We start from the raw sequence: 144179 nt of genomic DNA, 5'->3' as shown, positions 1-144179 counted from the left end.
ACACTACCCTAAACCCTAAAACACTACGAGACTACAACACTACCCTAAACCACTATCCACACTACTCCCCCTCTACACTACCCTAAAACACTACAACACTACCCTAAACCACTACCCACACTACTCCCACCCCAAGCACAATCACCCTTACCTCTCTTTCATTGTGGTTCCTTTCCTGCGTCGCCGTCTCTGCTCCTGGTTCCTGCTTCACGTCGTGGGGCGGTGCACGTCGTTGTGAGGAAACGGAAGAGCCTCAGCTTCCTCACAACGAGGTGGATCGGCATTACATCGCATGCGTTGTAACAGCGCATGCGATGTAAAAACACGCGTAGTAATGGCTACGCGTTGTTACGTCGCATGTGTTGTTACGCCTGCGATGTAATAGCATTGCGGGGAAACAGCCGCGTTGTAATGGCTGTTTCCCCCTCATCAGAGGTAAGCAAGCATTATATAAATGCAAACCTTTTTCCCTCTTCTATCCCTCTGCTACCTTTCTCTATCCAACTGAATAACTTATCCACCACTCAATCTACTTTCATATTTCACTACTCTAATTTTCAACACTAATCCTTTATGGGTTCTGGAGTAGCGTGCTACTCGTCAATAAAGCACTTCAACACCCCATCGGGGTTACAAGCGCTATATAAATGCAAACCTTTTCCCTTTTCTACCCCTCCCCAACCCTTCTCATTCCAAATAACTGACTAACATATCCACCACTCAAATTACTTTCATGTTTCACTATACTAATTCAACACTAACCCTTATGAGTTCCAGAGTAGAGTGCTACTCACCAAAATAAGCGCCTCAAACCCCATCGGGGTAGCAAGCGCTATATAAATACAAATCTCTTTTCCTCTTCTATCCTGCCGCTCTATCAAAATAACTGAATAACATATCCACCACTCAAATTACTTCATATTTCACTACACTAATTTTCAAAACTAATCCTTTTATGGGTTCCGGAGTAGTGTGCTACTCGCCAGAAAAGCGCTTCAACACCCCTTCAGGGCTAAAAAGCGCTATATGAATGCAATTACAATACAATAACAATACAATACTTTACATACTACAAAGTGTAGTTTGTGCCTAGCCTTCCCTAGTCTTTAAGATAAAACAATTACTTTCAATATATATTTTTGTATTAACATGCAAATAGACTGTACCTAGTCGAACACATTTTAATAAGTTTCCGTTAGAAGGAGACACTCCTGAACTCAGCAGGTATCACCCTCACATTAGGCCTCAAAAACAAATTTTTGACACCCTGAAGCTTCTAATTACTCCATCCATTAAAGCTACTTACTGGCTCTTAAGCTTTGCTGATTAACCAACTGCACACATTGGGCCCGGTTCACAGAACTAACTAAAGACAAAATCCTAAACGTACTACCATTTTGGTATTCACAGAAGGCACTTACTCATTTTGGTTATTTACAGAAGGCACTTATTCATTGATGAGTAAGTGCCTTCTGTGAATACCAAAATGAGTAAGTGCACATCAATGAGTAAGTGCCTTCTGTGAATACCAAAATGAGTAAGTGCCTTCTCTGAATACCAAAATGAGTAAATGGTAGTAAGTTTAGGATTTTGTCTTAAGTTAGTTCTGTGAATCGGGCCCCTTTATATTATTCTCAAGCGGCAGGCATCTTCCGGAGATGGCTTGTTTCTTACTTCGTTGTTTGCCTTTCTTGACTTCACAGTACGGTAGACTCCCTCCCTTCCCTTTCAGTCAGAGGCATCGGTAAGTCTGCATTAACCATTCAGGAACAATTGTCTTTGTAAAATTCAAAATGATTGGGAACGTTGTTCCCAAAAGATCCTGCTCACTTTAACCACTGGTGGACAGCTGTTTTTGATGGGGTTTGAACGAATAATGGTCATTTAATTTTTAAGGCTGTAGGAGGCCTGGTAGAAGGGGACAAACAGGCATGTCAGAAGTTGGTGCAGGGCAGGGTCTACACACTGACACAGTTGCCTTGTGTAGTAAACGAAAACACACAGCAGAGCCCGCATGCTGTGTCATCCAGTGGAATTAGCACTGTTAGCTCCCCCCCACCAGTGGTGGCTGGCACGAATCAAGGGGTGGCAGGTGGGGAAAGTGGGCAAATAAATAATGAAATTTCACTCACCTCCTCGCCGCATCCTCCTCCTTGTGTCTCTACTCCTTGTCCCTTTGGCCGGACAGGAAGCACCGAGGCTCCCCTGAGCCAATCAAAATGCTGCAATGCAGCGTTGTGATTGGTCTGAGCGCCCTGGTTCGGTGCTCAGACGGGAAATGGGGGCCTGGGCATGTTCTCCACCCAGGCTGTAAAGCAGCCTGGGTGGAGAACATGCTAAGTGCCCCTTAAAGTTTGACCGGCCCAAGATGACCGGCCAAAAGTAATGGACACTTAGAGAGTGAAAACCAATCTTCTCCTGTTCTGTCAGCAGAGCAGCCTGCCCCGTCCCGCCAAGCTCCTGCAACAGGAAAACAACAATGATAATGACATTGAGTTATTATCATTTCATTTTTCCTTACACTGCTGAAAAGCAGTGGGATGCTCCTCCGCCTTAGCGGAGGAGCTGCCACTGCTCAACACTAATAAATAGGGTTGCTTCCCTGTAAAATCTATCAATAGATGTGGTAGCACAAGTGCGGGGCCTTCCAAAAGTGTATGAGCCTGAGACATAGTGAACCTCTCATCCTCTCCCCCCATTCTGACAGGACAAGAGGCAGGCGAATAGACTGTGGCAAACTGCATTTGTGATCACATTACATCGGAGATATTGATGCAAACTTAGTAGGTTTTAAATAACACTTTGCAGGGATTCCATGAAGAAATATGGTGCATTTTTAAGCAAGGACCTTTTCAGAAAAGAATGTGGACTTTAATACATGAGGATTTCTAGGAATCTTCATTGAAAATGGTGCCATTTCATTCTTATTAGTGCAGCGCAGTAAAAGGGAACACATTAATCAGTTTTCAAAACAATACAACAATGTGCTGCCCTGTTGCAGGTATTCACCCTGCATTACCTATTTAAGGTATTTTGTAAAGTGCTTAAGAGTTAGAGGAAAGAACTGTAAAGGTGCCATACACAAGGTGGTTCTCAGGGGCACAAGAATGTTTCCGTCAATATTTGTGACCGCCACATTGGATTGGTGATACAGCCTTACTAGTGAGACGTTTACTGGAAATGTTTTATTCCTCACAGTGGTCTCTACAATCGAGAACAAACTTAGATGTACAAACGGTGGGATGAGGCAGTGGCAAGGGTCAGGTGGCTTGCAAGGCATGGGGCAACCAGGGAACTGCGCTGTCCCTACTGGTGTGCCTTCAGGTCCCCATGACATTGTAGTTGTCTTCCTCAAGTCTGAGATGTTCTAGACAGGCATCCTACTGAGTGCAACTTCAAACATGCACAAACCTAGCTCCAAGCCTACCTTGCAGAGCAGATAGCCATTATGTGTGCGAGTATGAGCTCAGAATTCTTTCTGGGAGCACATAATAATATTTATTTATTTCACATTTGTCTACAACACGACTGTACCAAGATAGGTGTTAGTGCTCATGGAGTGCCTGGTGGACTACAGATGAGACCTCTTTACCTGTATGGCATCATAAAGCCCTCAATGTAGGCAAGATGTGTTCATTCCGGTTTAGGCTGAATATGAGCCTGACAACTTGGTTCTGGGCATTATAGAGTAGTATAGATATATAAATATATATATTCACTGGAAAAAACAAATTGTTACAAGGACATTATAGTTAGGCTCAAGTTTCACTTGTACAAAACCAGAGAAATTCAGCAGTTATCGTTAGCTGAGCTAACTGTAACTCGCACACCCACAATGCACTGCTTATAACCTCACATATTACATCACTCATGACATGGTCAATGTCATCATTGATGACATCCCAAATGACATCATCCATTGTTCTTTGAGTGGTTTAAAAAAGTTTAGGAGTGTTTAATATATATACCAAGGTGCATTGGTGAACAAGTGGGTGTATGAGTGCCTGTATGGATGATTCAATGGGCGTGTGACTGACAGCATAGGTGAGTGATTATGTGTCTCAGAAAATGTATGGGTTAGTGACTGATTGTGTGAATGTTTGTATCAGTCTGGTAGTTGATTTCTAAATGGCTGTATGGGTGATTGATTGGTTATCTGAGTACCTGTATGGATGTCTGGCGATCTGTGTGGGTGGGTGAGGGTGTGTGTGACTGTCTGTATAGAAGAGTGAGTGGGTGAGTCAGTGGCTGTATGGGTTAGTGGGTGTGTGTGAGGGGCTGTACGGGTGAGTAAGTGTGTGTATGGCTGTATGGGTGAACAGATTTGTCAGTGTTATATTGGTATGTGAAAGACAGCATAGGTGAATGATGGTGTTTATGAGTGACTGTATGGGTGAGTGAGTGAATGTGAGTGGCTGTATGGGTGAGTGTGTGCTTGTGTCAGTGACTGTATATGTGAGTGAGTACGTGTAAGAATCTATATGAGTAAGAAAGTGGATTGTGTGTGTAATTGTATCGGTAAGTAAGTGCCTGTGTGATTGACTCGATGAGTGAGTGAGTAGGAGTATGAGTAGCTCTATGGAAGAATGAATCATTGTGAGAATGGCTGTATGGGTGTATGATTGGACATGTCAGTGGCTGCATTAGTGAGTGAGTGGGTGTATGAGTGGATGTATGGGTGAGTGAGTGGATTTGTGTATAGATCTATGAATGAGTGTGTGGGGGTGTAAGCACTGGTATGGGTCTGTGAATGGGTTTGTGAATGGTTGTGTGGGAGTATGTGTATGAAAGGTTCTGTGGGGATGTGAGTAGGTGTGTTAGTAATGTTGTGGATGATGTTATCAGTGATGTTATCAGTGGTATCATTTGAGATGTCATCAGTGATATCACTGACCATGTCATGAGTTATGTAATATGTGAGGTCATAAGCAGTGCATTGCGGGGGGCGTGAGTTATAGTTAGCTCAGCTAACTTTAACTGCTGAATTTCTCTGGTTTTTGCACGAGTGAGCCTAACTATAACGTCCCTGTAACATTTGTGTTCTTTCAGGGAATTTCTAAGGTTTTAAAAAATTCAATTTTCTAACTATAATGTCCCTGTAACCTTTGGTTTTTTCAGTCAGTTTCTAAGGTATTTTAAATGCCAATTGTTAACTATAACATTCCTGTATACTTTGGGTTTTTTCCATTTCTCAGTTTTTTTAAAATTCTATTTCTTAATTGTAATGTCCATTTTTTTGTAAGCGAACCTGTAAGATTTTCATACTTTCTTCCTATAATTGGATATTGTGTATATTATTTATATAATACACCACTCATTTTTTTAATTCAGATGTCTTTATCAGAAAATACATTGATAACTGGTTTTATTTTTGACAATTTTGTAAGTTGGCACAACATTGTTACATTTACAGTGGAGATTCTGTCATCAGTAAATGTATTTCACCTAGGGAAAAATACACTTAAAGACATTTTCTAAATAAAGTTTAACTCCATATATTTAGTACAATATTCCTTTAACTGTTCTTTCTACAATCAATTTAGAAGAAAGCCACCTTTACAATAACAACAAAATAATAATTGCGATTAAGTCGGCAGTGCGAAGAGCGTGTGGTTTATACAAAGTATAAAACAAATATATAGAGACATATTCTAGAGTATATTTAACAGTAGAGCTTTGTTAGTGTACTTTTCAAACTCATATTTTTCTAGTGAGTTTCCAGAATAATGCCCTCCAAACACTTTTTCCCGTTTTTGCGAAGACAGTGGTAGTCGCGATGACGTCGGCAATCGTGAATAGTGCATGTTTTTCAACAGCACTGAAATGTATATGTAGAGGTATTGTGAACAGGTTTAGCATAGCTGTTCACTATTATAATATTGAAAGTTCTGCTTTTCTTTCAATTTTTAAACAAAACTACTTTAAACTTATATTTAGCATTTCCGCTTCACCGCGGTAACCGAGACTATTTCGGTCACTGCGAATATTACATGACCGGGAAAGCAAGGAATATCATTGGATAATATACTTCTCAACAAAATCAATAGGAAGTACACAACCACTGCTCCTTCCGGAATCTTCTTTCATAGAACTTCATTCTGAGCAAGTGGATTTATTTTGCTGTGCAAACATTTTGATCTATTTAACTGCTCCCAAGCTCCTCTCCTCATGGTTGTTCACTGTGGTGGCAATGACCCAGGGCCATTGACTGGGGTAGGGCTGGAAACCCCTCAAACTGTCTTGGTGTACACTAATAGATGCCAAAGACAGAAATGTAAGTGGTCAAATCAATTCTGTCCATAGATTAACAAAGCCAGGAAACATGTTAATAAAACTGTTTCAGCATTTCTCAGAGACCATAGCATGGGCTGTATCTATAACAACAATCTGCATTTTGACATGCATGGAATTTATAGAAATGATGGAGTGCATTTTACAGATGAAGGCAGCAGGGTGTTTCTAAGTAAACTGAAACTTTGCATCTGGTTTTATATGTAGCAGCCATATACACAAAATCAATGCACTAGCTCTTGTCAGAGCCACCCTAGTACCTGAAGTGTTGTTCTAAAGGTTTTTTTTCCTGTTTTTTTTTTACAATCTTCGTGACGACGGCGTGATCCCCGCAGGCACATTGCAAAAACTGGAAACAAAAGCAGACATTCAATGGCCACCAACACATCCAAAAATAATATGTAAAAAAAACCATTCTGAACATAGTCCTACACACCTTACTACATACATACTTCTTTCAAAGCATGTTTGTACTCATATTTTTGTACTAAGTTTCTTTAAAAACCATCTTTCAGACCTATTGCTCGTTCTCGCCGTTACTGGGGACGTCATGATGGCGTCATTAACCGCGACAATTGTGCCTTTCCCATACAGTGAAAACACATATATGCACACACATTATATTATTCTACACACTAGAGGTTTATCACTGCACACTTCAAACTCATATTTTTCTAGCGTATTTCTAAAACAACTATGTCTAAAACCTATTTTCCATTTTCGCAGTGGGCGCCGGAGATCGCGATGACGTTGGCCATCGCGATCCCCGCGGTTACGTCACAAAAGTGGAAAGCAAAAGTAGGAATTCAATAGCCAGCACCACATAAACAAATTATGACTATATAATTAATTCTAACCATCACAGTAGATAACTCACCATATAAATAACTCTATCAAAACATATATTAGACTCTCAATATAATATAATATTTATTAATGATTCACTGATATATTTTATTTTATTTTTTCAGCAATATTCACGACAACATTGATGGTTGCGGCGTCCCCGCAACGGTACACAGATTGGCCGCGCTGGCGGTCGCGACATCGTTGCGCATATCGCATGCGATTAAAAAAATGTATTTCGGACACGTAACTTGTGTCACTAATACCTCCATTTCTCGACCATGGGCTCAGAGTATCTCCACCCTGACACTTATGTGGGCTTTCACACAGATTTTCAGCCCCGGGGGCACTCACCGGGTATCCATAAGTATATATTTATTTGCAGACTCGTTTAGAAAATAATGCCTTCCACAATGCAACAAATTGTATATCCAAAGCACACAGCATTGCATTCGTTTAAATAACATATGCGCCATCCTCATTGGTGGATATATACACATATTCACTGAAAAAAACCCAAAGGTTACACAAAAGTTAAAGTTAGGAAATAATTTTTTTTTTTAAACTTAGAAATTCACTGAAAAAAACAAAGATTACAGGGACGTTATAGTTAGGCTCAGATGTCTCATACAAAACCAGTAAAATTCAGCAGTTACAGGTACTTGAGCTAACCATAACGTATGCCCCCGCAATGCCCAGCTTATGACCTCACATATTACACAACACATGGCAAGGTCTGTGACATCACTCATAACAATTTTATTTCCCAGCTTTAATCTGTAACCTTTGAGAGTGAGTGTGTGAGTGAGTGTGTGAGTGAGTTCATGAGAGTCTCAGTGGGTCTGTGCATGAGTGTCTCAATGGGTGTGTGAGTGTCTGAGTGTGCCTGGGAATGGCTGCATTATTGTCTTACTGGGTGTGTGAGTGAGTGTCTGAGTGGGTGTGTGAGTGCCTGGGTGTGTGTCTGCGTGGGTGCATGAGTGTCTGAGTGTGTGTTTAAGTGGGGGCATGGGTGTCTGAGTGGGTGTGTGAGTGTCTGAGTTGGTTTGCAAGTGCTTCCATGTGTTTTTGAGTCAGTCAGTGAGTGAGCGCATGAATGTCTGAGTGGGTCTGTGAGTGGGTGTGTGAGTCTCTAAGTGGGTACATGAGTGTCTGAGTGGGCCTGTGAGTAGGCATGAGAGTGTTTGAGTGGGTTTGTAAGTGCCTCCACGAGTGTGTGAATCAGTCTGTGAGTGAGTGCATGAGTCTTTGAGTGCGTCTGTGAGTGAGGCAAGAGTTTCTCAGTAGGTCTGTGGTGAGTGCATGAGTCTCTGAGTCTGAGTGTGTCTGTGAGCGGATGTTAGTCTACACGGGTCTATGAGTGGGTACGTGAGTCTCTGAGTGGGTTTGTGAGTGTATGTGTGAGTGTCTAAGTGGGTCTGTGAGTGGCTGCATGAGTCTGTGAGTGGGTACATGAGTCTCTGACTGGGTGCGTGAGTGTCTGAGTGGGTGTGTAAGTGTCTGAGTGGTTCTATGAGTGGGTGTGTGTATCTGTGAGTGGGTATGTGTGTCTTCAAGTGGGTGTGTGAGTGGCAAGGTCATATTTGCATGAGGCTGGCGGGCCATACGCCCCCCTCATGGGCTGATTTTCGGCCCCAGGGACCCCATCCCTACAGGGCCCAACATAATTCAGTGGGGAAGTGGGGGCCACATGGCCCCCTCCTTGGTCTGATTTTGGCCCTGGGGACCCCATACCCTGAGGCCCAACCTTAATATATGTATTTTCTTTGGGGAGGGGGCAGTACGACCCCCTACTCAGGCAAATTTCAGCCCCAGGGACCCGATCCCCTGGGCCTTGGCCAAAAAACCATAAACGTATCTTTTTAAATACAGCCTTTTTTTAAGGAAAATGGATTGCAGTCTAAAAAATATTCACTTTAGTAGCAATCACAGATATTATGGTCTGCTGACCCAGCAGGCCCCCATACCTATGAAAGCCTATAATCGTAGTGGGTCCCAATTTGTGACCTAATTTATTAATAATCATGAGGCAGGTCAGATTACAACACACTACATTTCAGTGTTTTATGAACTGGCATATAAATACAAAGGTTGGTTCTTAGAAATATTTACTGGTCACAAAAATACTGGTCGCAAATTGCAACCATTATTTTGCGACCAGTGAATAGTACAGTCCAAGCGTGTTTACATATAAAAGACCCATTTGGGATTACACCAGTCCCAGATTTTTTTGTGTAAAAATGGCAGATTTTTTTGTGTAAAAATGGCAATCTGGAATTCATCTTGTTCGCCACCTAATCTGCTGTCTCCTGCATATTTTGTAAATGCCAACAAAAATGGTTTCTTGCTCAAATGGATCAAAATGTATCAACATACTGCACATAAGATGCTGCACCGCACATGTCACTTTGAAATAGTTAACTATTTATTGTCGTCTTGAGACATTTGTAAAGGTCTGCCCATATGTTGTATTCCGGCCCAATTATTGGAATGGGAAATAGGCTTTTGTCTGCAGCAGGAAAAAAATAATATTTTTTTAATTACTCTTTATTAGATTTTATAACTATTGCATCACTGTTACATTCTGGCTCCAATGTGGTCACGTTTGGGCATCAACAGGTACATTAAAGAGCATTTCCTCATAACCCTTAAATCAAATCATAATAGCCACATACAATAAAAAATTTCCTGCCAACTAGTATGTAGAAACCAGTGTATATCCATTACAACTGATATAATGGCATCCCTTTCGTTACTGGCCAAGCCTTTAACTTGCTTACTTGACTGTATTGCTATTGCAGCCACCTCAGACATTGCCAATTTTTTAACATTCCATAATAATCTTTTGGTGTTCTGTGCATTGGCTGCTTTCCAGTTCATTACTATATTTCTTCATTCAAGTACTAATGCTCGGTAGGTAAACGTGCAGATTTGTCTTGTGCCCTTTGCAGTGGCCAAAGCAGAGGGAGGAGTGGTTTGCAACTCTAAGTGCGCATGACGGTTTGGGCTGGCCAAACCGTCGCATGTTCTCCACCTGGCTGTGTTGCACAGCGCGGTGGAGAACTGTCCCAGGCTCCTGAGCACTGCCTGAGCAGCCAAACAGGACACTCAGACCAATCATGATGCTGTTGTAATGCTGGTGACAGGAGCATCATCATTGGCTGGGGTAGTCTGGGAGCCTGTGTGCTTGCGTTCCGTGCTGCAGAGAGAAGAGGATGGAGGAGAGGCGGGGGCCTTCACAGGTATGTTTTTTCTGATTTTCATCGGCTCACCAACCCTGTCCTGCAGCAGCCGCCACTAGCCCTAGGATCAATATATGCGGCCCTGCAAACACAGTATTGGGTTAGGCTTTAATCTATTACCTGCCAGTTCCATTAGGAGTGTGAGTATTTCCTCCCCAAATTTCCTCCTAGACTCTGAAAGAAATCTGTTTGTGTGTTGTGATTGATGGAGCCGGGTTCCCTCTTCCCAATGTACTCTGGAACCCCTGGTCAATGGATCATGGTGCCTGCTCGGAAGTGTAGAGGGCAGAAATAATTTGTCACATTGGTTTTGCAAAAACATTGATTCATGACTCAGAAGAACCACAGTCTACAAGTTCTCGGTTAGGGGATTTATTACAACGCCAAAATTATCTGGACATATAGACACCTCAAGAGGAGGTTGTAAAAGTACATCGCAACTAATACAAAGTCGTATCTACGTGCTATGTTCAATCGCTCGATCATGAAAAGAATGACAAATTCCAATACCAGAACACAGGCAATAAGTGTACCTACTTCAAGATCATGCTTCATTGAAGGTTCGTAAGTATAAAAAATTAGTCTGTACCTACACTACGACTAGCGTGACATCCCTACTTAGAATTTCACAGGCAAGTTAGGAAAAGGTATCAGCGCGTGAAGACTTCCTCAGAAGTGCACTCACATTGTATGGGTCAAGTAGCCTAAGACTACAGAGCTCGTTCTAAGATGCTCCTTCTCCCTCCATCGATCTCCTATCTTGTCCTAACTCAACCCCCGGGGCAGTGTCCCTAATTCAAAACCCCAAATCATAGAACACGTCCATTTCACATCATCCGATCGCCTCATTCAGCTGGACACCTCCTCGTAAGTGATTTTCCCCTCAGTTTCGATGCTCCCAGCTCCTGGCTTGATGACCTTGATTCCCAGGCCTTCTCCAGTGAGAAAGAACACCGTCTCACATTATCAGCACTCCTTGTACAAGTGTATCTTCTCCTCCCTAAGCCTAACTCCGAAAAACAAAAGCGTTATTCTAACTAACAAAGATGAATTTTTCCACCTGCAGCAGAAACGTGAGAGAAGACAAGATAAACATACAAACGAAATTCAACTATTAAATCGCTAATATGAGAGCTTCCAGGGAGAATGAATTTCAGGCCTACAGAAATCGGCAAACATAAGAGTAATGCACATAGGCCTTATAAAACTACATATAAATGAACATTTTACTAAGCATTTCTAAATCAACATGTTACATGAGCACGTCAAATACGTGAATAATTGTAAGCCTCATACACAAATTCTACATGTTGTTTTCGGCTAAACATGTATGTATTGCAACATTAATTTCTTCATGTTTACATGAAAAATACATCTAGCACATCACCTTTCACATTATTACAGTACACATTCTACTGTCACATGTTAATACGATAAAAGAATAAATGCAGGTGCGAACTACTCATGTTATGATTATGATGCACCCCTACAAATGGAAGAGCACAATCGCGCTCCATCATGATCTCTAGGGCACATTTGTGCCATCCTTGCCGGGGATAAATGGGTCTGAAGTAAATAATTATATTGGATACATTTGAATCATGGGGTTCTCTTCACTTTTTAGAGTATTCTAGAGCGCTTGACCAATCTGTGACAGTTAAGTACCCTAACTTCTTTTTCATCCCATTGTTCTGCCAGCATGGAGATACCCACAGAGACAGCGGGTGCTAATACTGCATGTAGTATGGTCACTGCATGTCTGCTCTGGCCATAAGTCAGTCAAACTGAGGTGGCTTGTGGTCTTATTCTCCCCATTTTAATCTAGCAGCTCTTTTTTTGGGGGGGTTTTAATCGTGTTTCCAAGAAGTCAATATCTGCCGTAAGTTGGTGTTGGACCCCATAGGTAGTCCTCATACAAACTCCCATGATCACAACTTTTAGCTCTTCCCATTCAGTGTCTCTAGTGGAGGTGGAGCCCCAATTTTCCACAAAATAATGTTGAAGAGCCTCCTTTACTGTGTGCACACACGGTGGGTCCATGAGGGCCGAAGCCCGAAGCCTCCAAAGTGGGATAGACGGACGTCCCGGTCCGCTCAACACCATCAATAACACCGTCAATAATCCTCCTCCTGCTTCAACACCCACCGCATGCTCCGCAAGATCTACAGATGGATCCCCACCAAAACCAGAAGGACGGTCACCCAGGCCCTCGTCATCAGCAGATTGGACTACGGCAACGCCCTCTACGCAGGAGCATCGACCAAACTCCTGAAACAACTACAACGAATACAGAAGGCCTCTGCACGCCTCATCCTCGATATCCCCCGCCACAGCCACATCACACCCCACCGAGAGACCTGCACTGGCTCCCGTCAACAAGATGATCACCTTCAAGCTCCTCACCCACGCTCACAAGGCACTCCACAACACCGGACCAACATACCTCAACAGACGCCTCACCTTCTACACCCGAACCGCAGCTCTGCTCTGCCAACCTCGCCCTCGCCACCATCCCCCGCATCCAAAGAACAACCATCGGCAGCAGATCATTCTCCAACCTCGCCGCCAAAACCTGGAACCCCCCCCCATCCACCTGAGACAGACTCAGGCCTTCAGGAGACTTCTCAAGACCTGGCTATTCGAGCAGTAGCAGCACCAACCCCCCCCCTCACGGGTATGTAGTGCGCTTTATAAATATATTGATTGATTGATTGATTGGAGCGTGATCGGATATATAACGTGGCAAATAAGAAATGCCTTCAGTTGCTGTAGAAAGGCCAGTGAAAAGACAACAGTGATCAATTTTGGAGAATGTGTTAGCCCCCGGGGTAAAGCAGGAAAATACTCTCTTAGTGGGGTTTTGGGCTCTACATTTGTCCTTTAAATGCATACCCTAGAGTATATCAGCGAGTGAAGCTGCCATGCAGGGTTTAGTACGTTCCCTCGGGGGCTCTCTGTCTAAGGTCCCATCAAACACACAATAAAAATTTCCAAAAAGGAGAATTTCAGCTCTGATATAGGGAGTCGCCGCCTTCAAAACTGCAGGGTAGAAATCAGCACAGTCTAGGTTGGGGGCATATATGTTAATAATGCAGATATCTCTGCCCTCCCACCTACCAAACACAATGACATATCGCCCCTCTGGGTCAAGTACATGCTGGATATGGTGAAATGGAACTCCAGGTGCCACCCAGATGAGTGCCCCACATGCGAAGCCTGAGTATGATGTGGCGTACAACTGTCCCCTCCACCGTTTACGAAGACTCGGTAGTGAATTTCCCCAGATATGTGTTTCCTGCAGTTCTGCTAATGCTACGTTATGTCTCTTCAGAAATGCATGTTCTCTGCAGCGCTTATTTAGGGCAGCTAGCCCCCGGACATCCCAGCTAAGAAATCGTAATGTCTGTGCTGTCATAGTGTTGTTGTAAAAAGCAGCTGACATCTACCACCCCCCTGAGCGAATCACCTCCTCGAGGGGGCCCAAATCCGTGTACCTTGGCATAATATGTCATGACCAGTAAACTTCCCCAACAAAAAAACAAAAGTCAAACAATGCAATCCCTTCCCCCCCACCCCCGGGCAGTAGTAAATGTTCACATGCGCAATGAAGAATCCACATTAGAGACAGTACACACCGCCCCAAACCTCCCCCACCCCCTATTTCCCCCAATCCTGTAATGGCTGCACGACCTTTCCAGGGCCAAGGCCCAGGGCAGCCGTACTCAACATATCAATATAAACATTAAATCAAATGCTGTGCAAGAGAACAGGTAACTTCGAGGCGCGAGATTACTCTCAAGCTACCTCAGCTGACCTGGGCTCTAGAGGGGGCGTCACCATTCCGGCGGCCACTCATTTTATAAAATTACAAGATATACACCTGAATGGCTTTTGACCCATATATATTAAAGGGAGTAAGAGGAGATCAAAAAAGAAACAGTTCAAACCCCTGCCTCCCAGACATCGTATATCAATGCACTTCCTAGGACCACATAATATCAGATACTTGAGGACAACTTATCTGCACAGTTCAGTTGTCAATGCACAGTTCAAGAAGAGGGTCATTCATGACCACTGCCTGGCCCCCCATCGTCCCGCACAAGATCTGGTGTCGGCGCCACAGAGTCCGAATCCGAAGCATGTAGGGCCCCATCTCAACAGACCGGGACACAGCCTAGGCTCATTGTTCTACTTTTCGGTTTCTGATGGGTGAACTGTCTACGACCTCCCAGTGTGGACTGCAAGGAGGGAGTCTCCTCAGAACTCGTAGAGGGCACCAACCGTCATCCCTCCGGGGCTTTGGCGTCCAACCAGTCTCTCGCCTCCTCTGTCGAGAAAAAAACCAGGACAAGGCCTTCACTCACCACCCGAAGTTTCGCCGGGAACGTAAGACTGTAGTTCAAATTCTGATACTGAAGGCGGCGCTTGATGGCCATGAAGGTCTTCCTCAGCTCTAGAACACGCTGCATATAATCCGGATACACTGAGATAGAGTGGCCTTCGAAGAAGAATCATCATCCGCTGCAAGAGAGCTGAAGCAAAAGGTCCTGATCCCTAAAATTAAACAACTTTACAATGATAGCCTGAGGGGGGCGCTCCGGGTCTCGGGGGGGCTGCCAATGCTCGATGCGCTCTCTCCACACTGAAGAACTTCGATAAGTGTGTAGGGGCCATCTCTCGGGTAATCCATTCCTCCAGGATCAGGTCAACTGCAGTACCCTCCGTCTTTTCCGGGAAAACCACAAAACGCAGATTTTCCCTTCGGGACTGCCCTTCCGCATCTTCGGCCCGGTCATCGAGCTTGATCACCTGACGTTTTAACTCCACTACTGTGGCACTAAGACTATTGACTTCTTCTCTTAGCGCACGGTATCTTTCTCCATGACCGTCACTCTGTCTGAAACCTTTCGAAGGTCACATCGCAGGAGATTAACGTCAATAGCCACTGCGTCAATATTCCGAATCATCTCATCTCTAGTGGACGGGACGGCACGCAGTACATCCATCAGTGTTGGTGCCTCCTTGGCCCCATGCTCCACAGTTCTTCTGTCCACTGCTGGGTTCTTACCAGCTTCATCAGGGCCATGGGAGGCTGGCTTGGCATAGTTCAGTATCTTATTCGCTTGCGACTACACTGGCTTGGCCTTCCCCATGGCTCATAGAGGACTATACAGGAATGCCCTACAAATAACACCACCCACTGGGAGAACAGCCAAAGCGCCTCTACAAGGAGCAGCAGCTGGGTATACTCCCCGTAGAATCACTGTTGAGGCATGGATCAATCAAAGAGTAGCTGTTCAGCATTTTCGTAGTCCATCATTCATCCAGACCACTGCTCAGCGACCCTAACGAATTGGCCGTGGAACTCAGACAGTGGGCTCCAGGAGGGAGCTCCTCTAGGCGCTCCAATCGTGGCAGGAACTCAAAGCAGGATAATCAGGGTGCCAATTAGTGTCCAAACCATCGCTTGTCAGCAATGCACCTCTTAGCGCGATCCCGAGTTGCCCCTGGGATTACCTCACACCAGGGCATGTGAGACTCACCATGCGTTCCTCACAAGGCTTCCCAACAATTAAGGTCAGTCACATATTCCACTTAGATCTCCGTGGGGTTCCCAGCAGTGGAGCACCCAGCCTCTAATACCGAAAATGACATGCAGAGGGTCCGCTGAATACCAGATACAGTCCACAGACTCTAACAGAGGCTCTAGAGTGACAAAACAAAGTAAATTGCAGGCTAGGTGCACAAGGATGGCGCACCACAGATCACACACACCTCCAATGCAATAAGGCAGCGCCAGGACAGTTCAAGTAACAAATTGTGGTGTCTGAGGACACAGTAGTGCGACTTTGTCCAGCAGCCGAACGGAGCTCCGTGAATGGCACAGGCACCACAGGCCGCCTCACCTTGCACCGGGGAGCCACGTAACTCAATCCGCTACCAGGTTCCAGCAAACCCAGGCAGAGACTTCCTAATATCCAGCCCGCCCAGAAGGGACTTTCCTTCCTGACATCAATGAGTCCGGCTCAGCAGGGCAACGAGAGCGCTCCCTTCTCTCGGGGAATCAGGCTCAACTACCGGGCTTCCGCAATCCTCCGACAGCACTGCGTGCGTCACGGGACAAGCATGTAGTTAGGAGCTCCACCTCAGGATCCCGGGTGCGCACAGCACAGTACAGTGGGTCTGCAAAACAATCCCCAGGGGCGATAGGGCTCCCAACTCTCTGTCACGGGTCCGCACCTCGGGTTCCCCCCAGACAAAATGGCGCCGCAATGCGGTCCGGGGCTCGCTTAAAATGTCATACCCACAGCTGTGCAGTCACCGCCACGGCCGTATCACTGCCACACGGGATCTGCTACAGCCTTGGACACATTCCAGGTCAAATTTTACATCAGGAGGAAGCAGGATAATCGAGGATATCGAGCCGCCACACGGAGCTCAGTCAAGATAAGTCTAGGCAGCCATGCTTTCAGGCCACGCCCCCTTAATCTAGCGGCTCTTGATATTGCTTTTCATACATCATAAATTGTCCGGCTCTTAGCCTGTACTGCTGTTCTGTTCTAATATGTCAAATGACTATTTTGTGCCATTTGAGTATTAGTCCCCTGCCATATCAATCCTGTCCTCCAACCAAGGCTTCCTATCATATATTTTTGTCAATTTATCTTTAGCCCTGATATCATACCAAACTCCAATAGTAATTATGCTGAACAGGTCTTTTAACAACAGGAGTGCATCAGCCATATAAAGACAAATTATATGTAATCTATTGTTGGAGCTGTCCCTTTTTTCCGGTTTATCTTCTGCCTTTTTGCCTCCCATTTGTCTGACCTGTTTTTGTTGGCTTTAGGACTCTGGGCACTTTACCACTGCTGATGAGTGCATATGATCTATGTGTAAATTGTGATTCTGATTGGTTATCCATGATTGGCATGTTTGATTTAGTAGTACGTCCCTAGTAAAGTGCATTGGATGTGGTTAGGGCCTGTACGTCAAATGCAACTAGTGGGCCTGCAGCACTGATTGTGCCACCCACATGAGTAGCCCTATGAAGTTGTCTCAGGCCTGCCGTTGCAGTGTCTGTGAGTGCAGGTTTAAACTGCCATGTTGACCCGGAAAGTGCACCCATTTGCCAGGCCCTAACCTTCCCTTTTACTACATGTAAGGCACTCCTACGGAAGGCCCAAGGTACCCCCATGAGCACGGTGCAGTGTATGTGAAAAGTAGCACATGAATTGGTTTTATATGTCCTGATAGTGAAATACTGCCAATTTCGTTTTTCACTATTGAAAGGACTAGCTCTTTCCGTAGGCTATCACTGGAGCTGCCTTGTAATAATTTACAAGTGCAACTTTCAATTGGGAACGGCTAGAGATTTGGAATTTGGGCTCTCTGAGCTCAGAATTTAAAAACATATCTTTTAGTAAAGGTGATTTTTAAATTGTGTGTTTGGAAATGGCACTTTTAGACCGTGGGCATTTTCTTGTTTAACCATCCTATGCCTCTGCCCTCCTGTGGAATCAACATCTGGTTTAGACTGGCAATTGGGCTGTGTTATGTTATTTAAATTTATATCGGGCGCAACAGCTACCCAAAAAGGGTTTCCCGGAGCCAAGCCAGAGAAGGAGCAGGAAAGGAATCACTGATTAAACAACCAGGTTTTTAGTAACTTATGAAAGTGCGTGTAACTGGTTTCATTCCGGAGTGGTAGAGGAAGAGCATTCCACAGAGAGGGGCCCAGGTAAGCAAAGCAGTGACCACCCATACAGGACTGCCTAGCCCTAGGCACCATGAATGTAGCCTCTTTGGTGGAGCGAAGAGTGTGTGATGGCAAATAGGGTTTGACTAGATTTTGCAAAAACTGAGGAGCCGTACCCTGCTTAACCCTGAACATGTAGCTCAGAGCTTTAAACTTGATCCGGCTCTCAACTCTCAGCCAGTGGAGATCTCTCAGAGAGCCCGAGATGGAGGTCGCTCTAGGAACCTGACAAAGCAATCTTGCAGCAGAATTCTGCACCAGCTGCAGCTTGCGTGTCACGGCTTTATTGGCTCCTAAGTAGAGGATGTTGCCGTAGTCCAGTCTAGACGAATGTGTGTGCATTCACTCTAGACAGTCACACAAACGGAGTTGAGGTGTGCCCTGCATATGCTGATGGCCCATCACCAGGCTGATGGGCCTTCCTGAGCTGGCGTGGTGGGAGGAGCTGTCACCTGCACCTGAATAAAGCTGTGCCTGTCTTCTCACAATGCTGTCTCCACCCTGTCTGGAGCCAAGGGCAGGCAAGGCAGGAACTTGTAAACCGCAAAGACTTCAGAGGCCAAAACGGGTATAAGTATTGGACCTAAAACCCCAGACTGTTAGAACCCTTCTGGATATAGAGGACCCTGCCAAGAAGAAGAGCAGAAGACCTGTCTGGAGGAGTACTGTCCCTTTGCAGTGTGTTTCTTTGCTGGGTTGGCCTGCAGTTGCTGCTTCTTTCTGTGGGTAGTAGAAAGAACAGAACTTTTACTTTGTTGTATCCTGCTTGAGAAGATTCTTCAAGAACTTGTATTAGAGCTTGTCTCCTGTTAAGAAGTCTCAGTGACACCACGACTTCACCTGCAGCATCCCTGAACTCTGCTGCTTCTGACCTGCCTTGTGGTGCCAATTCCAGTTATGGGCCCTTAGAGGTTGTTCAGCTACTTGAAACCATAATAACTGACGCATCGCCCTTCCAGTGCCTATTTTTCCGATGCAGCACTGCAGTGCAGAAATGTCCATGCACCACCACTGTGCGGCCGAAGAAATCGATGCAGCGCATGGCAGCGGTTGAAGAAACTACCACAGCTCGAGTTCAGTGCACTGTCTCCAAAGTCCAAGACCCCCGCACTGACTTCGAAGCAGGCCCTGCTGTGCGGCTGAAAGAATTGATGCATCGCAGGACTGCAGCTGAAGAAATCGACGCAGTACCTGTTCTCTGACGCTGCATTCATCTCCAGCGCATCCAGATTTCCATGCATCACACCTGTTCAACAGTTTTTCCAACACATCACCCGCAGACCATAACCATCTTGGGATTTCGACGCATCGCTTCCCCCTACAGTCAAGATGTGACGCAACACTTCTCCTGCTTAAGCAGTATTGACACATCGCCTCCCTGTTGACTCAGGAACCGAAGCATTGCTGATTTTTCCAACGCTATTTTGCCTTGTGAATTTTGACGCATCTGAAGATACTTTGTGTAAAATCACAGCATCCATAGTTTCCTTTGGAAAGAATTGCTAAAACCTTTTAAGTCATATTTAGAGTTGCCTATGTTTGACGTATGTCGTTTTTTTTTTTTTTGGTTTAGATAAAGATACTTTATTTTTCTAAACTGGTGTGGTAGCCATTTGTATTGTTGTCACTGTGTTACTGTGTGTGTTATGTACAAATGCTTTACACATTGCCTCTGAGATAGGCCTGACTGCTTATGCCAAGCTACCAAGGGGGTGGGCAAGGGTTATCTTGGGTGTGTAATCCCCTTATCGTGACTAGAAAGAAGGGTCCCTACATGGACAGGGTGTCTACCACTGCCAATTAGAGACCCCCATTTCTAACATCTATGTGGTAGCTGTAGTCCACAATCGTGTACCTTCTCACTCAGTGTGCATGCCAGAGACTCCATGGCGAGTTCAGACAGCCATGGCAAGAGAGGGCATGCCAGCCTTGTGTCCCTGTGTATGGGCCATTGCTCTGAGACAATTTCCACGGCGTAGACTGTGGATAGTGGTTGATCGTGTAAGAATTTAATCCATTTCAGAACACCCTCAAACAGGTATGATGAGAGAACTGTATTGAATATCTTCCCTGTGTCCAATGAGGCAACTACTGACAATTGCCGCTCTCGTAGAACCCAGTCTAGGAAACAGAAGGGGCCTCTCGGATTGATATGGGTGTTGCATGCATCTAGTGGTAAAACCATATTGATCCTAATGCACCAGGTCCTGTGCTAGTGGTAGCAAACCTTTGGCTATCATCTTCCCCAGTATATTCATAAGGGATAATAACCTATATGAGCTTACAATAACGTGTTCTCTCCATGTGTTTGGCAACACCACAATAGTAGCCTCCCTGGCTGACGTGGGTAATATCCCTTTCACAAATGTAACCAATTAATAACACAAGCAAGACCTGATAAAGGCTGAGCAGCAATACAACACCCTGGGTGAGGTTAATTATTGAAATTACGTCTCTGGGCAGCATAGTGAAGGGGACTGTGCAGGCTGCCTACTGGCTTGGCTGTTTAAAGCTTTGTGGCAGTACCTGCCCTGTCCCCTTCACTATGCTGCCCACAGACGTCATCACCATAGTTACAACTCTTAAGCCTCAACCAGGATGCTTTATTTCCTCTCAGCCTTTCTCAGAATTTGTTTGCTTCATTAATTGGCTAAATTCTTCAGTTCTAAAGTACGGATTTCCTGCTCTACGTTTTTAATTTCTCTGTCTTCCATCAATTCTATCTCGTATGTGGTCTTCAAGCATATGCCTCTGATGGCCCCCTTAAGGACATCCCATTCTACAACGTATCATTTGTCGTACCTTATTTTTCCTGGAAGTAGTAATCAACAGGTTCCGCAAATATTTCAGTTTCTTATGCAGGGTGAAAAGAATGATCCCTTCTTCGTCTTGAATAGTTTTGTTTCTCTACTCCAGTAAATTAATGTTTACATCACAGACACTGTTCTCAATTTAGCAGTTATTTTAAAAGCGTACGCATAATTTACGAGTATCTAAGCCATGCTGCGCCTTTTGTTAATTTGCAACACCTTTAATCCAAAAAAGACTCCTAGTAAGTCTCAAACATAATAAACATGAAATGGACCACACTGTTCTGTGAGACAGCTTTATAGTGAAAAAAATGTGCTTTCAAAGGCCTTGTAATGTGAATACAGGATTAACCTGAACAAAAACAAGTCTTAAAACATAACTAGGACGAGCAGAATAAAAGAGTCACACCTTTCACTGTGAACTGTGAGAACATGTGGGTCACTGTTGTGCTGAAAACAAGATGACATCTATTTTGAACAAACTAGTTGCTCTGAGACTATAAAGGGTGGTGGTGTGCTTCCCTACTCAACCATTAATCCATGTTGAATAACATGTTTAATAGAGTCACCTAAATGTTTATTTTTCTTCTTCTTAAGAAACCTATGTATTTTTATAACAAATGTAAAAAAGCTAATAATGATTTATAATGTGCCATAAACGGTGCCTTTATTTGCATAACACGATGAATAATTTGCCTTTTTATTGATGCATAATGTGAATTTCCTTGTTGCATAATGTAGTTTGTTCCTGCGTGCTCCCTCCTTTAAAACCATACATTGACTTGTGGCTGCAACATCCCTTCTCAGTGGTATGCGCTAAAATCCATGGACTGTTTGTCTTCAGAGACACATTTTCCCTCAGTGACACTCAGTGCTTGGAATGGAAGTAAAAACGTGAGGTCACTGTGTTTCCTAGAGTACTGCTAGCTACTGTGAAGTTGTGCAAATCTCCCTTTCAAATTTAACAAGCATTTGCAATGCAATAAGTCTCGCATTATTAAAGTTTAAGCTATTGGTGTTGCATTATTTAGCAATGCCAATAGCTCAAACTTTAATAATGCGAGGCCTATTGCATTGCAAATGCTTGTTATTATATTCCCGTCAAGGGCCAAGAACTTCCTATATTTTTTGATAGGTGCTGCGTGAATTGTGTTTAAATACAGTTTAAATCTGATAATTAATTTAAACTAGCCAAAAAACCTGTAACCTCTACATCTGGTGTCCGCTGCAATCCATGCAAACAGGGCTTGTTTGACTTTGGTTGCTTTCAATCCCAAATCAAAGCTGTTCTTGTATTTTATTTTAAATGAATGTGCTGTATCTCCACCCACTCTGATAGTATCTGATATAACTTCAAAGTTACAGCCGGGTTGCAATATTTCCAGTATTACCATTCACCATACATAGATAAATAGGCCTTGTTATGCAACTACCAGCAACGTCGGTCTGGTCTATACCTTTGCACTTCCTTACTGAATGAGATTTCCATCTGTGTGGGAGGTGATTGCCAGGTCAAAGTAGTATGTATGCAGGTTCTTTGTAACTCCTGTAGAGGTGTAATGCCATACGATAGCCCCCCTCTACACTCCTTCCCTCCACAAAACCTGTTGAGGGGCGCCAAGACTCCCACACTGTACAGATATCAATAGCTTTTAGGCTGAATGCGGGAGGGTCACTCGAAGGGTGGTCCCCCTGCGCCACCCTGGCTGCAGAGGGCCGCATGCCACCGCAGAACTCCCGCTTCAGAGGTCTTTACAATAACAAAGCATACCTGCGTCACAGCACTCAAGATTAAATCCTTAGAACGTGTAACCAAACGGCAGAGCTGGGCTAGTCAGTAAAAATGCTCTCCACGAACCACCACGGGGCAGATATTCCCAATAAGCGCAGCCTCCAGTGCGGACAGCGAGGCTGCGGAGATTAATGGGGGCTCCCCTTACAGGCTGTCTTCCTCATCAACCTCTAAATCACACGCAGCTACCTGAAAGTTTCAAAGCATTCTGCGAAGTGCTCGTGAAGATTTAGCTGTGTAATGTACAGTGCTTTTGACGTCAAATGTAAAGCGTTGTACATAATGGCGGGAAGTGTGTCTTTTGAAGATAAACAGCCAGAAAGATTTATGTGTACTAAAGGAAGGTATGACCAATGTATGTCTTATGTGACGTTGTTTATCTGGAAGTCTGCGAATAAAGAAAATGTACAGAACAGAAAAGGCTATGACAGCACGTTAGCAGTATCTTTACGTTTTCTTCTGTTTCGAAATCTCTTTGACCTATATTTATCTCACACAGCTGTGTAAAGGACAGTAAAAAAAAAACAGCAAAAAAATATTCACTTCATGTAGTTTTCTCAAATTAGTTTTTACCTGGATACGTTGTTTGTCACCTTCAGAAGTCAGATTTTTTTTTCTTTTTGCAAGCAGATACAGTTTAAGCTATAAGTAATATCAAATGACATATTGAACAAGCAGTGGGGGAACCAGTGGTGCGCGCACACCACAGAGGAGCGGGGGGAGGGAGCGAGGCAGCAGCAGCGAGGCGAACGTGGGCTCCTGCGCGAGCTAGACACGGTCGGGAATGGGCGTTGCAAAGGCGGGACATGCGCCTGCATTTGCCCAATTGCGTGCCTTTTAAAAAAAAAAAACACGCTAAAGCCAATGCCTGCCGGCGAAAGCCTGATCATACACACAAGTGTGTGGTCAGCTTTCAAAACCCCATACAAAAGGGCTCACGCTGCGCGAGCAGTGCTGCGCACTGCAACACAGGCACGAGCCCTAAAAAAGCGCAGGTACTCAGTGTTAGACAGTATCTGTTCGTTTAAACCCACTGACGACACCCATTTTGCTACTTCTGAAGCAACTCAGACCTATTGACTTTGCCAATGATTGGTCTTTTTACGTTTATTGTTTTCCCATTGAGTGCTCATGGGAAATGATAAGAATGATAATAAATTCCTCCTGGCACAAGCAGAGGTTCTTGAACCCAGACTTCTGTTTGTAGGGTGCTTCCTCCTTCTGTCCAGGGATATACAACATCCTGTGGTTGGTATTTCATCATTGTAACTCACTCTCAACACCAGACCCGAGTTTCTGCACTTATTGCACAATAGTATTAATGTTGTCTCAAAAGCTGGAGCTGCATTCTTTCTATCCCTTAAATGCACTGTTCTTGAGGCTGTTGGACATTATAAGAGTTTGAAGGAGTAAAGGACCATTAGAAGGTCAGACAGGTGTGTACATTATCTGTGGTGGTGTGTTCAGGCGCCCTGATTGGGGTGTTGGGGGGTACTAAGACATGTTACGGCTCAAAAGGCAGTGGATTGCTCACTTTCCAAAGTGGTTTCTGCTAATGATTCATTGATGGGACACCAGGAAGCAGTCAAGACAAAGGGGTCTGTTATTGGGTGTGTACTTCCATAGTGAGTTCTGGCCTCTGCAGGCCCACAGCCTGCAGTAGGTGCTTTGGGAAGCCTGGCCCCCAGGGGTGATGTCAGTGTGAAAGGGAGGGCCTGGGCTGGGGTTGGGGTTCTCTAGTTGGAATGTGGTACAGTTTGGCACAATATTTGAAGATGTTCAAGGAAATATTTGTATTTTGCTGTATTGCTGATTATTGGTACCACTGTCCTCTGGGGACAATTAAGAAATATTAGTCTCATCTGCTCCACTTTAATTCACAGTGGGCTAGTACTATTGGTCAAAACTGGATGTGCCTTTACAGGGGGTATCCCGCTAACAATTTCTGAGTAACTGCAGCACAGGGCAGATGGTGTAGCCCACTGGGCCAGTAGCGTAATGAGATGTATAGATAACAAGGGGTTTGTGGAATGTTGTTCAAAGTGTGTTGTAAAGTACAGTAGTAGGTCAGTGCCACTGGAGAACACTGCCAATAATTCAAATGCAGTACTGCTGCACTGTAAATGTCCAAACAGTCAATGGGCCTCTGCAATGTATGTAAGAGTATTCCTGTTTGTACATTTCCACCAACAGTGATATTAGTAAAACAATGCCATTGCATTCTGGATACAGCAGTGCTGGGTTACTTTTTACGGATATACGTAAGGGACACTCTCACAGCTGTGGCACACAGTTTAAATGGAGTTTGACCTTTCACCTTTTCTTAAGCAGTCACTGCTAGGCTGCCTCTTAGTCATGAGAATAAATATCTGAAGGAAGCAGTGAGCTTTAAGGGAGGGCCATACTCTTATAATTGCCTGGGCCTTTAAGATAGAAAAGCCCAATAACAAAAAGAAAGCCAGCCTGTAGTGGCAATCCATTTAGAGTAGTGTGAGAAGCCTGCATCTTTCCTTCTTCTGCACATTTCTACACCACACCAACAAATCCACCATGCAGTTTCTCTTATCCAGGACGGTTGCTCAGTGCTGTGTGTGATCTGACTCTAGGTAGCAGTATGCATACAGTGGAAAACCCAAGAAAAACTAAGGATTTGGGGGATGCAAGTAAGCAAGTGAACAGTGGCCCCTAAGGCAATAATGTCAAAACAATGTTAAAAAACAGTTCTGTGAGAACAGGTTTGAGCGTCTGTGCCAGTTATGCCAAGTCTGCTGAATCATAAATTATGCAGCGGAGAATGACATACTTATAGCAGAGCCGTATTGCCAATAAGTGCCTTTGATTTTCACTGCCCCCCCCCCGCTAAGTTTTTGCAAAAGTCCTGATGATGACCCCGTATTTATGGAGGGATTGAAACGTCGTTGACTCAAGCACAGACGCATATCAAGGCGCATTATAATATAACAGGCCCTGCTGCTCTTTTCCATACAATTTGCCCTCCGATCCCCTTTATCACGCGTGTCTATCACACTTAGAGAGAGCACGTTTGTCACCGGCACGCTCTCCATCGCCCTTTTATTGTATTCTTTACTGTATGTTTTCCTTGAAAATAGCCATTTGGCCACATCTGCTGTTATTTTTACATTGTTTTGACATTATTGTCTTAGGGACCACTGTTCACTTGCCTGCTTAGGTCTGAAGATAAGTGATAAAATATCTCTCCAAAAATACCAGGACTGGTGAGACGAGTCTGTAGCATTCCCTCGAAAATATTACACCTATGCTAATATATGTAGACCTGTTTTGTTAAAATGATGACAGCATTTCTATCTGATGGCACGTACAACACCCTTACTGACATGTGCCTGTAAATTTCAAAGTACGGCAAGACTATTACAAAGTGTTGGTAGTGTTCCTTTACAGATATCCTTAGATCCATATCCTGCCCCCACCCTATTAAAGAGCAGCCTCCCTAAATGGAAGTGTGGCATGAACTGTGTAGCAGCATGCTGAGAGGTGCCCATGTGGCTTCTTGGAAAGAAAGAATTAAAATGTGGAAGAATATATAACAGGGCACCAGGGATTGGAAATTGTGACTGGCAGGGAACACGCAAAGCGCTAAAGCAGACACACAGTGGCGTAGCTGGGAGGAGGGGGGCAGTGGTGTAGCTAGGGAGGGTAGGGGCGGTCCGCCCTGTGCGGCACTTTTGTGGGGGGCTGCGGCGGGCGCAAGGTAAGCTTTCTTCTTTTTTAAGTATACATGTCATTTATCGACTCCCTCTCCCGCTCTTACCTGCACCAGCCATGCCGTAACTGGGAGGCAAACTCAGGGACGACCCCTGGCAGCAAAAGCTCCAGCTACGCCACTGCAGACACACCAACCTACCAGTCTCACCAGGACTGGAACCAGGTTCTGCATGTGGAACACAGATATCTGCAGGAGGTTCATGAACCCCTAGGGGGCAGGTCTTGACTATCGAGTAGGGAATATTGCTATACCTTAATATCAGAGCTAAAATCTCCAGGATATATTGACAGCACCAGGAAAAGAAAATGCAGCGTTTACAGATGTGGTTCGAGTGGGCGTGTGTATGAGAGACAGAGGGCATTGTGAACAGGAGGTGACACACACAAGTCCCAGCCGAAGGAGGGAGTGAAAAGACAGTGATGAAGTGGAAGGAGATGACGTGTGAGATAAGTAGATGGAGAATTTTAGAAGTCTTGTGGATAACCAGAGGCAGAAGTGTGAGTGTCTAACAGAGTGCAAGGTGGCAAAGTGTTGAAGGAGAGATTAGGAATCACTGAGAAGAGATTGCGACAAAATCCCTACCACAGACCTTAGCATGGTTGAATTCACAGTTTTAACACATTTTCAATTTTAATTATTCACAAAATTATTATTGTTGTTACTTGTTAGACCTAACAACCTAAGGGTGGTCTTCCCCCAACTTTTTGCCTGCCTCCCTCCATTTTTCTGTACTTGTTTTTGGGGCTTTAGGACTCTGCGGATTTTACCACTCCTAATCAGTGTTAAAGTGCCGGTGCTCGCTTTCCTAAACATGGCACATTGACTCATACCCAATTGGCATATTTAATTTGCTTATCAGTCCCTAGTAAAGTGGCACTACATGTTCCCAGGGCCTGTAAATTAAATGATACTAGTGGGCCTGCAGCACTGATTGTGTCGCCCACATATATAGCCCCTGAAACATGTCTCAGGCCTGCCACTGTGATGCCTGTGTGTGTGCAGGTTCTGCGGCATAGAGAAAGTATGGTACATGCAGGCTGGGCAGATGGCAGGTAGATCAGAGCAGGCTATTGTCAACCGAGTATGCACCAACACTGATACAGCGCCTGTGCAGATTACAGTCCATATGAAACCTGCACTCACCTGGTAGCCCTGCATTCATGAAACCCAACAAAAGACACTTACTCCTCTCATTGTCCCGCATGCAGGGTGGCTTTGCCCGGCTCCATAAATCTTCATAAGAGGCCTGCATCACCCATGTAATACTTTACGTGGTGCAAAAGTGACACAGGGCTCTCATGCCTTATGAGAGGCTTGCGCCGCCTGAGCACCACTATTTTTGATGCTCGGGTGGCACAGGCGTCTCAAACATATCAATGAGGTGATGCAAAGTCACACTGCATGGCTTTGCGTGGCCTCATAGATATGGAGTAAGACAAAGTAGAGCAAGTCGCTGCCTTACCTTACTCTGTATCAAGGAGGCATTCCATGGGCTTTGTGGTGGGTTTTCCCACGCAGCACCCATTAATTTTGCCGCTGCTCCAGATTTATTTAATCATGTATACCTGGGTCGGCGCCAAAACATTATGCCTCCCCAGAGCAGGCTTAACGAGGAGAAATATTTTGTATTTCTATTCATTTTATCCTCTTTCCATGTGTGTTGCGTTCTGCATCCAACATAAAAAGAGCAAAACGCCTTGCGTAATAGTTTTTGTGCAGGAAGGTGCGCCTTCCTGCACAAAAACAATCCTGCTTGCAACGGAGTCACCCTTGCACCATGGTGCAAGGGTTCCTACGTTGGTGCGAGGCAGCAAATTGTGCGCCAGCACAGGGGGAAAGCACAGGAGTGCACCGTACTCCATAAAGATGGTTCATTCCTGCCCTTTCATATTTGCGTAGGGCAGTGCAGCAAGAAGACTTGTGGCGCTGCCCAATGCTAATTCCTCATAAATGAGGCCCAAAGTCCCTCATGCCCAGGGAATTTTCTGCCAATGTTTCGGGGGAAATGGGGATTATTTATGGAGAGACACTTTTTTTGACGCTCCAGCAGCGTAAGCCTCTCAATCATATCTATGAGGCGACGCAAAGCCACCCTGCGTGGCTTTGCGTGGCCTTATAGATATGGAGTAAGACAAAGCAGCGCAAGTCACTGCCTTGCCTTACTCTGCATCAAAGAGGCATTCCTTGGGCGCTGTGGTGGGTTCTCCCATGCAGCACCCATGGATTTTGATGCTGCCCCAGATATACTTAATCATGTAACCCTGGGGCAGAGCCAAAACCTTACGCCTCTCCAGAGCAGGCTTAAGGAGGAGAAATATTTTTTATTTTTACTTCTCCTATTTTTTCCTCTTTCCGTGTGTGCTGCATTTTACAGCACACACAGAGACAGGAAAACGCCTCTGGGTTGTTTTTTTGCAGGAAGGGGCCCCTTCCTGCACAAAAACAATCCTGCCTGCAACTGAGGCCCCCTTGCACCATGGTGCCATGGTACAAGGCAGCCTATGTTGGGGCTAGGCAGCAAATTTGCACCAGCACAGGGGGAAGGGAGAGGGATGTGCCTTATTTCATTAATATGGTGCATTCCTGCCGTTTCACATTGGCATAGGAAAGCGCAGCACGAAGACTTGTGGCGCTGCCCTACACCAATTTCTCATAAATGCGACCCAGTGTGTTTTTTGATGCCCTGTACTGGCCCTGACATTAAAGGGCTGAGATGACATTGTAAGGCGTGTTGTAAATACAGCGGGTCTTCCACAGCGGGTCTTCTTGTCAGATGGCGACCCAGTGCCGGCAACGGTGTTTCCGATGGTCCAACTGGTGGCAGCTCTTCCGTCAAAACACATCACGTCTCCCACCGCCAATAAGATGGGGAAACCGAAAGGCAGGAGGAAAAACACGTTTTTGCAGGAGCCGTGGTAACGCCAACCTCTACCTGAGGTCCAAAGTACCTAAAGAAGTTACAATATAGACTGAGTGATTTATTGATAAACAGGAAGAGTGGTCTGACCATGATTTCACACCTTGGCCCTGCAAGGGTTAATGCAACACACACACACTGCTCTCCGAGGCCAAGCAGATTGTAGGAAGTGCTCTCTGCCAGGCTCGCGCAGCTGTGGTTTCCCCTGCATCTCCGCCCCCTCACCTAGCTTGTGTCTTAAGACTGCAGGACCCAAACTCGCCAAGACATTTACAAAGAGGGGAGCGAAGAGGAAGCTGCACTGCTTCAGACAAGACGTGAAGTGACCAGCAAGTGTGCACTCCTGTCACTGCGGATGCATTTCAGTTTGCACAGTGAGCGGTGACAACAGCAGCCTTGCATCAGAGGGCACACAAGGCTGCATTCATGGCCACCACGAACGGAGGTGTGGACGTCACACCCACAGCCACCATGAGGTCTGATGATCGCTTGCAAGGTAGGTTCTTAAGGTGCATGTGTGGATCTACAGCGCCAGCTCAGCAGCACTGTGGCGCTGAACCACACTGAACAGCGGGGGAAAGCCCAGGGGATGACTCAAGATTGTTTACAACGAGGCTGGTCACCGGTACTGTAGGTTCTGACCTCTTCCAGGATGGGGCAACTATTGAAGAGATGTGGCTTCAGCTTCTTCCTGATTTGCTCGATGGCCGGAGAAGTTCTGGGCAGGTCTGTTGTGCTACAACAGGTGCTATTTGTGGAAGTAGGAGTTACTTTGGTTGATGTTAGATGGGACATTTGAGCGTTTGCTGTCAGATTATGTAAATCACACTCTACCATGTATTTTTGATGGAGTGGTTACATTTGTTCTAATGATGTCAGCACAACTTCTGGATGTACACAGCTGGCATCCAAATTAAATGCATTTAAATTAAGCATATCCTCATTCTAGTGTGGATAGTATGTGGGGAAGATACAGCACAATCAGTTATCATACTCATCTTTGCACTGTTTTATTATTACTAATATATTTCTCGACCTGTTGGTATTTATCTATTTTTATATTTTGGTGAGTGAAAAAATCAATTTGCAACTGGTATATTGTCACATTATTTTAGGCGATAAATGTCTACTCGCCCTTTTAAATCTGTAAACTTTTAGTAGACTAGGTGGCCATATACAATCACACCTATCTAGGCACCTGCTCCGATTTAAGCTTCCTTAAGAAATCTCACCTTTCTAGTAACTCCCCATAGTATCAATTTGCACAGCCATTGGCCTTGCACTTGTGGTTGTCAGCAAGGAGAAACCATGATGTCCACATTTCGAGATGGCCGGTGACTGGAGGGGTAGATACTGAGGCTGAAGTTACTAATTCAGAGTCTTTTTTCTATCCCAGTTACTGGCCATCACAAGTTACCTGGCCCAGAAATGAGGGAAATATGTGGATCCTAGAATCACTGGGCATGCGGTTCCTTGATTCCCTGTCCTTTACCGCATGTTTGTTGTAAGCAGTTGGCAGATGGCAATGTACACAGTAGAGGATTGGGTGTCATTGGTGCATTCTTGAACCCAGAAAAACGTGGAATTGTGCATAGTGACCTCTGGAGATACCGTCCCGCATGACCTGTAGTGAGGGCCTCTTCAAAAACACACAGATTGGGAAACTTGATGCTTCTGTCTCTATTTATATGTTAAAAAAATAAAAAGTAAAAAAACAAGAAGCATTAGAAAGTAGCAAGGATGGCCATACCCCGCACCCATGAACAGTCGTCGCATATCTTTCTCCAATGACAACATCGCCAATTTCTAATTTGTTATAGTTTTTGGGGTATTTATATAGCAGATGAACCCTGGCGAGGACTGGGTATTAAGTGTCACTGCCGTAGGTTACAGGAGAAGGGGTGTGGCAAAGCAGCAGGTCACATCACAGTTATGACTAGACGCAGTTTATATTGTGTACATAGAGTGAGCGTGGAGGGATCAGATTGGACAATACTGCTATTGCCTAAAGAAAGTGGGTCTTAACTTTCTGACTTCAATGGACACCCACTGATCATTACTAGAATCCAGGCGCCCTCACTAAGACATTATTGGATGCCAGAGACCCCTGGCCTAAGTAGTTTTCTATGATTTGAACCTCAAAATAATACACACTATTGCAATATTTTGTGTAATTCACAATCAAATATAGATTTTTGTTTAACATTTTCAATGTTGCTTCTTTATGAGTAAATACTTTATTAATATCAATTTATTAATTTAATAATGTTTATTTTTATGAACAGCTTTGAACCCCCTGAGTTGACCTTGCAGACCCTGAGGGGTCCTTGGCCCACAGGTTTAGAACCTCTGGTCTAAAGAAATCTCATGACCAAAGACTTTTAAAAATCTCTAATGATGTGTCTCTTCATATCTACAGGTTGATTTCCAACCAGAAAAAATAGGCATTCAAATATTCCTGAGCACCACGTGACATTTTTTTAGGTTCTGATATTTTACCCGCTGTGAATAAAAGAGAGGATTTATTTTGGTTTCCGGCTCTGAGTCTACTATACTCTTCTTTTTAATAAATGTACTTTTTAGTTGACTTGGTTTTCCTTTATTCTTTTCTGATGGTGCCAGTGTGCAGGGGAAAAAGTTACACTATGGACAGGACATATTTCTAGAAACACGTTATATGAAATAATTAGGGGTGGGCGGAATTTGCGAAATCCACTTTCGCAAATTATCACGAAAATGTTTAAAATTATCGCAAACAAGGGGAAATATCGCGAAGATGCGGAATTTTTTTCACCGCATGTTCGCGAGATTCTCTGCATGGTTGCCGGTCGCCAACTTACCCATGTGGTTGCTCGCGGGCGCGGCCATCTTGTTTTGAGTTGTCTCGCGGTGCATGATCGCGAGAAGAAAGACGTGATCGCGCGACGCATGACGTCACTGCGGGCGCGAACTGTCGCGAGACAGCGCAAATGGCTAAAAACAATCCAACATCTCATGGAGAACGCGACCGGATCAAGAAAACTTGTCGGCGAACGCAGGGATTCAGGTAAGGCGATCGCGCGCACGCGAGAATGTATTATTTTACAGCGCGAGCAAGAAACAAATTATCGCCAAGCTGCGGAAAGCGGAAATGTTGACATTTTCGCGCTCTCCGCGGAACGCGAAAATGTCAAATTATCGCAATTTCCGCGAACGGAACGAAATTTTTGCCCAGGCCTAGAAATAATGAGCCCTTGTGTGCAAGAATGATACATTACTGCTTAGAATAATGAAGTGGAACATAGGTGGAAACAAAATGGTTGGTTCACCTCTGTCCTGGTTGGCCACCCTCCCATGCCACACCTCCTCTCATTCAACCAACACTGCTCTGAGCGTACGCTCTGGAAGCTCCTTGCAAAGTTGAGGCTACAGCTACTCCTCACTTATCATGAAACCCACCATACGCCATCCATGACTAGAAGGAGTCGCTCCGATGGCTTGAATTGGTGACGGGGTCAGCGAGACTGTTTTTCTGTGACAGGGGTGTAAACATGGAAGGATGATGATATGGAGGAAATAAGTCATGAAACCTGGTTTCTGGGGTGGCAATAGTGGAAGGAGGATTATCAGGGTAATGTCTTCTACAAAAGTATTGTCATCAGGCAGCTCTTCTGGATCTGTCCATCTTCTTCCTCTTGAGGCTAAAACAATGTGTGGCCATTTAATACACAACATTATAAATAATTTCTCATCAAGTATGAAGATCTCTCTACACCGTGAACATGGATCTTTTGAGATTAGTGATGATGTAAGGTGAAGATCAAAGGTGGGGTAATCCTTGTGGGAGCACTTTGAACCCGCTTTTACCATTTCCTTTTCCAACAGATGAGATGGTTTCATTTGCCTTTTAAAAATGAAGTATTAACGTGTCCCGATAGAATCCAACATGCGAGGAATTGTGAGCGAAGAAAAGATAATACTTTATTTCATTGATGAAAATGTAGATTGAAAAGGATATTGGAATTAGACATTTGGAAACCTCACACAATGTGAAATGTGAATCTTTGAAATTGGGATTTATATTTGAGGAGTATGATTTACAGATTGACGATTGACATCCTACTACCTGTTTCTGTGTAAAATGGTCCATATGAAAAACTTTGACAACCTCAAGATTTGTGAACATTTGTGGTGAATATGGCATGTTAAAGTACATTGGGACAGTAACATTTGTCAAATGTGCTAGATGTTTAAGGGGAATTTTGTAACTTCCCGCATAGGCAGGGCATGAGTTGGAAAATAAATGTATGAGTATGTATAGTAGTACTGCCAGAGTACTACTTCGTGTGCTCATAAGTGCAATTCATATAGGAGCTGGAGTAGGTGTATGCATACTCCTATCCAGCCTCCCATGTATGCCGTTCTCTACTAGAAGTGAGGAGAGCTATGGACACATAGGTCGATGTTTTAGGCATCTGGGAGTGGCAAGGGAGAGTCACTGAAAAATGGGAAATATCTACTACAACGTGGGAGGTGGATAGGGGAAATTAAAGAAGGACACAGGGATAATATGCAATACAAAAAAACAACTAAAAAGGGTAAGTCAATTGCGGTTTACGAAGGTTACACCTACATACACTACAATACTACTACATGTCAAACAGGCTCAAATCTACTCCAGCCAAGCATTGGAGTAAGCCGCACACCAAACATAGGCACTCTCAGGTACTGCAAGGGAAGCACATAGAAACCAATGGAAGCAGAGAATAACACCATCAGCAAAAAATGACCATCACCCTCATCTAAAAAAACGGAAAAAATGGTTATCTAACCTTAGACATAGCACACACCTATACAAATCACAATGTAAAATAAAAAATCTTAAAAACAAAATGAATTCATTCATGTGACTTTAGACCGTACAGAGACACATGTAAAGATCCAAATGTAAACGTAATATACAAAAACATGAAAAACTACGTTAGCTAAAAAACACACAATGTTAGATATTGCAGACACTCATACAAATCACAAAGTAAAAATGTAACAGATAAAACTAAAATATCTAAAATAAAAATAAAAATCCATGTAAGATGGTCTAAAATGTTTTATTTTGCTGAGAGCAATAAACATCACACTATAAATTTATAAGCATGACAGAAGCACATAGAAACTGACAAATATGTTAATGGGAAACATGTGTCATCTCACATGTAACACTACACACACATCATAACATACTGAACACACACACACACACACACATTATGAAACACAGCACAAGTCTTGCTAATGTCTTGCGTCTACAACATCTCGCAGTTTAAGGGGAAGTAGGCAGTGCTCAGGGTGTGAGGCTGTATTTATGTGTTTGCAGTAGTGTTTGTCAGGTGTGTCTTATTTGTCTCAGGTGATGCTTCCTTTCCTATTCTTTTTAATTCCAACATTATGTTACCCTGTATCATTGATGTCGCATCCAATAGATATCCTAAGCCCCCAAAGAAAACTGCAGCCTTTCCAAAGAAAAAAAACTGGTAGGTGTCTGACGTCACTTCCACTAGGTTGAGATTATTAGAAGTAAGGCAAAACTTGGAAGACAATCTTTTAGCTGAAGGTGATATGGCACCTGATCCTTGAAGTCAACACACACACAAGTATTATTATGTTATATTGTATGCTTATATACTTTATTCTTCTGCACGCAATATGAGTAAGAAAGATTGTAAACATTATAAAAAAAACTCAGCTATTAACATATACAAAAGGGCAAAGGTTAGCTATGGTCCCATCATATTTCATCACACATCCCTTATCAATTAGTCGAATGTATTCATAAATTACAACTAGCTGATTAGCAGCAGTGTAGTTATATTCGTTTAGTTACCCCTCTGCATGCTTTTTAATGGCAATGCATCAGCCTAGAAGTCGGCACCCCATTTTTCAGCATCCCTCCCGCCACTAGTCCATGTGTGTAACTCGTCCTCTAATACTAGTATTGTATATAGCTTTTTTATATGGTGCTTTATGAAGCAAGGATGAGTTAGCTTGCACTTGGCTTCTGTTTTGCTACACAGGACAGTGAACTATACATCTGTTAAGTTTATAAGAATTACACAGAAGCCTACTGCTACAATCTCTCCTCTCCTTCTCGCAAAGCGTAACTTACAAGATAATATCTCTGTCTACCCACACAGCTTCATAAATCAAAAAATCCCTTCCCTGGCTGGCTATCATGAGCCTTAAAAAGGTTACACTCGTGTACATATTTTGGAAGAGTGCTCAAACAGAATGGCTCTTTTTAGAAATGAGAAAGCCTTGGTTTACAGGCCTTACATCTCCATCACACACTCCAAAGCACTCAGACGCAAGAAAGCTGATCATGTTAATATACGGTTGTACATAGAATTATGAAAAACACATGCAGTTTGCAAATATTGTCATGGTTGACAGTATTAAAGGTGTCCAAGGATAGGGCTCCTAACAATGAAAATGTTCAATGGTCTTGTAAATTGCATGATGTAGTATGCTTCTTACCAGTGGTGAATTCGTGTTGATGTTATTCTTCAGTGAACCATCGATGACCAAATTCTAATACTGGTGCACTTCTTTTAAGAACATCAGTTCTAAATGGAAATGATCCCTTGAGCATTTTGAGTGCCAGTACTCAGTCCACTCCATGCAAAATCTGTGATCTGCATGTTACATGATATACTTTGTAGGATAAATTGTTTTTTGAAAACATATTTCATTGCATTTTCAGTTGGCATATGCTGTAACATACACATATCAGAGCATCACTTCCAGTGAGGTCACTTCCTGTGATGCCACGTGAAATGTCACACGTTGTGAAGTCATGTGATTTTGATAGCACGCGTAATTATGTCACTTGCATACTGACTGACTTGGTCAGTCCCCCTACTTCTTTTTAGGACTTGTGCCCTGCTCAGCCTGCAAGTATTTGAATGCACAAAAATCCCTTACTGGCTGCTTTTAAATGTGAGGATTGTCCTGTTATGTTTGAAGAATGTAGAATTGTTTCTGAAGTCCATTAAATGCATTTGGATAAGTCGACTGTAACATTTGTGTTATCTGTGTTGCATTTTCCACTACTATAATTAGTTGATCATCTCCTTGGTATGCCCTGTCTTAATATTAATGAAAGTATGCATGTTAGTTTGTCAGGGTTTGCATAGAACAGCTTGTTAGTATTGCCCCACAAAAGTAACATAGTTTCCTCTTGTGGTAGTGGAAATAATTCCTAGACACAATTCTGTCACTCATGGTGATTTTGTAGCTGTATGTATGTATACATTTATTGTTTAGTTAATTAAAACCTTTAACAATTATGACATAAAATCAAAGAATTCACCAGTAAAATTCACAAATAAGACTAATAACATAACTTCACAGTAAGTAATAATTAATTATGAGGTAAATAGACCTGTCCAGGTGTCTTATAAATATATAAGCATAACACTTAGGACGATAGATTGTGAACTTCAACCGTATTTATATCCTAATGCACCCTCCGTGTAAGGCTTAAAATCAATATATAAAAGTCTAAAGTTGTTTCATGTAAAAGGAGCAAGGGTATCCTAGTTAACAGTCATTGTAAAGAGTGTTGTTCTAACTGGACCTAACTCACAGTAAATCAGTCCTTTAACAAAGCATTCATAAAGGTGCATCCTTTTGTTTGACTTCTGATGTGTCCAAAGTGCCTTTATACCTTATGTACTTATTTGGTTACTAATCCCTACCAGAGCGATTAAAACTTCGAAGTCGATTGTCAAACCTGTAAATCTATTAACAAACATGGTGATCACCTAGCTATTGTATAAAACCAGAACTAAAGATACAATGTAGGTGTGACATTGAGCGAAAGTGCCTTGTCCTTTAAATAGCTAAGCTGCTATTCTATTGGTCTTAATTATATTATTTTATGGATGAAGACATCATTTAAGGAACAGCCTGATTCTGAAAATTGGACTAGGTGTGAACCATTTTTTATCAATATGAAATCTTCCAAAATGCTTGTTCCTGTGTAGGTATCATTTAAAAGTATAACATTTCCTTCACTGCGTAATGTGATTTATTTATTTATTAAGATGTGTCTAATGGATTCGTGCACACACAGCAGTACTTAGAAACGCTGTTCCTTTAGTAGATAATGTAGAGAGTAATAGATGGTATTTTATGTGTATGTATGCATATGGAAATTCTATAGATCAAACTAAGCAAAAAGGCAGCAGAGTGCTGTACATGGTCAAAGACAAGGACAAAAACAATGAGTAATGGAAGAGGAAGCTGGGTTGTGGATGGTTAATGCATTGTGATGTAGGATCTTTTCAAGAGGTGAGTCTTTCTAAATTGGAGCAGTGGGTGGTCCGGATGAATATGGGGATGTTCTTCCAGATCCTGGGTTCATAGGTGGAAAAGTTTTCTGTTATTTTTTCTTTTTTACACTTCTTTCTCTGCAGTGTGATGGGTTACAGGCTGTGGGTGTGCCAGAACTACCAGAAATGGTGAACTCGTCTGCAAGATTAGCGGGGATGTTGGTTGTGATGCCTGTCAAGGATGTAGCTCGTTATGAAGATAGTAGGGGCAGGCAAGGGGGGGCAATGAAGTTCAATTAGGATAAAGATGATGTGATCAAATTTTTCAGGCCCTGGATGACATGTGCTGTGGTGTGTAGAATACCTGTAAGGAGTGCCAGTGTGGAGCTTGGGAGGCCATGGAGCAAGTCATTACCACCATACAAATGAGAGAATATGAGGGGTTGAACAGTAGTTCTAAAGTGGCTTTCTTGAAGAAACGGTTTGACACTATTTAGAAGAGAGAGCTGATATGAGGCTGTCTTTGTTTTTTTGACACATTCTTCCTTGAGCAGTAGGTTGGTGTCCAGGGTGAATCCAAGTCATTTGCCATTCAGAGAAAGATATGGCTGGAAACCTTGTAAACTAATGTCATTGAGCCCGGTTTGTACTGTTTTTTGTTTGCTGTTCTTGGCAAATAACAGTTCTGTCTTGGTTGGGTTGAGCTTCAGGTAGGCTCTGAAAACTCAGATCTGGATGATGTGCAAGCAGTGTTTGAGGTGTTGGATGTCTGAAGCAGAGGAGACTTTCAAGTAGAGTTGTGCATCATCTGCATGACGGTGAATCTTGATACTGTCTTCTGTGAATAGAGCACCAAGTTGTTCCATGTAAAGGCTGAAGATTACTGGAGACTGTATGGAACCTGGAGGTCCACGCAGGTGATTGGATTTTTTGCGACCTGGAAGTGAACAAACTGATGTCAGTTGGAAAGTACGATGAGAACCAATGAAAGAGATTGCTGGCGAATCCCATTCGCGACTCCATGTGTGTATGAGGGTGAAATGACTGACTGTGTCAAAGGAAGCTGAGAGGTCTAGCAATATCAGGAGACAGGAGTCATCTTCCCCTGTTGTTGAGTGCACAATCTCTGATGTGCAACGTAGAGATCTCCATGCAGCATTGTCATTTGAAATCGGCCAGGTAGTTGTGCAGAAGATGGCTTGCAATGATATGATCTTGGAGTTTTATAGCATTCCCCAATCTATTATGCCACCCCATTTCTTTTTGTAATAAACAGCCTTCAAATCATGAAACATTCATAGGTATAGTAAAATACCCATGAACTAACCATCTGATACTTGGTTTTTCATATGGATTATGTGGGTACAGTTGACCTTCTTGCACAGAGACCAAGTTATGTGGAGCGTTGTTCACTCAACATACTCTGATGTTAATTCATACCATAAGGGTAAAATATTGCAGAGTTATTGATGAGGTTCTGTGCCACTCTATGAAATTTCAGCATCTGTATTGATCGTGCTCTTTTCTATAACATTCCTCATTGTCCTTTACAATTTAAAAAGTGTATGATGTAAATTCTGAAACTGAATATATTCTTTCTTTCAGCATTTTTAGGTCTCCATCTATTATTATAAGCACACTTTTCATGTTTTTGTTATCAGTCCTTCTAATTCACCTGGCTGCTTCCCATGCAGAATATGATGATCTTCTTATAAGCATCATTACTGCTAGAAATATTAGTTCTCACTTGCACTGGGTTTTCTATTGTGGCCCTTCATGAAAAACACTTACATTCGTATTCTCATTAAATTATTCAACATGTTTTTTTTAACTAAATTCATGTTAAGCAGACCATTTTGACATAGTTTTCCAATGCTATATGTGCTGGTATGAATCAATCTTTTCATACCTAGGATCTGCTTTGTTCTCTAGTGGTCCTGCAAATCTTTGAGGACACCCATGTCTGTGAATTCCAAATGCATGTTCCTTTAGATTAATCTATAGTTCTCTGGAAAGTGCGACTTAGAATTTAAACATTCATTTCAGAAATGCTTAAGCTTTTTTCCTACTTCCAATCAGGAAAATACAAATACTTTTGTTGTTGTACTATTGGAATTAATAATTTCCTAAAATTGGCAAAACCAAAAACACATTGACATGCTGTAAATAAAGTGCCCATTTCTGTAACTGAATTGTTTTATTCCAATTGAAAAACACCTATTTCAGTAAAGCAATTCAAAACCGCTGGTGAATATATCAATGTATGTTTAGAAAAAAGGACTTATGTCAGTTTGCCATTATTTTATGGAAATGGATATCAGGATCACATCAATACTTTGAAGAGGCTTTGAAATAGAGGAATTTGGCCACAAACTCAGGTAACTCCCCTAAGGCGGGACAGGGCAGTATTTCCACTGCAGGTGTGAAAAAAACATACTTATTGTATTAAAAATGTGTAGAAACCAGTCAACATCCCTGGTATAGCAGTACATATCCTTATAATTATTTGTGTTCAGCTGAAGCTCTCCATCATACAAAGAAGAATAAAACTAAAAGTACAGTTTCTAATGTTGTCTTTATCCAAATCAACAGCCAAAAGTCCTTGTGGTATGATATCATCTGGGTTGATGCAAAACGTGTTGAGCACTTTAACAGTCTCTAGTGGTTCCAGAATCTGGTAGTTCAAACCTTCCCATTAGGCGCCATCTTGCAGTGGGGTAGGTATTAAACTGACAGTAGACACTCTTCTTGTGGATCTGTGTATTTATCTTTGGCTGACTAGTTGTATGGCAAGTGGACGTAATTTGTCAATCTCTACCAAATAGTCACCACGCACCATTTTTATTAGAAACACCAGTATTGTTAACCAAATTGCAAATGTGAAGATTGTTAACGTTATCTAGGCAGAAGGGGGGGCTACATATGTCTCCATTGCACAATTAAACATGCCCCTTCCATTTTGCTAATTGTATTTTGACTTTGACTTAGTCATTTAAAATCTATATCTTTGCTGCTTGCTTTCGTTAGGTCGAACAGTGAAGAACGTTTCACATTCTGATAATTTTGAAACAGAGTCTGGTGGGTTTTTGGTGGTCTGATAAAATTCATCTTCTGTGTTTTCCAAGACAGGTTTGAATAGTGGTGCTGATGGTGTTAATACAGAGGTCACATCGGATTCTTGAATACTCTCAACCACCATAGTGCTTACCGCTTGTTGATCTGTACTTGGACCTGTTAGTGTTTCACCTGGAAGGTACTCCCACTATGGCACAGCTTGCAGTGCATTTGATAGCAGCACTGACCAACTGTAAAGGACCATATGGTATTTCTTCACTGAGTTGATCAACACCGGTTTCTTCTTTTAATTTATAGGTAGTCTGTTGGGTGTCCTGCAATAGGACCAGAAGTAGTTGGAGCAGTAACTGCTTGCACTTCACTCAAACGTTGAGGTAGCTGCTAACCCTATAACAAACAAAGTTGAGATTGTTCTTGAGAATTTTCTTCTCTCTGATGTTCTGGTGTGTACATTTTTTATGACAAATAATACTTTATTAGAAAAGGTTCAGCAGTGCAGGTCTTGGTATATTATTTAAAGCTCTCTGTGCAATATATAGCCTACTTAGCCAGGGTGCACCATTCCTTAAGAAGCTTACAGTCAAGGGTTGTTAGTGCATGCATTTCTCTCAGTACCTCTCAGTTTGAATTGGGTTTAAAGGGATATATGTAGGTATGTATGTGCATTTATATAACGCAAACCTAGCTGAAAGGCAGTGGAGTACTATTAAGGGTCAGAGGCAAATACACAGTCAACATGTGATAGGAGGGGTAGCTGATTTGTGTACCACAGTACTCGGCGGGATGGGAGAATTGAAGGTGTGCTCCTACTTCTAAGTGTCCCCACTAATACTTTGGCAGTAAAAGCTGGCCCTTGATCCAAGCGAAGGGGTCAGATTTTTACTTCCACTCTACCCATCGCTACTAAGTACAACAAATCTTTTTCTACTGCAACAGTTGTGGATTGGATTTCAGTCCACACTCGTAGGAAACGCCTCCAGGAATCTTCTGCTAATAACATACTTTTACCTAATTTTTGGCTTGAATTAACCAATATGAATGGAATCAATTATTTAGATAAAATAGTTGAGCTGCTTTGGTGAAGAGCATTCGCGGTGGCCTTACTATTGTTTTTTTTATTAGAACAGAAAAAAAGGAGACACAACACATGGCATCACAGAATAAATAAGAAGAGACGCAAATAAAAGTTATCCAATAAATAACAACACTAGATTACATGGAAATACATTAATAGATCTGAGTTAATAGCAGCTATACAAGTACTCAATAAAAATAGTGAGGAGAATATATTATATATTCCCCAGTAGCCTGTATTAAACTATGGCTGGTGGTCAAACTTACTCCTAGTGATTCCCTGGAAACTCGAATACATATGTCTGTTACTAATTATAACTGTATAATTAGCAACTAATCTCTACAATAGCTACATCAAGCTGGCGTACAAACTATTTGAAGTGCATATATGGCTAGCAGCAGAAATTGTAATTGAATACTAAGATAAACTGACAGCTATAGGGTGGCTACAACAGCCTGGCATATAAATCACAACCTATTCAAAGTGCATTGTACGGGTATCTTAGCAAAAATCACAGACTATTCAAGGTGCATTGTGCTGGTCCCAACGGCTATTTTTTTGTAAATAATATATTATTTATTGTTTTATACAATAAGATCAAAGTAAAACAAAGAGACTCACAGTAGTCAGTCATTTTACAGCATAGTTATCTACTAATCTCTTTAATTTTCCAAGATATACCCAAAAGTCAGCCGTTTTCTTCCAATGATTGCGCCGATCTCTGTTGCAGTTCCATTTCGACAGTTGGAGAAATACACAGGTCCCCCCGAAAGTCATTCCACTTGCCCCATTTCTTGTCCCTTTTCTTGGGGCACCCACTAGACTTATATACCTTCTTCTCAGCAATCATATACTTGTCCAATTCCTTTACCCATAATCTAAGAGACGGCCTATCCGCCACTCCTCATTTCCTGGCAATTTCGTGTTTCACAAAAGTGTACACCAGTGTGGTCAACTGTTGTTCCACGTCTGTAAGGTTTGTAACATCCCAGATATTGAGGAGACCAAGTTGTGGTGTAAGAGTAAGTGCCTTCCCTAGGGTGTCTTGAATGTGTCTCGTGGCCTTTTCCCATATGGGTCATATACACGGGCAGGTCCAGATGGTATGAAAAAAGGTTGCTTCTTGATTGCAGCCTTGAAGACAGAGCGTGTCTGGCCTCGACCCTATTTTCGCAAGTGTAACTCCAGTGAGATAGATCTATGCAGGATTTTTAGTTGGATCAAGCGGAACCGGAGAGTAATAGCCGCCTCCCGCGGGGATATCAGTGCCGCTTGCTAATCCTCATCCTCAATGGGCGCTAGGTCTCTCTGCCATTTTTCTCGAAGTTTATGGAACGGGTCAGGCAGGTTGTTACACAATTTCTTATATGTTAGCGATATGGTTTTGGTTAGCATTGGTTCATCCAGTAACCTATCTTCAAAAGGGGACGACTCCGGTATCTTGCTCATGTCTGGGAGTGCTGTAGTGAGGGCATGCCTGATCTGTAGGTATCGGAAAGTCTCTCCCTGAGCTAATTTGTATTTTTCCCTTAGGTCCCGGAATTTAAGGATTTTGCCCTTTTTGAGCAGATCCCCTATCGTGGAGATTCCAATGGCGTCCCACTTATCAAACCCAGGCTGATTACATAGCAGTCCTAGTTTTTGGGTGAACCATAGTGGCGTGGCTTGGGTTAGTACATTCGACCATCCAAGACGATTAGTCGCCTGATGCTATATCGCCACCGTATGGGCCGTTGGGCCGATGTATCTTCTCTTTCGGGCCTTTGTATACAACGCTCCCAGATATCCCTCTCTGCCCATCTGATACTTGTCCAACATATCAGCTGGATCTATCGGGGAACGCTATATTCAGTGGTTAACCACCACCAGCTGCGAGGCCCAGTAGTAGAGTCTCACATCCAGGTGAGCGATCCCCCCATCGTACCATCCCTTAGTCAGTTTTCGCAACGCAATAAGAGGTGGTCCTCCGTTCCACAGCAGCGTTCTGACCTCACTTTCTACGTTTAAAAAATATGCATCTGGAACCTTTATTTGGACAATTTTGAAGGGCATATAGAAAGCGTGGAAGGGCTAACATCTTAAACAGGGCCGCTCGGCCCAGTAGCGATAGGGGCAGGGATCTCCAGTGTTTGACATCACTGTGCAACCTGTCCAGGGGTACCGCCAGGTTTCGATCATAAAAGAGTTGGGGATCCGGGGTTACAAAAATCCCAAGATATCGAAATCCGTGATGTGCTACCTCAACTGTGCAAAAGACACACAATTGATGGACGAATGCAGAACAAATCAAAACATTCACCCCCAGTCAAGAGATCTGGGTTAAATCCATCATTCTTTTGCTCACCATGCCACCCCAGTTTAGACCTGGCCATATGCAAATCAGTCTTGACCCTGTGCCTCATGGGAACAGTTCAGCCCGAACTGCCAAGCCAGGTCCTCCCTGGACAGGAAACAAGCATCCTAGGACCGGTTTCGGGGTTTCGGTTTCGGGGTTTCGGGGGTTGCCACACCTAAACTCTGGAACCTTTTGCCACTCACCATAAAAACTGCCCCCAATTTGATAAGCTTTCGTGGGCTCTTAAAGACATGGCTGTTCAATCAGTAATCCTGCGGTTTGGTCTCTCGTTTTTGTCACATGTGCCGAGACACCTTCGGGTATTTGTTTGCGCAATAAAAATCGCGAAATAAATAAATAAATAAATAAATAAATTGTTCTGCATTCTGTCCATCAACTGTTGTTTTTGCATTTGTCAACTCTACTGTGCAGACCGGGGTGAGCCGAGGGGGTTAGGACCCTGGATGATAAATAGTACCGACTTACTCCAGTTGATCGCATACCCAGAGTATTTCCCAAAATTCCTGGAAATAGGGATGCGAGATACAACAGGATATCATCGGCATATAGCGATATTCGGTCATCATGCCCTTCCGCCCATTGCAACCCTCTCACCATTACATCCCTTCTCACCCAGGATGCCAGTGGTTCTAGCATCAGGGAGAAAATTAGGGGGGACAGTGGGCAGCCCTGCCTGGTGCCTCTCTGGAGCTAGAATACTCTTGACGTGTGGTTATTAACCCGTACCTGACCCCGCAGATCTGTGTACAGCAGTTTTACCCAGCCCAAAGATTTCGGGCCAAAGCCCAGGCATTTCAGGACTTCAAACAGATACGGCCACTCTATAGAGTCAAACGCCATTGCTGCATCTAGGGAGAGCACCACAGCATCTTCCACAGTGTATTGTCGTCATGCCAGGACATTATGTAGGCGACGAATATTTAACGCCGTGTTCCGTCCGGGCATAAAGCCCGATTGGTCAGAGTGTACCAGAGATGGAATCACCAAGACCAAACGGAATGCCAGCAATTTTGCCAGGATTTTCGCCTCGATGTTTATTAAGGAAATTGGCCTGTATGAGCCGCAGTCCGCGGCGGGTTTCCCCGGCTTATGGATGACTACTATCAAGGCAAGCCTTTGGTCCTCTGGAAGGACCCCTTTCTCATAGCTTTCGTCATACATAGCTCGCAGGTGAGGTGCAGCGTGGGAGGCAACCATTTTCAGAAATTCTATTGGCATCCCATTTGGACACATCGCCTTCCCTGACTGGATAGTATTGATGGCTTTCCTGATTTCATCATCTGTAAGCTCTTCATCTAAAAAATCTCTGTCTTCCTATGAAAGTGTGGGAAAATGCATATCGACTAGGAGTTGTCGGGAGTCTTCTGCCGTATAAGTGGTTGAAGGAGTCTATATTGTTTCTAAGCTGTCAGCAAATGCATTTGCTATATCTAGCGGGTTTGTGATCTGCTGTGTATCATGAAGAATCAGCCTGGGCACCCACCTCTCCCCCTGCTTTCTCCTTTCCAACCAGGCTAGCAGCTTCCCAGCCCGGTTCCCATTTCATAAAGCTTGTGTAGGTTATGCAGAAGTTTGGCCCTCATATGTTCCTTCACTAAGGTCCTATATTCTAGCTGTTTAAGCGTGAGTCGGTGTATAGCTATATCTGTGGGAGAGCTAATGCTCTCTTCTTCCAGCTGTTGGAGTTTGCATTCCAACTGCGAAATCTGTTGATTTTGCTTTCTACTATAGCCCACTATTAACACAAATGCTTGTCCCTTCACCGCCACTTTAAATGCCTCCCATATGGTATGTGCTGAGTCTACTGATCCGACATTGTCTTTAAAGTAATTAATAGTCTCTGTAAGTATGTTCGCTCTTATGTCCTGGATTTTGAGCAGCCACGGATTATGGTGGGCGGTGAGAAAAGTATGTAAGTTCGACCCACACTGGGGAGTGATCCGAAATACCACTCGGTAGAGCATGGGGATTGCGGAAGTACCCGATGTCTGCGGTCTGTGTCAGGAAGTAGTCAGTGCGGGACATACTCTTGTGAGCGTTAGAATAGTAAGTGTAGTGGGTCCCGTCTGGCTGGAGAGATCACCTATAACTGTAAGGCCCATGGCCTTCGTAAACTCTGCCATGTGTGTATGGGGACGTGACTCGGTTCGTTGTGAGTGCCTATCTTTTTGGTCGTCCATTATCATGTTGAAGTCCACCCCCCAAGATCAAGGTGCCCATTGGGAGGTCCACTAAGATTTTCCCCAGGTCTACCAATGCTTCTTTCCCGAGCGCTGGCACACATTGTAGCTTTAAATGCCTCCCAAACCATAAACATTGGGGCAGTATTTACATTAAACTGGATAAATTCCTTGATTAACATCCTAGTTTCTGTCACCCAAGTAGTATCTTGTAGTAGAGATTTGGTAAACTGCCATCTTGATTTCTTTTTCGGGGTGATTCCTAACCTTAATGTAAACGAAACTACAGAGTGATCAGAAAATGAGATGGCCAGTATTTCAGCCGGACCATTGGCAAACAGCTTATCCACTAAAACAAAATCCAATCGGGATGCAGTTCTATATGTTGCAGAGTAGCAGGTGAATTGCAAGAAGCCAGGATGCCCCAGTCTCCAAGGGTCTATTAAGGTGAAATCTTTTGACAAACTGCTTATTAATTTTGCGGTTTTAGGCTTTAACTGTGGATTTGCCTTATTTGATGTGTCGAGTATCAGATTCTGAATAAAATTAAAATCACCACATAGAATCTGTATACCTTCCATCCTTACTGCTAATTGATAAATTTGCTCAAGTGCTTTACTTTCGTCCTCTATAGGGCCGTAATAATTAACCAAATTCAGCACTGATTCCTCGAGCCTATGTTTACCCATAACCATCTACCTTTTCCATTTCACCGAACCTCCTTAACCTGCCAGTCCAGTGTGTTAGATACTAAGATCCCTACCCCTCTGAACGCTAGATTAGCAGATGAAAAACACACCTATGCATATTTCTTAGGAAGAGATATTGTAGGGGTTTCTTGTAAAAATATAATTTCAGGAGACAGGGAAGTTAGCCAATTTAAAAAAGCAAAACTTTTACGTGGGTTCAACAATCCATTAACGTTACACGTAATAATTGTTATATTCTGCATCCTTGAATCCATCTTGGAAGGCCTCCCTCAGCTTTACCTACTCTTACATTTTTATGTGCTATTTTAACGCTTTCTTTGCCATCGTCCCCCCTCAAAACTGGTCTCTGTGATTTTCTGCTTGCCTGAGAGCATATCCTGTGTACTTCACTCTTTTCCTGTTCATTTTTTCCTTTGCTTACCCCTTCCTCCAGCCCCACTACCTTTCCACCCTCCCTCCGAACCCTGGCAGTTGGGAAATAGCCTACTATACCCCCTGACATCCCCCATTGACTACCCCCCAAACTGGGTGCCATGTAATTACATCCCTTAGTGACCTAGACCACCCCTTAGTCTTGACGAAGAATGAAACATTCTTTTTTTTTCCTTTCCTTTCCTTTCTCTTCTCCTTCCTCTTCCCTCTCTCCCCTCCTCCTCCCCTTCCCCCTTTCTCCTCCCTTCTCTCCCCTTCCCTCCTTCCTCCTCTCCCTTAAAGGGAGAGAGAGCGGGAGAAAGGAATTTTAAAAAAGAAAAGAAGGGAAAGAAGAGAAAACCATTACAGCCAGTCTTAATTCACTATTTTCCCACAGTGATTTTCTGAAGGAGCTCCTGGGCTTCATCAAGGTTTGCAAGCATATGGAATTTCTATTGCACCAGAACATGTAGCTTATATTGCTGGGCTATGGATGCCTGAGCCCCCAGCGCCTTGAACAGATAGAGAAGTTTGACAAATTCTTTCTGGCGGCGAGCCGCTACTGCAGACATATCGGAGAAGATGCGACAGCTAGGGACTTCACAAGTTGAAATTTGCTTCTTTTGAATAGCCTGGGTAAATATCTGTTCTTTGACCCGAAAGTCTGCAAAGTTAACAAGGATTGTTCTGGGTAACTTTGAGTTCAGAAATGGCTGAGCTGGGACCCTATGTGCTCTTGTGATGGTAAGATCTGAGATAAACTCAGGCAGCACATTAGCTTTAATAAATGACTCAACCCACTGGAGCATTTGTGGCCCCTCACAACCTTCTGGGACCCCGACCAACCACAAATTAGAGCGTCTGGAATGATTTTCTAGTTCTTCCAACTTGTTTAGAGAATTTGTTTTTATCCAAGGTTGCCTGATGTTGCATCACGGTCATCTGATCCTCGAGGTGAGATATCCTGGACTCAGCCTCCTGTAATCTTTCCAGATAGCTGCTCCTTCAATTTTTGACAAGCGAAGGTGGAAGGCTGCAATCTCATTTGCTTGTGTCACTTTCATCTCGCGTATCTCATCCAAAATTAGATTCAACATGGATTTGATGTCACACTGGAAGCTGGTCCCGGTGTCTGAATGTTGAATTCCAACAAGATCTTCCAGGACTGGTTAGGCCAGACCTTGCCGTTCTGCTGTGATCGCTGTATCTACCAAAGAGATCAGAGGCTGCCCATCCCCTAGATCCCCCCTCGAGTGATCCAGGGGCTTAGGTGGTAAAGCAGATGCTTGCGTAACCAGTGGCCCATCCACTTGTATTTTCCCCGAGAGTTCTTGTTCCACACCTGGTGGCTGCCCAGGTGGTACGGATATTTTAGATTTCAGAACAAATGGATACTCCTTGGTTTTGGTTTGGTTTATACCAGCGGAATCTTCCTTTGTGGTCTCTTGGCTTGGGCTCCCTTCTATATTTCCAGAATTTCCTGCTGCAGATTTTCCAGGCTATCTTCCCAGATGATGACCCCCTAGTATCTGAGCCAAATTGGGCCGGAGCTTGTCCCGCTGCCGTAGGGTCTTCATTTGGCTTTTCAGGGCAAAGAATCTCAGAAATTTCAGGGATCTGATCACTTTTAGTACCTTTTTCGAGATCCAACAGACCGTCTTCTGAGCTTAATGGGCTTGATATTATAGCTGAGCCTTGACGGGCGTTCTGCAAACGTTCAGCTTGTGCGACTACTGTGGCTGTCTTCACCTGGCTCATCCTAGTTTTTTGGTCTCGCCTGACCCAGCACATGCGCTGGTCTGGTGAGACATTTAGTAGCTGGGGTTTAGAAAGTGCTATCCACATTTTTGTGCTGGCGACAAGCTATAGTGCACGATGGTGTGCATGCGCACAGCTGCTCCCCGCATTCCCCCCTCCCTTCTCGCCCAGCCATCTGCCTTTCATGCGCCAGCCTTCAGCATCATACCCCTCCCCCCACTGCTGCACGCGCATCCCTAGCGTGCGTCATCGCGATCACTTTCGCTTTTAGAGTGAAAGCGATCGCAATGAGGGATTGTGAGTGTGTAAGGGGTACTTCAGAGTGCGTTGTTGTCTACACAAAGCAAGCAGCACAGATCCGCTCACCTTCAAAATCTAACGCCTGACAACCCCTGGCCAGGAAACAACAAAGGAACAACAGACCAAGCATGACTGACCCTACACTCGCCATTACAGCACTTCAGTTAGACTCGGAAAGCACGCTTCACTTGCGGCAAGGTTTCAGCCTGGTGTATTTTCCTCGTGGAGTTACTATGGTCAGACCTCCGTTGCCCTGTTGCGCGCACGCACGCACCATTTCAGGCGCTTGGCCAGGGCAGTCGGCTTTCTGGCCTCCTGCTTACGTTTGCGGTATTTCTCAAAACCGAGGGTAATTTGAAACAGGTTTGGGTCTCTTCTGACAATCATCATAAATTTATCCTTACACAGCACAGCTTAGAGGCGGTATTGTTCCTGCCACTCCTTGAGAGAGCGTAATTAAGAGTTTCCTGTTTGCTGCTTGGGGCGGGCACGGCCTCCCTGCACCACTGACGCCAACGTCTAAAAGTAGCGCTCGGCGGAGGGGCACGCCCGCACGCGCACGACATTGGCACTCCACCCGCACAAATAACACCGGCTTCTGCTCGCCCCATAGGTACACACGATAAAGGTGTCGGCGCCCCGCCGCACCCAAAGTCATAAAGACGGCAGCAAGCCTGGCAAAAACCAAGGGCCTCATGTCTTGCCTCAGAATCTGCTTCATTCAACTTCGTTTACTGCCAGATGTATTTTGCAGTTTTCAGTTGTTGGTGCTCCGCTATCTTAACAGTTTCGGTATCCTCATAAGAAATGCTTTTTGGAGTGTACTTTTTACCCACAGCTCTGAGGTGGGATCAAGGGGTCGGGATTTTGAAGAATATACTGTGTTAAAAATACAGCAGGTTTCTTCCATGTTCACGAATAACTCAACGGAGCTATTTATGTCAAATACAAATGGGCTACTTTATAACATCGAGCTCCTGACATTTGCTCATAGCTCTGTAAGTGATTGTGGTTCGTGGGCTTTACAGCCAGTTCCCGTCAGAGCGCTGCGCTCCGGGTTCAAAGCGCTGTGGTTGGCTCGCGCCTTCGCAGCAGCTTGGAAGTGGGTGTGTTTCTTAATTTGCTGTGATTTCGAGGTCTACCTCTGTGCCAGTGCATCCCAGCAGCCTCTTTGCCAAGGATCCAGACTGTGTTGGACAGGGCACGGTGAGCAGCAATGGCTGACCTTTTAGCAAACCATGAATTATAGCATTGATTTCCGATTTATTAAAGCCATTTCCTGTGCCTTTCTTGGAGATGCTTATTTCATACAAGCTCTCTCCTGCACGTACAGGCTGCGGAGAAACCCGCACACATCTAATGTCCTTGTTATCCTTCTACCAAGAGAGCGTTGAGACTGGCTGTTGTTTACTTTTTAATACAATTATGGCTTCTCGTTTGTGTGATCTGCTTGATACTATCACATTGTGGTTGATAATTACTCGACAGTGGAAGCTGTAGTGAGGTGGGACACCAAAAAGGCTGTGCACTGGAAGCAGTCTCCTCTGAAGCCCTCCTGGCCCCCAATAGGACATTTACATTCGGTTGGGTAATATTACTTTAGGGCATTTGCACCTTTGCCATTAAGGAAATGCCAATTTTATCCCACCAATAACTTTTGACCATTTTTCACCAATTCGGGAGTTAACGGCAGTAAAAATATATATTTTAGAGCTGTCTGATAAGGTAAATATTGGTTGAAGAGCACTGAAGTTACAAAGAGATGCCCAAAATGTATGATTTTGTTTAAGTAATGTGTGTTTCACTACAGTTTTCTTTCTCAACCAATAACATGATGAAGGAAACTGCTCCGATTTTCCTTTCCGCTATTCGGTGCCTCTGCTTGGATGGGTGACTTTTCCTTCAGGAGTTTTGGAGGTAAAAAAGGAAATGCGACTGTGCATTGCGCATACCCCATTTCTGTAAATATTGCAAATGTTATCATCACCTTGTAAAACAAGCATTGGCATAGCCAATAGGTCTCGCTTTTGGGACCTTATAAGTATATAGTTATGCAGCACAATATCCTTGGTGCAACAACATCATCTGTTGCATGGGTAAACTCTTATAAGATCCCAAAAGTGAGACCTATTGGTATGCCAATGCTTGTTGACTTAAGACCCCCATTTGAGTCAACATGGGCTATTACATTGGCAAGTTTCAAGTGCTTCCCCATCTTGGCAAAAAAAAAAACGGCAGCCACACAATATTTGTTTCAACCAGTTGTGAAAGGAACAGCTTGTTCTCAGAGTAAAGTAAGCTTCAACTTTACTGCTCCGATCAAACTACAAAACTAATACTGCCAGAGGGCCAGCAGCATAAGCTACCCGGAAGGGAAAGGGTTATATAAATGCCCTGACAGCAGTTTCTGGGACATTAGGAGCTTATTCGCCTGCGTTAACAGTCTATGCGCGAGTTATGCCTTCCACCTTCAGCCTACTGTCTCGCCGCTGTCTAGGCGCACTTTCTGAATGTCGGGCACTCCCAGACCTGCAGTATAGTCCTTGAAGCCCTTGAGTACACCAGCACAGATTATAGCCACACTGTTGCTGCTCCTCAGGACCTTTATAAACCTCCATAAGGAGCAAATCAAGCCATTAAAAAATCACCAGCTGGGTTTTCCTTTCGACAGTGCCACCATGCAGCAGCCAATCAGCAGCTGTGTCCTCTGTTGTCTTTCATTAGCCTTTATTTTATTTTATTTTATTTAATGCGTTTTTATATAGCGCTGACTTTACCCGACGGTGTCAGAGCGCTTCACAATAGGAGCAGTAATGATATATAAGGAGAAAAATTACAAGTGAGCATGTTACAAAATCAAACGGTACGTTACATGAGGCAATAGTGACAATTGTGCAAGTATCAAGAGCAAACAGAATACAAGAGGTAATAAACGATACGTTACAAAAGGAAAAAGTGACGTGTGCAGGTTAAAAGAGCATACAAAGTACACGTAGAGGTAAAAAAATTGCAATAAATGGCAGACACTCAAAACACTAAAACAAAAGTTACGTTACATGAGGCAGTGGTGGCCGTTGTGCATGTATCGAAAGCACACAAAATACAAGAGGTAGCAAACGATACGTTACAAAAGGAAAAAGTGACGTGTGCATGTTACAAAAGCGTTCAAAATACAAGTAAAAGTATAATACTGCAATAAATGGCAGACACTCAAAACACAAAAACACACTGGGAAGGCACTTCTATAGGCATGGAGAACAGAATTTCCTATAATGGAAGGACTTCCTTCAGAAAATAGAGGGCGTGAATTAAATTTGGAAGTGTCTTTGAAGGAGGAGAGCTTTGAGGTCAGTTTTGAAGGCCTGGGAAGAGCTGTTGGTCCGGAACTGAGGCGGAAGTGAGTTCCAGATTCTCACTGCGTTGCCTGAAAAGGATTGGGCCATCGATCTTTCCTTCTTGAAAGTGGGAGGTTCAAGCAATACATTTTCTGCATTACGTGATGGTCTGGAGCCTCCAGAGAGTTTCAGTTTATCCGCCAGGTAGTGAGGGGAGGAGGAGTGCAAGGCTTTGTGGGTGATACAGGCAGTCTTGTAGATAGATCTTGCCTCTATGGGAAGCCACCGGAGGGTGGATAAAATGGGTGTGATGTGGTCGCTTCTTTTGGCCCCATATATGAAGCGAGCTGCTGAATGGAGAACGGACTTCAGGGGGGACATGTGGGATTTCATTCGTTTTTCGTTAGCTTTGCATTAGAAAAGAAAAAAAAAAAGCCTTGATCCTCCGGCCAGAGATCAGCATACCTACATATCCTTATGTTCATGATATGGCTGTTTTCAGGGCTTCCGTAGCTGCCAGGTTCCAGGCAGGCGAGAGGCCAAAGAGACCAGACAGGCGAGAGAGCTCGAGCAGCAAGGGCTCCGACAAGAGCCTCAGCGCGCAGCGTTCCCAAAGCGGCCAACCAGCTCCCTCGCGGCACTATTACAGCTTCACGCCTGTGGGGGGTCAAAGCACACGGAAGAATTTTCGGCCCCGCCAAGCTTGAATCTAGCCCCTGCTGTAACGTCAATAGTGACGCTTACACAGAGACCCTGTTCCAGCAGCCGCCCTCGTTGTACTCCGGCGCTCAGGTACGGGAATCAGCCGACTCCAGGGGGCTCCATTAGAGGGGGAGGGGCAAGTGGTCACCTGTGGCTACACGGAGGCGGGATTTGCCGTAGCCATCAGCCTGTATCTGTGGCCTTACTATTTTTAAAGGTTTCGTTAAATGACGTATAACATTCTTGCGATATATGTTCAGAGTTGCAGGAACACCCGCAAGTGGTGAACCTATCTCCTCATCATGAGCTGCTCAATTAATTTCAGATCTTGCCAATTTATTTGTAATATCCTGGTCTCCCACTCGCATTATTGTATGTTTAGGGAGCCCATCTTGCACCAGAAAGTAGTGACATTTCACTGGAAAGCCTGGAGGTGTTTCTTGTGCGATTGTAATGCTGAGTGTATTTCCGTGTCGATCTTGGATTGAGATCACCTCATTGCTCCTAAATGCACTTGTGCAGCAGGTTTTGCAGCTTCACTAGTGGCTGCCTGTTGAAGCCCTCTATCTAAACCCAGAGATGCTTTGCTCTCATCGTCTTACCTCAAGAGTCTTTGCTATCATTGGATTCACAATGACTTGAATCTTTATGGTAATCTTGTACAGAAAAAGATGAGTCCGAAATAATGTATGTGCTGAAACACAATAGGAAGCAATTTCTTTATGCATTTTGCGCAGCGGAATCTCCTAAGGCCTTGAACTGAATATGCTTAATTTTAATTCAGACTTCTCAAACACCTGTTCTACTGCTGTACAAGCACTGGAGAATCTCTGTTGTGTACCTACTGCAGGCTATGCGGTGTCATCTGTGTGGTAAACAGTATTGTATTAATTTAATAGTTTATTGACTCAGATTTTGGAACTGCCAGTTGCTGCTGGAATACAAGTGTCCTTAATATTCAAATTCATGTCTGAACAAACACAGTTGGCTGACAACCCTGTGCACCCAGCATGCAAGTGAAGAGCTGGAATTTGTTATGCTCGTTTTAGTTAGTGCTTTTAACTTCCTAGGAACTATCCTTGTCACCAAATTGCATTTGCTATCCTATATGTGTAGGTGGTCAGTAGTAATTGTGGCGTTTTGTAACTCCCCAAGAATGGTGTGTCTGAATGCCCTAATCTGAATTCTGGATCCATCAGAGAGAAGAAGTGTTACAGACTTCTCCTTATTCGCAGCCAACCCTACACAAAAGGAATCTGTTGGTTAGCAGTAGACTGGGTGACAGGGGAATGGGATAGGAGAGAAGACACACTGGACATCATCACTGATGCATCACTCTGCAGGATGCTGCCCTCTACCGGGTCATAGTGGATTTATAAACACAACATTGATACCCTTAGCTCTTATCTTTAAGTAAAATCATGTAACACTTGCTATAACAAAATATATACCACCAGAATAACTATCTCAGACTCTCTGGGGTGTTAGTGGAACTCTGACAATACTGAAATGAAACATCAACATTATCTAATTGATATTTCTTGGGATTTGGTACATCCTCACTCCCTTCTCTAATAAAGGCTCTGCCTTCTGGGTGTGTCTTTACCTGCTCTCTGATGCTGACTTGGATTCAAGGGGGGTTCTTTAACTGTAATATAAATAAACATTCATCAGGATTGTACTGTTTACACTAATACCAATTAATCACTTTGCTAAGTACACATCACTACCTTAAATATAATATGTGTATCATGACAATATCAACACTCTTTAAAGGTGATGAAGATCTTTCCTGCTCCTCACATAGCTTAATATGTAAATGTGAGTGGACAGCCTTTTTCCCCAGAATGAGCAAAGTTCTAATGAGTTAGGAGAATTAAGCACACTGGGTGTGCAAGCACGGAGAAGTGAACCTGTTCCACAGACCATGACAGTGAGTGTGTTTTTCTTTCCAGTCTTTCACTGTGAATGTTTGGGTAATTCACAAGTACATTGATCTCATTCCATTCTTTCTGCAAAATTCTTGCTCGATCCACATGTAAAACCCCTTCATGTTTGTAATTTTCTGAGAGGGTTAGGAAGTTCTAGTGTCATTCCTGTTATTCGTGGGACGTGAAGGTAGTTTCCTATGCGAATGACACTCAGCTGGTGTTTTCTTTCAGAGAACCCTCCACTGCCACCTTCCATAATTTCAAGGATTGCCTAAAAAACATTTCTAATTGGATGAATGGAAATTGTCTGAAATTGAATGCAGATAAAACTGAGGTCTTGTTCTTTTGTCAGGCGTTACCTGCCCCATCAAATCTTCGATGGCCCATGGAGCTGAATCCTCCTCCAATCCGTGGGATTCACTGTGAAATCTGGGATTCAGGTTGGATACAGATCTCTCATTCACGGCACAGATCAGGCAGATTCCTTCAGCCTGTTTTTGGAAGCTGAAATCTATTACGAAAATCATACGCTTTCTGCCAGAGGAGAGCTGTAAGATCACGGTCCATGCTCTGGTGACCTCTGTCAGTTGGATTATGTCAACAGCCTTATCTGGGGCTTCCAGCCTACCTGTTTCACTGATTACAGATAATTTAGAATGTGGCGGCGAGGTTAATTCGATGGGTACCCTTCCAGCACCATATTTGCACTCATTTGAGGCAGTTTCATTGGCTCCCTGTGGCCAGAAGGATAGATTTTAAGGCTCTGACTTTTGCCTTTAGAGCCGCAAGGGGCATTGGCCCAGGATATCTCAAGCGGACTCTCAGTATTTATCAACGGGATCGGACCCTGAGATCCAAACACCTGCGACTCCCCCGATATATTTCAAAACTTGTCAAGGTGGCAGGTCCTTCTTGGTAAGGACAGCTAAACTCTGCAATGCACTGCCTGCCCACCTGTGCCTGATCGAGACAGAACAGGAGTTTAGAAAGGTCTTAAAAACTTGGCTCTTTAATCAGGTGTAGCCTCCTGGCCGGTCTTTTCTTTAGTCTCACTACTAGCTCCAGGACACCTCTTTTGAGGTAGCTGTGCTCTCTACAAATGACTATTGATTGATTGATTCTCTGGAACTCAGAAGTGAGTCCTGCTCTTTTCCCCTTACTGAACAATTCATATCCTAGAAAAATCACATTTAGAAACCTTGTTTTTGATTTTTTTAAATACATTTTGCAACCTACTTCTGCAAGTTAAGGGCCCGATTCACAGAACAAACTTAAGACAAAATTCTAAACTTAGTACCATTTTGGTATTCACAGAATGCACTTACTACTTCTGGTATTCACAGAATGAACTTACTACTTTTGCGATTCACAGAATAAACTTACTACTTTTGCTATTCACAGAATGGATTTAAGACTACTAACTTTACGTCCGCACTCGGGCCGGAAATTCCGGCCCGGAGGCGGAGCTTCCGGCCCGGAGGCGGGGCTTCCGGCCCGGAGGCGGAGCTTCCGGCCCGGAGGCGGGGATTCCGGCCAGTGGCGGAGATTTATAATCTCCACCTGTGGGCCGGAAGCCCCGCCTCCGGCCCGGAAGCCCCGCCTCCGGGCCGGAAGCCCCGCCTCCGGACCGGAAGCCCCGCCTCCGGGCCGGAAGCCCCGCCTCTGGGCCGGAAGCTCCGCCTCCGGGCCGGAATTTCCGGCCCGAGTGCGGACGTAAAGTTAGTAGTCTTAAATCCATTCTGTGAATAGCAAAAGTAGTAAGTTTATTCTGTGAATCGCAAAAGTACTAAGTTCATTCTGTGAATACCAGAAGTAGTAAGTGCATTCTGTGAATACCAAAATGGTACTAAGTTTAGGATTTTGTCTTAAGTTTGTTCTGTGAATCGGGCCCATAGTGTCTATTATGGCTACATGTTAAAGATGTTCTTCTAGATCATCATCAGTTAGATATATATATGGCATCCACATAGGACAACCCGCTCAGAATTGCCGGGAAACGGGGCTGGAGTTTATGATTACTGCTTTGTGTGGCCCATGAGCATGGAGTCGGTACTCCAAATCCAGTTGCACGTGATGACTTTCAATGAAGGACAGGCTGGCTGACATTAGAGTGCTGGTGCTGTTTGAACTGAAGCTGTACACATGCAGAGGATGCCCTGCATGGTAATTGTCTGGCCAAGGAAGTAACCAGAAAAATAAAACACCCCACACTTTGAAGTATATCCTGCATAGTATTGAGAAAGTGAGTACAGCACATGTGCAGACATTTATTGAGAAACATCCCTATGATGGTTTATTTCTTTGCTTGTGCTTTTCTTCTTTGTTTCACATCTCTCTCATAATTTCCTTTGTTCTCTGATTTTCTCCTCCATTCCATACTTCTTAAAATTGTTTTTTATTTATTTATTGCCATATGTTCTCGGCTTGTATATTTGCATCTCTTCCATTCTTTCTCTAACACATTCTCTTTGTTTTCTTTCCAACTTTCATTATATCTACACTCTTTCTTGGTCACTATGTTTGCCTTCTTTGCAATCTCACCATCGCCTCTCAGCTTATTCATGAGCTTCTGTGCAGAGTCAAGGAGGACATAAATAGCAATTAAATCAATTAATGTGCAAAAATGGCAGAATGGCAGAATGGCCCTCTGCCCTTGATGCAGTTGCTAAAGCGGGAAGTCCACTCCTCGCTTAGATCCTGACAATGAACGATGATTCCCAGCAGACCACGAACTCTTGCATGTCCCAGAGAAATGGCAGCCATCTTGGATTATTCAGTAGTCGTCTCTTCATGATACACATTCTCCTTTGCTAGGCAATCGTGCTATAATGCTGCTCCAATCAGGACCCTGGTATGTGGATTCCAAGTGTCCTCACAAGGACTTGTTGTTTTTCAAAATGTTGTTTTGAATGAACATTGGAATACAGCAAGGTATCCCAAAGTTGTGCTGCTGATGACAACCAACTTCAACTAGTCTCTTTAACGTTTCTTTGAACCATTTAGATTGGGGCTATGTTTTAATTGGTTAACCTAGGAACAAACAGAAAGGAATCTTGAAGTAAATTATTGTATATGTATTTAGGAATGTCACGTACATGATATTAGAATTTCAGTAAGCATATACAATTTCCAAGATCAGGGTTATTAATGGTATTCAATTGCTTTGCAGTTATACAGAAGTCAAGTAGAAACGATAACTCATCTTTCATCAAAGAGAGTGTAGGGACAAAGCTAGGAGTAATTATCTTGAACATGGGCAAAATACTGATGCTTATGAATATTTGAGATACTTTTTTATTTCTGTTGAGTTTTCAGGAATTACTCATTACATATCTCTGTACAGAGAGTTGGTTACACAGAGATAGTGCTCAGGTATATACATTCATAATTGCAGTTATGCTTAATTTTCTGAACATTAAGACACTTTTGATATATGTTGTCTTGCCTCTTATATCCTAGTCACCTTTCCCCGCCAATGACCCTCAGATTTCGATACATACGTTCACTGGTGGGGGTGGTGAGAGGCAGAAGAAATGATCCCTTCAGCTTGATCCTGTGCACAAGGTTAGTGCAACCTGGCAGGATATTCCTGTAACAACTCAACGGTTTGAGCAGAAAAGGTCACTGTGGTAATTGAGTAAATCCATATTGTACATCCCCCCCACCCACAAAATGTGAAGGGCGCTAAATAATATGAATCAGATTGATGCTTTGAAGTTAATATCTACTGCAACAGCAATTGTTCTTCTGTGTTTTTTTGTGTGCAAATTGAGGTATTATTACTATGAGCATTTCGCACTGCATACGTTCGGATTCTGATAATCCAAAACCAATCTCTAACATTTATTTGGTTTTAATACCAGAAACGTAGAGGTGTTCATGGTAGATGGGAGCGGGGTAATGATTTCCAGCTTTTGCAAATCATCTTAAAATAATTTTAGATCCTGCTAGGTTCTAATTTCATGGAACACTGTCTCTGAACCTGTGGTTCATCCTGTAATGTGATTACACGTGGAACTGTTTTTTCATTCCAACCTGCTTGATTTTAGTGCAGCTTAGGAGACATCTGTAATACACCTTTAGTGGGATAGCAGTCCTTAAGTGGCTGGGGTACTTGTAAAGAAAAGACTCCTGTTATACATTTCTCTACTATTGGAACATCTTTGACAACTTGTGGGGCCGAGATCTCCCTGAGGTAGTATCATTTTATAGGGATCCGTTAATTGAGCTCCGAAAAGTATTGAGATTGTCTGTTTAAAACCCCTCTCAATATGAATTTGAGGTTTATGGATTAAACCCAGTCTGTTCAAAAGCCCTGCTGGTGTTTCAACCTGTAGAAAGTCATTAGTCTCCTCCGTTCAAGAGGGGCTTGAGGTGGGCTAGTGTGATTTCTGTCACACTGTCTAATACGGATATTGCCCCTTCCCTGCTCTTCGACATTTTCTGAGACATCCTGCCTCCTGGTTGTGGCTACTTTCATCTTTTGAAAGTGCTGCTTTTGTCCTGATCTTTTTCTGTCCCTCTTCCATGCTGGAACGCTTCTCACATGTCAGGTCCAAGGAAATAGTCGGCATCCTTGTGTGGATTCCATTACTAATGCCTACAATTCTGTAAAAAGTGAGAATAATGAGGATTGATGTCTCTCTGAAGCCCTAATATTTTTCTACCTCTTGAGCAATAATTTCAGTAGGCAGCTTTACATTTTAATAGATTTTCTCTCAGTTTTGGTCCCAGGGTATGCCTCTCCTTGAAGACATAGACATGAGAGATACATTTCAGAAACTCTTTTGGTCTTGTGAGGTTGTTACATATCTTTTGGATACGGCTGAAAGAATTGCATCGCTCTTTCTTTTGCTGAGAACTATTTCAACGATGGCATCAATATTGCCTATTCATGTTATGCCCAAGTGCAAAGCAGAAGCACAGGGCTCTCCTTGCTTTTGCTTAAGAACCTCTGGTAACACTGCTATTCACGGGATGCCTTGCGTGGTTGCATAGAGGGTAGTGGATCTGCCTTCCCAGGATTGGAATTGTTGGGGATCTGGTACATACCCAATGGAAGGAACATACTGATTACCTGGTGCTTTTCCTTCTGAAGTGAATGAGGGTATGCTGCCTCCAATTGATCGGTCGTCCTAGCAATCAAGAATTACATTTTATTCCACTTGGCTGGGAAGTCCCTCCTATTGCATTTATAGTTTGCAGATTAATGACAGTAACTTCTGTATGTGCAGGTGTTTAGGTTGCCCCACTGTTGTAAGACTTAGGGCCATATTCATGGCCAAGTCATGCAGTGCAGCACAGCAAATCACCCTGCTGCGCTGCGTGACAGGAAAGGGGCAGGAATGTGCCGTATATAAGGTGATACAGCATGTTCCCCCTTTTCCCCTGGCGCCAACGCAGGCAACCTTGCACCATGGTGTTGTAAGGAGGATTGCTTTTGTGCATGAAGCGGCTCTTTCCTACACAAAAAAATCCCCTAATGTGTTTTCCTCATTCTAGGTGGGCAGCAGAATGCAGCACACATACAGAGAGGAAAAAATAAGGAGAAATAATGATATTTCACCTCTTTACGCCTCATCTGGTGAGGCGTAGAATTTGGGCACATTCCTAAGTCTACCACTTTTGGTAAATCTGGGAATGTGCCACAATCCATGGATGTTGTGCGGGAACACCAATGCAGCACCCATGGAAACATCTCCCTGGTGCAGAGTAATGGAACACAGCAATTTGCTCTGCGTTGCATTACTCAAGATTTATGTAGCCACTCAGGGTCACTTAAGGTGGCCTTGCGTGGCTTCATAAATCTGATTTTTAATTTGCGTCGCTCTTGAACCATGCTGCCTGGTGCAGAAGTGACGCAAAGGGGCTCGTAGATATGCCCCATATTGTCTTAACAGTCTGTGTAGTGCTATTGCCTCTGTCAATCTTTTCCTAGGTTTAACGTTTGACGAGTTGATCCCAATCAGGGTGAGGTGCAAATGTAGCAAAAGCAGACCACATCTGACCTGGCTACGTAAAAGCCCCTAAGCGCGCTGTCTCTGTTACGTGTGTCAGTCTTCCTTTTAAAAAGGTTGTGTATTCAATGTATGTTAATGGTACATTAATGAACTCATATGTATCATTATGCAGTGGAGACTCTAGCATACTTTGTGAATAACCCTCTTGCATACTCAGTATTTGTTTCATTTCATGAGTAGCAGACCCCAATGGTAAATACAGAAATGGTTCCGTCCACCAAATGAATTTCATTTGATCTCCATTAATGCTGTCAAATAGACAGCAAGGATTGGGCAGATGTTTTCAAGAATAGATCCTGTCTCTTTTTATGCGTCGTCTGTTTCTCCCACCATTGCTGACAAAGACTTGAGAATCAGTAGTAATGATTCAGGTAGATCCTTTTGGTCTGGGACAACTTTGCTAGTACTGAGGAGCATTGCACTTTACTTTTAGTCTTATTTGGTCTAATATGTGTGCACAATATGCTTTGGGGGTGCTGGGCCCTCAAGAAAAAGGCCATTTGTTGTGCTTTGTGTACCAGCAAATTATGGGGGTAAAATATGGTAGATTTCCTAAGCCACAAAAGTAGACTGCGAACTTTTTGGAGAAAATGTTCAAAGTGTCTCTTACCTCTCCTCACTGAGTTATGCTCATAAAGGGTGGAGTTTGTAGAGTCGGACAAATGTTGTCAGAAAATTCTCTTTTTGCAGGTGATCTTGCAACACCCTAATTTGAACAGTTATAATCAGTACACACAAACTCACACAAGTATTGGCACTTTATATTATTCAATCACTTATTAAATTCCAGCCTTCTGCTTATGATATGTGTACGAATGGTTGTAAAGATTATAAACAACTCAGGAAGCATATACGAAAGGACAAATCGTATTTCAACACACTTCACAATCAATTAGTTTAGTCTCTACCTAAATTATAATGAGCTGGTTACCAGCTAGTCATCACTTTCTGATTTAGGGGTGGGGACATATACTCCTTCAATTTGGTGTAAAGTTCCACCTGCTTTGCTGAAATGCATTTAGGTAGAGATGGCTGTATAGGTGTAATGCTTAAATCTACATGTTCTGAAATGGCTGCCCGCAGATTAAGTTATGTGAAGTTGGTATACTGCTTACAAAATTAAGGATTGTATATTTGAATATTTTAACTATTAGAAATGGTTAAAATGTAATATGCTTTCAGGATCACTTAATACCTTTCCCTTCCTCTGAGTATACACCTTTAAATATCTCAATTTTCTCCCATCTCTCTCACAATCTCTCTTCCCTACGGCCTCACTCAACTTTTACACTGCATCGCAATCACCCCATCCCTCCATTTCCATCTGTGTCTGTCTTCCTTTTTCTTATTCTCTGTTTTGCTCTCCCATTCCATTTCCTCTTTTGCATCTTACCCTTGTTTGTGCTCTCTTCCATGCCCACACTTATTGTTTTTCACCCTAAATTTCCTCTGTTGCTACTCCATTACTTTGTTTGCTTTGACATCTCTCTTCCTCAACCCTTTACTCCTGTGTAAGTACATTCTACCTCCCTCCAACTTCATATATTCTCCTCCCTTGTCTATTTCCCATTATTCCATTCTCTTTTTCTACTTATTCATTTTTCTCCTACTCTAGGTCTTTGCTCTGTCTTCTTCCATTTCTTCTACCCTCACTCTCCCTCTCTTACGTCTTTTCTGCTACTTTCTTTCTTTCAAACTGTTATCTCTTCCGCCCTTATTTTTTCTATGTCTCTGTCTCTGGTCCTGGCTTTCCCCTTTTCTCTTTACATGTATGTAAGAAATGGGGTTACTGGTTGAGGGGGGATTAACCCTACTCAAAAAGAAACCACAATCCTTGTCAGGGTGAAGTTACACGCACACCCTAAACCCCCTGGTAGCTTGGCACAGAGCAGTCAGGCTTAACTTAGAGGCAATACGCAAAGTATTTGTGCAACACTTTAAACAGTAAGAAAATGAAAACACCACACAAAAAGATACCCACACCAGATGAGAAAAAAATAGTAATGTTTAATAAATAAAACAAAACCAAAATGACAAAAATCCAATTTGTAGACCTGAAATATTTTTGTGAAACAAAGCACCAACTGCAGATATCTGGTTGCGCCGGATCGGGACAAAGTCACAAGTTCAGACCAACCACGATGGATTGTGGGCCGATTACAGGGAGACAGTTAGGCCCGCTGAACAGAGTACCTTCAATCCTGGTTTGCGGAGCGTTGGAATAATCTTCGTCGAAGATGCGTCACGCAGACGAAGCAAAATGTTGGTTCCGAGATGCGGTGAGGCTGTGATGTGAGGCCCTGCATAGTTGTCGAGGATCTTATCGACCAGGGCTTGCGATGCGAAGTCCTGTGTCGAGGATGTGTCACGCAGTCGAGGTGATGCGTCGGTTCTGAGGCACTGCGAGGCTGCGATACGGAGTCCAGCATCATTGTCAAGGCTGCTGTTGATGAGGGATGCAAAGGCCTGCACCTAGGAGGTGTCACGCAGTGGCGGAGGTGATGCTCGTCTTTGTGATGGGACTGATTGATGCAGTAGCAGTGACGCTTCGATTCTGTTCGAGGTTGTGCCACTGAGGAGATGTGTTGGTTCCCCTGGTCCTACAGAGGCTGGCAGAGCACCTTAGGCCTACTTCTATGGGTGCAGGACTGGGGTGGCACCACTTGGCAGGGCAGACTCACAGATGACAGAGTCCAGGTGCTGAGTTAAAGGTTGTTGGAGCCTTCTGTCTCTGAGGCTCAAGTCAGGAGGCCAGCCATCTAGCCTTTGGAGTCACTCTGGTGGTCTCGGGTTCACCAAATACAGGTCTAGTCCTTCTCACCCAGGCAAGAGGGAAGCACAATGGCAGAACTGGGCAGCAGTCCTTTAGAGCAGCAGTCCAGGACAGTGGCAGTCCTTTCAGAAGCACAGTATTCCTTGGTTGTGAGCAGAGTATCCACAGGTACAAAAGTGTACTGAAGAGTTGCTGTCTGAAGCCCTATTTTTATATCCTGGTGCCCTCCTTCTGGAAGGTGGTAGAAGCTTCCAGACAGTGTCTTCGAAGTGCATGGAATTTCTGGACTCCTCTGTCCTGGCTCCAATGTGGAGCTCCAATGCGGAGGTGATAGCTCCTTTGTGTGAAGGCAGAGGAATCAGTTCAGGTCAGTTGCAAATGAGACTGTTCTCAGCTCTGCCCCCATCCTGACAGCAGATAGCCCATTGAGGTACACGTAATCCCTCTATTGTGTGACTGTCTGGGAGGAAATCACAGAGTCTGTCAGTCATGTGACCGAAGACAGGCTACATGCATAAACGTGCTAAGGGCAGAAAATGGCAACTTTCAAAAAGTTAAATTTTCAAAATTTTATTAAGAAACCTGTCTCAACTATAAAATTTGGTTTTTCATTACAATTCCAAAGGAATCCCCAATGTTATCCTATAGGAGGGGTAGGCCTCACAATAGTGAAGAATTAATTTAGGAGTACCACCAGAACATGTAAAACTAAAAAGTACATGTCCAACCTTTTAATTACACATCACCATGCTCTATGGGCTGCCTAGGGCCTACCTTATGGGTAACTTATGTGTAAAAATGAGGCGTCTAAGGCTTGGCAAGGGAGTTTAATACCAAGTTGACATGTCAGTTTAGAGCTGCATTCATGCTGCAGTAGCAAGCCTGGGACATGTTTTAAGTTGCTACTTAATTGGGTGGCACAATATGTGCTGCAGGCCCACGGGTAGCATTTAATATGGTATGCCACTCTACAAGTGGGTGTATGGTATACCCCCTCTGCAAGGTATGTATAAGTAAATTAAAAATGCCACTTGGGTATAAGCCAATTTAACCATGTTTTAGGGGAGTGAGCACAAGCACCTAGCACAGGTTAGCAGAGGTAAAATGCACAGAGATCTAAGGCCAACAAATATAAGTACAGCAAAATGGAGGAGGAGAGGCAAAATATTTGGGGAAAGACCACCCTAAGGGTGACAATTCTAATACTGTAATTCTTACTTTTAAGTCTAAATTAACCCATACTCCAGTCCTTTCTCTTTAGCTGTAGGTCTTTACTCTGAAAAAAAAAAAAAAAAGAAAAAGAAGCAAACTATCAACTTAACATTTACAAGCCGTTTTTGCAAGCAGAATTTTATGAGTGTAGGGTGAAGAGTTACACTCATATACATATAAATATATGTGTATTGTAAGTTGAAACGTGATATAGGAAAGGAAGTTTAGGTTGTGGGACACGTCCTTGACAAGAGTTTCAAAGACATTATCTTCATTTATTTGTTCCAACTGACGACGGCATGTCACAGCAATCTAACCAACAAGTCAATGTGACCTTACCACCTCAGTTTCTTAGTGAACCAGGCGCACCATCAATCTCATGGGAAGATTGGATACGCATGTTTGAAAATTACTTAGACGCTTTGGATGGTCAGGAATTTGCTGCTAAACGGAAGAAAGCACTGCTACTGAGTGCCCTAGCCAAAGAGGGCCAACGGGAATTTCAGTACCTCCCTCAAGCTTTGCAAGCAAGCGGGCAACCCATTCCTAATGAGTATAAGGAGGCCATAACAAGACTGGAAGTGAGATTTGGAAAAGAGGAGAACCTTGTAATGAACAGATATAAGTTTTATACCCACAAACAGCGCACAGAAGAATCGATAGATGATTTTGTTGCGCGCCTCAGGGAACTATCTGTTAAGTGTAATTTTGGGGCAATGAGTGATGAGTTGATACGTGATCAACTCATAGTGCAGTGCAACACTAGAAAGATACAGGAGAGGCTGTGGGCAGCTAAGAATCCGTCATTGAAATTGGCAATAGATTTAGCGAAAGTGGTGGAGGAATCGGAAAAGTGTATGAAAGAGTTAGAAAGATGCAGTCCACAACAAAGTACGATTTCAGTGGTGACTGAGAAATCAAAGATTGAGTGTGAGTCAGGTTGTGAAGAAGTTGTAGGGGTGATTAAATATAAGGGGAAGAATCCCTTAACGAAAAGTAATTTTGGAAAATATCCAAGTAACAGAGGCTGTTCTAGATGCGGTAGTAGTAGCCATAACTCAGATGCAAAATTCTGTTTTGCGAATAATAAAGAGTGTCTCAAGTGTGGGAGGTTGGGACATTTTTCAAGGATGTGTAGGACTAAGGGGAATACCAGTGTAGCTGTTGTTGAAGATGAACCCAAAGAGTTGAAGCGTGAAAAAGATAAAATTTTGAGTGTGGAGGATGATGGCGTAAATAGCTGTAATGAAAAAAGAGAAATAAGACCAAAAACAGAGTTTGTGATCAATGATCGCAAGGTAACCCTGATGGTTGATACGGGTTCAAGACACACAATCATTCCTGAGCCTTTATTTAGGGGTGAGTGGGGTGACATGTCCTTGAAGGAGAGTGATATCTCTCCAACGGGTTACCAAGGAGAGAGGATAGATTTGTTGGGGTACTTTGATGCGGATATTCATTTTGAAGGAAGGTCAATTAAAGGGAAAGTATATGTTGCAGTGGATGGCCCACCAATCCTGGGTTGGATTCATCAATATGACTTACATATAATAGTGAACCCGAGAGCACCCAATCAAGTAATGGTAGTGGATGATCATACTCTCAGTGACATACTCAATGAAGCGGGAAATGTATTTAGGGATGAATTGGGAGAATTGAAGGGGTATGTTCACAAAATAGTCATAAAGCATGGCACGGTTCCTGTACAACATAAAGTGAGGAGAGTCCCACTTTCAGTGAAGGATGAGGTTAAGAAAGTGATTGATGAGATGTTACAGGGTGGTGTCATTGAACCGGTTGAGGCATCTTCATGGGTATCTCCGGTCGTCATCACGCAGAAGGCTGATGGCAAAATTAGGTTCTGTGTGGACTTGAGATCGCTGAATAAGTATGTGGTGGCGGATACCTTTCCCCTTCCAAATATAGGTGAGCTGGTCTCAACTTTGCAAGGGGCTAAGTTCTTCACGAAATTAGATTTGAAGAGTGCATATCACCAAATCCGTCTTCATGATGAGTCTAAGCATCTGACAGCATTCATCACCACTGAGGGCACGTTTCAGTTTACGAGACTTCCTTTTGGTTTAAGCTCTGCTGCTAGTGTTTTTCAACGCATGGTCACTGAGATTTTTAAAGGCATTAAAAAAGCGGTGTTCTTTCAGGATGACATACTTGTGTTTGGAGATACTATTACGGAACACAATGTTGTGCTAAAAAATGTGCTGGAAAGAATTCAAGTTGCTGGTTTGACTCTACGGAAGGAGAAATGTTGTTTCCTTGTCCAAAACATAGAGTATTTGGGCTATGAGATTTCAGCTCAGGGGGTTAAGCCAAAGAAAGATCTGATTGAAGCCATAAATCTGGCTCCCCGTCCTACAGATAAAGAACAACTTCGGTCTTTTATGGGACTCATAGAGTTTTATTCCAAGTTTGTGAAGAATTTTTCAGATAAAACTATGACGCTGAGATTGTTACTCAAAAAGGGGGTGAAATTTTGTTGGAATGCTTTAATTTGATAAAGAAAGAGTTGTGTCAGGCAAAAGTGTTAACCCCCTTTGATATCAGTCGTACATCTATATTGATGGTGGATGCTAGTGCCACTGGAGTAGGAGCGATTTTGTTGCAGAAATGGCAGGAAGGGGAGAAGACCATTGCCTTTGCGTCTCGCACCCTTTCGTCTTCTGAACAGAATTATTCTGTGATAGAGAAAGAGGCATTGGCTGCTGCTTGGGGTGTCCAATATTTCAGGACATATTTGTGGGGAACAAAATTCCAACTCAAAACTGACTACAAACCTTTGTTAACCCCTTCCATGCGGGGCGGATTCCCCCGCGGTGCTGACGGTTGCTTGCGCGGGCGTGGTCATGACGGAACGGTTCCGTCATGAGCACAGCGCAACCGACGCTCATGACGGAACCGTTCCGTCATGAGCGTCGAACGGGTTAAAGGTTTTGTCACCAGGGGGAGCTGAAAAAGGTTCACCAAGGTTGGCAAGATTGGCTTCAAAGCTTCAAGAGTATCAGTATGACATTTTCTATATTCAAGGTTGACGCAATGTACAGGCTGATTGCTTATCAAGGCTTCCTATTAAGGGGGACGATACGTTGAAGGAGTTTTCTGATGTACATAATGATGGGGTTGTTGCCGTTATTCAGGATGTTGTGGCTTTGAGTGACGGTAGTTTTACAAAGGAGGAGTGGTTGGATGCTATGGAGAAGGACATAGTTCTGCAGAGGGTGATTGACTTGGTAAAATTAGGTTCCCGGCGGGAGAGTTGTGTTCAGCCACCAGTGCGACCCTTCATTAAGGTGTTGGATGAGTTATCGACGTGTGGTGATGGCATTCTAATGAGAGGTGATAGATACATTCCACCATGCGGTTTAAGACAGAAAATTGTAAAATTGGCTCATGAAGGTCATTTAGGGCAAACACTCACACAGCGTAGATTAAAAGTGGATTTCTGGTGGCCGGCCATGGATACACAGGTGGCATCGTGGGTGGAGAATTGCTCGGTGTGTAGAGACAGCGAAAAGAGACTCAAGGTTGGGTCTAATTCAACGCTGAGCCACATTATCACTCCAGATTCACCATGGCATAGTGGAAGTTTGGTTTTTATAGGTCCGATGGACGAGTTGCCATGCAGTCAATGGTTTGCCATTGTGATAATTGATGTTTATTCAAAGTGGCTTGCGGTGGAATTTGTTAAAGACATAACCACTGACTGCACCATACAGTTTCTTAAAGGCATTTTTCTGAATGAGGGTTATCCTTCAGTATTAATCACGGATAATGGTACTCAACTAACTTCTCAGAAGATGCGTGTGTTTTTAACTGGGTGTGGTGTGACTCATCACCGCACTTCCCTATATAATCCGCAAGCAAATGGTGTGTGTGAGAGAGCTAACAGAGTGGTTAAAGGGATCATTCAGATGTCGTGTGCTTCAGGAGGGTTTGCTGATGAAATGGTCAAAAATATGGTGTGGGGTTATAGGACCACTGTTCATAAAGATGACTGTAAATCTCCTTTTGAACTCATGCGAGGGAGACGTCCTGGCACCAAACTTACACCCTCTTGGATTAAAAACTCTCTCCTTGGTTGCACTCAGCAGGAGTCAAGTGTTAATACAGAAAAAACGATTTCTGTAGGTGACTTGGTTAAAGTCAAACCAGGGAGAGTGACCAAGGGACTTTCGAAATTTAGAGGTCCACATGTGGTCAAGAAGATTTTTCAACATTATGTTGTACTTGACAATGGTGAGAAATGGAATCTTCGAAGGGTAGCATTGTATAGTAAGCCTGTTTTAGCTGAGGATATCACAAGGTCTGCAGAATCTGTTCAAACTAGTAGTGGCTACTTGTTATCTACTCCGGAGGGTTATACTCCGGTTCAGAATGCAAGTCGTTGTAGGGAGGATGGTGGTGGGGATGCTTGTAGTTCATATGATGTGCAGAGTCAAGCTTATGGTAATAATGGTTATTATCATTCTGAGGAGACCAGGGTTGTGAGGTCTCGCAGACCTCCGGCTTATCTGAATGACTACTTATGTTAAATGTGATTAACTGTATCTTAGTATAGGTTGTTTATTTGTTGTAGGTTTTAGGGAAGAAGATGTGTTGTAAATATATATTATCTTTTATTGTACTTACCCTACTTCGAGTGATGTATAAGCCCTTCCTTTGTGTCCTTTCCCTGTTCTGACCTTGGAACGCTTGTGGGGTTCTTAGTGCTAGCGTGTTACTGCAGAGGGGATTCTAGCTGGGGCAGTTGGTGTCCGGTCAGCGGTTGTGGTGTACGCTTTATCCATGCTCCGTAATAAATATCCTGCTTAACACAGAAGAGGCTCCTGTATTGTTCCTACAATTGACTTACATCAGAGCACCAGACTCACATTATAGGGAATGTACCCATGTGTTCCACAGAAGTAGGTGTTTAGCAACATAGCCCTGTTTGTAATATCAAAGCAGGGAGAACACGGGTTTCCCCTACCTTGTATGCCAAGTACACTTTATATATTATAGAACTATTTTCTTATATCTCATGACATTCAAAAAAGGGTGAGTAGGATGAAATCACCCTGTGATATATTTTACGATACATCTTACTGCTTCCTCTTGAGTGGTCTGTATTAAGGTGTTGCTGGTAACAAGACCATCTTCCCTGCAGACATATACTTTTGCAAATCCCAAGTGCCAAGTCAGCTGGCTCAACCACGATGCTGAATGTAGGAGGCGTGTAGGTGTTGCAGGATCTTACTTCCTATTTTTGAAAAATCTGAAACCTTCTCGTGACACTGTTTGTCTCAAGACTCTGAGTCATAGTTGAGCCTTTCCAAGCCAAACAAGGAACTTGAAACCAACCGTACCACAAATCTGGAAACAACGTAAAGCCCCCACAGCAGGGAAGGTAGTGGTTGCGACTGGTAGCAATGGAAACTCTAGTTTTTTTAAGTGCTCACTAAGTTAAGAAACATGTAACTACCGCAGTTCTCAAAACTTGAAACAATAATAACAGTAGATGATTGAATTGTAGGCATTTACTTTTCAAAATTATACTTCAAGAAATTGGCAAAAGGAATGTTGTTTTTCAAGCAGATTTCATCAACTCCCTGAGTGAGACCCTCTTTTGGTGTATGTTTTGAAACAATTTGCTTGGATATTTTGTTGAAATGACCACTGATGGTATCGTTCAACATTAGAGCAGTGCTTAATTTGAGCCGGCGGTTTTTATTCTCGGCACTGCCACTTAAATGTCAACACCGGCGCTTGTGACAGTCTGCCAGAAGGTAGCGCTGTCTGGCTAATTTAGAGATGACCACGAGAACAGTTAATTAATAATTCAATATACATTAAAAATTACTATTACCTGTCACCCAAGCCATTCTTGTAACTTTGGGTCCTGAAATAGTCTGAATGGTCACGTTTGTAGGAGTGTGATGGTTAGTAGTTGTGTTGTTACTATCATTGGCAGCATGGCAGGCGCTATGTGTGGTGCAAGCTGCAGGGGCCTCCTGACGAGAGCCCTGGCACTTATTTATTTTTTACAAATTAAGCACTGCATGAGAGAAGTGAATCAACCAATACAATTGCATCAGTCATATTTCATAGTACTGCAGTTAGTGACCGGGAAGTATGCAGTATATGATAATCCACCAATACCAGCCACACGTGCTCTGTCACTATCTCAGCCAGCAGCCAACGCAAAGCTACCAAAGGGAGCTAACAAAGCACTGAAAGATGAGAAGACAAACCAGGCTGTGGCAGCAGTTTATACCTGTAGTGCCATTAAAACTGATGTGTTCTGGGAGGTGGCATGCTTATGGTTGAGCACTTATGCAATGGGCGAAGAGACTCTGAGGAGCTCCTCAACATGTTTGGCATAGGGGTCTTGCCATTTTACATTACACAGCTGCAAGAGGAAGCACTAGTGCAGGTAGGAGAACAGCAAAGTAAAAACATTTATTTTAAACCCATAAACCTGAGCGAGCAGCAACAATCACTCTTATCAAAGGTAAAGCTGGGAATCTGGGTTCTGGACAAATGGGTTGACTTTTTGCCTGGGTACTTTTTACGGTTTTCATTTTTTTTTTAAAAACATCATTTTTTTTGCACATAACCCAGTTTAAGATACATTTCTATACAGGAATTTGACACTCTATCAAATTTGATTCATGTTGAAGTTCATATTAACATACATCACGTATTCAAGAAAAATTGACCTTGTTCCACAAAGGCTTGCCTTATTGCTAGTTTACTTTTCTCTGCATGGCTCCAGCTGCCATCTAAATCAAGCACCGAAGACAGGACAAAGAGAGAGAGAAACAAGTGGAAATAGCCTTTTCTCTCCAGCCTATTTTTCTGCGCATCACCAATTAGTTACTAATTAATGAAGAGCTCTAAGAAAACAGTACTAATCATCCCCTAAGAGCCCCAATACAAGTCGCCCTTGTTTTTAATAATTAGTACACTAATGTAGCCGTTAGAACTAAGCGGGAGTTCCTGGTTCGATAAGGTGCCACCAGTTTATTTTTACTGGTGTGACCTTTATTTTTATGTTCTTGCCCATAAAACATGGAAAAAGCATAGAGTTCCGGTATTTTTTTACTTTTAGAAGTCTAAACCTAGAAGAGGAAACAAAAGATAAAAATAACTTTAAAAGTGTTTGAGCGCTATCTAAATATTTTTTAAATGATTGGTTAAACAAATAGATAGATAATTGCCATGTTGCACTGAAAATGTGAGAATTTTACAAAACATCTTTTTCACCCACCAGCACTTGTCCCTTCCAGTATAGCAAAATTTAAACAAAAGACCAGCCTCTTATTCTGAGAAAGGTGGCAACCTAGGGTCCCAGGGGTTGGTAGAAAGATGCACATTCTATCTCCCCCTCTTCAACTCTAGGTGTTAGGATTCTTCACTTGCCCGTTTTTGGGAGGTGGCTGCGATGGTCACCAGGACATCAATGGAGATTGGATGCATGCTTAGATTCAAAATGGCCACCACCTTTTTGTAACTTCTGTTCCATAATGACCTATTTCCCAATCCAAGATGTCAGTGATTCACTTCTGGGTTGATGTGGGTAAAAAGGTTCTGACAGAATTTAAATTGGCAGTGCCTTCTAGTCTGTGCCTAGCAATGCTCATAGCTGGTGAGTTCTTCTGCTGTTAGTTTTCTCACCGACCCCTTTCTTTAGTGTGAACCTTTTTTGTGCTTTAGGCTGCTACTTAACTTTCCAGTTATTCTTGCAGCCTCACTAAGATAAGATCCAGTAGCTAGCTCTCGTTGTCAAGCCTGCTCTCTATTACAATATATATAACAGCAACGCAGTAAAAAAGTTAATCAAGTATTAAATGCATGATCAAACAAAATCCTTTAATACTAGCATTTTAAAGAGAACTAGTTAGAATTCCTTCGTACATCAAACAATAACTACATTTAACAGGACTAGAAACACATTGTTCTACCAAAGGTAGAAACTAATTATATTTTTTCTGCAGCTCATAAAGAATGCTAAGTGGGTTTAACCCAGTGCTATAGGAATCGAATCCAAATTTAATAACTCACACCAACACAAGGAAGCAGGGAAAGCACTGGACTGGTTGCCACCCTTCGATAACGAGGGGCCAAACTTTTTGGTTAGATAATCACTAGTCCTTGAAACCACAATATCTTGGAAATAATACATTAGGGGATGATGGTTTCAACAGCTCTGAGAATTCCGCATACCTAGCCCTAGCCATAGGGGTATAACGTGAAAGGACAGGCATTACATTCCTCTCCGGCTCAGACATGGCTGTTTGAGCTAAAGAAGGAATACGTTCAAGGCAACTGTGTCACCTCCACTGCAACTAGGGTTCACTCAAGTTATGTAGTGCACGTGCCTTACCTTTAACAAGCAATTGCTGGGGGCCAGCCCTCGACTTGTTTTGAGCTTTCTTGCCAGTCAGACCTTGTCCAAGAGGCAGATATTCCACTTTTTACATCATAAGTAAAGGTCCCTGACACTGGGGTCACCCAGGGTTGTAGAGCCCTTTGCACATATGGCCATCTCCTCTTATCTCTGAAATCATACACATGCAGATGGTGCGCAGCGCATATATCGATTCAATAGTGATCTTTAGTGCACTTTACATTCTTTGTGTGCATGCCTCGTCCCCTTGTGTGGATAGAGGCAAACCAACCAGTTGAGTATTAATGCAGACATTCTGGAGGTGCAGTAATCCTATTTTGAGATGAAGATGAATCCCAGGACCAGCACTTTTGCAAGACATGATGAGTAGTTCAACAGCTAGACCCCAGTAGTAAAGGACTTAGGTTCATGATGTGCAAACAATTCACATGGATTTCTCACATCAGTGTTGTGCCACAAGCTTGAAGAAGGACTGGAGGAAATGGTAGTTTTGCCACCATATCATTCTTCAGTTGCATCAGTGAAGATAGTCATTTGATTGACAGTCAGTAATGTGCAGTTCTTAAATGTGCTATTGTGTCTGTCTAGCAGTAGCCGGAGAGTCAGGTTGCTGATGCTCGCCTTCTGCCTCCACACTACCTGTGTGGAGTGGACTGGGCGATGCAGCTGAATAGGCTGACTTATTTCGCATGAACTTTGCAAATCTGTAGCATTGCACTTAGGCACAGCAAAAGCTTCATTTTTAGCGTTTTTTTGTGCATTGGCAAAAAACATACTGGTCATTATAACCGATTGGTCTGTCCTTCATCTGAGGTGCTCTGGCAATATCCAGAGATACTTTGCAGCGATGTTTTGTAAGTTAACGTCCCTGTCATTATGATAAAGCTATTTATTATTTATTTCGATCAATTTGTGCTTATCAATCATTGGAATAATGTCTAGGTTCTAGAAATGAAAGAAAATGTGGCAAATGTACTTGCTTTGAATTCTCAGTTCCTTCAGTCATGAAAATACAGTGCACAATATCAACACGTTAACAAGAAGACTCAAGATAAAAGACTTGTACATAGAAGTCCCGGATTCACAAATACATTTTTATCTTATAGCCACATATACTCTCATTTATGTCTGCAAAAAAGATTACTAGGAGGCGTAAATGGCTTTTCTATTGTATATTAGTCCACCGCGAGTGCAGAGAAATCTTCCGCTAAATCAATCAGGTCATATTTATAAAGCACTGCTTGTCACCCCGGGGGAGCATCCAGGCGCGTCCTGCTAGTCTCATTCGAACAGCCAAGTCTTGAGTCCCTTCCTGAGGGTGGGCAGCGATGGTGCAGTGCAGAGGTGGTGGGGTAGTTTGTTCCAGGTTTTGGCGGGGAGGTGGGAGAAGAAGCATCCTCCGGTGCAGCTGCGTCGTACGCTCGGTATCTCTGCAGGGGCGAGGTGTGCTGAGCGAAGGTTCCGGTTTGGCTGGTTGAAGTGCACGCGGTGGTTCATGCAAGCAAGTCCTTGGTTATGGAGGACTTTGTAGGCCCGGATCAGGATCTTGAAATGGCATCTCTTCTTGACTGGGAGCCAGTGGAGGTGCTTCAGATGCTGGGTAATGTGGGTTCTCTTGGGCAGGTTGAGGATCAGTATGGCCACTGCGTTCTGTATCAGCTGTAGTCTTTGCATGAATTCGGTGGTGGGGTCGACATAGAGACGTTGCCGTAGTCCAATCAGCTGGAGAAGAGAGCCTGTGTTACCATTTTCCTGGTGTTGGTGGGGAGCCACTTAAAGATCTTTAGAAGCATGCGAAGTGTGGGGAAGCAGGCTGAGGAGACGGCATTGACTAGACACTAGTCTGTTCATGGCTAGTACGCTGTTGAGGCTGATACTGAGGTTGCGGGCATGGGGGTGATACAGAGGATGCCGGCATAGGGGTGGTACCGGGTTCCGCCTGCCACTAGGAGTCATTCCATAGGGTGGTGTGCTTGCTGAAGATGAGAACTTCCAGCTTGTCTGTGTTGAGCTTAAGGCAGTTGTCCCTCATCCAGGCCGAGACGTTCTTCATGCAGTTGTGGAAGCTGGTTTAAGTCGAGGTGGGGTCATCTGAGAGATATACGATGAGCTGGGTGTCGTCGGCATAGGAAATTAGGTTTATGTCATGTGATCTGACGATGTCCGCTAGTGGTGTCATGTAGATGTTGAAGAGGGTTGGGCTGAGGGCTGAGGGATGATCCTTGAGGTACGGCACTAATGCTGTGTTTGGTCTTTAATGTGGGAGGACAAGGGGTAGAAAATTAGCGTTACACAGGGTCGTCTGCTTTGTAAGTTTGTGGGCATTCACAAACTGAAATCTGACTGTCGACATCCTAGAAAGGGTCATGGATTTACTCTAACCAAGGACTAGAGAAACGGCCGTCCAGGGTGGGAAGGGAAACGGATCACCAACAGATTTGGTGGTAGGGTAGACCTGGGATTTCTCCACAGCGATATTTTTTTCTCACAGAGAAAAACAGTTGGTTTTGCACATTTTGCTGCCCCTCCCGCTTTGTGAAGTCATATGCTGTGCACAAACCCACATTGAGGGAATAGGTGGCCAAAACAACTTACATGACCACTGAAATAGTATGCCTGGAGATCTGCACCTGGCAAGGCTTTAAGGCATACTATTACACCTGTGTGACTGGTGAAAAGTGTAAAACTATGTCCTGGCGAGGATTGTGGAACTCCGTACATTCTTTTACACTTCACTTCATGAACAAGGTCCTAAGGTTTCATAAGAAAGAGGATAGTAATAAAAAGGCAAAAGAGTGGACTGAGACCTCCCTCTTACTCACTCTAGTCCTTACTTAATTAACAAACTGTGTCCATAACCTGAGGCAGGCAGGCATTGCCCACTAAATACATGTTTGAGCCCTTGATCAGATTGCGCTATAACCTGGCCTCCATCCTCTACCCCTCTCCTGTTTAGTCTGACTCATTTGAGACTGGTGTCCCCAGTTGATTCCCACGTCAAATTTATATTTAGTCCCTTGCACTTGAGAATTAGGTTGCCCTGCCCACTCTAACAACTAAAATATTTTTCAATATTAATTGCTGTTGATTTATAATTTCTAACTTCATTCCTCTATTGAGAAGCTCATCATGGGAGTAAAGTGAACTGGACAAAGAGTACCTTCATTTGAACATTTGAGGAATCCATGAAGCCTTTGAGGAGACCTCATCATGTGTAGTCTTGCAGGTCAGTCTTTTTTTTACTTCTGCAGATACTATTCCAAGAGGATGTGTTAAAAAGAGTGGCTGCATTAAAGAGGGCATATTCAGAACAGAATCCCATCTTACAGTACACTGATAATGCCTCTTGGCATCTTCTAAAGGACTTTCATGTGATAACGGTGGTGTAACTAGAAGATAATCACATTAAATAACAACAAAACCCTGTTTTAACTGTCTGGGACTCCCGAATAGCCAGGGTGGAAGTTCGCAGGAGTTGTGCGTGCACGCGCAGCTAAGATCCAGAGCAGTCCATCAAGTGAGCTCGTGGATCCTCATGGATTCGTCGAAGGCCACAATACAGTCTATGAAACATTTTAGTTCTTGATCCTCACCTGTTGCAGAATGTTTAGTTTCATCAGCAGAGCTTCTGACCTCGACGCCGAACACCGAATCATATCAGCAAATGAGCGGATGTAAATGTTAAGATAGAGCCGCCCTCTGAGGAATGTCACACGAAGATGGGGCTGGGCAGCGGCAGCCGGCACAGGTAAGTGCGTTGGGGCGGGGCAGGGCGTGGCAGTGGGGAAGCCGACGGATGATGGAATAGGTGCTATTTATTTATTTAATTGTACCTATTCCTTCGTCTGTCGACTTCCCCCTGCCCTCACCCCCGCCTCACCGTGTTTATCTGTGCCGGCCGCCGCTGGGGCTGGGTAGAGAAGGGTAGAAGAGAAACTTGCTCATTATGTATTGGGAGAAAGGGACAGTCTTCTGATTCTATGCCACTAAAGGTAGCCTGCTTGTAACCCGGACACTTGGATGACATGATCGACAGTGTTGAATGCTGCTGAAAGATCAAGCAGCACATTAAAAAGTGATTAACTGGAGCAGGTTTACAAAGTAGAGGGTTTGAGATTCCCACAGGAACTTGTTGACCTCTGCCTGATCAAACTGGAGAGCTGGGCAGGAGTGAAAGGACAACAGAAGAATCAAGAGAGAGTGAGGAGAATTACCAGCTCCTTTGTCTGTCTTCCTGGGTGAACAGACACCACAAAACATGTCTGCGATGCATGGCTTGCAGGCACCTTCTTGGAGCAGGAACAGAGCACTGATGGCGGTGGAGGGAAGGACGGAGGACCGCACTGGGTGTGAAAAATGTGTCCATTTTCTAATAAACTCTTGTCACAGTAGGGCTGAGCCTGAGCCGTTCACAAGTCAGGCCAGGCTACTAAATTTCAGAGGATAACACTAGGCCTGGGCAAAGATCACAGAGTTGTTCTACGCGGAACTCTGTGAAGTTACAAAAACACTCCGCAAAGTCCCGCGAGTGGCGGAGTCCAGTGCGAACTGCAGTTTGTGCTGGTATTTCTTCCGCTCGGGTAGAAATTCTACCCGAGTGGCAGCACGCGAACTTACTGTTCTCGATCGCGAACTTACTGTTCGCGAGTGGGGAAAAAACTCCACTGCACATCGCGAAGCAGAGTTTTCTGCAGTCCGCAAGCTCTGCAGAGTGTGGAGTGCAGAAAACTCCGCAAACTCCGCGAACGAGGCGAAGTTCACCGCCCAGGCCTAGGTAACACAAAAATGATGCAGGGAATGCATGAATTAATCTCAGAGACCGCTTATTCAATATTTTTTATTAAAGGTTTTGATCTTCAAAGAGATCAACAGAAAAACACCAACAAAATAAACTAGATACCTTCAAATTGCTTTCATGCATAATAAAAGTTACACATTAAACCACTCAAGACAGCTGTTAATACATGTTTAAAAGGCTCTTTCAAATCTTTAAAATTCTATAGCACATCGTTTCATTAAATGGAATATATAGAAACTGAGTGGCTGCTCCAGCTGATTTAGTACCATAAGTCAAAAACAGAGGTTTTAAAAATGACATCTAGCAGGTTTTAAAACAGGGCAAAGAAATAATACGTGATCCAGCGTTTTTACGCGTCTTTGCACAAATGGCACCTCCTATCAGCCCAACTTATTTGCCGCCGCGCATCCACAACACAACTTAAATGGAGGCAATTTCATCTAAGCAAGAGCATGCAGCGGCAGACCCCATATTCCTCCTCAAGTAGTGCTGAGGGGTCGAAACACTTCGAGTCCTTATTACTTCCTCCAGCCTTTTTAGTCTCCTTCATTGGCGACTATCTTGTTCCATAGATCTACATTCCATGGAGAATTTTAGGAAGCCTCCAAGTCTGCAGTAGCTCATATCTTGCAGGTCTACTAATTTCAGGCTAAAGTGCTCAAGTGCTTGAGTAAGGTTGGACCTCACAGTCTCCCCTTATCGAAGTGAAACTTTCAATACTTATAAGTTTCCTCAAAGAATTCTCTTTTGAATGCATAAGATGAAAGCCCCAATGTACTAAAGATGCCAGCCACTTCCAAAGGTTCTGACCAGCCTCATTTCGATGCGCAATGCCTCTATTGGTGCCATGGTGTGCAAATTACGAATCAATCATAACATTTTCACTTCTGCTTTGTGCATAAAGGGCCAGTGCTTGGTACGTATGGATTCCACTCAGTATAATAATATAGGCAGTATTTTCAACTTGTAGATAGTCAGCAAGTGAATTAAAGTGCCTTCGGCCTGTAGTGCCATAAAATGCCTCAAGTGCCTTAACATGAGATAAAGCCTTATTTGTCAGGTGGACAATATGTTCTTTCTCATTCAGATTATCAGAAACAAAATGTCCTAGGTGCAGATAAGATTTAAATCTTTCTATAGGCACAGTACCCAAGAACCATCTGTACTTTGCCCTCCGATGGTCTCCCTTCCTACTCAATTTCATTGCTTTACTTTTATTTGCATTAACTTTCAAGTAATGTCTATCCACATAAGCTGCTAGGCAGTGAAGACACTGCAAACCTTTAGGGGTCAAGTCCAATACTATAATATCATCTGCATATATGAGGGGCCCCATCGGGTAGGGCACTGCGTTGGGGAATCTCCTCCTGCATGGTCCATCTGCCGTGCCAAATCAGCCACGTCTAACGAAAAAAAGAAGAGGTGCTAGTAAACTGCTTTGTTTTAGGCCATTTTCTCTTTCAATCTTGGCCTCGAGGCCACAGTTGCCCCCCAACATTACTTGTCACCATGCGGAAATATGCAGGATTATTATCAACTTTAATAACGCAATCGGGCTACCCAGATCCATAAATTTCTTCCACAGGGTATGCCCGTCCACGCGGCCACAGGCGGTAGAGAAATCAATAAATGCCGTGTATATTGGCATACCTCATTTCTGGGCATACTTTTCCACAATATGGTGTAGCATGGATATGTTGTCTAGGGTGGTGCAGTTCGGTCGAAAGCCGGCCTCTTCCAAAGGCAAAATCTGTATTTTCTATAACCAGTCCTGTAGATGATTTAATACGGAAATATGCAAAAGATTTTCCCAGTTGTGTCTAGGAGCGTGATTTGTCTATTATTACAGGGTACATTATTGGGAACTTTTTCTGCAATGTGAGTACAATATTGCCCCGCCAGGAGTTAGGAATCTCCCAGATATGTAGCAGAATTTTAACCATGCAGCCAAATTGGTCGCCCATAAATCAGCCTTTAACTTGATAACAGTAATTGGCAACCGAGCAAGCCCTATTGCCCCTGTGCATCTTGCCCCAGAATAACAGTCTTAATGTGTGACTTAGATGAACAAGGAAGGACGGCTTAGTACTCTGGGCTGCATTCCAGTACAATCATTTTTAGGTCGAGCCTAGCTTTATCACGCATGAGTTGCTTGCTTTGCAAGGCATGCAATATTCTGTATAGTGTGGAAGCTTTGTGGAAGCTCCGCCCACTCTCCGCTCATCTTTTTCATTGGCTTAGGCCCTAAATGCTGCCTTCCAATTGGTTTTAGGCTTGTTAGTCCCTCCTCATGACGACCATGTTGTCATTTGTATCCTTCCAAGGCTACTGACCCCTTTACTTGGAGTGTTGCACTGTAATTATTTTATTCCAGTGCCTTCTCCCTCAGTGCCACCCTCCCGCAGTCCGTGGTTCTCGCCCACCCTCTCTTTGTTCGTGACTTCTCGCTCCCTGCCCTCTGCCCGCACTCCCGTCTTCAATGCAATAGGTCTCGTGTAAATGCGAGTCCTATTGCATTGCAAATGCTTGTTATCTGCGGATCGACTATTTTATTATATTTATTTATATTTTTACATCCCCTCGGGCTGAGAAGGAAGAGCGAAAAGGGAATCTGTGTGTATTAGATAAAAGGTGCTGCGCGTTTATTCGGGTATCCGCCAGCCCGCTGCCAGGGCAGCTTGATTGTGTTTACAAACCTTGATAAGGTCAAGTGGAGGCTTTTCCCATCTTAAAAGAAATCCGCCACACCCGAGGGCAAAGGGTTGTATTCTATCTAAGAGCGGCGCCTCTCCTTTACAAATGACTATATTTAAAAATGGACCAACACCATGAAGATGTAAACAGGTCGGTGCCCGTGCCTGAAGAATGCTTAATCAAAGGCGAGACCTATTGCATTTTCAATGCTTGTTATATTGGGCGTCAGGCCTCAGGGAAGCTGGACGTAAACCTGTCAGATATGGGTCTGGGATCCAATGCCTCGCCTTTAAAAAACAGAGTGAGGCGGCTCGGACAAACATAGATCAAAGCTTAGAGAGACTCTCTCCCTTGAGAGCTGCTAAGTATAGAGGCTAGAAGAAAACAGGGCAGGCAGCAGGGCCCACGAGGCAGGGAGCAGGGCACACAAGGTAGGGAGCGGGGCACACAAAGCAGGGAGCGGGGCACACAAAGCAAGGAGCGGGGCACACAAAGCAGGGAGCGGGGCACACAAAGCAGGGAGCGGGGCACACAAGGCCGGGAGCATGGCACACACCAACAGGGAGCAGGGCACACAAGGCAGGGAGCAGGGCGCACAAGGCAGGGAGCGGGGCACACAAGGCAGGGAGCGGGGCACACCAGGCAGGGAGCGGGGCACACAAGGCAGGGAGCGGGGCACACAAGGCAGGGAGCATGGCACACAAGGCAGGGAGCAGGGCACACAAGGCAGGAAGCAGGGCACACAAAGCAGGGAGCAGGGCACACAAAGCAGGGGGCAAGGCACATACCAGCTCGGGGCAGGGTGCACACCAGCAGGTAGCGGAACACACGCCAACATGAAGCAGGATGCACAAAGCAGAGAGAAGGGTACACAAAACAGGGAGCGGGGCACACACCAGCAGGGAGCAGGGCACACTAGGCAGGGAGCAGTGCACACAAAGCAGAGAGCAGGGCACACAAAGCAGGGGGCGGGGCACACACCAGCATTGAGCAGGGTGCACAAACGAGGGAGCAGGGCACACAAAACAGGGAGCACGGCACACAAAGCAGGGAGCAGGCACACAAAGCAGGGAGCAGGGCACACAAAGCAGGGAGCAGGACACATAAGGTAGGGAGCGGGGCACACAACGCAGGGAGCGGGGCACACAACGCAGGGGGGCGGGGCACACCAGCATGGAGCAGGGTGCACAAAGCAGGGAGCAGGGCACACAAAACAGGGAGCAGGACACACAAGGGAGGGAGCGGGGCACACACCTGCAGGGAGCGGGGCACACACCAGCAGGGAGCGGGCACACACCACCATGGAGCAGGGTGCACAAAGCAGGGAGCAGGGCACACAGAACAGGGAGCGGGGCACACAGAACAGGGAGCGGGGCACACAGCAGCAGGGAGCAGAGCACACGCCAACATGGAGCAGGGTGCACAAAGCAGGGAGCAGGGTACAAAAAACAGGGAGCGGGGCACACACCAGCAGGGAGTAGAGCACCCACCAGCAGGGAGCAGGGTACCCAAAGCAGGGAGCAGGGAATACAAAGCAGGGAAAACAAAACAGGAAGCAGGGCACACACCAGCATGGCACACAAGGTAGGGAGCATAGCACACAAAGCACCAGGCGAGGCTCACACCAGCAGGGTGCAGAGAACACAAAGCAGGAATCAGGGAACACAAAGCAGAAAGTAGAGCACCCAAAGCAGGGAACAGGGCACACAAGGCAGGGAGCAGGGCACACGTCAGCGGGGAGAAGTACAGGGCGGCAGGGAGGAATGCACACACCAGCGGGGAGCAGGGCACACACCGGCAGTGCATACAAAGCAGGGAGCAGGGCACACCACTGCAAGAAGCGGGGCGCACAACATTAGGGAGCATTGCACACAGCAGGAAGCATGGGTACACACAAGCAGGGTACAGGGCACATGCCAGCAGGGAGATGGAAATACACCAGCAGGGAGCAGGGCACACTCTGGCAAGGAGCAATCACACAGCAGCAGGCAGCAAGGTACACCTCAGTAGGGCACACATCAACAGGGCACCCATCTGCAGGGAGCAGGACACACGCCAGCAATGAGCATAGCACACATCAGCAGGGCGCACAGCTGTCCGCAGCCTCACTGCACCTCCCCTCTGTTTGTGCCGACATCAGATTCCTCAAACTTTGTGAAGCTGTCTTGGAACCCCTTTTGCCCGCGCACACACGCACATGGTAAAGCACATGCCTGTTCGTAAGTTCCCGGCTCCTGCATGTCACGTTAGAAGCGGTTTTCCTTACCTGATCTGAACACGACGATGCAGCCAACCAGGATGCTTGTGAGGTACAACCCCGGCTCCATGGTGTCTGGGGATTGGTGGGGTTCTGCTCTGGCCCAGAGAGAGATGGCAGGTCTGGGATCCTGTGAGGTGCGCCGCGGCCTTCTCATGGGGCTATGCACAAGAGTGGCCGGCCGGGGTTCCTGTGTGACACGGCGTCGGGGCGGCTGCAGCTGCTTGAGAGAGGCTGGCAGGACTGGGGCTCCTGTGAGGTGCGCCACTTCCTTGTCATGAAGTTGTGTGCGATAGGTTGTCCGGGCTGGTTGTTCTGTGATTTGCGCCTCGTCGTGAGGTTGTAAAAATTGCGGTACTTACTTCATTTGTTTGAGAGAAGCTAAGCTGCCGGGGTAGGGGGCCCTGTGAGGTTGACGCTGCTCGTGCCTGTTCGTAAGTTCCCAGCTCATGCATGTCACGTTAGAAGTGGTTTTCCTTACTCCGCGACCTTCGGAGAGGGGTAGCACACCCGGAGTGTCAACAGAGCGGAGTAGGAAGTAACCGCACCTGTGAGACCGGGAGCGCAGGGACCCCGGATCGGCCTACAGCTGAGAGGGAGTCGGAACCAGTGGAGGTGCTTACTGCTGGGCATGGGCGCACCGTGCTTCTGTCTCTTACTTGTCTGGAGGCTTCCGGGGGGGGGGAGGCGAAAGTATGCCACCATGCGCGCACGTGTGGACATCCCTACGCTAATGAAGGTAAACGTACGGGGGGGAGGGAGTGAAAGCGAAAGCACACAGCCATGCGCGAGCGTGTTGAACTCCGGCTTAAGCTATTGAAAGTTAACTTACGGGGGGGAGGGAAAGCAAAAGCGCGCCGCCATGCCCGTGCATGTCGAACTGCGGCATTTTCGTTGCTAAGACAACAAGGAGCAGAAAGGAAACTGATTAGAAGGGAGGGGGAAGTGTGAAAAGAGCGAGGAGAGAAGGGAGGGTGTAATAAAAAACAAAGGAGCCAAAGCTATAGAGAAGGGAGGGGGGAGTGGGAGCAGCTGTGCACGTGCATGTGATCGTGCACTCAAGGTTTAGGCCAGCCAAAAGACTGTGGGTAGCACTTTGAAAATCCCACATACAAAATGTCTCTTCGAGCCTTTGGCTCGCGAGACCTAAAAATGGACCAACACCATGAAGATGTAAACAGGTCGGTGCCCGTGCCTGAAGAATGCTTCTTGTAGAAAGTGCACCTGCTTCTTGCCAGCCTTCAAGGTGAACAGAGGGCACAACCCCACCTACAAATTAACGGGGAAACCCCAGTTATGAAGCCCGGAGAGTTCCTGATTAACTTCAACAAAGAAGGGACTTTCATGGGGCCGAACCCCAACCCACGTGAAGTCTCTCCCCTTAATTGCTCAACTATCTGAGCTATGTATTAAAGCACATTGTACTGGTTTTCATCCATTTCGAGTTTTCAAAACAGAAAGGCACTCAGTCAGTTTTTTAACTGGAGGAACAGAAAATGTTTTTTTTAAAAGATGAGTTTTTAATTTGGGGGAGGGGCGGCCGTAAAAATACACTGCAAGTTACAGAGAAAAGCGTTGTTTTGATTGCTAGAAAAGCAGGGGCTTTAGCACTTTAAAAAACAGAAATGTAGGGGCATATTATCAAGGGCCATATCTCCCCTTTTTTGGCCTTAAAAGTCAAAAAAGCGGAGATAATATTATCACCCTATTAACAAGGCAGCGCTAACATGCATTAGCGCATGTTAGCAGCCGTTTTCCCCACACCACGCCCTGCATCGCTAATGAGATGCAAAGTAGACGTTCCTTTACAAAACAACATAAAAAAGGATCGCTAACTGTACTTCGCAGTATTAACAAGCTGGCTCAGGACACCCACAGCGATATTTAAAGCCGCGCTAACCGCGGTTATTGCCGGAAGCTAACGTCTGCTAAATTTCTGACTTAGCCTGACGTTCCACCTCCCTTTATACATATAGCTAAGTCCACCATGGCCTATCAACAAGGAATTCCCTATCGCTGCAGTGTCATCGCTGGATTTCCAGTGATATACCCGCATTTCGCCCCTATCACTGGATTAATTATCGCCTCGGAGATTAGCGTTGTTAATAACGCGCTAACCAGGCGATAACATCCAGCGATAGCCGGCGATAAATGGAAATGCGCTATGCGCGCTTTGCGATATTCATCACCATCTGTTGATAATATGCCCCGTAGTGTTTGCAGCAGTTTCCCTTTTGAAAACGTTTCTGCTAAAAGCACCCTGCTAGAACAGTTAGAAATACAGTGTGTTCCGAATACACATTTCAGTGCGGCCGCTGGGTAATATTTAAGCATACTCTGTTGCATGTACGTTAGGTTTTTTCCCCAGACTATGGGACTCATTTAGTGCCTTTAAAGGATGCTCATGTTGGATAAACGCACACATATTATATTTATGCAAATGCGGGGCCCCGCTGAGACGTGGAACCAGCACATGTGGAGAGAGCCAATATTGTTTAAACACTCTGCGGATCAGGGCACAAGTCCTAAACAAGCATTGGCATAGCCAATAGGTCTCGCCTTTGGGACCTTATAAGTGTTTAGCCATGCAACAGTTACATAACTAAATACTTATAAGGTCCCAAAAGCGAGACCTATTGGCTATGCCATGCGGCCGCGAAAGTGATCGCGATCAAACATCAAAGCGGCCGCGAAAGTGAAAGTAATCGCGGTAAAAGCGGCGCGCGGGCACGCGCACATGCACTGTAGCTCTAGGCTGGCCTGGTAGCACTTTTTGGAGCCCTCTCAATAAGTCTCGCCAGACCAGCGCATGCGCTGGGTCAGGCGAGACCTAAAAAAGAAGTGGGGGGACTAACCTAGTTAATCAGTATGCAAGTGGCATCGCTGCACGTGACTTCAAGGCACGTGACAACGTGGTGTGTGACATCGCAGCGCGTCATCAGGGTGCGTGACACAGGAACTGGCATCCAAGAAGTGACATCAGATCTTAAGCCCTCACATATATGTTTAGCAGGTGTATCATGAGTACATTTGAGCACATTTCAAGTATACTTGCAAACCCTCCTAATTTAGGCAGAAGATTCACACTTTTGTGCGCTACACATAAAACAATATTACCTTTTGTCAGCGTTAAGGTTTCTCTAGCCATAGTGCTTTGAAGGAAATAGGGATGTTTAAAATATTACAGCGCCTCCTCAGGGGTAGTAAGCATTATATAAATGCTATTTATTTTGTGAAAATACTGGGAAAGATCAACACATCTGACGTTCTTACAGTGAATGCATATCACCTAAACAGAGCCTGAAAAAAGTGAAAAGCCTCTCTAAAGTATGTGTGAAGTGCTAACAAGATGTGAGCCTTTGTTTCCCCCCTGCTGCATTTGCTTCTAAGTGTGAGGCTCCTGACTGCTGCCAGCCAAGAGACTCCAACAAAAGGAGGCCTGATGACCCCTCAGATTCGGCGTTTGTTATGGGCCCAGCAGGAGTCAGAAATAAGAGAGCCCCATCCCGTCCCTGCCTGCACTTGTTGCAGATCGAAAGCAGATAACAATGTGCAGGCGCTGCTGAAAGTGTCCCGGTGTTTGGAAAATACACCAGGAAGAATTCAGCATCTTTTCCAGTGGGGCCCAACTTCTTGAAATAAGTGGGGGGACGCCGTCCACCCGCGTGTACCGTGACTCGTGCCCTGCTGCGGATAGACACGTATTAAACCCATTACGGCTATTCCCCTCGCTGCTGTGCGGCTGCTCGTTCCCGGCTGTTCCAACAAACCGGGCTTGTGATCATCGCGGCGTGTTCCTGTCTTTTAATACAATTATAAAACTCGATGTTGAGATTTGGAAAGTGCTCATATCTTCCCGTGTTCAGTGCTTGCATGTTTATAACATGGCCAGTGACCCGAGAGTCCCACCCCACATGGTCATATGATGGAAGGGGCCGCATGATAAGATCTGAGACCAATGTGGCCCCGCACACCGTGGATTGTGATCAGGGGAGTCCGCCCTGTGTATTGCGTCCAGCAGGGCCCCGCAACCTGTGCATGGCGAGTAGCGGGCCCCGTATATCTTGTATGTTTATTTCTTCATGCCTCGTCAATACTCTTTCTCTTTAGCTTCTTTCTCTCATAGCACTCCGCTCCTTTTTATTCGTGATTTTCTCTCTGCCAGTTTTCTCTTTCCCATTTTCATAACTTGATTCCCTTTTCTCCCTGTTTCAAGCACAATTTCTTTCTTTTATTTCAGTCATCTTCCTTTCCCCTTCGTTTTCATTAGCTTCGTTCTCGTTGCCTCATATTCCATTCTCTTTCTATAATTTCTTTTACCGCATTCTCCCTCTTTACCTTCTTTTCACATGCCAATTCCACCTTTTCTTTTTACCAAATTTCCCCATCTCTTTCTTTACTTACTTTCACTCTACCTCCTTTTTCCTTACCTTTTTGTTTTCTTTCTCTCTTATTTCCACTTCCCTAAATTGTTTCATATCTCTTTTTCCTCCTTTCTCTTTCTGTTTTCTTCCCTTATGTAGATTCCCTTTCACTTTTTGACCCCTCCATCAGTTCTCTTTCTTTCATGCCACCTTATTTTTGTTGCTTCCTTTTGCACCATAAACAGCCCTTTCCTATTCTTCTGTTCTCTTTGTTCGCTGTTCCTTCTTCCCTTTTCTTTGTTACAATCTCTCTCAGTCCCCTTTCCCTCCAGAGCTCAAAGTTCAGTAGAACTGTTATCTCCAGGGTTGCGCTGGCTGTGTGTGGCAGGGGTTAGAGGGTAGGGGGGATATAACCGCCTCTCAAATCGTCTGGAGCACAGGTAAAATAATTTACCTGAAAAAAATGCATGATTCAATTGCTGAAATAAAATTATGAGTAGGTGCAGAGTTACTTAAATGCCAAGTTTGGAGAAAATTACATCACAAACCCTTTGACCACTGGTGTCATCAATGAGCGACGGCTTCACTGCACGTCCCTCAGCAGCCCCTATATTGCTACGGAAGGGCTAAGGTAAGGGCAGGGAGTGTACATACGGGCAGCCCAGTAAGCCTTGCCGCCCAGGCCTGCCAGCCATCCGCAAGTTTAGTGTCCTTTTGGGACCGGTGCATATGGCACTCCTTATTCAGCCATGTCTCGTAACCAGTCAGACACTTTGGGGACAATAGGAGATAACCACCTGATAGCTAATCTCCATTTTGCGAGAACTGAACCCAGGAGGAGAAAGCTCATACTAAGCTTTTTAGGTTGAGCATTCAAGACCTCTTGTATATACATACATGTGTATGTACTTTGTGGGCTCTGGAGATCAGCCCTATGACTTGTCTGCTTCTGCATAGGGACTATTTTTCCTGTTCAACTGCCTCTATTTAACTGTCTTGATAGAAAACGACCAGTAGAGGTCAGTTAAACACCAGAACTGCTTTCTGCTTTTTCAACTGCCTCTATTTAACTATCTTGATAGATAACGACCAGTAGAGGTCAGTAAAATACCAGAACTGTTTTCTGCTGAGGGACTTTCTTTTTAGGTCTCGCCTGGCGAACGCAGCGCGAAGCACTGCTGTCGGCAGCGAGATCTATTGTTGCTGACTTGCCTCGGAAGTGGGACAGGAGATGTGCACGCGCAGGCTTTTGGCGGATTGGAGCCTGTGTACGCACTTACAGCCACGCAGCGTGCACATCTCCTGTCCCCCTTCCCTTGCAAGCCAGCATGCAGTTTCACTTTCGCTTGTGTTATTATTCTGATTAAAGTGCAGGTTAGGAAGAGGGCCCGGGGGCGTCTCATGGCCTAGAGGGAAAGCAGGCTTCAGCGCCTGGAAGCTGGCACTGCTGTGCCTCACGCGCACGCCCTGGTGCCTTTTCGGTCACCGGAAGGTCTCTCCTACCCGCCTGGACACGCAGAAGCAGTACTAGCGTATTAACTTGTAATGGGATATGAGAAAGCCATGCCACACAATTCACCTTTCAGACAACCACAAAAATCCGCCCAAAACATAGAAATGCCCAAAATGACGAGATAACGCTTCCAATACACAGCGGTCGGGCGCCTCTTTAAGGATACGTGTCTGTTTGTGGGCGTGACACCCGAGCAGGGGTGTCGCCCCTGTAGATCTGCGTGTGTTCACCTGTTGGGGTGTCGAAGATCCCGGGTGTGATTTCTGTCCGGGGACCTGTAGGCACCTCCGAGTTCTGTATCTTGTATATTGTGAGGGGTAGGTGTGCTCAGCTTGTGTTTTCTCAGCTGGGGGCGTGTCACTTCCGTCTATTACGTTTGTGACTGGGCCTGGCCCCTCCTGTGCTCCATTGGTTCTTGTGCGATTTACCAATCTGTTACACGCCTGTGGGTGTGTCTCAGAGCCCTGGGTGTGTCCTTTCACTCAAAGCGTGGGTGCCAGGTTTACAAGGGTGTGGATGTGTTGCTGACCATCTGTTTATTTATGTTTGCTGTTTTTATAGAGCAAACTCGTTATTTTATTGGTAGGCACAGGGAGATGAAGTGATTTGCCCAAAAACGCAGGATGTTGCCGAGGCTCGAATCCGGTTCCAACTATGGTTGCTCTGGCCATTACGCCACTTTCTCCCCTCTTTTGTTTATAACGTCCCGCGCTGTTTATATGTGCAGATTTAACCTCTTCCATGCGGCGCCGATTCCCGCTCAGCGCTGACCGTTTCTTGCGCGGGCGTGGTCATGACGGAACGGTTCCGTCATGAGCACAGCTCAACCGACGCTCATGACGGAACCGTTCCGTCATGAGCACCGAAAAGGTTAACAAGTGATGTTTCCCATGTCAGCTCGTTGTGGTTTCTCCCACAACATATTTACTGCCCACGCTCAATATCCTGTACGCAGCAGTAGCACATGCAGTTTGTCCTTTCCTACAGGATATGCTCACGCTCATTAACGTACTCCTTTCCTACAGGGAACTCTCAGCTCACACTCACAGGTATAGTCAGGGCTTTAAGTGGGATGAAAAAACAGGGGGGTGTCTCAAACAGGCATGGCCAATGCAATTAGGGCGTGGCTTAAAAAACACTTAAGCTACAAATCTGTGCTTAGTATAGTGTGCCGCCCGACTTGTAGTTTGCTGTTTCTGTCCTTGCATCCAGATATATGATACAACAAGTAACATCATACAAGTCAGAACTATTGGGTTTGTGAATGTTTGTTACTTGCATAAGATATATAAGCAGCAATTATGGCTTGTATATAATGTTGAAAAAGCTCCCACTTAAAGCCCTGGTCACACCACGGCAATGCTGCTGCTCCTGAGATTCAAAAAGAGAAGGGAAATCCAGAGAGAAAATGACTCTTTAAAGGATTTCCCTTCCCCCTACAACCTCACCTTGCATGACCTCATGCCATAACTTTTCCACTAGTGAGCAGTGTGAGCAGTGTACATGCATATGCCTGCTGTCACCGCAGTCCGGAAAGAAACGGCCCGCCTGTGCAAGGGCACACAACAGAGCCCGATAGAGACCTGTTTCGAGGCCCCCTTTAAACAAGCATTTGCAATGCAATAGGTCTCACATTTGCGAGTATTTGAGCTACTGGCATTGTAAAATGACAAACCATTTATCTATGTGTTGGTTTTGAAAACAGATAAATAAAAGGCATTGGCATTTGCAATGCCAAAAGCTTAACATTTCGGAAATGCGAGACCTATTGCATTGCAAATGCTTGTTTTATTTTTCTGGCAACTGCCTCTATTTAACTTTCTTGATAGAAAACGACCAGCAGAGGTCAGTAAAATACCATAATCACTTCAGCATTCTCTAGATTCCTGTCCAAATAAATTGTCTTCCACGAGCACCAGTAGACAACAATATTTTTTTCAAATTTTGTATTTCCAGTGATATGACCACCGAAGGCCCTGATTTTATATTAAAAAACAGAGTTTTGGACTATACCATTCCCCGCTGAATGGCAATATTTCGCTCTATGTGTTCCCATACCTGGCGTGTCACGCAGTTTGGTGCTTACTTTGCCTCCATGTTGAAGAACAGTAGATGTTTCAGCACCTAGGCGAATGTGCTGCATAGCTAACTACATGCATATAAGGTTCCAAAGGCGAGACCGATTGATTTGCAAATGCTTATTTAGATTGTATGTACCATTGCAGATTGAAGCCACCCCTATGCCCCGTCATGCAAGAGGGAATACAGATTGAACTGCCATTGAAGTGCGCTGACTATTCCTGTCCCAAGATGCTGCAATAGTGAGTCCTCTCTGCTTCAAGGGAAGCAGGAGGTTGAATCCATCTGGTAAACGTGGAGGTGCCATACTGCCTCTACCAGGCGAAGTGCTAGGCACTGATTTATAAATAGAAAAACACCAGCTGTCTGCTGTTTCAACTCCGCAAAACCAAAGGGGATGATGGACGGAGTGTTGAACATTGCAAGCACTCTCCCCCAGGCAACTGATCTGGGTTTAATCCATCATCATTCTTTAGCTCACTCCACCACCCCAGTTCAGACATGGCCATATGCAAATCAGTCTGACCCAGTGCCTCATGGGAACAGTCAAGCCCGAACTGCCAAGCCATGTCTTCCCTGGACCGGAAATAAGCATCCTGGGACCGGTTTCTGGCTAATCAGCTGTCATCAGCCAGGCTAGATTGAATCCAGTGGCAAAGTGAGCAAGGGACCCACGTCTGGGCATACCATGCCAACTTAGGGCGAACAAAGCAAAACCAAAGGGGATGATGGACGGAGTGTTGAACATTGCAAGCACTCTCCCCTAGTCAACTGATCTGGGTTTTTCAACTCCAGCAGCGATGGCTTCGCGATTAATACGTGCATACGAAATACTTCTGATGATCAGTAATTCCCAGTTCAACACAATTTAACCTCTATGCCGTTTCTACTTGCATCCTGCGGAATATCATTATTTTACTGTGTGGTTTATAAATAGTTATGAATTTACTTCTGCAATATCTGCCGAATAGGTCTGTGGATGTTCAAAGGGATTTGGTGAAAAGGTAGATGGAAAAATATTCTTAGCAAATACCACCATCTAGTGGCCACTTTTTATAACCTGTATAACTTTTAAGTTCTGCAGGTTATAAACATCTGCCCAGTTTTGATATCTCCAATAGTTTTTTCCTGAGTCCAATACTTTTTTTTAAGCTAACTCATCTTTATGCACAGGTCAATAGCCACTACTGCAGCTAAGCAGTGTATTTCTTATGTGGCTCTAAGTGCCAAAGGCTTACAGTTTAAGTCGCTGTAAATATTAGCTGCTCTTGTTGTTCTAAAGCAGTGGCTCTAATGTGAATCATGAACAGAAAGCGAAGTCAGTGTTTTTTTGGACATGCTTCATTTGTTTTGACATCCTAAGGTATTATTAACATGCTTCGTTTTGATAAATAGATGCTTGTGATGTGTACGCTAAGTCTATTGATTATTTTACACAGTTCCCATGTGTATGGTCTCTAAAGTTTACCCTGCTCTCCATGGAACCTTCCATTCACAAGGCTGCACATCTGACCGCTGAAACAAGATACTATGGGGCAGATCTATGTTGCAGTTGCGCCACTTTTACGCCGCCGTTGCGTCACTTTTGTGACGCAGCGGCGGCGTAAACCCTGCACCACGTTGCGCCCTATTTACATCGTGACGCATCTATGGAGATGCGTCACGGTGTAAAGCCCTGCGTCACATGAAACCTGCGTCAGGTTTCATGTGGGCGTTTCCATGCAGGGGGGGCGTTCCGTCGGAGGAATGCCCCTGAAAAGTGACTCAGTGAAATCTATAAGATTCCACTGAGTCACTTTCCCAACGCTGTTGCGTCAAAACCCTGCGCCTGCTTGAAGCAGGCGTAAGGCTTGACGCACCATGTTAGGTATGGGGTAGGTTGGAACAGTGCTGAAGTTGCGTCGCGCTTGCGACACAACTTCAGCACAGCGCCAACCTTACGCCGGCAGATACGTCACGCATCTGCTTGTCCTTGCGCCACGATGCACCGCATTGTAAATGCGGCGCATCTGCGGTGGCGCAAGGGCAAACTTGCGTGACGTATCTTCCCTGGCGCATCCATGCTGATTTGCAGGGATGCGCCAGGAAACATAAATCTGCCCCTATGACTCAATCACCCCCATATTGAACTTTTTGCACCGGCTGCCCATTACTCAGTGCAGGGTACTGTGGTGACCTGGGCATGGTGCATTTTTTCACGTATGTCCCTTTTCAGGGTGGTTTGCATTGCCAATAAGGTGTTAAACCTCCACAAATCAGCAAATAAGCTTATTGTGTCGAGTCCTAACCATTAGAAGGCAAGAAAAGTCAAGGAAAGTAGATGTAAAGGTAAGAAAAATAAAGATATGTTCACACTCATGGTTTAATGACAGAGGATGTATTGAAGGCAGTATTCTGGTAGGTCGATACTGTCGACCGTGACACAGTGTCATACCACCAATCAGGGGATATAGGTGAGCAAAATAGGTGTAAACCAATAAACTCTCAGAGCGATTTTTCGGTACAAGTCTGCTCCACATTCAGTTTTACCATGGGCACTAATACTATTGGTTTCCACAATAACATCACTAGCGCTACTAACCTGTCTATCACACGTCCATGTAATTCCAATGAGCACGCTTTAACCTGTGTCCTACTGAATATTAGATCACTCCCTAAGCACAAATACGTCCTCGCTTACTTCTTTGACCAACATAAGCCAGACATAATGGGGCATAGCAGCAACAACCGGCGATAATTATCGCTCAGCACTCTTAGCGTGAGGATAATTATCGCTGGGTAACGTGGATTTTTATCGCTGAGATAGCGTGCTATTAGCAACGCTTATCTCCTCAGAGATAAAAATATCTCACGCTAACTGCCTAACGTGAGATTATCGCTGGAAACCCAGCGATAATCTCATGTAGTGTGGCGTTAGCTTGCTGATAGGGACCCACAAACATAGCCATGATATCCACCTTCCATAGGATATCATGGCTACATCAGTCCTGAAGCAGGCGTAAGGAAAGTAGCGATAACAGGGGTTATCGCTACTTTTCCTGCCGCTATGCTTCATAGCGTGGGGCTTGATGATAGGAGAAATGTAGCTTAGCGACATTTCTCCTGTCATGTTAGGTCAGGAACGCCCACTTTGCATCTCATTAGAGATGCAAAGCTGGGCGTTAGGAATCTACACGCTAAAGCAAGGTTTCACACATTAGCGTGGCCTTGCTAAAACGAAAACGAAAACGGCCGCAAAAGCGGCGATAATTTTTTATCGCCAGCTTGTAAATATGCCCCAATGTTCCTTACTGAGACTTGGACTAATAGTTCTTAAGAGCCGGACCGGAATATCGCCATACCAACAGGCTACGATCGGTTTAAAATTGATAGAGAAGGACAGCGAGGTGGTGGGGCGGCTACTGCATATCGCTCAAATATCAAAGCTACATTTTCAGATATTCCCCAACTGAAGGAAGAAGCTATCCTGTTTACTTTTAAATGTAACAATATGACAGTTTTTACCGGGCTACTAGTTTATTGACCACCTGGTCCTAGGAATCCATTCATTTCCTCCATACTATCCGTTATGGAGTCCTGTATGGAATACCCCAATTTCTCCATACTGGGGGACTTTAACTTTCACCTAGAGTCCACCGAAAATCGTGACACCATCAACTTAATTGATGGGTTAACATTTTTTGACTTAAACCCAAATTGTCACTGAGCCCACCCACACTGGTAAACATACTTTGGATGGTATCTTTACCAATTATGCACAGATTAAATTTAGCAGCACGCTCCCCATGAAATGGACAGATCATAGTGCTGTTTTCTTTAAATTATTTCCCTTTGGACCACCCATCAGAGAACCTAATAAGAACAGGATGGGTACATCGCACCACTGGCGGCAAATAAACACCCCGGATCTTGAATCTACCTTACGGTCTTTTAGCCCATGTATAGACTCCGACCCTGATTCCGCAGCACTGAATTTCAATTGTTGGATCGATTCGGCAGCAAAGAAACTAGCCCCAGAGACTCACACATGCACTGGTAGAAAATTGCCATCAGCCCCATGGTATACAGTTGAGTTAAAAGAACAAAAGAAAAAATGCAGAGCTAAAGAACGAGTTTGGTGGAAGGTGTACTCTGGAACAGAAAAAAACCACTATAAAGAGGCGTTAATAAAGTACAAAGAATCAATAAGCTCGGCAAAAACAGGTTTCTTGACCAAGAAAATGAGTGCTGCAAAAAATACAGCTAAATAACTCTTTACAACAGTCTCTGCTTTAGCCAAGTTTGGTAAGAGTAACCAGTTTAGTCCTAATACACAGTTTTGTGACAAACTAGGAGAGTTCTTTCACTATAAAGTGAAAAAGGTTTACGAGGACTTCTCTAATGGCAAGGCTGGAGTTAATCCAGATGGGCCTAACAAAGATTGAGCGACCATGCAGGTCTATTTACAAAAATGTAACTCCTTAACGCCAGAACGAGTCGAGAAGCTTACAATGTCAACAAAATCAGTATCTCCAATGGACCCCTGTCCTGCAACAGTCCTTCACACGGTACCTAGCTTTATTGCTGACCATCTAGGACCCCTTTTTAACAACATCTTGGATGCAGGACACTTCCCTATTATCTGGAAAAAATCCCTGGTCAGGCCTATCTTGAAGAAACCATCTTCTGATGTTACGGAGGTTAGCACTTATCGGCCTATCTCTTGCCTACCATTTCCATCCAAAATCCTTGAAAACGCTCTTAATGAAGAAGTGCTTTTATTCCTTGAGGCTAACGATAAACTAGACTGGGTGCAAAATGGATTCCGGCCTTTGGACCGGTGAATCTGCCCTGATCACCGCCACTGAGGATACACGTGTCCACCTCGATGGTAGAGGGAAAGCACTACTGATTTTGCTTGACCTCTTGGCCGCATTCGACATGGTTGATCATCAAATACTCATCCAGCGCCTGTCCTAGGGATTGTAGGCAAAGCCTCAGATATTCTTAGATCCTACCTAACAGAGAGAGAATAAACTATAGTGTTGGGAGAGCATAAATCTCACCCCTATGCCCTGCCGTGCGGGGTGCCCCAGGGTTCCTCTCTGTCCCCAACTCTGTTCAATGTTTACGTCACCCCACTGGCGAAACCTATTCGCTCTCATGGCTTCACGGCCATTTGTTATGCGGATGACACGCAAATAGTCATGTCTATCTTCTAAGCCGGAGGAAGTCGCAACAATCTTTAATGGCTGCATGGGTCATATTATTAGGTGGATGTTAGATATCTGCCTAAAATGAAATACGAATAAAACTGAAGGGGTTATGTTTGGTAGGGACACCTCCCTTTGGAACTCCTCCTGGTGGCCAGAAGCAGCTGGGCCCTGCCCGCGGCCTGTAAAAAAGGTCAAAAACCTTGGGGTCGTGCTAGATGACCATCTATCATTATCCGAACTGGTCAACAGCATCACTTCGTCATGCTTCTTTACGTTAAAGACCACACAGAACATTTTACCTTTAATTCCTATGGCCCATAAGAAAACTGTCATCATTGCCTTGGTGATATCCAAAATCAACTATTGCAACTCGCTCTACCTAGGAGCAAAAAAAAGAACTATACGCAAGCTGCAAACATTACAAAATGCAGCTGCGCCTCTGCTGCTCAAGATTCCTAAATTCAGTCCTATAAACCAAGGCATTCGTGCTCTGCACTGGCTTCCGGTCCAGGCAAGGATCCAATTCAAATCCATGTGCATTCTGCATAAGACACTCAACGGGGCTGAGCCTGCCTATCTCAGTCAGCATATCAGATGTCACATCCCAACGTGAAATCTCAGGTCATCATCTACCTCCTTACTTGCAGTCCCCAGAGTAAAGATGGTAAAATGGGGTGGTAGAAGTTTTCTCCATCTGGCCCCTAAACTATGGAATACATTACCCATTAGTCTTAGAAGCCAAACCAATCTACAGCTGTTTAGGAAAGCACTAAAAACATGGCTATTCACCCTAAAACTATAGCCGCCCTCATCCCCCACTTGCATAGATCAAAAACAGCTAGAGCTAAGACGCCTCGACAAACACGCGCTTTACAAAACTTCATTTCTTTTTATTCAAAGGTGTGCTCAATCATTTTCTGCTTCGACCCCTTAGCTCTGATTGATATTTACTTCCAGTGTTGGTTCCTTAGGTTCCCATTTTGCTGATTTTTTGCAGTCGAAGATATATCTCTTCAAATTATATTTATAGTTAATTGGCATGCTTGCATCTATCTGCTTTTTTACTGTTTTCCTTTTAATTATGTTTATTGATTTATGTGTATGATGCATTGTTTTACATGATATCAGTCGATTTGAGCAATTCTTCATTAATATATGTTATGTGATTAAATAAATAAATGATGACATATTGAGGTCATTGGTGAAGATCCAATTTCCCAAGTTGTTTGCTAAACGATGTTAAACTTAGCTACACAAAAAGTCTTCTGTGAGGGTAAATTCTTGATTTTGGTTTGATTCATAGAAAGTAAATCAAGGTAATCTGCCTTTTCTGTGTGGTCACCCAGGATTTTTTTCCTTTTGTTGAACCATATAATTTAGCTAGTTTTATTACTCTGAACACTTTGCTCTTGTGGCAGACCTAGCTGTCCTAAGTAGAAAACCAGAGCACAGACTAAAATCATAATACTATATTTTGGGAATGGAGCTAGCTAGGAAAATAATGAAACAACATTTTTTTACTTGTTATTAAACATCCAAGTCAGTGATGAATTTGTATTTTAATAAATATTAATGAAAAGTAATGACGGTATCCTTAACTTGTCTGAAGTTCATGGAGGGTGAACTTGTATTTGTTTTCACACTTTTACCAGTCAGTAATTAGCATTTGAAGAGGTGTGAAAACTGTCCACAGAAAGGAGAATAATGACCTGGGTGTGGGGAGGTATTGTTGTTCACTTGACAGACTGACCAGTGGTGTTGGCACCAGGAACTTCAAAGAGGGCTTTCCAGTCATGGGCAAATGATAGTTGACACCTGGGCAAGGCCTTTCACCCCCCACCCCACCCAGGTAGACATGCGCCAATCACAGTGGGCCTCTTTTTGACTTTACAGTGTTAAATCCTGCTTGACAGGTCCACTCGGGTTTACATATAAAACTGAGGGTGCACTTAAAAGGAGGGGAAGCAGGATGCCAAAACAAATTGTGTGTACCCACTGTCTGGTTGCTGGAGCCCCCTGCTTTGTTCTAACAGACTTCTATCTCTGGGTTCATTGGGGGAGATTGACTACCCACAACTGGATTTTACTGCTAGATGTTAAAGTACACTAGGATTATCATAGTACACTCCCCACACAGCCATCAGAGCTCAAGTTAAATGTGGCCGAAGACATCTGCTATCATGAAAATGCCCAAGGTAGCTATGCTTGGCTCTGGGAACTTTGAACCAATTGGTCAGGGCATGCCCAGGAGCCATTCCCAACCACTGGCTCATGCCAGGCATAAATAAATGTGGCATCTCCAGGCACAAATTTCAGGCAACACAATTTAGCCTGAGGAAGAACTGAAGAGGACTGACCTGAAAGGAGCCTTGTAGGACTGCACCTGCTCCCTCTTGTACCCAGGACAAAGACATGGACTCCAAGGGTCATGAGGCTGACCTCCTGTTAAAGCTACAAGAGGCCTTTTTCTGCAACTGCATAGCTGATCAGTGTCAACTGGGCCTTGATGGTACCCAGTTGTTCGGCCTCTGCTTGTCACACTGTGAGTCTCTAAGTGCTTCACCGGAGGTCCTGGGGGCTTTAAAAGTGTAATCCTGTGGGGGATTGGGACTAAAGGAAATAAAGTCAGAAAGTAAACTCTTTGACCAGGATGAACCTGGTTGGTGTATCTGACCCACACTTTATGCTTCTCAATGGTACTCTTACTTAAAAACCTTTAAAATTAATGTCTCCGGTTCCCCTTATTAGATTTTTGTCATGTTGGTTTCATTTTGTTTATTAATATTTACTCTATTTGTCTAATTCTGTTTGGAATTGTTATTGTTTTGTATTTCAACCTTGTTACTGTTTTGGTACTGCATACATACTTTACACTTTGACCTAAATTAAGGCTTTCTGCTCTGTACCTTAGCTACCAGGGATTTTAGCTCAAGTTAATGTAATTACTTTGACGATTCACCTTGAAAAGCGATGCAATTATTCCTTGAGGTGGGTAATCACACACCCCAAAAAGTAATCCAATTTCTTACAGTACATTTGAAAAATCCACCAGCATGGTGCAATTTCCACTTTTGAAAGGTGACTGTAGGGTTTGTGGTCTTTTTTGTATGCTTTCATTGGGAAATAAACACCAATAAACTGGGAAGTTTGTGGGAATAGGGAATTACAATATCATGGTTGAAATAGTTGTATGTGGCAATATTGAAATCAATAATATTGTCCTGCAACAATATTGACTTCCCAATTTTACTGCCAATATATCATTAAGGTAAGCAGACATGAAGTTAAGATAAGTAAATCTATAATTCCCTACGTATGCTGACCTTAATGATAAAGTAGCAGTCTCTATTGTGGAGTTGATATTTGTCCAGGTCTACCTTACTGACATACTCACATACAAGTGTTTTTGGACACTCAAATACCCCTTGCTGGTAGTTTCCCACCTAGGCAGCACATATAGATTTACTCTTGGCATGTAGTTTCCCACCCAGGTCAGGTCAAAATATGTGTCCTGGTGTATGGGAACGGGTCTGTGGAGAACCAGCAAAAATGTAAAAGTGCAAATACACATGCAAAAAGAGACACCTTAAAGAGCACACATCCTGCGACCACCAACACATCCAAACTGGAGACCTGAGTTGGTAATCGTTGGGGCAGTGTAAACTATGATTCCCTATCTGACCGTAAGGACTGACTAGATGAGCCTTACAATAAAGGGTATCAGGTGTGCACTAAGACACTGCGTTGCTACAAGTTAATTGACTTGACACAATCACACTTCCTCACTTGGAACCCTCCCTCGATGCCTAGAAACCTAATCCACTGTTGTCCAAACCTCTTTATTCTCCTTATTTCTCTATTTTATAGGTTCTACCACCAGTACTATTATTGAAGGGTTATACAGCAAGGGTGGCAGTGGTTTTGAACAGCGCAGTCAGCACCTCTGTTAAGTTTGCAAATGTAAACACTCAATATGTTTTACGGCATGCTCAATGCAAATATTGTGCCACCCACAATATTACTTAGTACGTGGTCCAAGCACATAAACATTCAAACAGCAGAGCACAGCACATTTAAAAGTTCAAACTGACTGACACCCAGTCAGTAGGCAATTTATTTTCAAACAAGAAGCAATAGGTATGGCCCAATCTTGAACATAGGTGGATCATTTGACAGATTGTTGACACGTAGTTGATACGAAGGAACAGCCGACGTGTTTCGTCGTTATACGACTTTTTCAAGGCTCAGCAATGTGTAAAGTCAACAAAACCATCGTCGTCATAATTTGTGTTGTGAATTCAAAAAGACTACTCCATTCCAACTAAGGTTATATGGGTAGAAAGTGCCCAGATGGTCACTAATGCACGCGGGTAAGCAAAAAAACCTCGGTATGTTTGAATGGCACTGGAGTCTGGTTAGCAGGCTTTAGTGCACTGTCAGAGTCGAAAACCAGCATCTAGTAGTCCAAATGGGGGCAAAAGGTGGGGGGACAGCTGCAAAAAGTCCTGTTTTCTTACACCCCCTCTTCATCCTACCTGGACCCACTAAGTTGTCCTTCCCCTCTCACAATCTGCGACTCTTGGGAAGACAGCCCGAGACTGATAAATGGAATGAGCATCATTGAGTAAGGAATGAATCACAGCAGTACAGTAAGAGCAGTCTGTAGATGTCTTACAGCTGCAAGGAATAAAGTGTTTCCTTTTACTACCCACTGAAAAGTAAATGCTTGTCTTTTATGTTGATGGTGTATACTCAAAACTTCCAATATTCTGTCAATGGACGTATGTAGCTACCTGTCTGGGAAGTGGGGTTGCTTTACAGGAAGGGTTTTGTCGCTGTACGCTGAGTAAACACTGATCAATTGTTTCTTTTCTTTTCAGAAGGGACAGTGATGAAATGGTTGTGGGACTACTTTTGGGTCATCGTGATCTCGTGCATTATATTGGTCTCTGCCATCATCAGCATCACCATGGTCTGCGTGTGTAGGACCCACTTCTCCAGACGTGAGTGTATAGAGCAAAGGAGCATAAAGTTACCACGTTACTCCATGCTGCCATGTTCCTGCCCTCTATACAGAAACATTTTTCCTGGAGGAATTATTTCCAATCTGCTTTTGAATTCTTTGGTCACACGATCCAACAACGTAATTAATCTAAAAACCAAAATATGAGACCAAAGGCATACAGTTCTAAAAAATAATTTCGGTTTTAGAATTTATCATACATAATACATCATATTCAGGGTCAAAAAGATGCAATTGAAGAATATCAATTCAACCCTGTCGCAACCCAAATTATCAATCAAACAATAATGTAAGAAATCAGAACATAAGATCGCTGGGAAGCGAAATATCCTCCTAACCACATGCATTTACAAATTCTTAGTCCGGTTAGATTCTTTCTTTGTTCCAACAATGATATGGACCGATGAACAGTATGATACTGTCAATGATGTCAGAGAGGACGAACCATGGACGTTTTGGTCTCTTAAGGCCAAATGGTCCATGAGACATCATCAGGACACAGTTTTGAAAAGCCCAGCTCGGGGCGGTACCTGAATAATGTAATGAAACAAAACACCAAGGGGGATATTCACAAGGATCTATCGCCGAGTTAACTGCCCTTTATTGCAGCCAAAGTTGCGATAAACTTATCGCCCCAATCACAAGCTGGTGTTAACAGCCCACAGCACCAGTATACCCGCGATAGCAGCCGCAAAAAGCATCGCCACAGATGACCCCGCAACTATCGCTAATGAGATGCAGAGTAGGCGTACCCATGCGAAAAGCCACGACAACACCACTCCACAACATTCTCAACGACCAGTCAGATCTGCGATAAGAACACAAAACAGGCGATAAGGCGCGTTAGCACCCGGAAACTAACACCTGCTCTGACCTGGTGTAAAGTTGGATGACAGCCTGGACCACAAAAGGAAGCCCAGCCCAGACACACACCTGAAGAACAACAGATGCACCCGGGCAACTAAACATGCAGCCCGTGGGGCCAAAAGGGCAACAACACCCGCCGCCACCACCCTCAGGACCCCCCTCCCCGTCAGCCCCCCGACCAAAGACATGCCACATCAGCTACAACTAAACATGTACAAAATAATCTGCCTGATGTCGCACAATCACAACTGGTGACATGCATGTGTCATCACAAAAATGAGCATCACACATTCACTTTCAAAGCAACAAATGAAACTTTATTAAAATGAACACTGAACTGAAATGGAAGCACATGGCGGCTCCCCTCGGGACAATCCATAGGTCACAGACTGCAAGACAAAAATCATGATGAGAAGGTGTGTCCTGCGCACATCAAAGGACAGAGAGAGCTAAGGAGAGAGAGATGAAGAGAGGGAGAGAGAGAAATAAGAACAAAGGGGGAGAGAGAGAAAAGAAGAGAGGGGGGGAGAGAGATAAGAAGAGAGGGGGAGAGAGAGAGAAAAACAGAGGGGGAGAGGGTGATAAGAAGAGAGGGGGAAAGAGAGAGAGAGAAGAAGAGAGGGAGAGAGAGAGAGTGCCGTCCCTGCCCACCCAGGTCACACTGCTCACCTGCTGCCACCGGTGTGTCTCCAACCACTTGCCGGTATGTATTGCAGTTCACCAGGTCACACACCTGAGACAGACCCGTCATCTGAAACAGAGTCCAGATATATGATTGGCACAGTACACACAATTGCACAAGACAACATCGCCTGCCGGTCCATGCACACCCAGGCAGAGGCACCCCAGCCCCTCCCGCCGCCCATCGAAGCATGCCCGCCCATGCACACCCAGGCCTCACTGCTCACCTTCCGCCACCGGCGTGCAGACAAGAGGTCCCACCACGTGCCGCTGCAAGGCACAAGCCCGGGGCCCGCGGACATGGCACCCTCCACATCATCCAGCCCTGCTCTGCAGGCCACCAGGTCTCACGTTTGGTGCTGGGTCTTGATTACTCCATGGCAGAGGACATACCAGTGCACCCGGCCTCATCGCAGGCTGCACACCCGCTCAGCCCCATAGGTGCCACCTACTCTGTTATCCCAGAAGCGACGCCACGTGGCGGTAGGCCCGCGCTGCCCGCTGGCTCTGGCCTACACTGCGGTCCAGCAGGGCACTCAAAACCTGAGCTGTCCGGACCGCCGGGACAGGGCATCATCGCAGACTGCATACCTGCTCAGTACTTAAGGTGCCTATACCTCAGTGCACCCAAAGTCACCGTCCCGTGGCGTGGTGCCGTGGCGGCTGCAAAGCTTCGGGTGCCAATAACCCTGTGCAACCCCAGTCAGTGCCACGTGGTGGTAGGCCTGTGATGGCCGCTAGGTATCGGGTGCCACTAACCCTGTGCAACCCCAGTCAGCGCCATGTGGTGGTAGGCCCGTGACGACTGCAAGGCCTTGGGTGCCACTAACCCTGTACGCAACAACTCATGGGCTCTTTATGATTGAGAACCGTGGAGCGTCCGTCATCCAGTCACCACCGGCAGAGAGGAATGTGACGTCGTCGGTCACATGGTCTGTGACGCCTGTGCCGGATGGGTGTGGTGTGTGTGCAAACCTGCCCTCAGGGAATGGCTGTGACATGCTGACAACTAGACCAGTGACCTGCCCACCACCAGCGAGTACGCCTGCGACTGGTAGCAATGAGGGCCCCCCTCGGAGCGTAAGCGGAGTGGTCTGGCCTGCCATACGCCGGACCAGCGAAGGGCTTGCAACAATGACTCGTGGGCTCTGGGCGTGGTTCAGTCCATGTCCGGACATGGAAGAGACTGATGCGTGTGTCCCTGTTGTAGTGCCCACGGCACCCGGAACACAATAGGCAATGTAGCACCCTGTGACTGGCATCCCACAGGATGAGCATTATTGACGCAAGGGAAATCACTGTCCCTACATTCATCCACACATTCATACATGAATGATGAAAGACATAACACAGCAGTGTGCTACTGGATGTTTTTTGCACATCCAGTGCAGTTTTGCAGCTGGAGCGGTACAGGGCAATGCCAAGCACACTACACAATATGGGCCCGTGGAGGGCCGGCCAGAGTCCATCCGGGGATGACAAGGACTGCGGGAGAGGAAGGGTACAGTCCGCAGTCTGCACTCCGTGTCATTGGTCATCAAACAGGATATGGCAGTCCATGTCGCTGTCCAAGGTGAGTGCATCGGAGTGTATCGGGGGTCAGTGGAAGGTCATGGGGCCATGTGCGGCACCAAGCAGAAACAGGCCAGGTGGTGGAAATGAATGCTAGAGCCTCCTTCTGATCACAAACCCATCCACGTCCTCATCCTCGGATGTGTGCCCTGCCCCACCTGTGGGTGTTGCAGTACCGGCTGAGGCACTGTGTGCCACTGACACATCAGGTGCTGGAGTGGATACGTCTGCCGCACTGTGAGGCAATGGCACACCAGGGGCAGAGTTGTGGATGGTGTGGGGGCAGCAGCATTCATCATCGCTCGCCTTGTGGCAGCAATGCCATGATGAGGATCTGCACGGCATGGTAGTTCCCAGCTACATTTCGCTGGTGTGCAGCAGTGGCTGCCATCCTTTCCACCTCCATCCGCACCATGTCCTCCATAAGCCTCCGCATGTGTGCCAGCTCACGGCTAGATTCGCTGGAGCCCCTCTGAGTGGACAGGTGTTCTTCTCTCCATGTCATGACTCCAGCGATGTCAGTCAGGGCTTGTTGGAGACCATGGAGCAGGCCTAGACATCCAAGGATGGCGTCCAGTTTGGTAGCCATGAGGTCGAACCCCACCCGCACCTGCTCAGCCGCCTCCCTCTGGCCCTCCACCACACGGCATTGGAAGGCCGTGTGTTGTTCCTGGGATTCTAGGGAGACTGCCGGGGCCATAGGTGCCTCCTTCTGGGTGGTTTGGGTGGTGGGTGGGGTCTCCTCAATGCAGCTGGGCAGCCCTGATCCTGGAGGTAAGTCGCGGGTGATGTCAATGATGTCTAGGAGGGCTTGTGCGTTGATGCTGGGGTTGTCCTCCTCGTCATCAGTGAAGAGTGGCTGGGACTGCTCTGCAGGGGGTGTTGACAGTGGCCCTGCAATATGAAGGGGAGATGGTGTATTGCAATGTGTGCACATGTATGTAGCCGCATGGTACATGTTGACATTCAGACAGCATGACATTGTACATTGTGACAGTCTATTGATCTGGGTGATGACCCAGAGTCATCGAGGATGTGCACTGTGCTCTGCTTGATTGTGCATGTGTGCCATCGTGGCCATCTCCACCCTTCCCCCCAGTACCTGGTGGTCACTCACCCTGTTGCAGTTGTGTTGTGTCCTTTCGAGGAGTGTCCGGTCCCCCGACTCCGGCCACAGTATCCACACTGATGACTGTCAACACCAGCTCCTCCATGTCATCCAGCACGAGCTGTGGCGCTGGGCCCCCACCTCCAGTCTGCATTGCTGCCTTCTGGTTGGCTGCAAGTTTCTCCTTGGTCTTTCGCTTGATGTCATTCCATTGCCTCTTGACCTCGTCCATTGTCCTCTTGTGCCCTCCGACGGCATTCTCCTTGCCCACGATGTCCCGCCATATTGCAGTTTTGGTGCCCAGTGACACGTTGGAGGTGACGAACAGTTGTTGATGGTGTTCCATCACCTCCATGACTATGATCCTGTTCACCTGCAGACTGAACTTCGTCTTCCTCTTCTTCTTGTCGTTGCCCTTCCTTGTCCCTGAGGTCCCGGGCTGGTCGTCTGGGGTGCTTGTGGGGTTGCGCTCGTCATCTGCGCCTGCTCCAGCTGCCTCCATGGTGCTTGGGTGTTGGTCAGTGCGTGTTTGGGTGTTTTTTCTACTTTTATGGTGATTTTTCCACCTGCCAGGTGTGTGTTGCAGGCCTGGCGCTGCTTAGCGCTGATTTCCTCATCGCGCTTTGGCCCATCACTGGTTTTTTCGCGTTGGGGTTTGTGTTTTTATCTCCGTCTAGGTGGTTGTATCGCGGGCATTGGCTGCGGTTTCGGCAAACTATCGCATGGGGCCGCCTTGTTGTGAATTCCACGATGACACAGGGTTATTTTCCCATGATAGGCTGCGATGTGTAAAGTTGCGTTAACATTTTTTGGTGATGTTTAGCACACGTTCTTGTGAACATACCCCTAATAAATATGACAGTACCCCCAAAAACATCACGTGCACCGCTTGCCCACAATGTATCAGATGTTTAGATTGTTTGGATTTATAGAGGCTGTATTTTTTTATTACAGATTGATTTACCCGGTAGGAGTAATAATCCCTTTGCCTTTGGTAAGGCGGTGGTCAATTGTGGTGCATGTTTATGGGTACAACACTTGGTGTTGCTGCTTTACACTGAATACTTACTTTTTATCCTGAAGTGGTCAATTGCTATGTGGAGATTTTCTAGTGCCACATCTTTGAGGTAATTTATCATTCATGTGCTAGGCACATGGGTCAGTTTGGTTAGTTGGAGGCACACTGGGGTGTCTTTGTTTGGCATTTTGTGGTATTCTTTGTAGAGTGGCAGTCACTTTTGGTATTACTAGGGGTAGACACCTGCATCATTAGGTCTGAGCACTTTTTGGTGTGTATTATTTATGTGGCATATTTTGTTGAATTGGTAGTCACTGAATGAGGTGATACATTGTGGGCAAGCGCTGCACATGATGTTTTTTGGCGTACTGTCATATTTTTTAGTGTTTTGTTTGATTAGATTATTCAGGTATTGTACAGACCTGGGCATTTCAACACTGTGTCCTGATGGTTTTTGGGGACCTTTTGGCCTTAAGAGACTGAAACGTTGACAGTTCCTCACTCTCTGACATCATTGACAGTATCATACTGTTCATCGGTCCATATCATTGTTGGAACAAAGAAAGAATGTAACGGGACTAAGGATTTGTAAACATATGCGGTTAAGAGGATTTTTCGCTTCCCAGTGATCTAATATCTGATTTATCCCATTATTGTTTGTTTGATCATTTGGATTGTGACAGCGTTGCTGCATTGATATACTTCAATTGTGTCTTTTTGACCCTGAATATGATATGTTTTATGTATGATAAATTCTACCGAACCAGCAGCTACCTGTCCCGTATTGCCGTTTAGACTTGATCATTACAACGACCGACCTCAGTCATTGCCATAAGCTGTTTACGTGTACCATCGAAGCACAGAGTATCCTTGGTTATTCACCCACACGCCCACAGGGCTTTTGCCGTGCCATCCGGTTTAAAATTGGAGAACAACTGTTTCCCAAGTCTGAGGTTTCCCCTGAGGAAGGGACGTGCCAGTCCTGAAATGCATCGGCTTTCTTAAAAAATGTTCATGTATATTATCTACATGCAACCATTATGATGTAATGATTATCTGTTATGTTCATTTAACCATATGATGTATAGGAGGAAGGAATTTTATGTATATATCTTGATAAATTGATACGATGTCATAAACAGTTTATTGGTTTGATTAGTTCATCATTCTTTAATCATTTTTACATAAAATAACAGGGTTCTTCAGTAACCCCAAGCACAGTGCACAGTGCATACTACCCTGCCGGCTAGTAATTTCTCTCTTTGATAAATTCTAAAAACACAAAATAATTTTTTTATAACAGTATGCCTTTGGTCTCCTATTTTGTTTTTTAGATTCATTACATTGTTGGATCGTGTGACCAACAAATTAAAAAGCGGATTGCAAATAATTACTCCAGGATTTGTTTTTCTCAGTATATTGATTACCCAGTTCCCTGGGGGAATATTGGGTTGCCCTGTTGTGAAAAAAGATGCTCCTGTCCTCGGCATTCTTTTATTAACTCAATGAATTATGAATGTTGTAGTGATGGTTCACCTAAATTCAACCATGAGTATCTCTTGTAGAGCTTAATGGTTTGTAGATGGACTGGAATATGGTATCCCTCATGACATGGCCTTAGCCGATCTTGCTTCTTATTGATTTAGGCAGTATATATTTGGAACACGGTGTGCAGAATATACAATTGGTATGAGAAGATATTATAGGAGTGAAACATACAACAGATATTTATATGTATGTAACTTTGCGCAAACAGAGCTGGCTAACAACTTCTAGGGAAAAAAGTGGGTGGGGGACGGAGGAAGGCGGTGGATCTAGTGGAAGGGGCGAGAAGTCAGCCTAACGGAGGAAGTGCTTCTTGAAGAGCTGAGTTTTCAGTTTCTTCCTGAATTAAAGGAGGGTTGATGCTGTGCGGATGCCAGAGGGGATGCTGTTCACAATCTTTGGGGCATGGTAGAGAAGGATTGTTTTCTCGTTCCTGCAGTTTTTAGTTTCTAATCTACCGATGTTGGAACTTATCATCTGGCACTGACCTCCAGATAGATATTGTTAGTTTGTTAGTTAGGTAAAGAGGGGTATTGGTGTAGGATTGTCTTGAAATGCACTTACTGTGGGACAAGAAACTCAGTTGCACTTAGAGGTGAAAGCACTGCACAGAGACTGAAGGCAAAAGGGGAGACCATGGCACTGGGACAAAGCGAGCCACGTATGAGTGAAGGAAATACGCTGACACCGAGAAATCGAATACACATGACTCACAGACTGACACACACAACATGACAGAATGGCAAGATCCGCATATTTTGGTAGAAGTTCTTCAAACCCAACTCCCCAAAGATCCCCAGAATGGCAAAGAACGTGTTGCATACAGAGAGCCCCAACAGTGGCAAAAGGCCTAGAACTGGGTAAAAACTGTATTATATATTAAAAAGAATAGCGAATGCCACTGATGTAACGCAAAATGATGGAGCCCCCCTGCAGAATGTGATAAGGGGCCCTTGAGTCTCCCATATCTCACAGATAATCATTGTCTCTTGGCTGAAAGGGCCCCCCGGAAGAGATGGGGGCCCCCCTGGGTGGTTGGGCCCTCCCCTGCACTGCAGGGACTGCATGGGGCTATGTTACGCTCCTGGTGAATGTTACAGAAGCATTTATGTCACTAAGGACTGCATTGGTCCCTTGATTGGCTCATATACTGAGAAACAAAAAATCTCAAGCTGCGCCCTCACTACAATAACTACATTGCTTCCCTTCTGCCAGCAGACTAGACTCTACAATCTGCCTGACACACTGCTCATTTTGGAGGGCTAGGCATAAACACCTTGAACTCCCAGTCAATCATTAATATCCCTCCAATCTAAGTTGTCAACTCTGCCCAATAGGCAGCCATTATAAGAGGCCCAAAAATTGTGTGCCCTTGTGAATGCAAAGTGTGGAGTTTGCTACCCCACTCCCTTTTCTGCTCCTCGGAGTGAGGAAGACTGTGCTAATGGGCACATGTTAGTCACCCTTCGAATATGCATTATTTGTCCACCTTTTTGATACCAAGTTTGACCTTCGATTATCGGGCTGACAGAAACTCATGGGATGTGCAGTCTCCATCAGGGTCGGAGTCCTGTTTCGAGTGAAGATAGGAATTTGTGCTGGAAATGGGATTTCCTCACTGATCGTAACTGAGTTATTAGGAGAAACCTTTAGCTATTCAGGGGGCATATGTACAAGCCCCTAGTGCCACTGGAGAGTCACTTTCTTTAACGCTTCGGTGATGCAATGCCCTGCACCATATTTGCAAAGTGGCGTTAGGCTATTTTTTTGTGGCCTAACGCCGCTATGAAAAAATGCTACCCTTTCACGCAGGTATCTGCATGAAAGGGATGTGCAACGGGTGTTGCTGTGGGCGTTACACCGCAACACCCATTGCTTTTTGACACTGCCCCAGATTAACGGGGAGCTGTAAATCTGTGGCAGCGCCAAAAACTAATGCCATGCAAGTGCAGGCATTAGAATGATGCATGCATGAGGAGAAATGCTTTCAGAATGCAGCAGACATAGGAAGAGCAAAAAGCCATTAATGATTGTTTATGTGCAGGAAGGGACACCTTCCTGCACATAAACAATAATTTCCTGCAATGCAGACACCCTTGCACTATACTGCAAGGGTGCTTGTGTTGGCGCCAGGCAGCTAATATTAGCATCACAGCTAGGGAAAACACAGGGGTGTGCCGTCTTGTAGGAAACACGGCGCATCCCTGCGTTTTGAAAATGTCAGAGTACGGCGCTGCCAAATTTGGTGCAGCTCCCCACTCCGACATTTTTTTGTACCTATACACCCAGGTGTCTTACTATGAAACTTTCTGACCCCAAAGCTGAATAGCATCTCAATGACTCTAGCTTCAGAATAAGCCCGAGGACAACCGATGTCCAGGAAACCATTTCTCTCCAGAGCTTCTCCCCTCCTTTTCAGAAGAATCTTCAATTGTTTGCCCTCCTCTCCCAAAATCTTCCTTCCCCAACCCTTCTTCCCGGGACTCCCATCTCTGCCTGGCCTGCGCTCTGTGTGCAGTATGTTTTACTTTACAAAACAGTGAAATAAATAAATAAAATGTCAGCTTTTAAACGTATTTTTTATTAAGGTAAACTCGGTTTTTGATTTCTTGTTTGAGGGGATGGGAGCATAGATGGCATTGCCTTAATACAATGCAAGTGGCGATGACCACAGTTCTACTTTGAGGTTGATTTTTGCAGCTAAGCAACATGTTAATATCCAGCAACCTCTGTTTTTGCTTCAGCAATAATTATTTTCTCATGTTTTGAAGGTTTCAGTCAAAGGTTGTCAAAATCTTTCGCTGTGAGAAAGAGACACAATGGAACACAGGATGCTCTAACCTATGAGTAAGTACATCTGGTGAATATCTGTGCACTGCTTTAGTGACAAGGACCAAGAGAGAACATATGACGTTACAACGCCTACATTTACAATGCATGCATTTACAACACAGTTTTTACATCACAACATCCTTTACATTGCATTCTTTTACATCGCATGCCATAACATCGCATTTTTAGAAACTACCTTTACAACACATTCCATTACATTGCATTATACCTTTACACCGCATACCATTACAATGCATACCATTACATCGCATTGGAGGTAAGTGTAGGATAGCGTAGGGGTAATAATTATTATTCTAACTCCAGTGAGTGCAACAGTAGAGTAAGTGTTGGATAGTGTAGGGGTAAAAATTACTATTCTAACTCCAGAGAGTGCAACAGTAGGGTAAGTGTTGGATAGTGTAGGGGTACTATGCGATTTAATGGTATGCATTTTAATGACTTGCGATGTAATGCCTGCGTTGTAGTGACATGCGTTGTAATGACATGCGTTGTAGTGACATGCGATGTAATGGTTGCATTGTAATGACATGCGATGTAAAGGATGTTGCGATGTAATGACTGCTATGCAAAGGTAGTGCAATGTAATGACTGCGTTGTAAAGGTTTTTTCCCCCAAGAGACAACAGCTCCGTGATCGGACTTCAGTAAACGATGAGGTGGGAAGATTTATGTATTTGGTTAAGAAAAATTATAAGTCAGCCAAGGGGGCACTGTAAAATAATCAATATACATATTGTTGTAAGAAATGTACAATAAAATGTAAACAATTTGATTTCATTTCACTAAAAAAGTTTAATATACATCAAATAAAAGAAGACAATTAAAATACGTCAGCATAAAGTAAATCACTTGTCAGTTGCATTCACAATGTTATAGCACGAACCAGCATTGTAAACTATCTTAAAAGAGTTAGAAATTCAAGTAAGAGGAGTGGAAGAAAAGGGATTCTTAATGCCAGGGATCCAGACGAGCCTGTACTATACTGACCTCAGTTAACTTCCTAGAGTGTTCATATTTTGTGCCTCCACCCTCAGCTAATTGACACCAGCCTTCTGCATGATGTGAGCTAGGATGCATAACAACATTAGTGTGAACAGAAGAAACTACAAGTTCCAGAATCCAGCAGGATACTATCTAACGCAATAGCACGCTTTGAGAGCAGCCCAACCACGTTGTCAAGGTTCATGTGTGATGTACTGCTCCAGTCCAGGTTTTTTCTTTTAATTCTTGGGGTTTTAGTCTTGTTTATTCAATTTTAAAACAGGAATACAAGTCTAAAAATTGAAAGGAAACAAGCATTGGAAATGCAATAGGTCTCACATTTCTTTGAGTTACAGCTATTGGCATTGTAAATGACATTGTCTTTTACCTTTGTGTTATGGAGTGTCTGTATGTGGTGTGTAGTAGAATTATGAGGGTTAAATTGTATTATTAGTTATGAAATTGTGTGGTGTGCAATTGTGTGGAGTGGATTTGTGTAATGGAATTATGTGGCATGGTATGCTGTGGAATTATGTGGATTGTAATTATGTGGTATTTATTGTACTGGAATTATGTGGAGTGGGATTGTGTGTTATGGTGTGCAATTATGTGGAATGGTATTTTGTTTAATTATGTGGTGTACTGTTGAATTTTGTGGCATGATGTGGAAGTGTGTGGTGTGGATGGAATGTCTGTGGTGTGTTGTGGAATTGTGTTCTTGAGTTGTATTATGTGGTTTGGAGTCAAATTATGATGTCTAGATTGGAAATGTGTGGTGTGGAACTGTGTGGGTAGTTTAGCCTTTTTGGAGTCCAACAAAGAACCCCTGCCCAAGGCCCATCACAAAACTAGAACACTGGCCCTAGGTAATAGTGCTCTACTGCACCACAACATTAACCGGGGATGGCATGAGTAGGGGCACTAAAAGAATCATCCTGAACGAGGAACACACCAGTGCTAGAATCCAGCACTTATCAGCCAACAGGAAAAGTACTCTGTTGGCCAGACTCTGTTGAAAAAGAAGCCACTGGCTGAATTTTAAAAAAAGGGGATAAGGACAATAAGCTGAAGTGACTTTTTGGAACACGTCTGGCTTCTATGAGAAACTAAAATATTTGCAATCCAAGAAAAAAGTCTAACTTTACAACTTTTGGTGTTCATAGATGTAATTTACGAGTCATATCTTTATGTCCACAGTTGGGATGGAATCTCTGCACCCGGGCCGTACTCTCCGCACCCGGGCCGAACTCTCCGGCTCCAGCCGTACTCTCTGGCTCCAGTCATACTCTCTGGCTCCAGTCGTACTCTCCGGCTCGGGCCAGATGAAGTGTAATCAATGGGCCAGAATACAATATTTTATAAAAAGGAACATTAGGAATGAGTTATAAATGGAAGAGGAGGTCAAGAAAATCAATTTGGGCAGGGAAAAGGGTGTGACCGGACCCTACATCATATCCCAGAAAGGTTTACTCCTTTGCATCATGGTACATGCAGTCTATGATTTGCACTCCTCTCTGTGTTCAGTAGTCCATGATTTGCACTCCCCTCAGTGTTGACTGTAGTGTGAAATTACAGCTAACACAGAGGGGAGCACAAATCATGGACTGCATGTACCATGATGCAAAGGAGCAAACTTTTCTGGGATATGATGTAGTGTTTGGCCATATCCTTTTCCCTGCCCAAACTGATTTTCATGACCTCCTCTACCATTTATCATATGTTCCTAATGTTCCTTATTGTAAAAAATTGTATTCCAGCCAATTGATTATACTTCGTCCAGCCCAAGTCGAAGAGTATGGCTGGAGCCAGAGAGTACAGCTGGAGCCAGAGAGTACGGCCCGAGTGCAGAGATTCGGCTCGACTGCAAATGTAAAGATACGACTTGTAAATTACCTCTGTGAATACCAAAAGTCTTAAAGTTATACTTTTGTCTCAGATTGCCTTTGTGAATCGGGCCTATTGTGTCACACTAAGTTGTAATAATGTCACAAGTATATGGCAAAGCAAGAGAATGGTCAGTGCAGTGGGATAAGTGCTAAAAGCTTGGAACACACTGTTGCAGAGACATCTTGAATGAGCTACATGGAATAGTACTCAACATGGACTGAACACTCTTAAAGGCGGTGTGAGCCAGGAGTATGCCAGCACCTACCTGAAGGATCAGGGGGAGAGGAGAAGAAGGGGGTAGTTCAAAAGGCAAAACCATCACACCACCTGGCACAAAAACCGTGGCACCGCCTGCTTGTAATGCTCAGATTACAGGGCATGCTTTGGAAGGTTCCAAACATAACAGAGGTCAGGTTTGCACTGTAATGTATGCTGGCTCCATGACAACCTAACAGCTGGAGCAATGGTAACCTTGAAACACTCCAGGTTCGGACCACGGCCAAGGGGTTTACACTACAGCTGTACATTTCCATGAAGCGTCGGGGAGATGTGGCATGTGCACGCATACTGCACCGCAAACAGTCAACAAACCGGTTCTCAAAATCCTAGCGCACACTTATGTACTGAACCTCAGTAGGATTTAGAATCCTGCACAGTTTCAACAGACCAGACCGTATCAAACATGAAACTGTTAAAAGCCTTCAGAACTCTCGAAGGACCTAAAAGTAAATGCTGTGCATCAATTAAAAGAATCAAAAAAGAAACAAGAAAAGAAAGAAAAGGCCAGATTCAATCTACAGCGAAAGCTGGCTTAGAGGGCCAGGATTTGATAAGGCTAAAGCTTACCACTTTGGTTCGTACAACCAAGCAAGCAGAAGGGCTATGTTGGAGACACAAGGTCAGATATTCGCCCTGCGCATTAAAGAGAAAGAAATGCTATGAAATGTAATGCAGCCGTACTGTGGACCACGTTTTAAAAAAATGGGACCGTGATTTGTTAACACTGTTGAGGAGAAACTATACTCCTTAAATGTAATTGTAGAAGAGTAGTGTCTGCTTCTTATGGTTACCCCCACTTTTTGCTGCTGTAACACTGTTTTTCGACTTTAGTCTGGCTGGGGCCCTGCTATTCAGGACCCCAGCTTAGCGGCTTCCTCTCTAAATTGATTCCTAGTACCTTAGGTACACCACAGATTAGATTCTGGGGTGCCCTTATGAGTCCCTAGTATATGGTATACTATGTACCCAGGGCACAGGTACCCCAGAGGCCTACCAGGGGCTGAAGCATGTATTATGCCACCCCTGGGGATCCCTCCAAAATGAAACCACAGGTCTGCTACTGCAGCCTGGGTAAGGTGGTGCATGCACCCCTTACTGAGCTATAGGTTCACTCTATCTCACCTATCACTACACATAGTACCCTATCAGTCACCCCTATGGCAAGCCTTATCAACCCTGAAGGTAGGGTGCTTGGTTTTGTGTGAGAGGGTGCCCATGCATGAGCAGAGCCCCTCTGCAGCCTTCTGAATCTCTTCTCCGGGGTTGTCAGTGATGCAGCCTGACCATATACTCTTAAGTGCATTATAACCCAACGGTAAATGCTAACTTTGGGATGGCTGCACGGAAACATGTCGTGTTTGGTGTCGAACACCTTGGAATCATACCCCCACACCAGCAATGGGTGTGGGAGTATGATCCCACCCTTCTAGAGGGAGAGACATGACCGCACCGGTATACCCGGTACCAACTTAAAAGAGCCCTGGCATCACAAAATGGATGCTCCAGCCACAGACACGAGTCTGGCCTCCTGCTGCTGACCGAAACTCCGGCAGGGGAGGCCTGGACAATAGGTTTCTTGTCACAGGGAGGTGTCACCACCTCCCAGACAGGCTTTAGTGTATTGGGGCTGGGTGGGTACACTCTGAGAGTGCTTTGAAGTCCTGCACTGGGGGCACATTTGGTGTCCCTGAGCATAGTCCAGTTCAAACCGGTCACAGGGGCTACCAGCCCCTGCTCTGGCGCGAAACTGGACAAAGGAAATCGGTGTAGCCACCCCTCTTTCCAAACCCTCCCATAGGTGGATGCCCTGAGTTAGTTCAACCCCTTCCTTGGGTATAAGATAGGAACCCCTGGCAACAGGACTTTAGATATTCCTGGACGAAACTCTGCAACTGAATCCTGGACCTTCGACGATCTGTTCAACGCCAGATGACTGAATAATCTCCCTTGGAGTAAAGGAGTTACTCCCCTGCTTGGCAGGCACCAAAGACGCATCTTCCTGGCCTGCATCTCCAAAGCTGCCGCTGGACGCCAAAGACTTTGCAACACCAGAGATATATTTCCAGGCTTCCCAGAGGCCGAACCGAGTCCCCAGCAAAGCTGAGACCCGTAGCCCTCGTGGGTACCGTGGAACCGGAACACCTGGACACCATGCACATTTACAAGTGCATCAGCTTCTCAACGTCTCTTGAGGCTGTGCATTGGGTTACTTGTAGCCCCAACCCCAAGCAGAGAAACCACTGAAGATTGTTGGCCTAGTCACTCCGAGTGACCCATGGGCTGCCATTTTGTGATTCCTCTCAAGGTCCCTTTGTGATCCCTGGTCCATCAACTGGTGGGTCCCTGTGAAAGTAACTTTGACTTTCCTAGGGCTTACCTTGTTGCTCCAGACATGCCCTCACTCCTCCGTGCTGGGGGAGTCCCTCGGACCTTGCTAGTCTGCACAGAAGCATCTTTCTCTTTTCTGTGTGGGTTGCTGTTGCTAAGGCTTGTTGTGTCCAATCTGGGCACCGACGCTGCAGCACTCGACATCCTTCATGGGACAGCTCGAATGCAGCTCCTGGTCACCCTCGACGCCTCCTGGTCCTCGTGGCTGAAGAGTCAAGCTTCACCTTCTTCACCTGTAACACCCGACATCGGTGGGCATTCGTCTATCGTGCCCCTGGTCACTGGCAAGTGACCCAGACTCTGTCCCCTCTGCTTTTAGGTTCTTCACATCTTTGATCCAGGCTTGGATCTCTTCGGACACTTTGCATCTTCCCGGCAGCAGCACTTCTTCGCCAGCTTCTATTGAAAACGACGACGCGACACAACACCATTTGACACCAATGCACCCGGCTTCCCTGGGTGAGGTAACTCGAGTACTCCGGTGCTCCCGTGGGTGTTGACCCTAGAACTGTCTAAGTCCAAGAGGGTTTGGTCCTAGTCCATCTCTAAGTGTCCTTTATCTTTAAAAATCTAACTGCGACTTTCCCCATAGAAGCTAACGGGAGCTCGCGGCTGTGTTCTCACACTGCACACGGCCCCCGTGGTTCCCCTGTGTCACTACCTTGGGTGGTTCCTTGGGGTCCCAGCGATTCTACAAGTTCTAGGCCTTGTGTCTAGTTAAGTCGTGGTTCTTATACCACTATTTTAGTATATGGTTTGGCTTGCCCCTAGGGCCTAACGTGTATTTTTGCTACTTTACTGTCTATTTTGAAGTGTAACTTATGTGCTTTTACCTCTAGCCTCATAAAGAGACAAGAGGGGTGTGTTTAGTAATAAATACATATATTTTAATAATATATACCTGGTATGGTCTCCTTTCATTTAGCCACTCAAGGGATTATAGACTGGTAAAACAAGCTGCTTTACATTCCTTCAAGACTTAGCCTGAAGGCTGCTCTCCATAGCTACCACTAGGATAGCTTTCAACAAAGGTTGTCTTTTACCTATCATCAATAAGGTTTTTTTGGGACTGGTGCAAGGTGCCCACTATAACTAGTGGACAGCATATACCAGGCCAACTTCTCACAGTAATCAGTAGCATCCCTTCTTTGAAAGTTACTGCCTACATTAAAAAATGTCAAGGGAGGTGTCACGGGGTAGACAAACTAACCAAACTGGCTGAATGAAACTAGCCTGCATGGACGAAAGGAAGAAGCGTGTTATCGGCGGCCCTTGGTTAAATCACCATTAACATAAAAATAAATGCCATAACTGCTGCATTGCCAATTTCAAACACTATCTTTAAAATTCCAAGGAAGTTGCAATTAGGGCGGATGGACTTAAGTTTGGGTTGTGGTGAAGATCCACAAACTGGCGTATGGCAAAGCTCATTACACCATTGATAAATGCTTTCTCCCTGCTTGTTAAAAAGGATTTTAAAAGCCAGCCATAGCTGAGGTTATCATTTGATGCAAATCCAGCTGGCACAGGAACACTAGAAAGTTGTTTCTAGTGTGGAAGGGCGTGGAAGTGGAAGTGCCATGTTCACAGAGGTCACGCGTACAGTAGTGGCCGCCAATGTCCTTTGTTATATTGTCAAGATTGAGTGCATAATGAATATTTGATGCTTTGTCCATTACTAATATGAACAGCGTAAAATGACAATGTTGGTTGCTGAAAATTATGTGTGTCGTAAATGGTCGACGCTTCACTTGATGATGTTACATACGAAGTGAAAGACAAATTATGGTTATTTGTATGAAAGGCCATATCAGGCAAGTACATTAGTGCGACGGCACTGCACCGTTATTAGCAGTTTCAAGGGGCATGCTGGGCAGTCAGGAGTCCAGCTAGCACCCTGCAGGAGGCAGCCAATTACCACCACCGAGAGCAGGGAGGCTTTCATCGTAATAAATGTCACACAAACACAGACAGTGGGATCACAGCATCGGTGCTTCCAAATAAAGTCTGAGTGAGCGGGAGGGCAGAGGGGGGCTGAGAAAGAGCAAATACACAGTTTTATTTATTTATTCTTCAGCACGAAACAGCGGCGCTTCCGAATAAAGCCTGAGTGAGCAGGAGGGGGCAGATAAATACTTAATGTAAAACAAGCAGGAGGGAGGAGGAGGCAGCTGCAGCCGAGGAGAAGGAGCGAATGGGGGGAGGAGGAGGAGGCAACTTCAGCTCGAGGAGAGGGAGCAAGTGTAGGCGCAAGCGAGTTCCTGAGCCTAAACAAGAAAAAAGAACAAAAGAGTGCTAAGAAAGTAATAAATAACATGACGAGTAAGAGCACATGTAACAGGGGCAGTCCTCATGGGAGGTTATAAAAGTAGAAAAGGGGGACTAATGAGCATATTAACCAATAAAAAGCAGCTATTTTTGAAGGACAGTTAAAGGAGCCAACTGGAACGATGGGTGGTGCTGAAAGCCCATATTCTAGATACAGCATGTCTTGAAGAGACAGCGCATGCGCTGCCTAGGTGTCACCTAAAAACATGGACTGGAGCAGCACATCACACACAGACCTAGGAAACATGGCAGCTATGTTAAGGTTTTTCACAAAAGTGTAGCTATCATGGTGCAGCTGTGGCAGTGGCACTCAGGTCCAGAGCCTTGAAGGGGCCCAGTCTGTCCTGCAAAAGCTGCAGGCATTTTAGAGGCTGCCTGTTCAGATATTTTTTAAACATAGAGCATGCCTGAGGCCTGCTTCTTTATTTACTCTTCTGGGATGGTGAGGATGGGGGAGGGTACAAAGGGAGTAGTGGAAAATTGACGACCCATGATTTAGTCATGCAGGATTGAACAAATGTTCTGAGAACGGATGTCATCGTATTACAAGGAGTAGTTGGCGGTATGGTTTGCTTTGAGATTAAACATTGTGTGATGGGATACAGTAGGATGCATGACCCATAATGCCCCTTTTAACTACTATTTTAGAAGCAGCATCTATCAAGTTTCTGCAAATGTGCCCCCTGTTCCATCCAGGGACCTTGTGGCAGTGGAAGACGGCAACTGTTACTCATGTGAGTAAACCTTCCATTGTTGCCTACAGAAGTTAAGTACTTTAGTGCAAAAAATGTAAAATGAATAAAAATCACACTGTCGCCAGATAGCACAGGGAATGTATAGAAAAGAGCACTTTTGCATGATGCGGCCAGCGGTGGTCGAGGCAAGGGAAGTAATGTCTGTGAACTTGCAGGTATTACTAAGGAACTAGCAAGCTTTTGTTAGTACTAAAATATTATATATATGATAAGATAAATTAACCAGATGTTTTGTGAATGTGTCTTTGTGGTATATTTGCTGCTTATGTTACCCTTCCCTAGCTCAGGCTTGACCGGGTGAGTTACCTCCCCTATACTCTGTGATGCCCAAGACTGCCACCTGCTTGGGATGGGTTAAGCTGAGGGTATGGTTAAGTAGTAGTGCTAATATTCTTGCCTACAAGCATTACCAGTTAATCGTCCCTTATTCTACTATCAATACCTCATTTTATTTGCATTTGGCTTGTGTCTTAGTGTGGCTGAAATTATGAATGACAAAGGCAACCCCAAACTGAGAACTCAATAATTATAGTCTTAGCATGCAGACTAGATCAACTTAATATTATACCTATGCCCAGAGAGGCCTGCAACCATTTACACATTATGGGAAGTTCTTCTCAGATTAGTTTTAGGATGAGATTAAGGGCCACGTGTACTAACGTTTGAAATTCTGAGTTACTAATTGCGATTCTATGCTAATCGCAATTAGGAAATCGCAATTCCAAATGAATGATACTCCATTGAGTTTCATTTGCGATTCCCAGTGGGTCGCATATGACCTGCCTCATTATTATTCATAAGGTAGATCGTAATTTGCTACCCATTGGGACTCGCTAAAAAACAGAGGTATGGTGGCCTGCTGGGAACAGCAGACCACCATGTCTGTGATTGCTTTAAATAAAGCAACGTGTCTTTTAAAATGCAGTCCGTTTTTCTTAATGAAAAAATGGATGCATTTCAAAAATAAAAATTAAAAGCATGCTTTCATTTTTTAAGTAGGCAGTGGTCCATGGGAACAAAGCCAGCTCTCAAAAAACGTTTCTGCGTGCATCCTGTTTGCAAATGTGTTAGCACCAAAGTAAAATTGGTTTTGAAAAGCAAACATTTTGCAACCACATTTCAGTTGCAAAACATTCGTACATAGCACTGCGAGTCGCTATTAGGAAGGAATGCCCTTAACATGCCTCTTCCTAATACCGACTTGCTAAACCATTTTGCGTATTGTTAGTAGGTTACCAAATCTAAAAATTAGGGGGCATATCATCAAGCCCCGGAGATAAAATTATCGCCGCTTTAGCGTCCGTTTTCAGACTGAAAGCGGCGATAATTTTATCGCCTAATCAGCAAGGTCACGCTATCGCGTCAATCCTTGCACTATCACCCTTTCCCCCAACTCCCATCTTTGCATCTCTAATGAGATGCAAAGTGGGTGTTCTTGCCCTGACATAACTGGAGAAATGACGCTAAGCGACATTTCTCCAATTATCAATGGGCACGCTAACCTGCAGAGCGACAAGCAAAGTAGCGATAACCTCTGTTATCGCTACTTTCCTTACGCCTGCTTCAAGACTGACTTAGCCATGATATCTTATGTAAGGTGGATATCATGGCTAAGTATGCCCTGCCCTATCAGCAAGCTTTCACCAAACCTTGTGCGATTATCGCTGTATTTCCAGCGATAATCGCACAATTGGCAGCTTGCGCCCTGAATTTTATCGCTTTGGAGATAAGCGTTGCTGATGGCACGCTATCTCCACGATAAAATTCAGAGTTGGCCGGCGATAATTATCCTCGCGCTAAGAGTGCTGAGCGATAATTATCGCATGGCCTTGATGATATGCCCCTAGGTTTTTTACTTAGGGAAATGCTTTTTTTTGGTTGCAAACTGCCTGATTCTGTGAATCGGGCTATTTGCAACCAATAGAAAGCTACATACATGTGACCCTATGGGCAGACTAAGAGTTAGTGGTAATTGACAGAGTGCTAAGTGCAGCAGAGAATCCATTAGGTTCCTCCATCATACCTTCCTTATGTAGAACAAGTTCCACCATTAAATTTCCACTCAATATTTTGCATTTTCTCCAGAAAGAGGGGTGCATTCCATTACTCCAAATTCCTAATCAGCCTGTGTTTTTTACTGAGACTAAAATGTCACAAACAATCATTAAGTCAATCTGAGAAACACAATCTGTATTTATAGCTTTTCAGATGAGCTGAGATCAGTTCAGGTAGAACTGATACAATGATGTCATACTGACAATAATTATGGTCAGGTAGGACAGCCAAATAGCAGAATGAAAGAGCTCACTGCCCGTCGCATTTGGAACTGGATGCCATATTGCCAATAAGCTTCGATGTTGTTGATACCCAGAATGTAACACTGAAGCATATAAAAAAAGTTATGGATAGAATGCTTGAATTAATCTCAGCCACTGGTAATCACTTGGGCCGCACTTCAGTCCATCGTTATTTTTCTCACCATTTCACCCCAGTTTGGGCCCAGCCATTTACAAATCAGTCTTGTCCCTGCTCCAATGGGATTACTTCAGTCCGAACTGCCAGGTCAGGTCCTACCTGAACACAAGCAGACTGAGACCTGTTTCACCCTCATTAGGGCTCATCAATCAGGTATATCTAGGTTCCAGTGGCACAGACCCATACCCACTTAGGGGATCACGCTGAAGCACACACAAAAGTGATGAATGGAATACTTGAATTATTCTCAGCCACTGGCAATAACTCAGAGCTGCATTTAAGTCCATTGTTATTTTGCACACCAAGCCACCTTAGTTTGGATCCAGAATGTAACACTTGTGCAGTTGGATGTGACAGAGCGTTTGTTGGGCCACATTTTCCGTGCTTCCTCTGTGCATGGACGGGCCGGAGCGTTTGTTGGGCCACATTTTCCGTACTTCCTCTGTGCATGGACGGGCCGACATGTCCACTATGACCAAGTTAGTGTTAGTGGACTTTACTGATGTTGAAGATATTTGATGCATTTCCCACTGATAATAACTACCTGCTGCTGGTTCAACTCTGATACAGCCATGACACCAAAGAAAATGAATTTCAGAATTGGGGCTTACTTATAGATTAAAAGGTGAGCTGCCGGCCTGTCCGGTCAGCAGAGGGATGTCTTCGCACAGCTGGAGGAAGACTGCCAGCCATACTGAGTGATACCCACTAGGCAGTCAGGGATGTCTGTGCCCACAGCAAAGCTGTGCCAGCTGTGCTGAAGGCTCTGCAGCTTTGAAGAGTGGGTGCCATGTTTAATGCTCTTCCTTGGAACACTGCATTATTTTCGAAAACACACTCCAAAATCAGGAGTTTATTATTGTAAAATAAAAACCAACTCGATCTGATCTGCTGACTTTTTTTCACATTGCGTGGGGTGAGTTCTTTGGTTTCCTGTTTGGGATTATCAGGCTTTTCCTGATGGTCTCAAACAGGACGAATGTGTTTTGAAATGACTTCCCTATTGAAGGCGGGTGGTCTGGTGTTCCTTGACCCACAGTCCAGGGGTGAATGGGCCATGGCCAAGGGTGGAAGCAGCATAGGCCCCAATGGCAGGAACATGCCCCCACCACCGACTCCACTGCGAAACTGCGAGTCTAGCGGATGGAACATTTGCTACATTTTGGTGGATGCCTCCTGACTCTAAATTAGGGAGGGTGAGCAAGAGGTAGACAGAATGAGACACTAAGGATTTACGGAAGGTGTCTGGTTATCGCCCAACACCTAATTAAGTGATTGGTTCTACTCGCTTCATTTCCAGGCTTATACACCACTCACATTAATTAGACTCAAATTGTAACCGGAATTGAAGGGAACTCAGTCAAAAGAATGACAGTGAGGATGTTCCTTCTGTGGGCTCTGGTGCAGCCAGTGCTTAATTTGTAAAGAAATAAGTGCCAGGGCCCTCGTCAGGAGGCCGGGGCTGCTTGCACCACCCATTGTTACTGCCAGCACTGCCAATGACAGCACCAACACAACTACCAGCTCTCATACTTTTACAAGTGTGACAATTCAGACTATTCCAGGTCCCCAAAGCTGTAAGAATTGGTTGGGCAGCAGGAATTAGTCATTTTAAATGTATATTGAATTAATAAACAATAATTTCTCATGCAGCACAGTGTAGCAGCCGCAAAGGCTCCTCCGCGTGACAAGGAGGGAGCAGGAGAGCGCCACATTCACTGAAATAAGGCACTCCCCTCCCCTCCCACTAGCCCCAGTGCTGAGATTAGCTGCAGTGCGCCATGGAGACACCTTTGTGGCATAGTGCAAGGGTATCTCCGTGAGTCAAACAGAGATTTTATACTTGATGGATACCCTTCCAGTACAAAATACTATGCTTAGACTAATTTAAAAAATGTCCCCACGTTGTATGGGTGCTGTACAGTGCAGCACACATGCAAAGTCGGAGAATAAAGGAGAAAACAACTTTGCTCCTTCACAGCGCCTGATTGAAGGGTGAGCTATTTTCTGATGCTAAACCAAGTGTACTTTATTTAGTAAATTGGATTTCATGTCAGAAAACTTGGGTGGTTGCATGAGACGAATGCCCATATACCACCCATGGGACGCCCTTTGGCACTATGTGCTGCTTCATGTTACTTTCACTTTATTTTGCGCTGGAAAGAAAATCGGACAAAAATATTTTGTGTCCATGTGCATCACTTTTATGATGCAAAAAAGGCGTAAAATCATAGTAAATCTGCCTCTGGGTGCAGTGCTCTACTGTCGTTGCAGCAGCACTGAGCAAAATTATAGTCCCTCCCTTTAGAAATGGAAGAGCAAACTGATCATGCTGCCCTCATTAGCCCGATTCACAATACAAAAGAAAGATTCCATGGATCAAAGTAGAGGATGCTCTGGCCCTCAAGGGTGATAAACCAGCCACCCATCCTGGAGGATTACGGAAGGAGGAGCAGGTTTCAGCACACAGACCCTGGTTATACTACCCAGTGCTGAAACAATTCAGCATCAACGGGGACTGGAGGGAAGGAGCCTGTATCAATGCTGTTTTAATGCATGGGCACGCTGGGCACTTGCCCAAGAGCCCCAAGAGCGTAGGGGCTCCATGCAGACGAATATGACTCGTTACTACGCGAGTCATTACATCGTGTGCCTTCACAACGTGGTCGATACAACGACCGCGTTGTTACCATGCAATGCCATTACTACGCAAGTCATTATATCCACTTCCAGTAGATGGCACGCTAACATTAGGAATATATAATTTACTATTCCAACTCCAGCCTACGCAACAGTAGGGAAGGTGTTGAAATAACCTATACTATTCCTTATGTTAGTGCGCCATCTACTGCAATTCGATGTAATGACTTGGGTAGTAATGGCATTGCGTGGTAACAACGCAGTCGTTGGAACAAACGCGTTGTAATTGCATCGTGGACAATGACCGCGATGTAAAGGTTGTTTCCCATGCAGACCAGAATTTTACACTAATTTTCTGTTAAACATTTTTATTCCTGTGAGTGGTTGTGTAGGCAGGACCCAGTTTACTGCTTAGCTTGGGGGCCTATATGCTGTTAAAATGGCCCTGGCTTGGAAACCAGTTTGGAAAGGCAAAGCTCAGACACTGGTTTTTCTGTGATTGCATTACTTTCATAGATGCTTGTGGCCTGAAGACTGCGATCTCTGGGGCTGCAATTGGCATTAACCTGAAGGCTCCTGCAATGTTAACTACGAAAATGATCAGATTAGATAATCCTACTGAAGTAGGTAAACAGCAGCGATTTAAATCCCAGCATTGCAATCCCAGCATTGCTGGCCCAGCCTTTCATCCATTTGAGGTCGATAACATCTGTCCCGTTGATCTTCGTAACAATAACTCCTGCTATTTACGACACTATGAAACAATAAATATGTGCTAGTGAAAACTTTATAGAAAAGCAGTTTATCATATTAGCATTCCCTTCATCACATCAGAAGCAGGCAGCGCTGCTAGATTCTTTCATAGTGATGGATATGCAAAGCATCTCATGGAGAGGTGGACATTTTGGAAAACCCCTGGCCGCGCTCTGGGTGCAAAGCCTCAGAGCTGAACAGGAACCAAAGAATGGAATTGTGAATAAGAAAACAGTCTTCATGCCTATGAAGTCAACCTTATTAGACATGCAAATTCGGAATGCAGATGTTTGGCCCTTGCACGCGCGCATTCCGTGGAAGCAGAAAGGCTGGATGTACCGTTCAGAACAAGTGACACCATTGAACGCGCGCGTCATGGGGCCAAAGGGCCGCAGCTGCATCCTACTTTGGGTCTGTGATCTGAACCGAGCACTGCCGTCACGTGTCAGCACTCAGAGGTTAGAGGCACAGTGACATTTTACATCAACTTTCTTCTAGGCCTGTGGGAAATTTGCTTCATTTATGCAAATGAAATTGTAGGCAGCTTTCGTGTGCCAATAACACTCATGGCCACACGAGGGTGCCAGATTTCCACAAATGTCCGTGTTGCTAGGACAAAGGCAGCATCTAAATAGCACAACACCTTATAGCCTCTGACTCTTACATTCCTTGTACTGCATTGATGGGAAAATTAGCCCGAATCACATAATTAACATGTTATTTATTCAGATACATTTTCGGGATCGTGATTAACTGCTAACCTACAATGATCATCACCTCTTGCCATCTTCTCTCTCTTGATCTGTAGATCACGAGATGGAAGTGACAGGAACTCGTGTAACTCTGAAAAGTAGTTGAGTGAGCTCAAGACCAGACTGTCTCCATCCGGAGAGACAAGCCCTGGTCCTCTCGGGGTTTGACTGCTGCGCCTCACTCTTCCAAGATATGCAGGAGACCCCAGCACAAACCCCACACTATTCTGGCGCCACCAGTAGCCCCTCGGATTGTGGCACATACTCCTGTAATTATGTATTGCCAGATAGAAAATAGGATAACGAGTCACCAAACCGACAACACCGTGTAACCAAGGAGACATCAGATCAACAATAACCATTATGCCCGAATTATGTCAACATTTTGTACATTTAACGAACATCCGAAAAACTTATTGACAATCCAGCTCAACTGGTCAAATGTAAGTCCCGGAAGTCCGGGCCCATGCCTTCTTTCCAGGTAGATCACTGATTGTGTAAACAAGTTCTATTGTGTTTGACTTTAGGTAAAACGTGTTTTGTGGCTCTCCTAACTAACTAGCTTGGACCCAGCCTTCTAGAAGAAATAGTTGACTACCCTATTCCGAGTGATGACAAGCATTGGCATAGCCAATAGGTCTAATCTATTGAAGCCTCATGGAGAACATCAAAGCGGCCGTGCGGCCGTGAAAGTGAAAGTAATCGCGGTAAAGCGCGACGCGCGCGCCCGCGCACATGCACTGTAGGTCTAGGCTGGCCTGGTAGCACTTTTTGGAGCCCTCACAAATTGTCTCGCCAGGCCAGCGCATACGGTGGGTCAGGCGAGACCTAAAAAAGGGCTTCAGCACTGCCCAGCACATCTACAGGACTACCACCATCACTCACCCCAGCCCACACAATCTGCCTTCCTTTACCCACCATAATTTGGTATCAAGGTCCTGGCCCAAATATTTATTTCCCTACCATTTGTTCACTGAATAGTGCAGGATCACACTGGTGTTGTATTCACCTCTCCACAAAAGTTAAATAAATAAAAATATATATTGTTTGGTTATAATATTGTCATGATTCACTGTGCCACTTATGTGCGTGATAGGAGTGTGAAGTCAGAACACGATTACCTTCCTGGAAGTCACAAACAGAGTCCAGATTTTTTTGTACCAATGCTTCCTCCTAAAAAGGTAATTCCCCCCAAAGTATGCAAAATTGTCCATTGATTTCTTTCAAGCCGATCCTATCATTTTCACATGTATGCTCAGCTTGTACTGTTGACAACTCATTATCTGCTGCTGCTGCAATGCTGTTTATCGGTGCAGCGGATGCCTGCTTTGGCCCACTTTGTGTACTATATTACTGTTTGGATTTTTTTTGTATCAACCAGGTAATGAAATACATCAAAGAGCTTTACAAACAAATGCAACATTTTACTGGTACATCTAAACAACACTCTTAGATAATAAGAGGAAGAGAAACTGGCATATATGTAAGGCAATTGAAAAAATAAAATACTCTGTGTAAGAAATTGGATTATTAATTGAGGTGGGTGACTTCCCACCTCAAGGTGTAATCACGACCCTGGTCGGGGTGAATCCTCAAGTCACTAAATTAACCTGAGCTCTACCCCACTGGTCGCTGTTGCATAGAGCAGACAGACTTAACACAGGGCAACGTGTAAAGAATGTATTCAGTACCAACACAGTAATAAAGTCAAAATGCAAAAAAAAACAACAAAAAACGAATTTAGTAAATAGAGTAAAATTTAATAAACAAAGGGACAAAAATACAATAAGGGGAACCGGAGATATGAATTTTCAAAGTTGTAGAAATAGTGCCAAAAATAACAAAGTTCCAATGATAGTCAACAGGCGAGGTAGCCCAGGACCTGGATGCAAGTTGGGGCTGACCACGATGAAGGGTATGTTGGATAGACTAACCAGGTTTGTCCTGTTCAAAAATGTTACCTTCTTCTGACTTAGTCCTTTAGGCCCCAAACAACCACAGGAGCACATTTCTAAAGCCCCACCAGGACCTCATAGGAGACATTTAGAGACTCAAAGGGTGTCAGGCAGGGGCACACAGCAAGATCCAGTCCAGGTCCAGTTGCCACTGCTCACATGGGCAGTTACAGGAAACACCTCTTGTTATATCCCTGTAGCTTGAACAAAAGGTCGGCCTTATGTCTTTGCCTAGGGTACAAGAGGGAGCAGTCCTTCAGGGCTCCTCTCAGGTCAAAGACAGCAGGTCCAGTCTTCTTCTGTTGTACCTCAGGTCCATCAGTGTACGAGGTGGGTGCATCAAAATGCCATTTTTATGCCTGGCATGAACTAGTGGGTGGGGGTGACTCCTTGGCACACTCTAACCAATAGGTTAAAAGTTACCACGACCAAGGCTACTCAGTTTGGGCATTTTTAAGATGGCAAAACTCTTCGACTAAACTTGAGCTCTGAGGGCTGCGAATGTGTGTGGTAAGTGTACTATGGTAATCTTAATGTTCTCCCACATCTAACACCAAAATTCAGTTTAAAGCAGCCACTGTACTCCAATACACCCAGAGAAAGAAGCCTGGTAGAAGCAGGAATTTCCAGCAACCAGACAGTGAATACGCAAGAAACATCTTAGCATCTTGTTCCTTTTCTTTTAAGTGGGCCCCAGGTGTTAAGTATAAAACCCAGTGACAGACGATACATAAGAATTGTCTTAGCAACCTGTTTTCTACTTTTCAAGTGCCCCTCAAGTATTATATGTAAACCCAGCAGACCTGTCTAGCAGGATTACATACTCCAGCAGGATCTGCCACTATACTGTCAAAAAGGACGTCCACAACCTACAGCCTGCATATTCTGGAAGTTTCAGAGGAGTCATCTCTGCCCAATCGGTTCAGTCTATTGTTTGATCCTGGGAGGCATTTCACACTTATTCAGTGCTAATCACCGGCTCAGAGAAGAAAGTTAGCATCCAGGAACTTCCGGCAAGGGAAACATAATTTTATAAAAGTTACTTTTTTAGCAATATTTACTACAAAGCCAACTTCACCATTGAATTGGATTTTTAATAACTATTAACAATAGTAGTTTAATGATTTTTCTAGCTGATCCCTTTCCCAAGTTAAGTTATATTATTAGGTTTTTAATCTGTGCTCTGGTTTTCTCAATGGACAGCTTGGCCTGCCACAGAGAAGAATACATTTTGGGTGCTAGTCATTGTAAGGACATGTTAACATTAGGTATTTCATGTCCTACTTTTAAATACAACGCACCCTGCCTTGTGGGCTCTATGGCCTACATAGGGGTAACGGGGAAAGCATTAAAATGTCTGACTTCATTCCTTGAGAGGTGAAATTTCAGGTCAGGTAAGGCTCTTGTTTACTGGCTGTGCATCAGGTGAAGTGCGTTGTGCCTCAGGGATCTTCCCTTAGCCCTACTCTTTTTAACAAATATGTACGGCTTTAGCTGATATTATTTGTTCATTCGGTTTTACCAAGGTATCCTACACTGACGACACTCAGATTGTCATCTCCTTGGCACCTAATATGAGTCAAACCATGGTGAACCTTTCTAGTTGCCTTGAGCAAGTTAACAAGTGGATGGCCTCTAGTTGCCCCATCTGAATGGCAACAAGACAGAGGTCATAGTCGTCAGAAACAATCTTTCTCTCTGGGACCACCTCATTTGGCTTGCATGCCTAGGGGACCACCCGTCTCCATCTTTGGAAGTCAAGAGACTGGGACTTCTTCTAGATAAGGATCTCACTACAGCCTCACAGGCCAAAAAAGTGCCAGGTATCTGCTTTGGCCTGTGAGTAAGAAGCTTAAATGGCTCCCTGTTGCAACTCAAAGAACAGTTGTGCAAGGGCTTATTCTTTCATTTGTTTTTTTAAAACAAACTTTATTAGGTTATATATCCAGTTGTTTACATTGTACATATCTTGATCTTAACCCCCCTCCCTCCTATACAATCTCATACTAATTACTGAAAGGTTCATTGGTAGATTTCCAAAGTCCCTCGGTATCCTGGTCCTAAAAGGCATCATACATGGGATCAGGGGTGTAGTGACTAATAATCAATATAGCCCGTTCCATGCTTCGTCATTAGCCCCGTTGAGTCTTAACCTAATCTAACTTCCCCCTCTCCCTCCCTCCAGACATGTCACATCCAATGCCATCCTGTATCTACCAATATCCGTGAAAAACACGCAGTCAATGGACTCCAGTTCTCAAATAATACAGATTTGTGCAGGTTTCCACTCTGGTCTTACACATCGTAAACATACGGAATATGGTCAATGAATCACATCTAAGCGCTGTAAAGGGCCTATGCTGTATCCGGGGCTCCCAGTTCTGCATCATCATTGCTTACATCATCTGGGTTTTTCAGTAATCCCACCAAGTTTCCCCACATTATAGCCGCCTCCAGTGCTCTTTCACTCCCCGCTCTCCTTGCTAATTGTAGTCGGACTATTCCGTCACATTCTGCCCACTTGATAAATTCCCTTTTCCATCGATCTAAACTTGGGGGCCCACTCGCCTTCCAATGCATCGTAATTTCCCTTTTGGCCAACACCAACCCCATGTCTATAAACTTACTGGTGATCTTAGTTTTAGCTGTGTGGGGGAACCAATGCAATATACAAGTCCCCACCGACAGTTCCAACTCTCTATCTGTCACCTCCTTCAATAGTGCGAGCACTGCAGTCCAATAGCCCGTTAGTAGCGGACATCCCCAAAGCATGTGGGGAAAGTCCGTCCCCTCTCTCCGACATCTTGGGCATTCATCTGAATCTGCGTTAAAATATGTTTTAATTTTCGCCGGCGTGAGGTAGCCACTGTGCAATATGTAGAAATGAAGCAATTGAAAGCGGGCATTCCTGGTGCTTTTCCACGCCCGCTCTACCACCTCAGCCCAGGCTCTGTCTCTTTTCCCACATCTACTTCCCACTTTTGCTTAAGCGCGTCCAAAGGGGGCAACTTCTCATGAGTCATACGCTTGTGTAGGCACGTGATCGCTTTAAACTTCCCCGCTGCAGTTACTATACATTGACATCCTAACGAAACCCTAGGTTCCGCTAGGCCCTCTTTCCAATGCGCCTGTTTAGCTGCGGTAAGCGCTGCATGGAGCCAAAAATCCCCTCCCCTCAAGTCAAACCACTCCTGCAAGGCACAAACAGGCAGCATGGTCCCATCCTCATACAAATCCCCAATGGTGGGCAGCCCCTTCTCATCCCAATCACTCAGTTCCCGCCAAGATCCCCTGTGAGGAAGTGCTTCGCACATAGAAAGTGGTATATCAGGGGCATATGGAACTTTAAAACCTGCCCTCTTAAGGCTCCGCCTCCAGCATTGCCGTGCTGTCTTAAGTTCCTCTGAGAGGGCACCTATCTGTATAGGAAGGTCCAGCACTATTTGAGATAGTGGCTTTAGTTCCGGGGCTCCCCCCTCTCCTCTTCCGCACCTCACAGCCTCATTGCTACTCTATGCGTTAAACATTGTAGTTGTGCAGCCAAATAATAGGTTTCAAAGTCAGGTACCGCCCAACCACCCTCCGACCGTGGACGAATCATCACCTTGAGGGCGACCCTTCATCTCCCATTGCCCGATAGAAACCCCGTTATCATAGATGTAAGTTGCTTAAATATCCTCGCTGGTTTCCAAACCGGTAGGGTCCCGAAGTAGTACAACAGTCAGGGAAGGGCCACCATTTTAAGCAAAGACACACGCCCAGCGACCGACAATGGCAGCGTTCCCCAGAAGTTAAAACTGCCTGCTAATCCCCGCACCACCCTACCAATGTTGACCTCAAAGATATCTGACCTGGAATGATATATCTGGACCCCCAGATAGGGGAGGTACCGGCATTCCCACCGCACTCCTGCTACATCTTGTAGGTCACGCCTATTTCCGTCTATGGGGAACAAGCAGGATTTAGCCCAATTAACTCTAAGGCCGGACATCTCCCCTAGCTCGTGCAATACTGCCTTCGCCCCCAATAATTTCCCCTCTTTGTCACTCAGGAACGTAAGCAGGTCTTCCGCATATAGGGCTATGCGATGAGTGTGACCCTGCACCTGCAGACCTCGGAAGTACCTCCCCGTCCTAGCTTTCGCTGACAGAGGTTCCATAGCTAATGCGAACAAAAGAGGGGACAACAGACATCCCTGTTGTGTCCCCCTGGTCACCTCGCAAGCTTCCGATATCACCCCTCCTGTCCAAACTCGCGCTGTAGAGGACTTATAAAGTAAAGCTGTCCACGCTATAAAGTCTTCTCCCAGTCCAAATCGGGCTATGACATGAAAGAGATAAGGCCATTCCAAACTGTCAAATGCCTTTTCTATATCGACACCAAAGGGGATGATGGACGGAGCGTTTGAGCAAATCAAACACTCACCCTGAGTCAACAGATCTGGGTTTAATCCATCATCATTCTTTAGCTCACTCCGCCACCCCAGTTCAGACATGGCCATATGCAAATCAGTCTGACCCTGTGCCTCATGGGAACAGTCCTGTCTGAACTGCCAAGCCATGTCTTCCCTGGACCGGAAGCAAGCATCCTGGGGCCGGTTTTGGGTTCATAACCCTCATCAGCCAGGCTATCTTGAATCCAGTGCCAAAGTGAGCAAGGGACCCACGTATGGGCATACCCTGCCAACTTAGGGCGAACAAAGCGATACCAAAGGGGATGATGGACGGAGCGTTTGAGCAAACCAAACACTCACCCCCAGTCAACTGATCTGGGTTTAATCCATCATCATTCTTTAGCTCACTCCACCACCCCAGTTCAGATATGGCCATATGCAAATCAGTCTGACCCTGTGCCTCATGGGAACAGTCCAGCCTGAACTGCCAAGCCATATCTTTCCTGGACCGGAAACAAGCATCCTGGGACAGGTTTCGGGTTCATAACCCTCATCAGCCAGGCTATCTTGAATCCAGTGGGAAAGTGAGCCAGGGACCCACGTCTGGGCATACCCTGCCAATTTAGGGCGAATAAAGCGATACCAAAGGGGATGATGGACGGAGCGTTTGAGCAAATCAAACACTCACCCACAGTCAACTGATCTGGGTTTAATCCATCATCATTCTTTAGCTCACTCCGCCACCCCAGTGCGCACTCACAGAAACAAGCAGCAATGCTCACACAAAGCATTCCAAGAATGTCCTTTAAAATACCTCCCTAGTGTCTGGATTCTCTCCCTCTTTCACTCGCTTTTCTCTCACACACTCACACAAGCAAGCGCACACAAGCAGGCAAACACCCAGACACACAAAAGACAGACACTCACACAAAAGACTCAGGTGGGATGAAGGCCATTTTACACCCCTTTTCTCCCATGGCTTTCTTAATTGCTGCTATTGCTGCTGTCAGCGGGATGCCTGGATTCAAGTGTGTGCACAAATGCACACCATGGTGTGAATGTGATTGACAGCATAGGGCCAGAATGGACCCTGCTCTGTCAACACCGGACATTATGCAGATGAGCCCTGCTGAATTGTTTAAAGGTGGCTCAGCTTGGGCTAGAGGCGCTTTGGCTGTCAGACAGCCTCGTTCGCGCGCGTGAGCCAAAGCAACAATGACCCTACCTTTGATGAGTACCGGAACTCTCCTTGGCAGCAGAGAAGTGCCGGTACTCAGAGCTTTAAAAATGAGAAGTGCAGGTACTCCGTACTGGTGAGTACCGGCCCATTTAAAGCACTGGTAGGCCTGAAACCATGTTTTACATGTCACTGTGGTGGGTGGCACAAAATGGTACTTAAGTCCAGTAATTTACATTTATCTTACAGGCCCTGGGTGCACTTTGTGCCATATACTAGGGACTTATAGGTCAATTAAGTATGCCAATTAGGAGTATAGCCATTTCATCATGCTAAAAGGAGGAGCACATATCCTTTACCTTCTGGTTAGCAGGGGTAAAGTGCACAGAACTCTACAATCAGCAAAAGCTATTAAGGCAGAAAAATGGGCGACATCACGTAAAAGATGGTCATTCCCTACACTCTGTGAAACAAAACTGTGTATATTGACAAATCTCTGAATCAAAAAAAGTTTGGAGGATAGCTGGCCTAGGGTAATGGTGAGAAAGCAAACAGGTCGTGAGCAGGCTTTCACATGGCACATATGAATGTCTCATGACCAGTGGTCGAAGTGGGCGGGATCGGCAGGGCACGGCGTGCCCCTACTTCTTCAATTCCAGGGATTCCGTTCCCCTACTTTTTTATTTTGAAAATGCGTCCCAGGACGTAAGAAATCACCATTGCCTATAAATAAAGCTCGGCGTTTCCTTCTTGCCCAGAGAAGCAAAATACAGAGTCCACTTCTGCTGTGTCACTCCAGCTGCCCCCCCCCCCCCCCACTCTTTCCTTCTTCCCTCTCTTTCTGTCTAGCAGTTCTTCTCTTACTGAAAACCGAGACTTCAAGACGGGGTTTTCACACTCTTTCCTCTCCCTTCATTTATTTGCTCCCCTGTGAAATGGATCCAAAAAAGAAAATCATTTTTGCTGGAAATGTCGTATTTCAATTCCAAAGTGCAGCATCTGGAATAAAAGGTAAAAATAGGAAAAATAGGAAAAATAACGAAATAAAGTAAGACAGAGTGGTAGCAAACTGACCAGAGTGATTTTATTCACACCCAAACACATTAGCGCCACTTTTACAGAGTTTGCCAGTGAAGCGCTATTTTTGTTTTCTTGTCTTTGTTTTCCCTGGGCTTGCAACTAGTGCACCAATCCTGGAGGTACTGCAAAGTGTGGATCGGAAAACAAAATGTGTACTGCGGCTCTGCGTCCAGGGATGTGGTCTTTTTACCATACTGCTTACGTTTTGTAAGGATATAAGCAATGGACATTGAAATGGGTCCATTTAGGGCCCTGTAGTCATGTCCTTAACTTTTCAGGCAAAAGCACTCACTGATTTCTGAATAGTGAGTGTAAACGCGTTAAGTTAACCATGTTGTTCCTATTTTCATTTCACGTAGCTTGCTAAATTTTACATTCCCTATAAGGGTTTGCTTTTTCCAGGATGTTGTTACTTTTTTTTGTAGGCCGCATATTGCTCTTGTCTAGAGCGTCATTTAAATTGAGCTGCATCCAGGTGTTTATAGCCGGCAGCAATTGGGGTGTAGTTGAAGGCAGTGTGAGTTTTTCTCAGTGGGGCAGTATGGTGTTCAGTGGGGGAGAGGATGTGGCACTATGGTCAGAGCTACTGAATTTGGAACTGGGGAACCAGGTTCAGCCTTAATAACCAGTCCACCAGACCACTCTCCTGAGGGAGCACATTCCTATGCTAGACCTTAGAAGGCTGCGCAAACTTTAGAAGCCCTGGCGTCTTAGCACCAGCAGGTGGATCCTAGCAGTGGCAAGTGTGGGTTAACCTTCAAGGTTTGTCCACCACAATCCATACTGAAGTTCCCCTCCAGTCTTGCAGACAGGCCTTTGAAGCAGCACACCCTAGAGCGACAGTGACTCTGTCACTGAGGTCACAGGACACTTGAGAAGGGCCAGCTCTAGGGCAGTGAAACCAATGTGACCGCACCGGGTGCTGACTTTGGGTGGAGGCATTATGTTTGCAAGTATATTAAGGTTTTAAAAGCGCTTGATGCCTCCTTCCTGGCCTCCAGTAATTTCTGGCAACAATAACAATGGCATGATGACTCTGGTGTTTAATGTTCTTCCTAGAGAGAGATCATTTTGTCTAATGGAAGTTTTGATTCATGGAAAGGTAGCTCAGAGGGTTAATGTGCCTGTTTTAAAGAACATGTACTATGCAGATTGTGAGAAGTTGGCCTGGTATATGCTGTCCACTAGTTATAGTGGGCACCTTGTACCAGTCCAAACAACCCTTATTGATGATAGGTTTAAAGACAACCTTTATTGAAAGCTATCCTAGTGGTAGCTATGGAGAGCAGCCTTCAGGCTAAGTCTTGAAGGAGTGTAAAGCAGCTTGGTTTACCAGATTATAACCTCTTGAATTACTAAATGAAAGGAGATCCACACAAGGTATATATAAAATATATGTATTTATTTCTAAACACTCACTACTAATCTTTATGAGATTAGAGTCCAAAATACACAATAATACAGTTCAAAAACGACAGTAAATAGCACAATATACAATGGGCCCTAGGGGCGGACCAAACCATATATTAAGAAAGTGGTATAAGAAACACAACTTGACTAGATACAGTGCCTAAAGCACGTAGAATCGCTGGGACCCCAAGGAACCACACAGGAGACCCACGGGGGACGCGTGCAGTGTGAGAACACAGGCGCAAGCCCCGTACTATTCTATGGGAAAGTTGCGGTTGGAATTTTAGAAGTTAAGGACACTTAGGAGAGGACTTTGAGCAAACCCCTTTAGACTTAGGGGGATCTAGGTCCAGCACCCATGGGAGCACTGGAGTACTCGAGTTACCTCACCCAGGGAAGCTGGGTGCATAATTGTCAAATGATGTCGGGAATCGTCATTGATTTCAATGGCGATCTGCTGCAAAGTGCTGCTGCCAGGAAGGAGAAAAGTGTACGGTGTGATCCAAGCCTGGATCAAAACTCAGAAGAACCTGAAAGCAGAGGGGGCAGAGTCTGGGTCACTTGCCAGTGACCGGGGGCACGGTAGACGAAAGCCTGCAGATGTTGGGTGATTCAGGTGCGAAGAGGCGAAGCCACGAAGACCAGGAGGCGTCGACGACAACCAGAAGCTGGATTTGAGCTGTCCCACGAAGGATGTTGAGTGCTGCGGTGTCGGTACTCAGATTGAACACAACAAGCCTTGGCAACAGCAACCCTTGCAGGAAGAGAAAAGATGCTTCGGTGCGGACCAGCAAGGTCCTGGGGACTCCCCAAGCAATGGAGAGTCAGGGCACGTCTGGAGCAACCAGGTAAGTCTAATTAGAAGTAAAGTTGCCTTCACAGGGACCCACCAGTCGATGGACTAGGGATCGCGAAGGGACCTTGAGAGAAAACACAAAGGGTCAGCTCACGGAACACTCGTGGAGTGTAGGTGAGCAATCTTCAGTGCAAATGCTGCTCGGGGTCAGGGCTATAAGTAATCCAAAGCTCAGCTGCAGGAGTCATTGGAAAGCTGATGCTTCTTCAAAGTGACGTGGTGTCCAGCGGTTCGGTTTGCACGGTCGCCACGAGGGATACGGGCCTCAGACTTGCTGTGGGCACTGATCGACCTCTAAGACCACAGAAACCCACCTCCTGTGTTGCAAAAAATTTCGGAGTCTGGCGGGAGCTTCGGAGATGCAAACCGGTCAGATGTGTCTTTGGTGCCTGCCTTGCAGGAGAGTAACTCCTTTACTCCAAGAGAGATTCTTCACTAATCTAGTTCAATGTAGATCGTCGAAGTTCCAGGATTCAGTGTCAGAGTTTCGTCCGGGTGTAATCTAAAGTCCTGTAGCCAGGGGTTCCATTCTTATACCCAAGGAAGGGGTGGGACAAACTCTAGGGACCCACCTATGAGAGGGTCAGGAAAGAGGGGTAGCTACACCCATTTCCTTTGTCCAGTATCGCGCCAGAGCAGGGGCTGGTTGCCCCTGCAACCGGTTTGAGCTGGACTATGCACAGGGACACCAAATGTGCCCCGAGTGCTGAACTTCAAAGCACTCTTAGAGTGCACCCACCCAGCCCCAATACACTAAATCCTTTCTGGGAGGTGGTGACGCCTCCCTGTGACAGGATACCTATTGTCCAGGCCTCCCCTGCCGGAGTTTCGTCCAGCAGCAGGAGGGCAGACTTGTGTCTGTGGCTGGCAGCATCCATTTTGTGATGCCAGGGCTCTGTCAGCTGGTACTGGTTATACCGGTGCTGTCATGTCCCTCCCTCTAGAAGGGTGGGATCATACTCCCACACCAGTTACTGGTGTTGGGGTATAATTCCAAAGTGTTTGACACCAAACACAACATGTTTCCGTGCAGCCATCCAAAGTTAGCATTTAGCGTTTGGTTATAATGCACTTAAGAGTGTATGGTTTGGCTGCATCACAAACAACCCCAGAATAAAGGTTCCGAAGGCTGCAGAGGAGCTCTGCTCATGCATGGGCACCCTCTCACATAAAACCCAGCATCCTGCCTTCAGGACTGGTAAGGCCTGCCATACGGGTGACTGATAGGTTTATATGTGCAGTGATATGGAGAGATATAGTGAACCTATATCTCAGTAAGGGGTGCATGCACCACCTTACCCAGGCTGCAGTAGCAGACCTGTGGTGTCATTTTGGAAGGCTTCCCAGGGGCGGCACAATACATGCTGCAGCCCCTGGTAGGCCTCTGGGGTACCTATGCCCTTGGTACATAGTATACCATATACTAGGGACTTATAAAGGTACCCCAGAATCCAATCTGGAGTGTACCTATAGTACTTGTAATCAATTTAAGGGAGAAATCAGATAGTCTGGCTGGGATCCTGCTATTCAGGACGCCAGCCTAAGTCGAAAACCAGCAAAACACCAGGAAAAAAGTGGGGGCAACCATTCAGTCAGATTCCACCTTCCTACACAGATCACAAAGTGCACATAATGTAAATAGGTCAGTGGGCTACTGCTTTTGTCAGAGAGATCCTTGTGTTACTTTTAGTTACTAAGTTAAAATCCTAACATACAACAGTGAGCTATTAACTTTCATCTAAGAGCTGCATGCAAATTGCAAGGTATAAATTAGAGCGTTATGTTCCCCCCCAAACCCCCCATTCTTTGATTATCCTAATGTTGCAAAAAGTGTTCTTTTGGACAGAAATCAATTCTGATTATTAAAGAGAACCCCCAACCATGGTATTACGTTTTAAATTCTGAGTTTATGTTTCTCCAGACCAATCACTATTAAACTATACGGCCTAGTAGTATGGTTGTCATGTGACTCCTACACCTTGTAGTCCTTAGTCTTATGTAACATTTTCTATACAATGATTTACACACATATTGATAGTCTCTGAGTAATGTGTGTGATGTAAAGTGCTCTGACACCCTACACTGGTATGAGTGGCGCTGTAAATCAAATTAAATGCATCTGAGAGACAGTGTGGTTATGGAGACTTGAGGGGCACTGTTAAAGGGTGGTAGTGAGGGAATCCATAGCAAAGGTGGCCATTAAGGGGTAATAACAAACAATAATGTACAGGGCACCACCAGTGCTAAGACCGGCCCTGCCATTGAGGCCAGTCTGCCTCACCCATAGTTAGCTCCATTGGCCTTGTTTCAGAAGTAGTAGCTGCAACTCACCAGGGATTGGCAATGCAGAATTTGCACGCACACCAAACTAAGTTTGCAAACTTCACAGTCTCTCTGCTTCATTCCCAAGCACTTTTAGCATGTGCTGCTTGCTGTGGGGCCACTGGAATTAAATATGCAGCAAAGGAGGACAACATTATGCCACAGTGTTGACTAAATTATGCATTTGACATGTGTACACATGCTAACAGTCTTTGGAAATATTGTGCCTTATTAGTACTAGTGTAACATACAAATGCAACAGTGAGAAAGGTGATCAGTCAACCTTTGCAATAAGCCATCCGCTCAAAGGAAAACAATTCACATTTTTTATTAACTTTTGATACGTTTGAGCTATAAACAATTTATTCGTTTAAATGGTCAGATCATGCAGCAGATCTTGCATTAGGAGACAAATATGGCAGAGCCATAATTATATAGAAAACATTTGCTAACTAGAATATTTTGCCGTTCATGTTTGAACTGCTGTTGTGGAAAAAGGGAGAAGTGCTGATGACAAACTCCATGGCTCTGCGACAAATGGCTTGTGCTTCCACATTTTATCGTATTTGGGACATTCTGTGATTAGAAGCATATCCCACTTTGTGAATGTGTTTTAATGTCAACAACTCATTATAACCTTATATAATCATGTGTATCCATTGGTTGATTAAACTGGGCAGGGAAATGCCAAACAAATACTAAAAACTGGGATGTTTGCGCATTCTGGCCACACCTCTGGCTCCGCCCACTGAGCCAATCCTTTGGTTATTCCCGCCCTCTGATTCTCCGCCCACAGTTCCCCTACTTTTTTTCCCCCACTTCGACCACTGCTCATGACTCAAGGAGAGGCTGAACTGACATTGATGAGATGAATGCAGGGAGGAGACCCCTACCTAATATTCCACAGCTTGCAGAGGACCTGTAGGAGGGGGGGGGGGGTGGGGGGGCATTGTTGGAAGTGGATAAACTGCGGTTTACTTTGATATTTTTTCTGTTACAGACGCCCAACATGTTGACCTGTTTATACACGAAAGGCATGCGGGCAACTCTGCCAACCAGCCATATTCTGGATACGTTGGCGTCCTACCTGATGGGGACAGCGACTACGATGACGCAATCATAGCGCCCAGCATATTCCATTAAGGAGCCTGTGGCATGCGCAGTTTCACTCGTGGTTCTTGGGGACGCGCGCATGCGCATCACTGGCTCGGAATACACTTGGATACATCATTTTCTCCCGTGGGGTGTATACTTTCTTGTTCTGCGTGTGGACTGCGAGAACAATGCAGTATCCGTACCTGCATTTCTTTGCTCTTGGGGCTGTGTGTTAGTGGAGAGCTACACACAGCAGGAATCCATGACAACCTCTGTACAGTTTACAGATGACCAGGAGGTAACGCTGAAGTACGGAAATGTGGTCAAAAACAATTTAGAGAAGCTGACTGGTAAAAGGGTGACCATTGCCTGTAACTTTTGTACTTATATTTGTACTTTGGTCTGTATTTGTTGTCTATAGTATATAGTTTTGTAATCTTAATAATTGAGTGAGGCAGCTGTTTTTCCCTCTTGACCAAGTTTTCCATTTGAACAAATTGTGTGATCCTGGGCAGTTGACTTTATCTTCTTGTGACGCATTGGCCACATCTATACAAACTGGAAGCCATTAGAATTGGGCTGGTGCTTTGATTAAGTGAAACAGTTTACGTTTCTATTGAAAAGGCATTAATGGTCCTGAAAAGTACCTTAAAAACACATTCTGCAGTTTAACCAAACACAACCGCAAACCAAATAACAACACCATATTTTATATTCTTTTGCACTTAAAAAATGTATTTTGTTTTATGTCAATGCTAATTATTAGTACGGCCTCGTTGCGCTGTTCGATTCCACCAAATTTTGGGCAATATTCTTGGAAATATTAATGGAACCAACACCCCTTTTTCCTGAATAAACGTTTGTTAAATATAAATATAATATTTTATTTACTCCTAGTAAATGACATATTCCACAGCAAGGAACCCCCACTTTTTCCAACAGTGCTTGCAACGTTTGTGGAATTTTCTGTAGAATCTCTCTATTCTAAGCAGCCATTGGTTACTAGCATTCACCAATGATTGGGCCATTTTAGTCACGCCCTGACTGTACTTGTGACAAAATGTTGCTGTAAACATTTTGTATTTTTTTTGTACCTTTTATTTCTCTGAATACAAAAGCTATATTTTCCCTGCGCAATTTGGAACTCGTAGACCTGCTTTTTTGTACCTTTAAATACTTTCACATTCCTTGATTACGTTTACAGTGTTGCATTTTTGGATTCTGTCATCAAATTGTGCAATAAATGTTCAGAAGCGTATGGACAAGCCATCATTTTTATTCACTGCTTATAAAATAACTATATGGTAAGTTAAGAGAAATAGATATGTGCTATTTTCTATAGAGTGTGATTTTATATTTTATTCCTATAATGATGATTTTACCACTTTGATATTTTAGGAGGTTTATAATGTATGTTACATGCAATTGCTGTATCATGGTATGAAGGAATGATGAATTTGTCTGGCTGACTTACGTGTGTATCTTTGTGTTTTTATGGCCTATTTCTACCCAGTGGTTAAAGTGCATTAAAAAAGTAGAAAAGTAGTATGGGAACTGTGATGCTGTGCTAGAAATGAGGGTGGGGCGAGTGAGCATGAGGGTGGGTTAAAAGACTAAAAAAACGAAATATTCTATAACCTTTTTGGTTCTTTCACCTTCAGGTAACTACATATAAAATAACGCACAGCTTAAATTAAAAATAAATGCAAGTTAAGTTAATCAGATGGAAATGCATTTTCATACATTATGAAACAGATATTAGTAAATGCACTGCAGAGGTTTGTGTCTGTAACCAGAAAACCACCGACTTGAACCCTGCTTGGTGCAGAGGAGAATAGGGACTTGTGTATGTTTATTGTCCAGCCTGTGGAATAAAGCACTTTGAATATGTAAGTCATCATTTTAAACTTGCATACACATACTAGAAGATAGCCTGCTCTAAAGTGCTCAAAAAAGGTTTAAGATTCCAACATATATATTTTAGTAATACCCAGATTGCATAATTGTTCTTTAAAAGCACACACATCGCAGCTCAGCTGGTAACTCCCTTGCAATACCACTCAAAAAGAATACATCTGTGTTATTAAGAAGCTTCGAGTGAAAGCCAATACCGGCTTTCAAGTACCCTTTACATGTGCAGATTTACGAGTTGCGCACATTTACATTGTTTCAGGCAAGCAGGCACCCTGGCAAGACGGCGTATTTAGCTGCCTGCCCCTCCCTCGGGCCTCCCACTCCCTGCTTCACACCTCAGTTGAAGCATTTTAATTCTCGGAATTAACCTTCCCTGGATGGTTCTTTTCATAAAACAGTTGGGGAACTGTCTTTCTTAAACTAAAAATGTCTGGGCACATTGTGCCCCTCAGATCCCACCCTCTTCAACTGTTTCTACCGAAATAAACATGAACTTGTGCTGATTTCAACATCTGTTTCTGCCAAACGTAAGTTGAAGACTGATGGTTGCTTCTGTGACCTCCTGTGGCGGTCACTGGCAGTGCTCTGCAGAAGTGTGGTGAAACCATGTCTGTAAAACCACGGGCCGTATTACAAACACTGCGCACTGTGCCAGTCTGCGCTGTGGGGCACCTTTAGATTGGTGTGCAGGGAGCAAGCGGGTACAGTGCTCTATTACTGATGTGTATTGCCCCCTGGCAGACACAAAGTCGTGGCTGTCCTGTGGGCACCGCATTCGTGAAAGATGGAGCCACTCTTTCTTTCACTCTGGATGTGGCACCCAACCCGCACTTTCAAGAGCGACAGAGACCCCCTATCGGCGGGTTGAGTCAGTGACTGCACCCACATTCAGGGGGATGTTCATCGCTCCACAGAGCTGCTCTTGGGGGTGCACTGACTGTATGCCATCTGTTTGTAATGCACAGTCAGTGCGCCTCCTGATGGCCTCTTTACCACCTGCATCCATAATACGGTGCAGACGCAGAGGCAAATGTTTTCCCTCATTTGCATAGGGCCACGCCCCCATGCAAATGACAGCACACCCACTGAAGAAAGCGCCAAAGCTGTATGTGTGTTGGCACTATTGTGTAACTTCTATGTGTGCTGCTTAATGCAGCACACATTGAAGTTGCAAAGCATTTTTTAGGTCTCGCGAGAGCTTTTGTAAATGGGGGATCTGG

At 44.6% G+C, this 144179-nt stretch overlaps 1 protein-coding gene across 1 annotated transcript; it reads left to right on the top strand.

Annotated features, from left to right (window-relative positions):
- The first annotated feature begins 29670 nt into the window (after window positions 1-29670).
- Window positions 29671-142303, top strand: SCIMP (SLP adaptor and CSK interacting membrane protein). Its single transcript, XM_085646923.1, has 5 exons — window positions 29671-29898; window positions 101734-101856; window positions 111439-111514; window positions 120031-120116; window positions 140951-142303. Exons 1-5 carry the CDS (start codon window positions 29829-29831, stop codon window positions 141091-141093), a joined length of 498 nt encoding a protein of 165 aa, XP_085503049.1. The 5' UTR covers window positions 29671-29828; the 3' UTR covers window positions 141094-142303.
- Window positions 142304-144179: the final 1876 nt, after the last annotated feature.

This window comes from Triturus cristatus, chromosome 3_2, assembly GCF_964204655.1.
Source record: "Triturus cristatus chromosome 3_2, aTriCri1.1, whole genome shotgun sequence".
In the NCBI taxonomy this organism is placed as follows: Eukaryota; Metazoa; Chordata; class Amphibia; order Caudata; family Salamandridae; genus Triturus; species Triturus cristatus.
This window is presented reverse-complemented; position numbering and strand designations above follow the sequence as displayed.

Bases quoted from the DNA above. Each gene is read 5' to 3' on its own strand.
- SCIMP (XM_085646923.1), top strand. From the start codon at position 29,829: ATGGCCACCACGAACGGAGGTGTGGACGTCACACCCACAGCCACCATG. The intron at 29,899-101,733 runs GTAGGTTCTTAA...TTTTCTTTTCAG, and splicing joins GTCTGATGATCGCTTGCAAG to AAGGGACAGTGATGAAATGG. The intron at 120,117-140,950 runs GTGAGTAAACCT...TTTCTGTTACAG, and splicing joins AGACGGCAACTGTTACTCAT to ACGCCCAACATGTTGACCTG.